The sequence below is a fragment of the Neoarius graeffei genome, chromosome 24 (genome assembly GCF_027579695.1).
Source record: "Neoarius graeffei isolate fNeoGra1 chromosome 24, fNeoGra1.pri, whole genome shotgun sequence".
In the NCBI taxonomy this organism is placed as follows: domain Eukaryota; kingdom Metazoa; phylum Chordata; class Actinopteri; order Siluriformes; family Ariidae; genus Neoarius; species Neoarius graeffei.
The window spans coordinates 56,466,494-56,610,672 of record NC_083592.1 but is presented as its reverse complement, the minus strand read 5'-3'; the positions used below and the strand labels follow the sequence as shown (position 1 = coordinate 56,610,672).

Sequence of the window (144,179 nt, the reverse complement as noted above, 5' to 3'; positions counted from 1 at the left end):
GTTCTCCCCGTGTCCACGTGGGTTTCCTCCGGGTGCTCCGGTTTCCCCCACAGTCCAAAGACATGCAGGTTAGGTTAACTGGTGACTCTAAATTGAGCGTAGGTGTGAATGTGAGTGTGAATGGTTGTCTGTGTCTATGTGTCAGCCCTGTGATGACCTGGCGACTTGTCCAGGGTGTACCCCGCCTTTCGCCTGTAGTCAGCTGGGATAGGATCCAGCTTGCCTGCGACCCTGTAGAAGGATAAAGCGGCTAGAGATAATGAGATGAGATCAACAAACTACAGCTTTGTCTCTTTGCATTTAGGTTCCTCACAAACAGTCTCCCTCCGACATTTGATAACTTTATAAGCCCTAACTCACTGGTTCACAATTACTCTACCCACCAAGTAATAATAATAAAAATAATAATTTCAATTTATATAGCGCCTTTCACAAACCCAAGGATGCTTTACACAGGAGTTACCAAAAAAAAAAGGCCACACTAGGAAGAGTAGTGTGAGGTAAAGAGAAAAGTTTTCAAGTTAGCTTTGAAGGAAGAGAGAGTGGAACAGTCATGAAGCGATTGTGGTAACGAGTTCCAAAGTTTAGGAGCAGCAACATTGAATGATCTGCCACTCATAGATGCCAGTTTAAAACGTGGAACAGTCAGAAGTCCACAGACAGAAGATCTGAGGGAGCGGGAGGGACAGTACAAATGAATTAGCTCACAGAGATCGGAAGGGGCGAAACCATGAAGAGCTTTAAAAGCAAGATTTTGTATATAACTGGCAACCAATGCAGTTGCTGTAAAACAGGAGTGATGTGAGCAGTGCGCTTGGGGAGTGTGAGGACTCTAGCTGCTGAGTTTTGGATGCACTGCAGGCGATTGAGCAATGTGGCAGGGAGACCATAAAAGAGAGAATTGCAGTAGTCAAGACGAGAAAAAATAAACGCATTGACCAACATTTTGGCATCAGTTTCCAAGAGTAAAGGGCGGAGATGTGCAATATTGCAGAGGTGAAAGAAAGCATTCTTAGTAATTAGTTTAAGATGGGGTTCAAACGTAAGGGTGGAGTCAAAGAGAACTCCAAGGTTTTTTATACTGTAACTTGGGAAGGACTAATAGACCTTAGGAGTCAACTTCATGTTCCTCTCATTAGAAGATCTTTAGCCCAATCTAATGTACAATACAAACGCGTTAATGTATAGAATAGTCTTGATTCCTCAATCAGAGCCGCCACATCATTTGCTGGCTTTAAATATGTCTTAAAAAACTACCTGCTGTATTGCCCAAGTACCTATTAACTTAATCATTTTCTCAGATATTATGTTTAATTAGTATATGTTTACTCTTTTACTTTACTTACTTTAACTTGTAAACTTATTTGTAATATCGTGTAAAAAAAAAAAAAAAATATATATATATATATATATATATATATATATATATATATGGGGTGGCACGGTGGTGTAGTGGTTAGCGCTGTCGCCTCACAGTAAGAAGGTCCGGGTTTGAGCCCCGGGGCCGGTGAGGGCCTTTCTGTGCAGAGTTTGCATGTTCTCCCCGTGTCCGCGTGGGTTTCCTCCGGGTGCTCCGGTTTCCCCCACAGTCCAAAGACATGCAGGTTAGGTTAACTGGTGACTCTAAATTGAGCGTAGGTGTGAATGTGAGTGTGAATGGTTGTCTGTGTCTATGTGTCAGCCCTGTGATGACCTGGCGACTTGTCCAGGGTGAACCCCGCCTTTCGCCCGTAGTCAGCTGGGATAGGCTCCAGCTCGCCCGTGACCCTGTAGGACAGGATAAGCGGCTACAGACAGGGGCGCCGCTAGAAATCTTGGGCCCTATGAAAGATTACAATTTAGGGCCCCCCCGGTAAAATTTTCAAGCTCAAGCAACTGAATTTGAAGTCTGTTTTTGGCTGGCACTTTTGCTTTACTATGCATGTGATCAGCTACGTAGCAAGTTTAGGTGATACAATTATTTGGTATATGAACATTTTAAATGCAGAATTAGACTGAATAGACTGTTGCCTTAAAATGAAAATTCCATGATATATATATATATTTTTTTTTTTCTTTTATTAGCAACTATTATTAGGCCACTCAGTAGCCTATGGAGTTCATTCAATCCAAATGTTTGTGTTGAGAGAAACTGCATGCATCACTGTATCAGTATGGATTTATAACATTCTCTATGCACATTATGGAGACTCTAGAGCCCTCCAGCAAACATCATCCTTTGTTTCCTCCATTTATTAACTTATTGTATGTGATCAAATGTATGCCTTGATGAATAACTACACTAGTTTTTTTGATACAATTACAGAGTGCACTGCAAGAAATCCACTAAGTGTTTTTGGTTTCTTTTAGGCATCACACATTTATTAGAAAACACAGCAAATGTTCAAATATTCAAGTTAAATACTTAGCAACAGCATCAATAAATCCACACATGAACAATAGCAATGATATCTCTGACCACAGCTAATGTGCAACATATTAAAGTTAAATACTTAACAATATCAACAAATCCACACATGAACAATGGCAAAACACCTAGACTTAATTATACAATAAAGATACCTATGAAAAAAGGTGATTTTTTTTCCACACACAGTGTGATATCCGGACTTCATAATTCATCACACCTGCTCCTGCTTAGCAACTTCTAGAATTTACACCTCTATTGCGCACATAGAAAAACTGGCAGCGGCTCTAAGCTACGCTGCGCACACACGGAGCTACACATTTCATGTGTCCCACGCCCAGAATCACACTGTACCATTAGTAAGAAGGGTGGAGGGGTGAAATGACAATATCATAAATAATTCAAGAAAAATGTTATAGCAAATCATAACCATGTATAATTTGCATATTTTAACAGATGAAATGAAATATTTTATTTCAAAAACTTACACAAGGCAATACTATTAAAATAATATTAATATCCTTCACAGGCCCCCCTGTCAGTGCTAGGCCCTTAGAATCGTCCTAACTTTCCCCCCCTAGCGGCGCCCCTGGCTACAGATAATGGGTGGATGGATGGATGGATATATATATTTATTTTTTCCCCAGTCTGGTTTCCATCAAATCCTGCGCTCTGATTGGCTGGAAAGTGGGTCCATATCCTACGATACGGACCCCAGTTACGGACCCTGGTTACGGACCTCTGGCGACTCGCTCGTTCACAACAACAACAAACATAGTAGCATTTTTTGTCAACATTTATCTTTTTTTTTAATAAGATTTATTTATAAGATTATCAAAAATCTTATAAATGTTTGCCAGCATTTCTCAGGAGAATAGCATTAATTTTACAGCATGGATAGCGATAATGACAGTGTTCACAGCGAAAGTGAGTTTTACTACCCTGAGGAAGAAGAAATAAAATAAAACATTTCAGGAGAAAGCTAAAAACTAATTTGCTAACACTGAGCAAAAACATGGCTGAATCCTGAATGACTCCTATTTGTATAAATAGGGGACTACATAGGTGGCAAAATGTAGTTTTTTTTTTCCTGCCATGGAAGTGCACTTGTATACCGAGGAGGAAGCCATTTGCATTACAGCCGTGAATGAGGATTCAAAATGGCGGCTCAGCTCAGTTTTCCCTTTCGGGCGCTCTCGTTTTCTGTTAGAATTTGGTAAAGAAAAAAATAAATATATTATTTACCAGCTTAAAGTGGCATTCCACCATTGGATGTATTCTTTGGCATAAAATACAATATATTTTGACAACATATATAAATGGTATCACTAGATAGAGAAATCTTTTAGCTTCAAAATGATATATCAAACATAATTTTTTGACAACGACAAGTATATTAATTTTGCAACCAAAGTCACCTACCCTTTTAATTTCCGCGCGTGATGTCATCGGCAGGTTCCCCTTCTTGCGTACCACGTGACATGTGACGTGGCACATATTATCAGCAATGGCGGATAGAACGCGATAAAAATAATACCAATAAATCTAGCTAATACCAATAAATCTAGCTAACTGAAAGATTAACTCAATTTTTCGCAATTTTTTTGGCCCCCATATACGAGGAGAAATGACTCTCTCACTTTGGGGGTTTCCTGGTCTAAAAATAGACCGACACGTGGTACACAAGAAGGGGAACCTGCCGATGACGTCACGTTTCACTACCGCGTGGAAATTAAAAGGGTAGGTGACTTTGGTCGCAAAATTAATATACTTGTCATTGTCAAAAAATTATGTTTGATATATCATTTTGAAGCTAAAAGATTTCTCTGTCTAGTCATGTTGTCATAAAATATATTGTATTTTATGCCAAAGAATACATCCAATGGTGGAATGGCACTTTAAGGTCGGTCCGTATGGTCCAATACCGTGACCTCGGCCTTGAATACTGACCTCGGCCCAGAGGGCCTCGCTCAGTACTTTCAAGACCTCGGTCACGGTATTTCACCATATGGACCTCCCAGCTGGGAAATAACATATATGTGTGTGTGTGTTAGATGGGGGAGGGCCAATTATAAGCCATTTAGGTTTCCTCCTCTCCCCCAGCACATACTTTGTACCTTTACTTGTATTGTTTTTTTTTTTACAATGTGCGAATAAATAAAAAGAAAGAAAGTCAAGGCACCAAGGCAGAACTTGGACTAGTCAACCTAGATGAAATTATAACACTACATAGCTTAGTGGTATAACCCAGTCAACTAGTCTAATGCGCTTTCCACAAAAAAGGCAATCCAATCAAAATATCTGTCGTCCTGTTATCCTTAAAGCAGCCTGGACTTCTGAAAACACCCAGTGAGGTATCTGTACCTTCTCACAAACCATGAAATGAGGTGGGTTTTTTAACCACACATTTGAACTGCCGTCCTTAAATAAATAAATAAATAAATAAATAAAATCTGGACTGAACCTTTGCGTCTAATGGTCGCTGAAATTTTTATCCAGTTCCCTAGATATTACTGCTGCTTATTATATAATAAGATCTACTGGTGTGATTATTACATTTCATAATAGCTCAATAATGACCACTTCTTATCCACAGTTGATTGATTGTTTTACAGTTAAATGAGAATTCCTCCCGCCGCTCCCCCCAAAATCCCCGGCTGAATGGAATGTTCCGTCTCCCTGAAACGCATTTTTGGGCGGCAAACAGAGTGCACGTGCGAAGGTGACGCTCAAAAATGTTAGCATCTGGTGCTAATCTCCTTCTTCCTCTGTGTCCAGGAAATGTGAGCTATTTTCACTGAGTATATTTGTGCAAATTTATCTGTGCAAAAATATCAATAACAACAACAATAATGATGCTTTTAAAATACGCAATGATACGAAGTCAGAAAAGTGTAGGTATTTGGGGAATTAATTTAGCATATCGCTAATGATTTTCTTTTTCTCTCTGTGGAAAAAAAAAAACTAATCCAAGTACAGCGGTGGCTACAATTATCGACACTTTAACGATCTTTTGGTCGTTGCAAAAGTAGAAAAGACTTTCAATACATAAATTGTGCATGAATAATGACTCAAACTTCCACCGGGGGAAAAAAATGAGTTGATTCCGGATTGCTTTGTGTATCAGATCACGTGACACCATTCCACAATTAGACACCTTTGTCCACAGTTATCGACATCCAGATGATTATTTATTTAAAAAAAATTGGTATGTGGTGTTAAGTTAACAAAACATAGTTTTTATTTTAAATTTGTTTTACATCGACTTAAATTTAGTACAAAATATCTTTTATATAAATAGAGTGGGGCGGCACGGTGGTGTAGTGGTTAGCGCTGTCGCCTCACAGCAAGAAGGTCCTGGGTTCGAACCCCGTGGCCGGCGAGGGCCTTTCTGTGTAGAGTTTGCATGTTCTCCCCGTGTCCGCGTGGGTTTCCTCCGGGTGCTCCGGTTTCCCCCACAGTCCAAAGACATGCAGGTTAGGTTAACTGGTGACTCTAAATTGACCGTAGGTGTGAATGTGAGTGTGAATGGTTGTCTGTGTCTATGTGTCAGCCCTGTGATGACCTGGCGACTTGTCCAGGGTGTACCCCGCCTTTCACCCATAGTCAGCTGGGATAGGCTCCAGCTCGCCTGCGACCCTGTAGAAGGATAAAGCGGCTACAGATAATGAGATGAGATAAATAGAGTGGCGGCTATAATTATCGACACTGTGAGGGAAATTTAATAGACGAACATTATTATTCTCTGTGTTTCTGTATGTTGAGCTCAAGTGACTTAGTGAACTGAGAAAGATGTTTTTTCCACATGCTGTAATCGCCTTTCTGTGGCCTTGGTGATGAGCAGGGTGCCTGAGTTCTCCATAACTACGCATCTGCCTGCACATACCAGAGCACGCCAGGTGCACGCTTTAACAAAACTTCATAGAAAATCTTGAGCCAATCACGTGAAGATGCAAGCAGTAAGTGAATGCCTTTAGAGTATAATGGATAACAGCCACTAAAACACAACTCAGAGTGCGCGTACTCTCGGCATCAGAAGTGGTGTCTTCTCTTCTTTTCTTCTTTCCCTTCCTATTTTATATATCTGTTTATATGATCTACTATAATAAATAACTGAAAAGACGACTGCTAAGCATTCTGAAGTGTTTATTAGAAATTTCCATTACAACAACTTTTCAGATTTACCAGTATAAAACAATTTTACAAAGCTGAGTTTCAGTTGCAACAGTTATTATTGGTTAATTAATCAACCGGAAGACCCACCTCACCCCACCCCGCCCCACCCTTTTTCGTCTGATGACACAGCTTGTTACTTGAGATGGAATTTAGCACGATCAGGAAGGTGAGGAAAACCCAGACGTTATCATCGCAGGTGAGCATGGTGGAAAGATCATGGACATGTTTTTACTGATCGAATTCACCAATATTTCATGATCTCCTCGTTGAAACCTACTTTGTTTCTTACCCTTTCATGTGACAGTCGCCATTTTGTATCTAAACGCACATTTAAGAAGTCACGTGCGTGAGGTGTCGATAATAGTGATCACTTTCACCGGTGTCCACCATTATCGACACCCTGTGGAATTAAGCAACATTTACAACTGTTATGGATCGATCTTTGTGTAACATTGTTGAAGTAGATGGAGTACTTTTTTTTAAAAAGTGCTGTGATTTATAATTTTTTTCTGATTCATAACAGAATGGAATGTTTATCGAGTATTTGAAATCCTATTGCAATAAATAGAATTAGACCAGAATTAAATTCCAAGCATATAAAAAATTACATGCTTAAAATATTCAGATTTTTCTATTCCATTCAGATTTTTTTTTTTTGCAGTTTGTTGTAAATATCTACCACATATTACAATATCGGTAGACATTTTATATTTTGGTTCGAGGAATGACATGCGACCTTTGACCTGGATTTTCATGTGGTTACAAGGTCGATTGCCTGTTGATATTTATTGGTGAACGACAAAACTATAAATTAATACAAACAACGAATGATTAACACAATGTGATCTATGAAAATACTTAGAAAGTGGAACAAGAAGAATTACTTCCTCATTTACATAAACACCGACATCCATATATTTATATAAAAGATATTTTGTACAAAATATAAGTCGATGTAAAACAAATTTTAAATAAAAACTACGTTTAGTTAACTTAATGCCACATACCAATTATTATTTTTTTTTATAAATAATCATCTGGGTGTCAATAATTGTGGAACGGTGTCAATAATTGTGGAACGGTGTCACATGATCTGATACACTAAGTAATCGGGAATCAACTAATTTTTTTCCCCAGTGGAAGTTTAAGTAATTATTCATGCACAATTTATGTATTGAAAGTCTAGTCTGCTTTTGCAACGGCCAAAAGATCGTTAAGGTATTGATAATTGTAGCGGCTCTATATCAATGTCGGTGCTTCCGTAAATATTTGTCAAAAATGAACTGATAATGTTGAACCTGTGTCAGAAAATCTTTTTGTTCCACTTTCTACCCACTTTCTAAGTATTTTCATAGATCACATTTTGCAGGGATGAGAATTTCGGACTTTTTCAGACCAAAATGATCGTTTTTGAGATCGATGTAAATCCGTTGAGAAATTTTCGGGGGGGTGGTATGGTTAACGATCTGTGGTCACCTTAAAACGTGTTGATTCTTGGTGGGCTCCAGGTTAACACACTCGAGTCTTCAGGGCTCTACATTAACTTTTGAAACCGCTTGTCCTGTCGGGCAAGTTGAAAGGAAATTTACTTGTCCAAATGTGAAGTTGACTTGTCTGAAGAAATATTTGAGAAAAACCCCCACAAATAAACTATTTGTAACCCAACAATCTTTATGCCATTTGTTTCCGAATTCACAACATATGCATAATATCTATGAATCAAAAGTAATCAATACTTGATATACTGAGGCAAAAGTTCAAAAATATAGTAAAACAGACTGATACCATAATTCACCAATTATTCTGCTGAAGTTCAGAAGCAATATATTCTAGAAATTATGAACATAAAATTTTAAGAACAAAATAACAATACTATGAGATCCAGAAACACTAACCATTATATATACACAGATCAGTACTCTGCAGTTCAGTAACAAATATCACAAAAACTAACATTATCATAAAATTTATGACTTGATGAGATATCACTAGTTTGGACAAGAGAAACAAATAACAACAATGCTACAAATAAAAACAACTGATAACAAAATTGACTGATTAACACTGTAAATCACTGATTATTATACACTGAAATCTAGTTATCAAATGACAATATATCTTGTGAATTAATTAATTAATTAAGTGTGTCTTTATTCGCAAGATAAAAAATACATTTCAAGCGTTACAAATAACAGTTAAAAATTAATAGGACAAAAAAAAACATCTGCGCTAAGCAAGAAATATACAAGTGGCTATTTACATATATCATACTCCCAAGTTATATCTAAAAATAAGCCTATTAAAATAGCAGTTGTTAAAACGTTCTGTGTTAGTGATAGGTCTTATAATATGTTTACTGCGGAGGCGCTGTGTTGAATATATAGAGTAAGGTGTAAGAAATCCATGAAGAGGATGCGTATTTACACTTATCTTATCAAAGAGGCGCTGATCGTGATGTTGCAGTAATTCATGTATGTTATAAGGTATCGATGTGTAGCACCTCTTGAAACACCTTCTCAAAAATTGCTGCACTACATTAAGATCCGATGGACTAGCTCTGTAGACGGGCAGGCCATAGATAATCTTAGGCATAACGATGGCCTTAAAAAGATGGTCCACTTCCTCTTGAGTGTAACCCTCTTTACGGAGACTTCTAATCACATACAGGCATTTATTAGCCTCACTTAACTTAGACCCAATGTGTACACTAAATTTAGAATTTTCCTGAAAAGTTACACCCAAAAGCTTTATACTCTGATGCCGCTTTATGTTGCTAATGGCTGGATAGACACTATTGTTGCCTTTTTTCCCTAAAACCAGCTCTTTGCATTTGGCTGTATTACAGCTCATTCCATTATTTACGGTCCAATTAAAAAACTATTCCAAAGCTAAATTCGATTTATCTGATTGGTCTCTTGGGACCTCTACTACAATTGTGGTATCGTCCGCATACTTAATTAAAGTGATTTCTGGGTGCTCTATATCTAAATCATTTAAAAATAAATTAAATAAATAAGGCCCACTCACACTTCCTTGTGTTGTGCCTTTATTTACCGATTTCCACTCGCATATTATATTATTATAGGCAACCCGTTGTTTCCTATCAGCTAAAAAGCTAATATACCAATTAACCATGTGAGGATTAAGCGGACAAAGCTTAAGTTTTTCAACCAATAGGTCATGTCTCACATTATCGAATGCCTTAGAAAAGTCCATAGTAAATAGCCTAACCGCTGCATTTTCCCTCTTATCTAGGGCTTTTAAGCTTACATGTTGCAACTTCAATAATGCATTTACACAACTGCCACCTTCACGGTAGGCAAACTGAGAATCACTTAAAAATTCCTCCACATGTTTCTTGTTAAAAGCCTCGTAAACAGTTCTTTCAAAAGACCTAGCAATTACAGGTGTAACATTTATACCTCTAAAGTCCGCCTTTACCTCTGGGATATCGACCTTGGGAATAGGGCTAATATCCGCCTCTTTCCATATCTTGGGCCATGAGTGCAGACTAAGGCTACGTTCACACTGCAGGCTGAAGTGACTCAAATCCGATCTTTTCGCCCATATGTGACCTGTATCCGATCTTTTATTGACAATATGAACGACACAGATCCGATTTTTTCAAATCCGACCCAGGCCGTTTGGATATGTGGTCCTAATTCCGATCCCTATCCGCTCTTTTCATATGCGACTTCAGTCTGAACCGCCAGGTCGCATTCATCCGACTTACACGTCATCAACAAGCCACAAACGTCACTATTCTGCGCTGAAGTAGGCGGCGGGTCTCTCAAAAAAAGTTACAACAACATGGCGCATAATCACGGGCGCAGATAGAGGGGGGGACTCGTCCCACCCAGATTTAAATTCACCTCGCTCGGTCCCCCCCCCACTTATAGGGAGGAAAAAACGTCTATGCTGTCTTTCTTTGCATAAGGCAAACCTCACGGAAAAATCAAAAGACTAATTACCATTCGGTTTATTGAGGTGCACAGCAGTATATAGGTTGGTTGAGCTGCGCAGACTGCACAGGTTGCAAGCTCGAGCTTGGTTGCTATGGTTACTAACAACAAGTTTGACAGGCATATCGGGGTTGGGGTTGGTTTGCTGGCAGCTTTGTCCCCCCCAGTTTTTTGTCCCCCCCCCCCAGTTCAAAAAACGTATCTGCGCCCCTGCGCATGACATCAATGCGAGGGACGCTTCGGGCTGTGAAGGTTCTGAATCTTCTCAATGGAAGGACGCAGAGGTTAGGGAGCTGATTTCCGTTTGGGGGGATGCAGCTATTCAAGCTAGATTGGATGGGTCATACCGCAACCGGGCGGTTTTACTTCCGTAAACACTGGCCATGCTCACTGCGTGTGACGTCGTCGTATCCTGCAGTGCGCATGCGGAACACTTTTAGGTCGCTTTTCGTTCATACTGAGGATCACATACAAGTCGCATATATTTGTTAATGTGAACGACCTCACAAAAAAATCGGAATTGAGGATTAAGCCTTGCAGTGTGAACGTAGCGTAAGGGATGAGTTCCAGAGCGCTTCAACTACAGGTGTAAATATTGCCGCATGATCCCGCCACACCCAATAGGGGATGCCGTCAGGGCCAGTGGCTGTACGCTTTATCTTAGACAGAGCCTTCCAGGACCTGCCTTGTTCAAAGCTGTGGGATCGAGGCATCACCCGTTTCAGCTGGAATCGGGGTGATGTAGTTCTGATCTGAACAGAGCTCTCCAAAGTAGCCATTCAGTCCCCTTACAAACTCTTGATCTAGACTTGAGCTGTGATTGTTTTCCTTTCTACTACTAAGACAATCAACCTTTCTCCACCAAGCACGTGATCCAAGGGGGCCTGAGACCAGAGCGCGGCGATTTTCTGCAATTAATTGTGCAGCCTTCCTAGACCATTTTTCCAAGTCCCTTCCTCCATTTCTTTGCGATCTTGCCTTTTTCTTTAAGATAAAAACCTCCACACCTCTATTGACTCACAGATGAATGGACACAAATAAAGTTTCTATTCATCTTCATCTATCAACCCTTGAGTTCTGCTCCATCAATTGGACTCCATCAATCATTAATTTATTTATGAGAAATTGAAAACCAGAAAATTAAAATTATATATATATTTTCATTTTAAAATTATTAATTTTGAATATATATCCTCCACTGATTAATTGTTGTCTAATTATTCAGTGTGGCTCCTGTATAGTATTTAATGGTCAAAAAAAGATAATTTCAAATAATCCATAATTATATCTAAATTATAGAGCCCTATGTTTCAAATCCGGGCGGCACGGTGGTGTAGTGGTTAGCACTGTCGCCTCACAGCAAGAAGGTCCGGGTTCGAGCCCCGGGGCCGGCGAGGGCCTTTCTGTGTGGAGTTTGCATGTTCTCCCCGTGTCCGCGTGGGTTTCCTCCGGGTGCTCCGGTTTCCCCCACAGTCCAAAGACATGCAGGTTAGGTTAACTGGTGGCTCTAAATTGAGCGTAGGTGTGAATGTGAGTGTGAATGGTTGTCTGTGTCTATGTGTCAGCCCTGTGATGACCTGGCGACTTGTCCAGGGTGAACCCCGCCTTTCGCCCGTAGTCAGCTGGGATAGGCTCCAGCTTGCCTGCGACCCTGTAGAAGGATAAAGCGGCTAGAGATAATGAATGAATGAATGAATGAAAATTCTTAATTATAAACATATTCTAATTTCTTCATTCTAAAGAATGCAATTAAAGTGGCAGGATATAAATCCAAAACAAGTGTTTATTTAAGTTTTGAAAAAGATGAAGAAAAGCATAACCATCAGACAAACATGTGCAGCTTAATTATGTGGGGTTTTTTTATATGGAATTGCACCATTTTAACAACAAATAATAATTCTAAATAAATTCTGCAGTTTTTTTTCCCAAGAATTCCTCCAGAAAGCCATGCCTTAAAAGGAAATTTAAAGTATTACAAGCATGTCAATGAACACAAAAGGCTTTAGTTATTTAGCTATATACACACACAAGGTTACACAAGGTTTTGTAGTCAGTGCAACTTGGCTTAACAAGTTGGAAAAAAGGTAAGGTGCTGCTGGCTCCAATGAACACACATACTGTACAATATATAAAAACTGAAAATATGCTTAATTTACACCAAGTCAGAGAGAACTTGAGGCTACTGAAATATTCCAAGCATGGCAATGTTAAACTGCCATTGGTAAAACAAAAACATGGCAATGTTAAATTGCCATTGGTAAAACAACTGCCATTGGTAACACACACACACACACACACAAAACCTTTTGCCTAGTAAATTCAAAGATCAGATATCACTGTACCGTCTGCTGTGCTACTTCCAGGGTGGAAGAGAACGCAAGGGTAGCAAAAAAGAGCATTGACTACATCACAGCCAGCTAGCCAAGTTTTCCGGTGGTACCAGTTCTTGTTAAAACCTCTTGAGTAGGTCTTCTCCCCGATCGTAGACACTTGCTTGATGTTTAAATTCAGTCTAGGAGGTCCTAGCTGTTTGATTGCCGTTTTCTCCTCATTGGCACAACGACTAAAGGGAACTTCTTTTAGAGACGCTATCGTATCGTTGCATTCAACACTCGCCGCCATCTTCTTCATAGAATGTTCACACATTTCCCGCGCAAGTTGCGTTTTCCAGCCCAAAATTATGTTCAAAACCCGCCAAAATGCACTTAAAACTGCCCAATCTGGCAACACTTGCGCGGCGCAACAGGCGTATGACGTAAGCACGCTGCTTGTGCGAGCACATAAAACCTAATAGAAAATGCATTGGGAGCATGATTTTCGAAAAAAACGTACGTACCATTAGCCTGGGAAATCCCATGCTGCTTTGCACAATCGTTCAGATCTGAAAAGACAGCATGGAAACTATGGTCTAAAGGCTCGCCTGAGTTAGGGAGCCAATCAGAGAGTGGGGAGGGGTGGAAAGACGGTGACGCATACTACTCGACAAACGGAAGCTTGTAGTTTATTTGGGACTGTTTACGGTTCACATTTAACATGGCGGCGAGCGATACGAACCAAACTTTCGATCAAGCTTTGTCTTGCACAAACGGCAGTAATCGTTCGGTGCCATTGTTTTCCTATTTTTGTTTTGCCTTCTCTTTCTCTTTCCTTCTCTTCTTCGCCTCTTCGTCTTCTTCGTCGCTCTAACTACGTCACCGGGTACAACTGCCATGATTGGCCATGGGCTACGTATACGCCAAATGATAGACATTCGCAACGTCCAATAAACGGCCGTTGACAATCGTAAACCACACCTCCCCTACGAGAAATTCAATAGGCAGATTCCAGACCATATTTCACTTGTGATATGGTCTGGTGTTAACCAGACTAACGTACCAGTAGTGTCAATGGGAGATTTTGGGGCAAATCTGAACCTGACAGAAATCGCACCAAAAGGGTGTGGCTACACCAGGCGCGACCTTAGCCTGATTGGACAATGACATTACTGTTGCCGTGGTAGTAGGAGTAGATAAAAAAAAAAATCTCCCTCCCTGTTTGGGAGTGCATCGCCCAAATCGCCCCTATTAACGAGCCGCCAGTGAGCCTCCGCTACTGTCTAGTCCCGGGGAGGCTCGGCGTAGGCCACTGATGAAACTATTTGGCTGTCCGACTACTAGGCAACTAGGTTACTTGTCTACTACTAATAGTAGTAGTAATAATGATATTTGCCTATTGAAAGGTGATCAGGTGAAAAGTTGAAGCCGCAGCAAGATCTATGTTATTAAGTGTTTTGTAGGTTAAACAGGCTTCGGCAGATAACGTTCTGGAAAGGTTGTGTTTTTCTTTGGTTTGATTAGCCTACGATTTAATCTTTAAAAATTATGGTTTCAGTAGTTCGCTTAAACATTGGAGGCTGCAGAGTTGGGCTGCAAGATTTCCCGACACTTGTTTAAGATGCCAAACTTCATAGTAAGGAGAAAATAATTCCACAGTATTTACTGCCTCATCAGTCTCAAAAATTAATAGTGAAGGAGCAACGCGAATTATCTCATCTCATTATCTCTAGCCACTTTATCCTTCTACAGGGTCGCAGGCAAGCTGGAGCCTATCCCAGCTGACTACGGGCGAAAGGTGGGGTACACCCTGGACAAGTCGCCAGGTCATCACAGGGCTGACACATAGACACAGACAACCATTCACACTCACATTCACACCTACGCTCAATTTAGAGTCACCAGTTAACCTAACCTGCATGTCTTTGGACTGTGGGGGAAACCGGAGCACCCGGAGGAAACCCACACGGACACGGGGAGAACATGCAAACTCCGCACAGAAAGGCCCTCGCCGGCCACGGGGCTCGAACCCAGGACCTTCTTGCTGTGAGGCGACAGCGCTAACCACTACACCACCGTGCCGCTCCCAACGCGAATTAAGTCCCAAAAAAGCATCTCGTAGGCCTATATTTTACATTTTCAAAAAAGTCCGGAATTGGAAGTCGGTCAGTGGAGTGTAATGAAGTGTCTCATTCACTAAGCACAAAAGGTCGGAAAACAGTGGAGAAAACAGCTATTGCTTAAACAGGCTACTAATGTTTTACATTAGTAATTTAATGTATGTGACAAATAAATTAATTGATTAAATAGATAAAGAACGAATACTCCAAATCTCAAAATTCAGGAAAGTGGCTCCGGTGTCGCAAGTGCACAAGAACAGTTATTTGAAAGTTAACCGAATGAATTTGTGCGTGCGCGTGCGATTTCATGAAGAACCGGGACAATTGGCATTCGGTGAAAGATTCACACCTCTGACTCATTATATTCGCGCGCGCCCTCTCGCCCACTGCTGCTTCGTTTTCCCGATTTACACGAGTGTCTGAAGATAGAGTTTTCAGAAATCTCCACTCTGCCCAGAGTTTGCGAAGTAGCTGTTTTCAGTGACTGAAACCTCCGTATAGGTGTGAATGAGAGATGCAACCGAATAAATAAATATGCGTCTTTTTTATCCGGCTACATGTAGGCTATCACTGCGCAAAGCCTCTAATGTTGAAATGGTAGTAATATTTGTTAAAATAATAGTAGGCTAATTTCCACATTAATCGGTAAAATGGCCCAAGGGATGTGATGGGGGGATGGCCGTTTTATAAGGGGGATGATTTGAGATTTTTATTTCAGAAGGGGGACGCCTCCCCCCACATCCCCCCCCCCCAACTCGAGTACTGCGTATAAGGCCACCGGATATAGGCCCTTCGATTTCCATCACTAGAGCGCGTCAAATTACTTTCGGTTTTGCCAGCATGGACGCGCTTCTTTTAAATGAAAGCACAGATGTGTCAGGCATCGACAAAACGGTAAAGAATAAGTGGAGATGGGCTTGGCGAAATGAAATGGGCGATAATGGCAAGCCATTTAGTTCATGGTGCAAAAAGATGAAAATGGCAGGTGTGTGCTTTTGTGTAGTTTGCCATTAAAAAATTCTATGGAAGCAATGGCAAAAAACTAGATGCCTTTGGCTTCACTGCGAAGAAGCAGAAAAAGTGAACTTTCACTTTACTTTTTTTGCAAGTTCTTTCTGTTCCACTCGTTTGAAAGCATGGTTCAAGTTCGACTGCACTTGCACTTTTCTCTTAACCACTGCTGTGCATTACTAAAGTATTGTTGAAATAAATTTGCACTTTGTGCTGAAAACTTGATGTTTCATCATTTATAGCCAGTAATGACAATGGTAAAGTCTTGCCTTAGCTTTAGTCATTGTTAAAATTATGTAAATGTACTATAAGTAGGGGCCGAGGGGATAATGGACAACATGGCATTTAAAATTTGACGCATCGCTGATGTGGTAGGGGCCAACGACATGGAGCTTTTTTTTCAGTCAGATGATTTTTTTTTTTTTTGCTTTAATCCATGCATAAATATACAGTTGAATAATGATCCCGCCAACAGAAATGTCAACAAATCCACGTGTATGACACGATTAAAACCAATCATAAACGACCGTTTACTTTTCAGCTCAAATACACGAAGCGGTATTGGCCGGTTTCGCAAGTGGAATATTGCGCATGTGCACATCGCTCTTTCCGAATAGAAACATCCAGCGATTCATCAAAACAATATGTCGAGTGAGATGCTTTGGAAATCATGTGAATAAACTGATAAATTTGACATGTAACCCGAATATCAGCGTATTTTGGCACTTGTCCGATCGGACAAGTAACTGAGACGATGAACTTGTCTGACATTAAGTATCACTTGTCCCGGACAAGCGGACAACCGTTAATGTCGAGCCCTGGTCTTTTGACATGTCGTAATTAACATTCACTTTTGCGACAATGTTCGACTTATTTGCGGTAGAATTTTCAGGAAATCCCATCGCGTGCAGTGTATAAACACAAGTACGCATGCTCTCCACGTGTGGCTTGCAGTCGCCATTCACCAACCGTACACACTGTTTGACGATACGCATTGGTAACATCGGAAAGACACGTATTCAGGAGGGATATTTTAGCATATCGACAATGGCAAAAGTCCTAGATAAGAAAGAAGAGGATCGAGCAAGGGAGACTGATAAAGGTGCAGGAATAAAGAACTGTTTTCGATGGGCTTGGATAGAAAGAACACTGAATGTCAAGATCGACAAGCAGACTGTCACAACGAAGCTCGCTGATCACATACGGAAACTAGACGTCCCAGGAAAAGTACTTTGCTCATTGTGTTCTGACATGATAAACTCCGCTAGTAGAGGGGCAAGGACTATCGAACTTCACATATACACCAAAAAACACAAAGGGAGGGCGAAAATTATTTTGCCTGTTCAATGATTCATTATATTTATAATGTATATCGCACAAATCAATGCCATGGTGTGCATATCTCAAATACATGTCATATATAAGTGTGCATCTTTTATAAATGGGGATAGCTTTATGTAATGTAGCATGTTGGGGAGAATCATAGTATCATATCTATATTTCTGATAAAATTTTAGGTATGATAGCATGTATAACTCTCCTACTTATTGCTCATTTCATGGGGGGGGAATTGCTGGCATGTGCCGCGTGGGAGCGTCTGCCCAAATTTTTTAGGCCGAGATGAACTTATAGTTTTTGATTTAAAAAAAATTTCAAATATGTAATGCCAGTTGTACATGCCTGTTCTTTAATTCAAAATCACCATCTTGATCTTCAAATTGGCCAGATGGTATCTGCATTACATTACACAACATCCTGTCCAGATAAAACCTCGTTAGTCCACACAACAGTTGAAAGGGAAGTGATAAGTGATGTTGAATGTTGCCTGCTTCATATGCAAGACCTCCTGCTACCATGATAACATCAGAAGAAAGCTGAAGAGAATTATATGATAGAACTTTTTTCTGGTTTGCACTTCATTTTAAATGATTAGAGTATATCAACAAAGAACATAAATTTCATATGATACTGATGATATCATTTTAGACAAACTGAAACTTCTGAGGACGAACTACCAGTTACCAGCATCACTTCAGACTAGTGATAATAGCAGTGCGTCTCGTATACATCAACCACTGGTGAAAAGCACAGATGGCCACACTTCCACTGTAAAGCCTCTGATATCAGTAGCTGATCGTGTGAATAATGCTCAGGTATTTTATTGATATATTGTAATATAATGCTTATGAATGTTTGATATAAACTGTAATTTTGTATATAAACTGTACAGAAACACGGAAAAGTATTGTAACCTTATCACTATTATGAAAAGAACTTCAGAGAAAGCAGCCCAGTCTCCATTTGGTAAGGTATTTTATATATTTAAAAAATTATATATTCATTCATTTACATTGATATCCACATGTTAACAAAGACATGAATAGCAAAAATGCAGAAATATAATACTGTAGAGCTCATTTATATTAAAAGGTGCATTGATTTTTTGAAATCATCAAATGTGAATTGATTAAAAACAAGTCTCTTGTAACGTATTAATCATTTTCACCTGGTAGTCCACCAAGAAGGGGAATTTATTTCCAAATAAATTGCAACTTTTTGCTGATAAAATTAATGGTTTTGGGGTAAAAAAAAAAAATAGCCAAAAATCATTAGCTCCCGGGGCTTCGCCCCCTGGGCCCCCACCGGGGCTCTGCCCCTGGGCCCCCCTGGGTGCCTGCGGCCCCCAAACCCCCGGCTTTTTTCAGACTTTTTTAATATTTTCATTCTCATCCCTGATTTTGTTAATCGTTCGTTGTTGTTCGTATTAATTTCTAGTTTTGTCATTCACCAATAAATGTCAACAGGCAATTGACATTGTAACCACATGAAAATCCAGGTCAAAGATTGCATGTCATTCCACGAACCAAAATATGAAATTGTAATATGTGGTAGATATTTACAACAAACTGAAAAAAAATTCTGAATAGAATAGAAAAACCTGAATATTTCAAGCATGTAATTTTTTATGTGCTCGGAATTTAATTCTGGTCTAATTCTATTTATTGCAATCGGATTCCAAATACTCTATAAACATTCCATTTTGTTATGTATCATAAAAAAATTATTATAAATCACAGCACTTTAATTTTTTTTTAAAGTACTCCATCTACTTCAACAATGTTACACAAAGATCGATCCATAACAGTTGTAAATGTCACTTAATCCCACAGGGTGTTGATAATGGTGGACACCGGTGAAAGTGATCACTATTATCGACACCTCATGTGATTCTCAAACGCATGTTTAGATACAAAATGGCGACTGTCACATGAAAGGGTAAGAAACAAAGTAGGTTTCGACGAGGAGATCATGAAATATCGGTGAATTTGATCAGTAAAAGCATGTCCATGATCTTTCCACCATGCTCACCTGCGATGATAACATCTGAGTTTTCCTCAAATTGCTGGTCGTGCTAAAAGAAAAATTCCATCTCAGGTAACGAGTTGTGTCATCAGATGACAAGATCAAAGGGCGAGGGGGGGGGGTCTTCCGGTTGATTAATTAACCAATGATAACTGTTGTAACTGAAACTTACCTTTGGAAGATTGTTTTTTTTTTATTGGTAAGTCTGAAAAGGTGTTGATAATTATGGAATGTCGATAATTGTAGCTGCCACTCTATATAATTTTACTTTATATAAATTGATAATATTTACTTGGGGGGATTTTTCTAATACTTGAGGTATTAAAACGAGAGGTTTAGTCAATTTAAAAAAATGATTCAGTGAAAAATTACTTCATGGTCTATGCTGAGGCTCCATCTCCAAATCTTGTCCAAAAAAAAAAAAAAGTGCCTTAAATATTAACAGAGATTGATTATGAGTTGATTGACTTTGTAATATAAATTCCACTCTTGTATATCTACTACACTTGGTTAATTTTATCTCAGTAAAATTGACCATCAAGTCCCATGTGATAATATGATAAAATCCTGCTGCTTACCTTTAGTTAAAGAAACGTAGAACTTTCCAGAACTTGTTTTAGAGCTGATGTGTAGAAAATCATGTTTCTTTTTTTTTTAGTCTTTGTAGGTCACTGAATCTCCATCACTGGCTGCTTGATGTATTTCCATCTTCCTCCATGTGTCTAAATGATTGTGACTTCGCACAGTCCATCTGGTCAGTCTTTACCTCTCCCTCTTTCTCTCTCGCTCTATCTCAGAAGTCTTTCTCTCTCACCGTTTCGCTCACTACCTTCTCTCTCTCTCTCTCTCTCTCTCCTCTGCACCCCTCTCTCACTCCTGCTCTCTCTTTCTCTCTCATGCAACACTTGCACACCGCAGCACTTACTGCCTGAATGTAGGGATTCAAACACACACATGCACTGTTCTACATCTGAACACAATTTCAATAATAATAATAATAATAATAATAATAATAATAATAATAATACCCCTGAGCCAAAGTTTAAAAGAAGAAGAAACCCTGAATGACTTGCAAATTACCCTTTACAATTAACATGTGATCTTCAATGGCACCCAAGATTCAGTTTATTAAATTCTGAGCTTTATCCTGGTTAGGATGGTGTTGGTCCCTGAAAACACAAACTTGAACCAATGTTGAAATACATGACGGCAATTTACAGTAACTAGTTCATGGAACTGCATGTTTTTGGAGATGGGAGTAAAACCTGTAGGAGGTTTTCATGGAGGAAACCCAGATGAACTCGGACAGTAATTTGAGTTCAGGATCAAACCAGCATCTCTGGATCCTTGCTGCACCACCATGTCTCCTACCTTCATGCGACCTGCTGAAAGTGGTGCAGTGGGATTTTTCAGTAGAGATGGGCTTCATCTCTACTGAAAAAGAGCAGCACTTTTTAATCTGTCCAGCTCTCTTACCTCCTCATCCGCACGCTCTGCTCAAAAAACCTTCCAAAGCTTCAAGTTTCATCCTAGTACCTCCATCAATGCCAAAATCATCTCGCAGATCACCAACTATGATCTGTGTCTCCTCAGTAACTCGGTATAAATGCTTTGTTGAGCAACATTGTATTCTGGAATGTTGAACGTTGAGTTAGGGCTGCTCGATTATGGCAAAAATCACAATCACAGTTATTTTGGTCAATATTGAGATCACGATTATTTAACATGATTATTCATTGACTTTGGAAACATCATGTCTTATGTGCAAGTCTTGTTTGTGTCAGACATCCACAAGGACACTTCAGAAGCTTGATAATAGAGTTGAGCTGGATACTCGGCTGAAACGAGTATCCGGTACGGATAAAGCACTTTTGCAGAGTACGAGTATTATACGAGTAATACAAGTCAATATCTGTGCTCGGACTGAATGAAAATCCTCACACAGCGTCACAGCGCCCCTCCCTACACACACCGCTCTGCTCACTCACACAGAGAACAGCTCTCTGTCTCTCCCTCAGTCACTCAGGTTCGCGGCTCTTTTCCGTTAACATTTTGGGTTTCTTCAGCTTCAAGTTTGTTTTTATTTCAGTTTGTACTTACTTATAACCAGTAGAGTTCTGGTAAACGTGGGTTCGTTCAGACGTGGTGCTTGGTAGAAAGCGACTCGCGTTGCGTCTCTGCCTGTCGGAGATTTTTTTTTCTTAACCATCGGTTAAAAACAGGGTTTTTTTTACTTCACGCATTGAGTGTCTGACACTTTCTTGCTGTAATTCATGTAAAAATAAAGGTAGTAGTGGTATAAGTATTACAAATTAAGCTACACACACACACACACTCTCTCTCTCTCTCTCTCTCTCTCTGCCGGTCATCTGAGTTTTTTTTTTTTTAAACCGTCAGTTGGCTCTAACCAGTTTTATTTTACTTCACGCACTGAGTGTCTGACACTTTCTAGGTAGTAGTGGTATAAATAATATTACAAATTAAGCTACACACACACACACACACACACACACACACACACACACACACACACACACACACACACTCTCACACACACCTGGTGTGGAAATTAAAAAAAAAAAAAAAGAACCAAAAAAAATCACACTGATCATAAAAAAATTAAAAGTTAAAAAAAGAAAGTTATGTTGAGTATGAAAACTCTTGTTCATTACATTTCATTTCATAATTGCAACCGCATGTGTTGTATTCATTGTTGCAAAACTTGTTCTGTAAATAGTTCGTTTGCTATCGTGATCAAAACCATCGATCTGAAGCTCAATGCTGATGCTGTCCTGTAAATAGTTTTCTAATCAGCAATAAATATAACACTTTCTGATCAACCCATATCAATTGCATGCTTAAAATAACATAGTGGTTAAAGCCCCGCCCGTTTCAAGACAACCAGACCCACTTCCGGGTTAGGCCCCACCCACTCTGAGTACTGATACAGATACATATGGTTAACAGATACAGATAATGCTGTACTCGCTCATCCTTACTTGATAATATTTGTGTCTGACATTTTTATATGAGCCAATTTAAACTCGTTATCAGGATTTGTTTACGGATGTGATTAACCTGGAATTCTGGATTTTCTGACCTGAAATTGTGACCCACATGAATCATGCAGACCCATAAATAAATTTTTGTTGGGAGGGATATGGTACAAGGTGCTACATCTATAAGATGAAGTGTGTGAAGATTTTTCCTTTAAGTATCCACATGGATGTTTGTTTGCATTCAGCTTGATCCCAGTGTTCCCAGTTCCACACTCAAGGGCATGGGAGGATGTTTAAAGTACAATTACATTACTTTGTTACAACAATGATTATTTAACGATAATGTAGTTAAATATAACAGTGTTCAACAGAGAAAACGGATGTGAAATCTCTAAAACTGAACTAAACCAATGACTTTGCATGCTAGCACAGTGTAGCATTGCTAAGCATTGTTAGTATAAAGCAGATTTGTAATAACATACAGATTTACTGCTCTGTCCTGTGTGGAGTAAAAGTCAGCAGTGGCTGTGTGTGAGCTTTATTATTGTTTAGTTTTGCTGAAGTTGAGGAGCTCTTTTCCGAGCCTCTCAATAAGGCAATTTTTCTATACTTTTTCACAGTAGATAATGCAAATAGCCCTCTGTATTTAATCCTTCGTTTGTCTAATTTTTATTTCAGTTTTATTTGTTATCTGTTTGACATTTTCTTGCTACTGTAACACATGAATTTCCCCGATGTGGGATGAATAAAGTGAATCTAATCTAATTACAGTATCTTCAAGCTGAATTAAAAACATGCCACAGCGAGAGTGTCGTTATGAAACGGAATGTGGCACAATAATAGTTTCATCTCTATCTTGTTTTTATAATTGTTGGAAGCCAGAATAATAATAGAAAATAGAATTTGGTTAATCACCCAACCGTACATTGAGTCCACATCAGCATTTGCATCAACATTGTCACTGTTTCCATGCTGGATTTCTCTTTAAATTGACAATTGATCATAATTGGAAAATGGTGAGCATTTTGTTTTTAGGAGCTAACTGTAAAATCTGACCATTATTAAATATGTTTGAAATGCGTGTCACCCTGTGATGTCACAACAGACCTCATAAACGTAGAGTTTTATCCTTAATCCTATAACCCATAATCTGAACATAAACTAAACATTATTCCTTAAGGATTATATATATATATATATATATATATATATGTATGTATGTATGTATGTGTGTGTGTGTGTGTGTGTGTGTGTGTGTGTGTGTGTGTGTGAAGCAGCATAATTATCATAAATCCACAAAACCAGTATATGCAGACACATTCAGAAAGAAATAAGTTCTAGTAGCAGAGGAATGAATAATTTAGGGTATATTAAGCTGTAGAGTTTTGAATGAGTATAATAATAATGCTGGAGCTTTGTTTCTGTTTTCAAAGGAAAACAGTCCTGTGCAAAATCACTGTGGAACCAGAGTGTAGAAATGAACCTACAGTTCAGGAGAATTCTACACAAACACACTGAACTTTACAACAGCTGCGCGCATGTGAAATGGAAATAATAAATCGACTAAGGCAGGAAAAACTATTTTGGATAAAATTGTTATTGTCCGTTACACACTGATCAACCTGTCTGACTCAGCTGTGCCTTTGAATAGAGAATAAATGAAAAGGGAACTGAATATTAACCGTTTATTGAAATTATTATTACAAGGATGATTATAGTTACTGTATGACTACAGCTACAACTGGAATGTGCTGATTCTGTTAGTGTTTGTAATTATTGTACCGACCACTCATCTCATCTCATTATCTCTAGCCACTTTATCCTTCTACAGGGTCGCAGGCAAGCTGGATCCTATCCCAGCTGACTACGGGCGAAAGGCGGGGTACACCCTGGACAAGTCGCCAGGTCATCACAGGGCTGACACATAGACACAGACAACCATTCACACTCACATTCACACCTACGCTCAATTTAGAGTCACCAGTTAACCTAACCTGCATGTCTTTGGACTGTGGGGGAAACCGGAGCACCCGGAGGAAACCCACGCGGACACGGGGAGAACATGCAAACTCCGCACAGAAAGGCCCTCGCCGGCCCCGGGGCTCGAACCCAGGACCTTCTTGCTGTGAGGCGACAGCGCTAACCACTACACCACCGTGCCGCCCCGTACCGACCACTATTAGATAAAATTAAAATAAAATCTTACAATATTGTTTGAAAGTTTAGAGCAAGATATTTTGTTATTTTACAAATAATAACACTTCAGATATTATTTTAACAATAATAAGCATCACCGTATAAATGACAGAGTGCAGATAGCTGTGTAACTACATGTCCTTGGGGTTCATGAGACATGGAGGGGTGGGGATACCATCTAGCCCATTGTTTAGGTCAGAGCCTTTTGAGAGTAAATGCTTTGGCTTTCGCAACATTCTCTTCCCAAAAGCTGATGTTGAGAAAATGTCTTTAAACAAAGAAGGTTTTCTTGCTTTTGTATTTTTTTTTAAGCTGTTCTTCCATTTTTGGTCTTTTCGGGAAAAAGAAGGTATATTCTAACATGTAGCTAATGCTAACGCTAGGCTACAAATCTGCACTGTCACGGCAGTCGTTTCGAGGAATTTTGTACGAATCATAACCACTAATAAACTCTAATTTCCGTGTATATCTATCCATCGCTTCTTTCTGGCTAAGATTGTCCAAGTAATCCAGCAGTAGAGCTTTTTTAGCTGTAGTTTTCTTCGGACAACAGCAACAGACGCCGGACATCTCCGCTTGGCTTCAGTCTGAACAGCCAATCAGCGGGTCCCGTATGTGTTTACGACTTTTATGTCACGATTTATAACCAATGGGAGACACCCTTTGTTGGCTGTCCGCCAATCACAGGCTCCTGTGCCACAATGGCAGTATGTTGATAAATATTTAGAAAATAAAAATAATATTATGATGAAATATATGAAAGCAATAAAAAAATCTTAATATATATACTGGTTAGACGTAAGGAACATTATTCAGCGATATCGTTTATTATTAACTCCAATCATGATATAAAAGTTCCAAGTTTAACACCCGCCCGCTTCAGCCGTGCTGCTGGCACACAATGTCCTTGACCCTTGTCACCCTTAGCCAGTCGGTATAATTGTCATTACGTGACCCAGTCTGAGCTGAGCTTTTCCAGTACACTCAAACACACGCATACTTCAATGAATTATAACCAAAAACAAGGAAATTTGAATGGTTTCCTCAAAATATTTTTTGTACTTTTATATATTGTTGTGTTGATGAATAAAACTTTTTAATGCATTTCCCGTGAAACGAGACGAGCTACTTTAGACTGGCTCCCTGCTCTCTTAGTGCAGAGTGAGCATACAGTCAATGTCTCTGACGCTTGGTAGGATTAATTTTATACAGGAACCAGTCCAGGAAAACAAGATTTTCGATAGACACAGGTGAACTTTGTTTTGAGGAGGAGTCAGATGTCACGATGCGTGATTTCACTTTGCAGAATAATAATAATAAGTTAAATATTCTACTTCTGGACTGACAGTTCAGACCTGCATCACGGATCGGTTGCCTGTGTTGCTTAGGTTGCCAGCACTAACTTTTGTCGCCTGATCAGACGATTACCATTAAAGTTTTACTCGTCCTTGCACATACTTTAGTCATCTCGGACGATCGGACATGCGGTTTTTCGAGCATTGTATTTATGGACTGGCTCCATCATCCCTAAATTATCTAATTAGTATTAAGCAAAAGAGCTCATACTGTTTACAGTCTAATAATAACTTAATGTTAGAAGTTCCTCGGGAGATCATGCGTAAAATACAGGGTGCTAGGTCCTTTACTGATGCTGCACCAACTTTATGGAACAGCCTGCCTCCTTGTCTCTGTGAAATTAAATCACTTTGTGTTTTTAAATGTAAGTTGAGGATGCATTTGTTTACGGCTGCATTTTGATTTCATTTATGAATTTTATTATTAGTGGTGGTACTACTTATTTCATTTTATCTTTTATTGTATTTTAATGAGAGTTGCAAAATTCCGGGAATTTTCAAAGGTGGAAACTTTCCATGGGAATTTTCGGGAATTAACGGGAATTTTCGGGAAAAGACTGGGAATTTTGAAAGTGGACATCAATTAAATAAGTAGAAAAAAATATTGTAGCATAATCTTGGTTAAAAGAGGCAGATTTATGGGAATAAAGTTGTGCATAGCACGCTGTTACTCACTCACATGGACAAAACATGTTATTTTCTCAGGAGCCATTGAAGCCACACCCCTTACATGCATTTTGTATCCCTCTATCACATGCACAATAACTTCTAGAATTCTGAAGAGCTAGAACTGTTTTAAATACAAACTGCCGAGATCACACATTACAGACAAAGGACTACATGCCATCAAGTAAGTTTTGAGGATGTTTGAGGATGATTTTTTGATCTATTATGGTATTTAAGTAAAAATGAAAAGGTATAGTAGAATAAATCTCGTGCTAATTTACTTGTAAATTAGAATTGTGCCATTTCATTGAAGTAGTTAGCTTGTGATGCTAGTTACAGCAAATTGTGCTAGCTTAATGGGAAACCAGATAAGCTAAATGAAAGCTTCCTATGAACATTTCATGTAAGAAAACTAAATTTAATGCTAGCTTACTGGTAAAAATAAATGTAAATGTAAGATAATTAGAACATTTCATTGAATAAATTCTCATTCTAGCTAGGGGAAGGGGAAAACATTTTTCATTTTACATTTTGAATTTGAGTTTTTGAGTCAGAAAGAGAGTTACGTTCTGTCTGTTCTGTCCCATAAGTGGGAGCTGTAAGCAACATATTGGCAAACGTTCATGTTTTGTTCAATAAAAGAAATTAGCATTGATAAAGTTCTTCTTACAAATAAATCAGAGTCATGTGTTTTAATTGTCTCCATTTTGCAATAATGTCTGCTGATGACAAAATAAAATGTTTATATAAAGGTTTAATAAATAAATAATAGATGTTTTTATATATATATATATATATATATATATATATATATATATATATATATATATATATATATATATATAATTAAATAATTCCCCTAAATTACCATAATTCCAGTGCTTTTTTTTTTTTTTTTAATTCCCAAAATTCCCGTACCAAAGTTTCCATGGAAACTTTCCGGGAATTTTCCACCCCTTTGCAACCCTAATTTTAATTATATATTTTAGCATTTGTGTTTTTTAGATAATTGGTTGTATTGATATTTATTTTTGACATTGTCGAGCACTTTTGATCACTGTATGTAAATGATGCTACAGTATATAAGTTATTAAATTATTATTCTTAAATTATTCTTATTACAGTACATTTAGAAACATGCAGAATGGCCTGGTTTTATGAATAAAACTGGGTATTGACATGGAGACACTTCAACCATGTGGTACATTTATCATTTGTATGTTGCTCCATCTTCATGGTGAGCAGTGTGCAAAACGCTGATCATCTGTAGGCACACTGGTACACTGTTATTATTGAAAAAATGAGTCAGTTGTCCGTATATTAAAGGGGCTGGCCTTACCCTTTCCAAAATCCTCTCTGCCAAAAAGTCTGCCATCATTTTAAATGCTAGCAATATTCCAAAAACAATCCACAACAATGCAGCGATGTAGGCCATAGATCTTAAATTGTAACATGAAATTGAAGATATTTTCAGTGTCTATATTTTTAATTCGTTCGACTTTTCGTGTTAGCATGATTATTCCATTGTAATGGACCTGAACCGGCCTCCGCTGTCTCGCACATGCCATGAAGCAAAGAAAAGATAAGGCATATTTTGTTCAAAAGCTCCACATATAACATGTTGATGAAGAAAATGTTTGAGATGGGTTTTGAAGGGATCATTAACAATGAATTTGCTGCACAGAGAGCTTGCAGACAGCGGTCATGTGCTTTCAAAGCAAAAACAAATAATTGGATTCTGGGAAGGGCAAGCTGGCCCGTTTAATGGCTTCAGCGAGAATGCGATTACATATTTAAAACAGAAACAAAAAAACAGACATTTAATTAATGATGTTAAAAAAACAGAACAAATGATACAAAATGCTTGGAAATTGTTTCACTAAAAACAAAACAAAAAAAAAATGTGAGATAACATGCTCTGAGACATGAGCATAACATGGTTGTATAATGGTAAAAAAACAAAAAAAACCCCACAGATGTTTCATGCCTAAACAAAATGTACAAATACATAAAAGAAAAAAGTATCTCCATTCTTGAATGATTTAAAGTAAGTGTGGTATAAGCTAGATAATTGTCAGTGAAGTAAACTAGTAAAAGAGAGAGAGAGAGAGAGAGAGAGAGAGAGAGAACACTATAGGGGGAGGTGGTTGCAATCTATAGTCTAGTACAGGGCTTTTGCCAGAGTTCTTCGGGGGGGCGCAACATGAGGAAAAATAAACCAGAATAAGTTACTATTGCGGACATTTAGCGAACTTCAGCTAGCCTTTACCAGAGACAAAATGGATCGATTTTTAGTACCTAAAGCTACAGTGAGTGAGGAGACAGAGTCTGGGCCAAGCAAAAAAGCAGAGCCTCCAGGATGTTGCGATTTGCAACTTCAGCGCAAATTCAACCAATCCCCGCGAATTCAGTTCGGTGTTGCAATTATATCCAATCACCGCAACTTTCCCGCAAATTTGACCAATCGTTGGCGTCGTCTTGAGGTGACGTCGACAAACTACCTTCCGCCTTACTTCCATGTATACGTTCAAGAGAAGCAGCATGATGTGCGAGTCAGTGTTTATATAGGCTTAAATTCTGTTACTGAAAGTGTGTTATGTTTACAGTGAAGGACTGTGTGCACTTTACATTATTTTTTTACTTAATACAAGAAATTAATGGATGCCAACATTTTTGCCAAAATGGTATTTTATTTTCCTTTGTTTAGGCAGCTTCAGCATCATACTGTGAGATTCTGTTCAAATTGTTTTTTTCTTCTATGAAGCCTGAGCCATTTATTTTATTAGTTTATAATTATTGTTTAATTTAGTCTTCAGGAGAGACTGCCTGCACACAGTACTAGTATTAATAGTTTTTTTTCTTACATGAAAGCTGAGGCATTTATATTATATTTTAAGGTAACTTCATGTTGTGCTGTGAGGTTCTCTGCACTTTAACTTTTGAACCAACAGGTGCATTTGGATAAGTAAAGCCTATTTTTCTGCATTTTTGTAGTCCTGGTCATCTTTTATATTGGTAAAGTTGTTTATAGGACCATTTCTCAGTGTCTTTGTTTTTTTAATCAATAGTTTTTCAGTAATAACTTAATATTTAACATATCACTCAATTTTAATCACAAAAAGAGAAAATCGCAACAATTTCTCGCAACTTTCACTTCCTCCCGCAATGTAATCGCAACAAAAACCTAAAAAACACCGCAACCTTCATCGCAATTTTTTGGAAAACCCCCGCAACATCAGACATTTTAGCCCGCAACAATCACAAAAAAGGCCCGCGGAATCCTGGGGGGACTGAAAAAAGAAGGAAGTATGACCACGATTATTTAAAGTTTGGATTTTCATGGACTGGATCTGAAGATGCTCCACTGCCACAGTGTGTTGTCTGCCAAGAGGTGCTAGCTAACGATGCTATGAGATGTTTAAAATGTGTAAAACAAGATGTTTTAAAAAGCACAGATGTTTAAAATGTGAAAGAAAAAAATAAAAACGTGTACAACAACCATTTTTTAAAAATACGAATGGAACATTAAGTATAGCAACAACAAAAATTGTAAGGGGGGGCGCTGTTGTTTATTAGCTCTCCGGGGGGGGGGGGGGGGGGGGGTCTGACTCTCCCACACTTTGAAAACCCCTGGTCTAGTGAAAAATGTGGTCAATAAGATATACAGTTGTATTAAACGTACAGTTTTTTGTGATTGATCTATAACTGCAATATTATATGTTTTAACTATGCACTGGGAAATGTTCCAGCACTTCCCTGACCCAATAAGAAGGTACACCGAGTAAACAGATCACAGCAGGGCGATAAAGAAGCACCATGTAAAATGTAGCTGTATATCGGAACAGGAGAGCTAATGATCTCTTTCTCTGAACGGGCCCAGCATTTTCTCCCTGTAGATTGTGCTTGTGCTCGCTCAGAGCATTTCTGACCTTTCATTTTGTAAGCTAAAGTACCAGCTTTCATAATCCATTAGGAGAAACTCGTTTCAGATGATGTCCAGGGATCGCAAATTAAAAGCAATGAATGAACAGTTAGGGTGCATTAATACTAACGTCACATGGACGTCACTGCTTACTGCTTATGCTTGTCTGTCATTACTGATGACAACGTCTCTCAAATAATCTCTTCTATGACTTTTCTCGTGACTGAACAGGCCAATTCTGGATTTGCATCACTTCTCACAGAACTGGCATGTCCACATTGGATCATCCAGATTATGTGCCTGTTGTTTACGGCACTGGTGTTGCTGCTGCCACCTCTCTTGTGAAAGTTTGACTCTCTGGGTCTCAAAGTATTCAACTCCAGTGACTACAAGCCTGCTCCATGTACTATGATCGCTTGCCAAAATCTCCAGTTCATTAAATGGAATGTTACAATTACTCAGGAATTGCTTGATGTAATCACAATATCTCTTCTTGGGCGCTCCTATAGAACATTTTCCTTCTGCCGGTTCTCCAAACAGCATGATCTTTGGAAGCTGATTTCCAGACATTCTAATAACATGACCCAGCCATCGAAGCTGCCTTGTAGCTATCTGAGCTTCGATGCTCTGTAGTCGAGTATGACGGAGAATTTCCACATGTGGTATTTTATCTTTCCATGTAATACCAAGGATCTTTTGGAGGCACTTAATGTGGAAGCTTTCCAGTTGTTTCAAATGTCGTCGGTAGAGTGTCCATGATCCGGCGCCATATAGGAGAATGGAGAGGCATACTGTCCTGTACACACTGACTTTGGTTCTTAGGAACACATTTCGATTCAGAAATACCCTTGACCAGAGACGCCCAAGGGCAGCAGATGCAGCTTGAACACGGTGATTGATTTCCTCGTCCACAAATCCAGTATTTGAGATGATGCTACCAAGATATTTGTAGTACTCTGTGTTGACTAACATTTCATTGTTGATGTTGAATTCATAGGGAGATATGCTATTGATTGAATATTGTAACACTTCAGTTTTACGAGGATTAATGTGCAAGAATGTGATGAAAATCGATCTTTTTGGCCATCATGGGAAATGCCATGTGTGGTGCAAACCCAACACCCTGAGAACACCATTCCTACAGTGAAGCATGGTGGTGGCAGCATCATGCTGTGGGGATGTTTTTCATCTGCAGGGACAGGAAAGCTGGTCAGGACTGAAGGAAAGATGGATGGGCACTAAATACAGGGCAATTCTGGAGGAAAACCTGTTTGAGTCAGCCAGAGGTTTGAGACTGGGACAAAGGTTCACATTCCAGCAGGACAATGACCCTAAACATACTGCTAAAGCTACACTGGAGTGGTTTAGAGGGAAGCATTTGAATGTCTTGGAATGGCCTCGTCAAAGCCCAAACCTCAACCCAATTAAGAATCTGTGGCATAACTTGAAGATTGCTGTACACCAACGCAACCCGTCTAACTTGAAGGAGTTGGAGCAGTTTTGCCTTGAGGAATGGGCAAAAATCCCACTGGCTAGATGTGCAAAACTAATAGAGATACACCCCAAGAGACTTGCAGCTGTAATTGTAGCAAAAGGTGGCTCTACAAAGTATTGAGTTGGGGGAGGGTGAATACCTATGCACACTCCAGATTTCTGTTTTTTCATCTTAATTATTGTTTGTGTCACAATAAAAAAAAAGAAAAAAATTTCACCTTTAAAGTGGTAGGCACGTTGTGTATATCAAATGGTGCTAACCCTCCAAAATCCATTTTAATTCCAGCTTGTAATGCAACAAAACCGGACAAACACAAAGGGGGATGAATACTTTTGCAAGATACTGTAAGTGCGCATTATACAGTTAGGGACTTGGCCCTGAATTCTCCCAGAATGTATTCACTTGCAGTTATGAGTTTAATCTGTGCTTTCGGAGAATAACTTGGTACATCCAATGTTATTAAATGTTCTTCAATAAGTAGATAACAAAAGCGCATTTCAAACAAATAGGATTAAGTTCCAAAATCTTGCATCTTAAGCGTGAATTTGCGATCTCATTTTTCCAGTGTTTGGAAACTTTAATGTGGCCTTTTGTATTACATATTAGTTATTTATATACTTTATTATGTACATAGTCCTTTGCAGGACTATAGCCAGTGGTCCATATGGCCAGTGGTGGTTCAGTGGTTAAAGGCTTTGGGGTACTTATCAGAAGGTCAGGGGCTCAAGTCCTAGCACTGCTGCTGTTGGGCTTTTGAGCAAGGTCCTTAATAACCCTATCAGCACCAGGGGCCATATCATGACTCCTCAGAAGCTGGGATAATGCTGAAATGCTGTTCTTAGACTTTAGTTCAGCATTTAACACAATCATCCCCCAGCAGCTGATAAAGAAACTGGACTGTCTAGGACGAAACACCTCCCTCTGCAACTGGTTGCTGGACTTCCTGACCGGAAGACCACGGATGACACGACTGTGGTGGGACTCATCAACAACAATGATGAGTCATACTACAGGGACGAGGTGAGCCAACTGGCTGCATGGTGCAGAGACAACAATCTCTCTCTTAATGTGGAGAAGACGAAGGAGATGGTTGTCGACTTCCGGAGAGCCTCCACCCAGCATCCTCCACTGACCATCAACGGTGCCACTGTAGAGAGAGTGAGCAGCACCAAGTTCCTGGGTGTGTACCTCACTGAGGATCTCTCCTGGAGCAGCAACACTGCATCGCTGGCCAGGAAAGCTCAGCAGCACCTCTACTTCCTCCGCAGACTGAAAAGAGCTAGAGCACCAGCCCCTATCATGCAGACCTTCTACCGCGGAACCATTGAGAGCATCCTGACCAGCTGCATCACTGTGTGGTACGGCGGCTGTACTGCATCCTGCCAGAAGACCCTGTGGTGCATAGTGAGAGCAGCTGAGAAGATCATCGGTGTCCCCCTACCCTCCCTTCAGGATATTTACAACACATGCCTGGTCCGCAGAGCACTCAGCATTGCGGGCAACTCCACCCATCCCAACCACCACTTCTTCAGCCTCCTGCCTTCTGGGAGGAGAATGAGAAGCCTCCGGGCGAGAACCAGCAGACTGATGCCCCTTTTCCACCAAAGCAGTTCCAGGGCTGGTTCGGGGCCAGTGCTTAGTTTGGAACTGGGTTTTCTGTTTCCACTGACAAAGAACTGGCTCTGGGGCCAGAAAAACCGGTTCCAGGCTAGCACCAACTCTCTGCTGGGCCAGAGGAAAGAACCACTTACGTCAGCGGGGGGGGCGGAGTTGTTAAGACCAACAACAATAACAAGATCGCGAAAGATCGCCATTTTTAAGCGATGAGAAGCCGCAGCTGTACAAACGCAAAGTCATCCATTATTATTATTGTTGTTGCTGCTGCTGCTGCTGCTTCCGTGTTGTTTTTGCTTCGATATTCGCGCCAAGGTTTATGCAAACGTAGCGACGTAACTGACGTATACAGCGATGTAATGACGTAGCTCCGCGAGCTATGGAAAAGCAAACTGGTTCTCAGCTGGCTCGCAAGTTGAACGAGTTGTGAACCAGCACCAGCACTGGCTCCGAACCAGCCCTGGAACTGATTTGGTGGAAAAGGGGTATGAGAGACAGCTTCATCCACCAGGCCGTCAGGATGCTGAACTCCCTCCCAGGCCAGTACCCCCTTCCCTTAATACACAAACCAAATGTCACCAGCCACTTTAACGAACTGTAACGGAATTCAATTGCACTATGTTAAAACTGTTTACAATACTGTCATCACGGGGTTTTTTTTGTTGTTGTTGTTAATTGCACTATATAGAAACTGTTTAGAACACTGTTTACACTTTTCACATATCTGCCATATTTATACTTGCACTGAAAATTATGCTCATACTGCCTTTTTTTAATAGTTAATTGCACTATATAAAAGCTTTACAACACTGTTTACACTTTATACATCTTTAATCTTTGATAGACTTCACTGCTACACTGTTTATACTGTCATATCTGCCATATTTATACTTACACTGAAAATTCTGCTCATACTGCCATATTTATACTGATAATTACTATAATGTCAGACTGCTGTTCCCGTTTACATTGTTCATTCTGTTTATATTGTCATTCGGCACATTTAAATTTCATCTCATCTCATCTCATTATCTGTAGCCGCTTATCCTGTTCTACAGGGTCGCAGGCAAGCTGGAGCCTATCCCAGCTGACTACGGGTGAAAGGCGGGGTACACCCTGGACAAGTCGCCAGGTCATCACAGGGCTGACACATAGACACAGACAACCATTCACACTCACATTCACACCTACGCTCAATTTAGAGTCACCAGTTAACCTAACCTGCATGTCTTTGGACTGTGGGGGAAACCGGAGCACCCGGAGGAAACCCACGCGGACACGGGGAGAACATGCAAACTCCGCACAGAAAGGCCCTCGCCGGCCATGGGGCTCGAACCCGGACCTTCTTACTGTGAGGCGACAGTGCTAACCACTACACCACCGTGCCGCCCTACCTTGTACCTATATTTTATATTTCATGTTTATTACTGTTTGCACTGCGGATAAGAGGGAAACGCAATTTCAATTCTCTGTATGTCCTGAATATATGGCATTATTGACAATAAAGTTGACTTGAACTTGAACTTGATAAGTCTGTAAATTTTCGTACATTTCCTTACACACTCACAGAGTAATGACTCTGTCGCCATCACATGGGTGCCCAGGGAAGTACAACTAAACCTGCAGCGCACAGCTCTGTGGAAAGTAATACGAGAAACAGTAAATTAAACATTACTGAAAAAAAAAGGATTTATAAAAGAGAACTTAAGTAGTTTGATTTAAAAGAAATAACAGTTTAAGTTTTTAAAAAAAGTGGCAAACACCATCTGGGGACATGGGACAAAGTGTCAAAAACGCATGAAATAAAATTCTCATTAGTATATTAGTTTTAGTGTGTAAATGAAAGTCCTTCCCATGCCACAAGGCAAACTGGGCAGTGACTATCTCTGTTTCAGTCGCCCTCCACCTCTCACCTATTACATAGCTAAGGTTACAGTGGTGGGCTGGTCCTCTGGTAATCACAAGAGTTTGACTCCCTGCGCACATCTGTATTGTGGCACCTCACCAGATAGTAGTAGGGACTATTTTTATGATGGTCTTTGGTATGATCTGACTGCAAGTAGAACTCATGATCTCCTGGTCAAGAGGCAGACACACTAACCACTAGGCCAGCTCATGGTTTTTACTGTATAAATGTTTATATACACTACCGTTCAAAAGTTTGGGGTCACCCAGACAATTTTGTGTTTTCCATGAAAAGTCACACTTTTATTTCCCACCATAAGTTGTAAAATGAATAGAAAATATAGTCGAGACATTTTTCTGGCCATTTTGAGCATTTAATCGACCCCACAAATGTGATGCTCCAGAAACTCAATCTGCTCAAAGGAAGGTCAGTTTTATAGCTTCTCTAAAGAGCTCAACTGTTTTCAGCTGTGCTAACATGATTGTACAAGGGTTTTCTCATCATCCATTAGCCTTCTGAGGCAATGAGCAAACACATTGTACCATTAGAACACTGGAGTGAGAGTTGCTGGAAATGGGCCTCTATACACCTATGGAGATATTGCACCAAAAACCAGACATTTGCAGCTAGAATAGTCATTTACCACATTAGCAATGTATAGAGTGGATTTCTGATTAGTTTAAAGTGATCTTCATTGAAAAGAACAGTGCTTTTCTTTCAAAAATAAGGACATTTCAAAGTGACCCCAAACTTTTCAACGGTAGTGTAAATATACATTAATGTAGGAAACAGAGCAATAATTTTTATCTGAAATGGTGGTTTTACATTTAATGAAAATGCAACACATGCAAACAGTTTGCAAAGGCAGTCAATTTGGTAATTGTTAGTTAAACACACTCTGCACACTTAGTCTTCCATAGTTATTACCAGGGGAGGACAAAGTTCTGAGAAATTATACTTAAGTGAATGTATAGATATTTTACTCAACTAAAATTGTTTCAACAACAATTAAAAAAAAAAGTCTAGGTGAAAAAACATTTGCTACTTTTAAGTGTAATTAAGTATCAAAAAGTAAACATCGAACTGATGCAAATGAGTTGTCATATTTTATGTGGAAAATAGCTTTTATTACATATCTAAAGCTGTGAAAGCTGTGACAGGGGTGGTGTAGTGGTTAGCGCTGTTGCCTCACAGCAAGAAGGTCCGGGGTTCGAGCCCTGTGGCCGGCGAGGGCCTTTCTGTGTGGAGTTTGCATGTTCTGCCCGTGTGGGTTTGCTCCGGTTTCCCCCAGAGTCCAAAGACATGCAGGTTAGGTTAATTGGTGACTCTACATTGAGTGTGAATGGTTGTCTGTGTCTACAATGGTGCTTGAAAGTTTGTGAACCCTTCAGAATTTTCTATATTTCTGCTTAAATATGACCTAAAACACCATCAGATTTTCACACAAGTCCTAAAAGTAGATAAAGAGAACCCAGTTAAACAAACGAGACAAAAATATTATGCTTGGTCATTTATTTATTGAGGAAAATGATCCAATATTACATATCTGTGAGTGGCAAAAGTATGTGAACCTCTAGGATTAGCAGTTAATTTGAAGGTGAAATTAGAGTCAGGTGTTTTCAATCAATGGGATGACAATCAGGTGTGAGTGGGCACCCTGTTTTATTTAAAGAACAGGGATCTATCAAAGTCTGATCTTCACAACACATGTTTATGGAAGTGTATCATGGCACAAACAAAGGAGATTTCTGAGGACCTCAGAAAAAGCATTGTTGATGCTCATCAGGCTGGAAAATGTTACAAAACCATCTCTAAAGAGTTTGGACTCCACCAATCCACAGTCAGACAGATTGTGTACAAATGGAGGAAATTCAAGACCATTGTTACCCTCCCCAGGAGTGGTCGACCAACAAAGATCACTCCAAGAGCAAGGCGTGTAATAGTCGGCGAGGTCACAAAGGACCCCAGGGTAACTTCTAAGCAACTGAAGGCCTCTCTCACATTGGCTAATGGTAATGTTCATGAGTCCACCATCAGGAGAACACTGAACAACAATGGTGTGCATGGCAGGGTTGCAAGGAGAAAGCCACTGCTCTCCAAAAAGAACATTGCTGCTCGTCTGCAGTTTGCTAAAGATCACGTGGACAAGCCAGAAGGCTATTGGAAAAATGTTTTGTGGATGGATGAGACCAAAATAGAACTTTTTGGTTTAAATGAGAAGCGTTATGTTTGGAGAAAGGAAAACACTGCATTCCAGCATAAGAACCTTATCCCATCTGTGAAACATGGTGGTGGTAGTATCATGGTTTGGGTCTGTTTTGCTGCATCTGGGCCAGGATGGCTTGCCATCATTGATGGAACGATGAATTCTGAATTATACCAGTGAATTCTAAAGGAAAATGTCAGGACATCTGTCCATGAACTGAATCTCAAGAGAAGGTGGGTCATGCAGCAAGACAGCGACCCTAAGCACACAAGTCGTTCTACCAAAGAATGGTTAAAGAAGAATAAAGTGAATGTTTTGGAATGGCCAAGTCAAAGTCCTGACCTTAATCCAATGGAAATGTTGTTGAAAGAAGGACCTGAAGTGAGCAATTCATGTGAGGAAACCCACCAACATCCCAGAGTTGAAGCTGTTCTGTACGGAGGAACGGGCTAAAATTCCTCCAAGCCGGTGTGCAGGACTGATCAACAGTTACCGCAAACGTTTAGTTGCAGTTATTGCTGCACAAGGGGGTCACACCAGATACTGAAAGCAAAGGTTCACATACTTTTGCCACTCACAGATATGTAATATTGGATAATTTTCTTTAATAAATAAGTGACCCAGTATAATATTTTTGTCTCATTTGTTTAACTGGGTTCTCTTTATCTACTTTTAGGACTTGGGTGAAAATCTGATGATGTTTTAGGCCATATTTATGCAGAAATATAGAAAAGTCTAAAGGGTTCACAAACTTTCAAGCACCACTGTATGTGTCAGCCCTGTGATGACCTGGCGACTTGTCCAGGGTGTACCCCGCCTTTCGCCCGTAGTCAGCTGGGATAGGCTCCAGCTTGCCTGCGACCCTGTAGAAGGATAAAGCGGCTACAGATAATGAGATGAGAAGCTGTGACATGACTTTGCCTGAAAAACACCACTCTGCCTCAGTTTGCAGTATTTAACATTAGATACAATTTGATGTGCTGGCTAGCCATTTTTGGTCACTAGTGGAATTGAAGCTAGTCCAACCTGGCACGAACAAAGATAATGATTGTAAATTGTCACTAGTTGATGTTAGCCAACTAACAAAGTTTATTTCAAGCGGAGTTCATACATTCTGTGGTGGCAGTGGAGTCTTTGCTTAATTCAGCAGATGCGGTCCAGGGGCTTATCCGTATTTCAATACACACAGCTATAGTACTAACTACATTGTCCAGCACGAGAAAATTGTAATCAATGAGGACTTGGCACAATTCTTGATATTTTTGTTTGCATTGATGAACTTGACTGGATGCTTTAAATAATTAATGTTAAATTGAGCCTACTGAATTCACACCACACAGTCACTGGCTGAATAAAAAGAGGAGACCTTTCAGAAGTGTAACAAGGTCTGAATAAAAATGTAAAGAGTAACAAGTTTTGTTTTGTTTGTTAAATATAATTAAGGGTACAAGTATTCAATTTCAGTAGTACTCACGTAAAGCATAAACCAAAGCATACACCAAAATAATACTTCAGTATAGAAACAAAGTACAATTACTCAAGTATTGTCCACTCCAGGTTATTACTATTCTTGTATGAAATACTCTGGTTTTGTGGGTTTTAGACTGGCACTAATTATTACAGATGACCACTTGGGGGCATCAGACCTTTATGTACATCAAGATCATGCTGAAAGTGGCAAAAACCCTGCAGAACTTAAAAGTCGGGATTGCAAATCTAAAATCTAAGGCTGTAGTCAGTACATGATATACTATACACTCTAAAAAATAATGGGGCCAGTACCGGTTCTTCAGGGCGATGCCATAGACGAACCTTTTTCAGGGCTTCAAAGAACCGTTCATGCAACAGTTCTTTAAAGAACCATTTAAACCATTTGTTTGAGCAGTGAAGACAGATTTGTGTAAACATAGCCTCTGTGCATTGACCAGCAAATGGTAAGAGAATGCCAGGCTCTGAAGAACCATTTCCAATGTGAAGAACCTTTCGCATAATGTAATGGTTCATCACAGAGTTTTGACTCTCCATGGAACCATCCAGAGATTTGAAGAACCACTGAAGCACCTTTATTTTTTAGTGTACATGCACATACTGGCCTGTTTTGCACCAAAGTACAAGAACTAATACCTAATGATACTTGGGTGTGGCTAGTTATTTATTTATTTTTTAACTGGTTAGGCATAAACAGAATAGGCTTCCCCCGAAAACGTTGGGAGAAATCAGTCTTGTACCCTGATCAGCTAAAGATTTTCCTTTACATTTGACCGACTGCCCAAACTGACCTATAATTGAGACAGGATACAGTTGAGGGTTAAGGGTCTTACACAAGTAGCCCATCATGGTAGCTTGGCAATGCTGGAATTTGAACTCAAGTTCAGTTAAAAAGTAAAAGTTCATAAAAACCAAATGACCAGTTAGACCAAGTTAGTCCAAGCACTTTGTATACCTCCTCCACTAAGTGGATGTTTCAAGAACAAGTTGAAGGTTTGTACAATTTATATGTAATTAGCACTGTAACAAGCAGATGAATGGAGTAGATATTGGAATTGATCCAAAAAGGGTGAAGGTCACAGCAAGGTTAAATGTCTAACGTGCATTGCCTGGCCAAAAAAATGGTCACCATTTGGATTTAAATCAACAAATATGTACAAGCCTTTGATTGGATAATTACTGCAGTGACTTAATGCTTTAGCTGACAACAGTTCTTTTAATCCTAAATGATGCAGTGAGGGGCGGCACGGTGGTGTAGTGGTTAGCGCTGTCACCTCACAGCAAGAAGGTCTGGGTTCGAGCCCCGTGGCCGGCGAGGGCCTTTCTGTGCGGAGTTTGCATGTTCTCCCCGTGTCCGTGTGGGTTTCCTCCGGGTGCTCCGGTTTCCCCCACAGTCCAAAGACATGCAGGTTAGGTTAACTGGTGACTCTAAATTGACCGTAGGTGTGAATGTGAGTGTGAATGGTTGTCTGTGTCTATGTGTCAGCCCTGTGATGACCTGGCGACTTGTCCAGGGTGTACCCCGCCTTTCGCCCGTAGTCAGCTGGGATAGGATCCAGCTTGCCTGTGACCCTGTAGAACAGGATAAAGCGGCTAGAGATGATGAGATGATGCAGTGAGTACCTTTTCATTTTTTTTAACAACCATGTCAGAAAATGAATCCCATGGTCATGGAAAAGATGTTTGTTTCAGAAGGTCAAATTATTAGCCTACATCAAGCAAAGAAAACAGCTGAAGAGAATGCTGAAATTACTGGAATTGTGTTGAGAACTGTTCAGCGCATTATTAAAACCTGGAAGGATAGTGGTGAATTATCAACTTCATGCAAGAAGTGTGGTCGGGCAAGGGAAGATCTTGACTGACTGTGATCGGGGATTACTTGAGCACTCAGCCCTGACTTAAAGATGACGCTCTGACCACCTGTAGACTCTGTCACTGGTACCTTTTTATATAGAAGGCGATTTTGGGTCTGCTTCCTTCTTATGTGTCTGCATTACGCAGAAAAGTAGTGGACAGTACTCTCTGCATTCTCAAAACTTCTGTATACGTTCTGTTTTTTTAAACATTTTTTATTGAGGATTGCACTTCAATGTCATAGTGATAATATACATGTGGCCCTCAAACTTAACAAAGCAAACATAATGTGTATATGAAACCTACAAATAAAATAAAATAAAATACTTTTGAGGGCTAAAACTTACAAACTACTGAGTCCCTTTAACCTAATACTAAAACTAGAACGTGACCTGCAGGTTTTCTCTGCTTGTACTCGGTGCAATATGTATACTGTTCCTACTTATTCAGGTGACATTGGGCATACCTAACCACCTGTGTTTTCTTTCTCTCCCCCCCCACCCCAAATCTGTCCCTCTGAGTTACATGGAGTCAACAGGAAATCTTTTGGTGGAGACGGTGGGGACCTCGACTGGCTATCGTAGCCTGCAGGGAATCGGCCGTCAGACATTCTGTCGCATGTCCCAGACCCGGTGAAATGTAACTGAATTGTCTTGGCCAGGCCTAAGGGTCCCATCTGCATCTCATCATTGCTGAGGAGTGTGCTCCCATCACCCAATCAAGCATCCAGCCAGAGCAGGTCATGATATATTTTTTACCATATTAACATGCCATTGTTGTGTGTTATGCCTGATGTAAAGACTCTCGTCTCTGCGAGTCTACCACACAGATTTAATACTTGTCATTTTTAGGGCATACCTAACAACGTGTTTTCTTTCTCTCTCTCCCCCCCCCAATCTGTCCCTTTGAGTTACATGTTGATCCTGGGATTGAGATGCTGGCCTCTTCTGCCCCTCGGACCTGCTTGATCCATCCTGGTGCCCTGTGTCTGGTCGGAGTTTTATCGCACCGCTCCTGTGAAGGACGGCCCCATGAGGACAGTTGAGGGTTATACCTGTTAAAACTGTTAATATTATAGTCAGGCTGTCTGTTGTTGCCCAAATGAGGATGGGTTCCCTTTTGAGTCTGGTTCCTCTCGAGGTTTCTTCCTCATGTCGTCTGAGGGAGTTTTTCCTTGCCACCGTCGCCACAGGCTTGCTCATTGGGGATAGATTAGGGATAAAATTAGCTCATGTTTTAAGTCGTTCAAATTCTGTAAAGCTGCTTTGCGACAATGTTTATTGTTAAAAGCGCTGTACAAATAAACTTGATTTGAGTTTTCAGATCCAGTGAAAGGCTATTCCATAATTTTGCTGCACTAAACGCAAAAGTGTGCAGCCCAAAACTATGCTTAACTTTAGGTAAAATTAAATTATGATGACTATTTCTAGTGTCTCTTTGATGAATTTCACTAAAAAAATTTAAACTTATTTTTAATATATTGTGGAGCCAGTCCATTAAGTGCTTTGAAGACTAAATTTTAGTTTAGAATGTGCAACTCTGTCTTGGAATTCCATAATGTTGAGTTCTTTTAGAAGTGGTTGTGAATGGGCATCCCACTTAGCGTCCATAATTATTCTGGCCGTGTGCTTTTCAAGTTTTACCATCTTGGTTGTATGCGATGCGGTGACATTTCCCCAGATGGAACATCCATAGTCCATCACGGGCAAGACTAACGCATCAAAAAATGCCAGTCTCGCTGATTGAGTCTGGAATTTTTTTTTGTCCGTTTTAACAAACCCAGTCTCTTTGAAACTTTTTTGCATGTTTTATCGAAGTGTGTTTCCCAGGAGAGGTTACTGTCACTGTACAGTCCTAGAAGCTTTGCACATTTAACAGTTTCTATAGGCTTGTCCTCGATGGTTATTTCCAGACTTTGATGTTCCCTTTCTAGTTTCAACATCTTCTGTTTGCTACAGACCAGCATTGTTTTAGTCTTGTCCGAGTTAAGTGCCATCATATTATCCCTTGCCCATTTGTTGATGTGGTTGAACCCCTACTGTAATGTAGATCTCACCTCTGCAGTACCGTCTCCTGATGCCACTTGAGTCGTATCGTCAGCATAAATGCAGAGATTACCTTGGTTTACATGCAGAAGGAGATCGTTGATCAAAATGATAAAAAGAAGAGGTCCTAGGATTGAACCTTGTGGTACTCCAGAGGTCACTGGAAGGGAGCTTGATAACTCACATCCGATCGAGACTTTTTGCGTCTGATTCTCAAGATATGATTTGAACCAGAGAATTGCTGTTTCGGACAGTTGATAAACCTCAAGCTTTTTCAGTAACACATCATGGTCCACAAGATCGAAAGCTTTTCGATAGTCGATTAGGGTGAGGCCAGTTATCATTCTGTTGTCCATGTTAGTGAGCAGGTCGTCTACAAGCAATATAAGTGCAGTCTCACAAGAATGATATGGTCTAAAGCCTGATTGTTTCTTGAAAATTAGACCATGCTTATTTAAAAACTCATACAGCGAAACATGAACATGGTGCTCTAGTATCTTCAAATAGTAGTTTCAAATGCTTACACAGAAATTGGAAAAAGGACTTTTGCATATTCTGTGCCAGAACTTGAAACTTAGTGACTTAATCTCACTAAATGCTTTTAAATCCAGAATGAAAAAGCTGGAGACTGATTGGCTAAAATGTCACTGTTTTTTAGCTCACCTGGTTATAAAGCCGAAATCTTAAGACATTGTTTAGTTCTTTTAATTTTGTTTTCTACATTGTTTGTTTGTAACTATGCTTTATTTGTGCTGCTGTCTGTCTCGGCCAGGTCTCCCTTGAAAAAGAGATTCTTATGGCATATTCACACCTACGTTGTTTGGTCCGGACCAAACAACCAAACGAACCAAATTTCCCTTGGTCTGGACCTTTTGGGTTGGTCTGAATACAAACCACCGAACTCTGGTCCGGACCAAACAAGCGGACCGAGACCGAGCTGCAAGGTCGGACTCGGTCCGGACCAAAGGAACCCTGGTGCAGATCTTTTAGAGGTGTGAAAGCAGACCGGACCTAATCCGACAGTTTTGCTTTTTTGTACCTCGGGAGCTTCCGTCGTTTGTCGAGCATTATGGGAAACAGAGTCTTGACACTCCACCGCAAAGTGCAAACACTGTTTCGGTTGTCAAGGGAACCTTACAACAGTCGTTCAGTCATTCAGACCAGTGGTAGGCTAGACTACAGAGTACAAAAAATGAGTAGGGGGCAAACGTGGGCCGAGGAAGAAACGCGTACCCTTGTGGATATATGGGCAGATGTCCACATTATCTGAGCTTTTGGAGAGAACACACAAAAATGCCGACGTGTTTGCTGTATTCAGTGAGAAAATGAAGGAGAAGGGGTTCACGCGCTCCCCAGAACAATGTCGGCTAAAAGTGAAGAAACTCCGTCAGACCTACATTAAAATCAGGGACATTCTTTCAAAAAGTGGCGGTACTAGCGACGCAAAAAAGAAATTCATCTATTGCGTGAAGAGCCAGAACTGTCACAACATGATGTGCGCTCATCAGCGCTATCCTCCGTAGCCGCCTTGCCCTTTGTCGTCGTCGTCGTTGATAAATTACTTGTACAACAGCATAGTAATCGCACAATTGTGAAAACAGTAAAAACTGGAAAAAACATATAGCTTTGATGACATTAAAAAGAATAACAGCACGGAAAGCCTCCATGACTACTTTTGAACTTAACGCTTTGTGCGCGTGTCGTCTCTGACCAATAGCTGAACGACCTCAGGGCGCGTAGCTTTGTTGACAGATTTTGGTCCGCTTACTAAAATGTACAGTGTGAAAACGAATCGCACCAAAATGAAAAAATAAAAAAAACATTTGGTTCAGACCAAAGCAAGTGAACTATCGAACTATCCTGGTCTGAATACACCCTTAATCTCAGTGGGACTTTCCTGGTTAAATAAAGGTGAAATTTAAAACAATTAAAAATAAAATTGAAGTTGAATCATTAAAAAAAAAATTGACAGTAGAACTCAGAACTGGGCGGCACGGTGGTGTAGTGGTTAGCGCTGTCGCCTCACAGCAAGAAGGTCCTGGGTTCGAGCCCCGTGGCCGGCGAGGGCCTTTCTGTGCGGAGTTTGCATGTTCTCCCCGTGTCCGCGTGGGTTTCCTCCGGGTGCTCCGGTTTCCCCCACAGTCCAAAGACATGCAGGTTAGGTTAACTGGTGACTCTAAATTGAGCGTAGGTGTGAATGTGAGTGTGAATGGTTGTCTGTGTCTATGTGTCAGCCCTGTGATGACCTGGCGACTTGTCCAGGGTGTACCCCGCCTTTCGCCCGTAGTCAGCTGGGATAGGCTCCAGCTCGCCTGCGACCCTGTAGAACAGGATAAAGCGGCTAGAGATAATGAGATGAGATGAGAACTCAGAACTGTTTAATAATGAAAGTAAGAACATTTCCTCACCCACAAAATGAACTCAAAAAGAACTCACAGGACTGGGACCAAACAACTGTGTGTCCATAACAAAACCACGCATTAGTGAGACGAATCAGGAGAAAAGGCTTCACTTTTTTAGGGAACATAAAGATTGGACTTTGGAACAACGGAAAAAGGTCATGTGGTCTGATGAGTCCAGATTGACCCTGTTCCAAAGCTATGGGCGTGTCAGGGTAAGAAGGGAAGCTCATGAAGTGATGCCCCATCATCAGGCTTGTAGTACTCGAGTCCGACTCGTGCCCTAATTTTAAGGACTCGTGACTTGACTTGTATTTGAGCGCTGATGACTCGGACTCGTACATGAACTGCATTCGGACTCATAAATTGGAGACAAGGATGTGGATTTTTTCTTTATTTTTTGTAACATACCATAATAATTTGGCATAAGATATTTTATATCTACTTTAATTTTTATACTAATTTCGTGGAAGAGAATGCACATGCACCTGTTCATGCGTCATGTTCAGGAACAAACTAACGTTAATGGTGCTAAAATGCCTGGAGAGACGCCGCTAGGATTGTCTGCTTTGCTTATACAGACTTCTCGTGCAGTGGGAAAAAATGCACTGCTATGTGTTCCATATGTAGAAGAACTATCGAGGAGACGACGGGGACAACCTCGAACTTCAATCGTCATTTGGTAAGACTCCACCCAGAGAAGGAAGTGACACACTATGTTCATTGCTCTGTTGATAGCAAGGCTTGCTTGCTGACTGATGAACCCTCTCTTATGTTATTTGCCCTGTTGATAGTGGGGCTTGCTGAGCGACGAACAAGCTTGGACTTGAGTACTGGGAACTCAAGACTGGACTTGGACTCGTGGTTTAGTGACTTGACTACAGCACTGCCCATCATGCATAGTGGCCACTGTACAAGGCAGTGTTGTGATCTGGGGTTGATTCGGTTATTCAGGTCGAGGATCAGTAACATTATGGGGCAATAAAATGAAGTTAGCTGACGACCTGAAAGTACTGAATAACCAGGTTATCCATTAATTAATTATTTTCTTCTCTGATGGCATGGGAATAAAATTAGGGCTCAGATAGTAAAAGAGTGGTTCAGGGAGCATGAGGAATCATTTTCACAAATGAATTAACCACCACAGGGTCCTGACCTTAATCCCATCGATGGTTCAACTCTCCTGTCATCAAGATAAGATCTCGGCAAAAACTTACTGCAAATCTGGATGGAAATAAATGCTGTGACATTGCATAAGGTTGTTGAAATAATGCCATGGTGAATGTGTGTTGTAATCAAAGCTGAAGATGGTCCAAAAAAATATTAGTGTGTGCAACATTTTTGGCTATTTTTTGACCATTTGTTTGTTGTCGGGGCCAGAAGTCGAATTTCCTTTGGATCCTTTTTTGAACCAGTTAAGCTCTCACTATCCACCAAAAACAAAACTAATCAGTGTTTCTGTTGGAAGTACAGAAGTCTACAGTGGTGCTTGAAAGTTTGTGAACCCTTTAGAATTTTCTATATTTCTGCATAAATATGACCTAAAACATCATCAGATTTTCACACAAGTCCTAAAAGTAGATAAAGAGAACCCAGTTAAACAAATGAGACAAAAATATTATACTTGGTCATTTATTTATTGAGGAAAATGATCCAATATTACATATCTGTGAGTGGCAAAAGTATGTGAACTTTTGCTTTCAGTATCTGGTGTGACCCCCTTGTGCAGCAATAACTGCAACTAAACGTTTGCGGTAACTGTTGATCAGTCCTGCACACCGGCTTGGAGGAATTTTAGCCCGTTCCTCCGTACAGAACAGCTTCAACTCTGGGATGTTGGTGGGTTTCCTCACATGAACTGCTCGCTTCAGGTCCTTCCACAACATTTCCATTGGATTAAGGTCAGGACGTTGACTTGGCCATTCCAAAACATTAACTTTATTCTTCTTTAACCATTCTTTGGTAGAACGACTTGTGTGCTTAGGGTCGTTGTCTTGCTGCATGACCCACCTTCTCTTGAGATTCAGTTCATGGACAGATGTCCTGACATTTTCCTTTAGAATTCGCTGGTATCATTCAGAATTCATTGTTCCATCAATGATGGCAAGCCATCCTGGCCCAGATGCAGCAAAACAGGCCCAAACCATGACACTACCACCACCATGTTTCACAGATGGGATAAGGTTCTTATGCTGGTATACAGTGTTTTCCTTTCTCCAAACATAATGCTTCTCATTTAAACCAAATAGTTCTATTTTGGTCTCATCTGTCCACAAAACATTTTTCCAATAGCCTTCTGGCTTGTCCACGTGATCTTTAGCAAACTGCAGACGAGCAGCAATGTTCTTTTTGGAGAGCAGTGGCTTTCTCCTTGCAACCCTGCCATGCACACCATTGTTGTTCAGTGTTCTCCTGATGGTGGACTCATGAACATTAACATTAGCCAATGTGAGAGAGGCCTTCAGTTGCTTAGAAGTTACCCTGGGGTCCTTTGTGACCTCACTGACTATTACACGCCTTGCTCTTGGAGTGATCTTTGTTGGTTGACCACTCCTGGGGAGGGTAACAATGGTCTTGAATTTCCTCCATTTGTACACAATCTGTCTGACTGTGGATTGATGAAGTCCAAACTCTTTAGAGATGGTTTTGTAACCTTTTCCAGCCTGATGAGCATCAATAATAATTTTTCTGAGGTCCTCAGAAATCTCCTTTGTTCGTGCCATGATACACTTCCACAAACATGTGTTGTGAAGATCAGACTTTGATAGATCCCTGTTCTTTAAATAAAACAGGGTGCCCACTCACACCTGATTGTCATCCCATTGATTGAAAACACCTGACTCTAATTTCACCTTCAAATTAACTGCTAATCCTAGAGGTTCACATACTTTTGCCACTCACAGATATGTAATATTGGATCATTTTCCTCAATAAATAAATGACCAAGTATAATATTTTTGTCTCATTTGTTTAACTGGGTTCTCTTTATCTACTTTTAGGACTTGTGTGAAAATCTGATGATGTTTTAGGTCATATTTATGCAGAAATAAAAAATTCTAAAGGGTTCACAAACTTTCAAGCACCACTGTACATTCACACTAAATATAAAGGTATTCAGAAGATAAACCATTATATATATATATATATATATATATATATATATATATATATATATATATGCAGCACGCTACCTAATTTTGTGGCAAAGACGCTTGCGGTACAGGCAGCGAATCACTCCCGGACATTGATTGACAGAGAAAATTTACGAACCCTGAGCCTCGTTATGACATCATGACGTTTCAAGTTTTCTGGAACTTTCTCGGAGTTTTGTGAACATGGTGAGTCAAAGCACTTTGTTCAAGTATTTTCCAAGTCAGCTAGTCGAGGAGACGACAGTGAGACTGATGCGACAAGTGAAAGTCCAGAAGAGCAAGGACAAGGAACGTCCTGGACCGAAACGGAAGTACAGCAAGAGGAAACGGCTAGTGAGCAGACGATGGCAGGGAAGCCTTCAAAACATGCCCATAGATACGGCTTTCAAGAGTCATGGCAAGCAGGACGCCCATGGCTATGTCACGACTAGGGTGCATCAGTTGCCCTCACTTTCATAAAATCTGATGCATTTTTGTCTGGGTGTTCCTTTTCACCAATAAAGACGTCCTGTAAAATTTTTTGACCATATTCAAAAGTCTAATGGTGGCACCATGAGGTTCATTTTTTGCCAAAAAACGCTTATTTTATGTTTTCGCGTAAGGTTTGAATCACAATGTTGGACTCCATTTATTGATTTCTTGTGAGCCAGAGATCATGTTAAGAACCTTTGCAAGGGATTGAGAAGCATTAATGTGATTCATAATACATTTGTATTGTTTAAAAGTAGTTGAACAATGATTCAATGAACAGCTAAAACTCAAACTGTGCTTGATAATATATTTAGAATATGTACTAAACATGTGTATCTAAGATATTTGGTATACTCTATAAGGTGCCATAATGTTTCATGAAACGTGATCGAAATTTTGTCATAAAATAGCAGCTTTTTCCATAACTTTGAGCTCCTGGTGCCACCATTAAACTTTTGAATTTTGTCAAAATATTTCACCCAGTGTGTTTTCTTACCAAAAGGAACATAAAAACAAAAATGCATCATGATCGGAGGAACTTTTCATTTTTAGGGGGCAACTGATGCACCCTAGTCACGACACAGGAGAAGAGACCGAAAAGATGCTTCGTGACTGGTGCATAGAATTCGACAAGTCAGGAGGCAGAATTGCATTAGTCAGTGGTTGTAAAACGATGAAGATAACAAGTATCACTGTACATGAGGGCTCGGCGACGCACAAAGCGGCGGCAGAAAAAAAGAGGATCTCATCACTGCCCCGTCAGGTTTGTAACTCTCAGTTATTATCTTCAAATTTCATTGTAAATCTTTGTCGTGCTGGGGTAATTCCAAAACACTTGTATTTCCATTGTACTACAATGAAAACAATGTTGGCAGATTGCTTTGAGAGCGTGGCCATTGTTCTGATTTTTAACCCTCTGGGGTTGAGAGCTTCGCCGGTGAAGCTCGGCAGGTTTAGAATGAGTAGGTCATGTATTTAGATAAATATCTTTGCAAGTTTTTCATCATACAAGCATGATAAACATTGACAGAAACTTTACACGGGGCGGCACGGTGGTGTAGTGGTTAGCGCTGTCGCCTCACAGCGAGAAGGTCCTGGGTTCGAGCCCCGGGGCCGGCGAGGACCTTTCTGTGCGGAGTTTGCATGTTCTCCCCGTGTCCGCGTGGGTTTCCTCCGGGTGCTCCGGTTTCCCCCACAGTCCAAAGACATGCAGGTTAGGTTAACTGGTGACTAAATTGAGCGTAGGTGTGAATGTGAGTGTGAATGGTTGTCTGTGTCTATGTGCAGCCCTGTGATGACCTGGCGACTTGTCCAGGGTGTACCCCGCCTTTCGCCCGTAGTCAGCTGGGATAGGATCCAGCTCGCCCGCGACCCTGTAGAACAGGATAAAGCGGCTACAGATAATGAGATGAATGAGATGAGAAACTTTACACTTTCCTATGTGTTTCCTAAACTGAATGGTATACGGAGAATATTGGAATGGTATACAATGAAAAGTCAATATACTGTTATATGGCTTTTGTGTTTACTGCTTCTATGCATTTTTAAGAGGTTAAGTACTTAATTTGCAGAAATCAGGGACTTAAAAGTGGGGCAACCTAACTTTTTGCTTCAGGTTGCCCACTGGGCAGCCTGGTTCAAAAAAATATTTTGAACACATATATAGTCCAATGAAATGAACTCACTCCTTAGATTGCTCAAAACGTAGTGGATCAAATTGAGATCATTGGTGAAGTAATACCCCAATAGAATTTTAATGTAAAACTACATTTTATTGTCCAAATGCTGATCGAGTTTGCATTTCCTTACCTGCAGCTTGATCACCGATGTTTGTCGGACTGTATTACTGATTGCATGATGGTGAAAGTCATGTTGTGCTCCATTACGATTGACTAATTATAATCACACCTAGTAGTTATGATGCACCTGAAATTCTGTAAATTAACCCTCAACATATGGTTTAGTGTTGACTTTAGGAAGGCGTTCAGATGGTATAACTGGGTTTTGAAGAGTTGAAGTGTAAAATATCATTTCTGCTATGAGCAAATGCACACAGTTTAACAGATGCTATAAAATATAAACAGGCTGAGAGTAACCACTAGGTCACTAGGCGTTTTGCGCAGGACATACTCCAAGCGTTCCTGCAGCTGTCAGAGGTGGAACCAGTAAGTGTTAGCATTAGCAACAGCTAGCTAGCATGATAGTGGTGTCTTTTTTTTTCGTTACAAATTTGTAAGCGTGAAAACACGATGGGATTATAAACCAATACAAGAAGGCAAAGGTATTTTTATTTCTTTCTTTTCTTTTTTATTTTAAAGAACATAAAACAGTATTGTGGGTTTTACCACATACACTATGTATTCACATAATACACCAAACAGCTACAGGGAGAGACCAAACAAAAGAAAAACTTTTTTTTTTTTAAAAACATACTGCATACTTGACATGAAACAATAGAACCAATAACAATCTTTAACTAATAGGAATGTAGCTGCCAGTTATTTGTGGGGTTTTGTTTGTTTGTTTTGTTGTTATTTTTTGCCATTATTTAATAAGCAAAACGGTATGATCACGATGCTGATTTTGATGCTGAGTGCTGAGAGATGGGGACAAAATGCATTTGAGCTCGAGTGTGTTTGTGTGTGAGAGTAAGTAAAGAACGCCTGGGTATAATCAAAAGAATGGAAAAAAGGTTAACAGTCTGTTCATCTCCATAGCATACAAGTTTAATATTTATACCTGTATAGTATCATTTGATTCTAAATATCTGTTTCAAGTACCATGTTCTGTTGTTTGGGATTAGGGTTGAGAGAGAAAGAGAGAGAGAGAGCGCTGACAAAATATCTGAGTGCTTTTGAAATCATGAGCATTAGCATCTTTCGACATGATTAAGTAAGGACATTTTGAAAAAGCAGTCAGCACCATAGACATTTCCTATACACTTAAAACCAAGACAATGGCTCATATAAAGACTTTGAAAACAACATAGCTTTTGCTATGTTCTGCATTTCTACAGTGACCTCTACAGGTAGCACCATGGTTAAAAATTTACCTTCTGTCAAATATGAAATCAAGTGGCTTCAAGAAAACACAAACCTGAAACACAATTATCTAAAAAGAGTTTCACACCTTAAGAAGAAATTACATTTATGAAACTTGCTAAGGTGTAAAATCACGTCCTACTGAAAATCTGTTACAGTGCAAGACACATCATGCACAGCCTTTCTCTTGAGCTTTTAAACAGGAAAGTCATCTTTGTTGTGTGTTTTTTTTAAGCTGAAACCACATGTGTGTGTGTGAGAGAGAGAGAGAGAGAGAGAGAGAGAGAGAGAGAGACCAAGGGTGTACAGGGTTATAATTACCATGTCGCGTGATGATGATATTATCCTGTGAAAACCTCCAATTGTGTGTTGCTGTAGGTTTTGTTCTCAAGTCTGTCTGGGTCATGTGTCGAAAGAGGAAGCTGCTATAGGTGCTTGTTCAGAGGTATCGGTCTAAGTACAGTACTTATTAAAAAGAACAGCAGTATACTAAGTACAGAGGATACACAGCAGGGCCCCATAAGTGTCAGAGAAAGAGTACTGACCAGGACCAGCTTTCTTCTTCTAGGATTGAGGGCTTAACATGCTGACAACTAAAAATTAAAGGAATCATTCATGATTTATTCCTCACCAGTTAAATAATCTTACCTAAATATTTAATTATTTACATTTCTATCTCTCCCAATAAAATTCCATAAAAAAAAATTAGGATTCAAGTTGTCAATATTCCATTATCATTTTTCCTCCTTAAAATCAAGATTAAAAGTGCTTTTATAAAATCTTTTCTTCTATTTACAATTTGCTTAAAATGAAACAAAACAATTACAGCAAGCACAATAACAATAATCATCATAGTCATTATAATGTAATAAATAATATTAAAAAAAAAAAAAGTAGATAAGTATGTGAATGTAGGCCAAAGACCTACGGTCTCTAGAGCCCGTGTATTAGTAGCATGTTGTGACCGGGTACAACGTCTCAACATGAGGTAAAGAACTAGAGGACAGCTTCAAAAGCACCAGACTATCTGTGATCTGTAAGCACCAAGAAGCCTACTGCCTTTTGTAAACCAACTGCAGCCCTTCAGCTCTCCCCACAATTACACGTGAAAAAAAAAAAATAAAAAGTGTTGAACAGAAGCACCTAAATTCCAGGTGTTAGGGGGAGATCAGCTGTCAGGGCAAAAGCAGACGAAGAGGCATGGAAAGACTAGTGAGTAGCACCAATCTCCTTGAATGGTCTCTCTTTCACTTAAGCTTTAGCCTGTCAGCTAACTACCTCACATTTGGAGGAAAGTTCTACAACTCCAGCAGTTTACAGGTTAAAATAGCTAATTCGTGCTGCAGAGCACAGGTCCCACGCTAGGTCATTCTTAGGGTGGGCCAAACTGCAGTAGCACCTCAGAGACAGCACTGACCTACTGTTGTTTCACTGATAGGAACTAGATACTGCACCATGAAGAAATGAGTCAGCACCATCTGGTTGATGAGGATGCCTCAGGCAATGACATCTAATCAGGTCAGCTGGTTGCTTAACTGGACCTTTTCTGCTGTTAGAGAGCACCTTGGTCCAGTGCCGGCTGCCATGATGATGAGGGCAAATGACAGCTAAGACAAAAAAAGCACCATTGGACCAGGAAAAGACTCGGTATGAGAGTGGCACGGAGTAGAAAGGCCAGCACTGGTGCCACAGCTTCAGTCACTTGTTTTGGTTGCACACTTTGTGACTGTAGAATGGACCTAGCCCACTGACAAACACTGTCCTTCTCCAGAGTATCTTGCGTAAGTTGTAGACACTTGGCTCGCAGTGATGTGAAGGTGCTGCTTTATGAACAGGTTGATGGTTAAAAGGCAAAAAAAAAAAAAAAAAGCGCAAAATTCATTCAACTCGTTCAGACATTCATATTGAACAAGCAAGAGCGACGAAGACGAGATTGTTCCTCATCAAGCGAGGGGGGGAAATCTTAAAACAATCATAATAATGACACTGAGGAAAAACAATACAGTTAAAATAAAAATAGTCATCTTCATAATATAATAACAATACCTGCAATAACATCAACAGCAACAATAGTAATTATAATATTGATAATAGAAATAATATTAGAATCATTAAATTCACTTAGGAAGGGTAAACTAGAATCCCTTCCATTTTGGAGAGAACAAGAGCACCATAGGTAGCATGTTCATTTGGGGGACTCCCAAACTGCCACCAAAACATGAGGTAAAAAAAATAAAATAAAATAAAAAATTTAAAAAATGTATTTCTTCATCCACCATCGTTGGTCTGGGACGGGATACAGAGTAGAGAGAAATACAGGGCCATAAGGAGAATGGGATTTTTCTTTTCCATCCTGTACTTCTATTTCCTGCTCCCATTTTACTGAGGTCACATGAAGCAACTGTAGGGCCCTGTGACCCGAGTGAAGGCGTAGGGTGATACTGTGACCATGGTGGTGGTGTGCTGTGTGGGGGCCAGTCGTGTAACCCCTTCCCGCTTGTCCTTGGTTGGCTCAGAGGTGGAACTCACTAATCCATCAGCCCACTTGCGTTTCTTTGCGTAAGCTTTGATGTCTTCCTGTGAAAGGCCCAGAAGAGCGGCCTCCTGTTGCCTCTGCCTCGCTCTCTCAGCCAGCAGCTTCATTTTGGCTTCCCACAGTGCCAGTCCATGACAGGGCTGATTCAAATTCTTATGCTGGTAGAACACCAAGGAGATGCGGGTAGGGTGACTGCGATCTGGTTTTTTCAAGGGTGTGGTGGCATGTAGCTCCCGTCTGGCACATTCAATGAGAATGGAACCATGTCCAGGAGCCACTGCTACACCTCCAATATTGGGATCCAGGAAGTTGTGCTCACTGTCTGACCACACCTCCTCTTCAGGCTCCCGTTCACTTTCTATCTCACTATCCCAGCATGCCTGTCCATTCACTTTCTGCAGTGCATCTGGAAACAGACGACCTTCTGGAGCAGGGGACGGATTGCTTCCTGCTGCAGAGGCACCTCCAGATTTCCATGCCCTCTCCTGGAGGCCCAGGGGAGTGGATCCTTGGATCTCTGCTGCCTCAGCCAGCATCTTGTCTGGGAAAGCCCCAACAGGGGTTCCCTGTCTAAGTCCCCCATGACCATAACCCAAGGACCCTGGTTGACCCCAAGCCTTGGGCTGTGGACTGGGGGCAGGACTACTCCAGTGTTGTGGGGTAGCTGGGTGAGGGGAAGGAGCTGGAGATGGGCCTGTCTTAAGGGTTGGAGAGGGATCAGGGGAGGCTACTGGAGTTCCAGGGTAGGAGCGCCATTGCTGCTGCTGTTGGGCATATTTAGAATGCTGAATTTGGCTATGGTGCTGCTGGTGGAGCCGTTGCTTTTCTGGAGTGAAGGGTGAATGAACTTGACCTGGTCTGAGATTTCCATCCCAGCCCTTGGATGCTAAGCTGCCATTAGGTGTGTGCCCCAGCCAGGTGTCGGGTTGTGGGGTGACACTGGGAGTGACGGGGCAACTTCGGACGTGTCCAACAGTTCTGTCATATAGAGGTACTTCCATGGGCTCCTGCTTGATGATCGGAGTTGCATGGTGCATCTGATCTGGAGGTGCAGATGGAGTACGTTTAGGTGGTGCTGGGGACTCAGAAAGCTTAGACTCGTGTAGGTAGCTGTGGTTGGCCATAGTGACCCCTTGGTGGTGGTGGTGATCAGCATGGTTTGGTACCAGCCTGGTCTGAAGACTCTGGATATTGGGTTTCTGTTCTTCTCCAGCAGCCTTGGGACAGGTCCCATTATGACCCACATAACCCAAGACTTCTGGGGGTAAAAGTCCTTTCGGCGCATAGTTGTAGTAACTGTAGGACATCCCTTGGAGGTTTGGATGGAAGCCATTGATGGGGCTGTGTGTAGAAGACTGGCTGTTGGAAGGCAGGCTACCTCTTGCATAGGGACCAGGATAGGAAGAGTAGGCACCATTTATAATGTAGGGGTCAGGACACATTTTGGCATTCCCAAGGGGCGAGTAGCCATCCAAGACTCCATTGAAAGCCTGAAAGTGGTCAACCAATTCTTTTTTCATGGTGGGCTTCACCTCTTCTTTTGGAATTTCTGAAAGGAGACAAAAATTATAAGCATAAAAAATTACACCATGATGAGACACTAGATAGCAATTTTGTTACACTGAATACAGGAATCTAAATTTCAAACCTGGGCATGCGATTGTGAGTACATAGACTTTTACATATAAAGCACAATGTTTGTTTACCATTTTACACTGGTGAATGGATAACCAGGCATGTGGAACATCCAGCCAATTATGTTTCTGCATAGGCGACAGTCTCACCTTTATTGCCTTGCAGGGAAATTTCTTTCTTAACCATCTTTTCGGGTGTTTCCGACAGCTGCTGTTTCTTGTTCTTTTTCTCAGATGCAGCTTTCTTGGCCTCTAGCCGTCGCTGCCGGCAGGACTTGGCAGGCTCTGGAAGCTTCCGGACCTCCCGGCGGAACTTGCTGAGCACCTGGATTGCACCGGTCTGCATCTTCATGCGCTGGTTCTCTTCACTGCCAAACTCATCAGTCAAAGATATCTTATAAAGCGGAAGCACATGAAGCTGTTCATCATCTGGGATTACACCCACTGCCCGATTGTCCTCTTTTGTAAGAGTGCAAACCTGAAAACAAGAAATTAGTCCATCAACAATTCTTAGTTCGAGTTTTAGCCATTTAATGTTGTATGGAAAAAAAAATACATAATTGTACCTCATTTTGCCAGTACTTAAACCTTTGAAATCTTACTACAGAATTAACTATAGAGATATTGATTATGGTGACTCATACTAAGGTCTCACTTTAGTTTGTTAGCCAAACATGGACCTTGGTCTGAATCCCAGACTTGTTTTTAATATGTATTTGATTTGCTACCAAAAACACCAAAGTATATTGGCTTTTATGCATCATCGGTCAATCGAGGTTAAATGCTCACAGAAACATAACTGTACAGATAAGATAAGATGAGCATGTTCATTCCTTATACTACACATCAAAAGTCCTGACAAAAACACACACGCTCCATACCACAGTGCAGCCGTTATGGAGGTTATGTTGGTCTTTGTGAGCATGGGCACAGAAGTCCATGCATGCAGTGATACCAGAAAAGGGCCGTCCTTCTTTAAGCCCCAGCCGACAGTCTGATGCCGCTTTCTCAGTTGCACACTGCAGAAAAAATAGCATACACAGCTGCTTGAAAACAGACTAGCACACACTTTATTCTCCCTTATGCTTCTGTGTTCAGTGTGTTTCTACGGTAACTTCCATCTCTGTGCTTCATTGAACATTCTGCTATCCAGGCTGTTGCTACTATTTTTGTCAAGTGGCGACTATATCTCAGAAAAAGAAGTTTGTAATGAACTGATAACATTACAGCTGAGCATTGCTGTGTGCCTTTGTGATAAGCCTCAAGTAAGTACTTAGTGGTCATACATTTCCCTCTGATGTGGAAACCGGCGGAAAACGGTTTGTCGCTATCCAGAGGGAGAACTTTACAGTTAATCCCCATACCTGAATTTGTAGCCGGCAGTTTAAAAAAGGGCAGCGAACATTAAAGAAAGAAGCAGTTCCGGCATTGCTCGAGTAGAACAGTTTCTCTGTTCCACTTCTAAGGTGGGGTTTGGGAAAAGAGAGAGAGACCGGCAGAGTATGATACACCAGGCAAGGAGGCTAGTACAATCCTCAAGGACCACGACTATGCTTCGGCTCCGGATCCCACAGTCGTCGACTTAGCTCTCGATGAAAATGTGTCTCTTGGAGAAGAGATCCTCGAGCTGAGGAAATAAACTGAGAAGCTGACTATGAAGCAGTGCTTTGGCATTCATGGTTTTACTGGCTCAGAGAGACGTTCATGTGTTTTTTTTTTTAATACAAGATGTCCAGCAAGCTCAGATTAGTTTATGGGCATGTTCCCCTGTCCCAAGTTTAATGCCTAACTAATGAAACTGTGATTTTTTTTTAAATGAACGTTAATGTCTCATCTCATCTCATCATCTGTAGCCGCTTTATCCTGTTCTACAGGGTCGCAGGCAAGCTGGAGCCTATCCCAGCTGACTACGGGCGAAAGGCGGGGTACACCCTGGACAAGTCGCCAGGTCATCACAGGGCTGACACATAGACACAGACAACCATTCACACTCACATTCACACCTACGCTCAATTTAGAGTCACCAGTTAACCTAACCTGCATGTCTTTGGACTGTGGGGGAAACCGGAGCACCCGGAGGAAACCCACGCGGACACGGGGAGAACATGCAAACTCCGCACAGAAAGGCCCTCGCCGGCCACGGGGCTCGAACCCGGACCTTCTTGCTGTGAGGCGACAGCGCTAACCACTACACCACCGTGCCGCCCATGAACGTTAATGCAATTACATATTTCTCACACTTCATGTATATGCGCATCTGAAGGGAAACAGCTGGCTAATTGTGAATGCAGAAGTGTGTGTGTGTGTGTGTGTGTGTGTGTGTGTGTGTGTGCATATAGTGAATTTCCTTTTAAAATGTCATGTTTTATCACTTGCACGAAGCAGCGAGTTGGCTATGATGTGGTGGTTTGGTTTTCGGAGTCGTATCCTTTTCAGAGTAGTACATACTAACCCCATTTCCAGAAAAGTTTGGATATTTTCCAGAATGCAATAAAACAAAAATCTGTGATGTTATTTCATGTGAACCTTTATTTAACTAACAAAAGTAGAAAGAAAAGCTTTTCAAGCGTTTTACTGACCAACTTGATTATATTTTGTAAATATAAATGAAGTTAGAATTTGATGCCTGAAACACACTCAAAAAAAAAGTTGGGACAGAGGCATTATTAGCATTGTGTTACATCACCTTTCCTTTTAATAACACTTTTTAATTCTATGGGATCTGAAGATGCGAATTGTTGCAGTTTTGCATTTGGAATTTTTGTCCATTCTTTGCTTGATACAAGACTTCAGCTGTTCAACAGTCCATGGTCACTGTTGTCTGATTCTCCTCTTCATGATGCACCATACATTCTCCATAGGAGACAGATCTGGGCTGGCAGCAGGCCAGTCAAGCACACGCACTCTGTGTCTACAAAGGCACGCTGTTGTAGCCTGAGCAGAATGAGGCCTGGCATTGTCCTGCTCAAATAAGCATGGACTTCCTGGGAAGAGACGTTGTCTTCATGAATATGTCTCCCTAACATCCCGGTATATCAATGGTACCTTCACACACATGCAACTCACCCGTTCCATGGGCACTGATGCCCCCCTTACCATCACAGATGCTGGTGCCTTCCTCTGATTACAAACTGGATGAGCGTGAGAACTTGACATCTGGTTTTCCTGAAAACAATCTGAAATGTGGACTCCTCTGACCACAGCACATGCTTCTACTGTCTTTTGGTCCATCTGAGATGAGTTCAGACCCAGAGAAATCAGCAGCGTTTCTGCATAGAATCGATGAATGGCTTCCTCCAGTTTCAGGTTGCATTTCTGGATGCAGGTGCGGACTGCGTCAAGTGACAACAGTTTTCCGAAGAACTCCCAAGCCCATGTGGCTATATTCGTCAGGTCACGCACATTCAGCAGCGGTTTCCAACCTCACTCTTTACGCACTGAGATTTCCCTGAATCTTTTCACGATATTATGGACTGTAGATTCTGAAAGACCTAAAATCTTTTGTTGAGAAATGTTCTTTTTGAATTGACTAAAATTTCTCTCATGAATTTTTGCACAAAGCAGTGAGCCACGCCCCATCCTTGCTTGCAAAGACTGTGCCTTTCATGCTGCTCCTTTTATACCCAGTCATGATAGCAATTCACCTGCTTATTGTGGAATCTTCCAAAATGGTGTTACTTGAATATCCTATAAAATTTTCAGTCTTATTTTGCCTCTGTCCCAACTTTTTTTTTGAGTGTGTTTTCAAAGTCTAACTTTATATTTACAAAATGCAACTGAGTTGGTCAATAAAACTATTGAAAATCTTTTCTTTGTACTTTTATCGGTTAAATAAAGGTTCATGTGAATTAACAAATCACATACTTTTGTTTTTTATTGCATTCTGGAAAATATTCCAACTTTTCTGGATATGGGGTTAGTAATATGTGGAACTACCTGCATGTTCAGTCTACTTAAGCCTAGGTCACAACCGGACGTATGATTTTTTGGCCGTGCGATTTTTGGTGTTTCCCAAATCGCTGCGTTTTTTTTGTTCGTGGAGAAAGACGCACGTTGGCCGTAAGTTTGTCTTGCAACCTGAAAAACGTAAGCGCCCGTAGAGTTTGTTTGACATGACAAAGAACCTCTGCGGCCGGTCTACGGCTCGAAAATCAGCACGTCACACGCGCGCCCTCCGTGCGTTTCTTGCGTTTTTTGCACGTAGACCAGCCGTAGGAGCACGTACGGCCGGTTGTGACCGAGGCTTTAGGCACAGCATTTTTGCCAGTTCCATAGCCACCTTGTGCTCAGGACAACAGAACCCAGAGTATGACCTGTTAAGTTCGGAAAAACAGGGGGGGGCTTATCCTTGGATGATTATTTCTGAGAGTATAGCAGCTCTTACCTGGTTTTGGTATGCCTGAGGGGCCAGCTTCTTATATACAGGTGCCACTTTAGTAGCCAAATCCTGGAAGTTGTCCCTGAGAAGTTCCTCCTGTGGAGTGAAAATGCCAGAACACGTTTGTTTCCAGATGTACTGTTTTCTGGGCAGTTGAGATACAGTACAGCCTTGTTAGCATGAAATATCTTAAATAAGCAAGATATTCATAATATGACAAACATTTCAGTATTGTTTATTATTTAGTAAGATACAAAACACGAAATGCATCTCTGGTTGGCTGTGTAATGGTAGCTGTTTGTGTTTACAATCAATTTGCATTGAAATGCATGCTCTGCAACTCGTAATTCACTTCAATCCTTTATGAGCATCGTCACACGATCATAGTAATAACACTCATAACCGTATGTAATGTAAAGGAAAACTTTCTAATTCAGATACAGTCACTCACCTCCTTGGGGTGTTCTCCCTGCAGTCTGAATTTGCGGGGGGTCTTGCTGCGAGCATATTTACACCCATTAAAGTACATGCTCCAAGAACACCCGAAAGAGAATGAAGCACCACAGGTCTCATTGTCCTTTCCCTGGCACGCACACGTACGGCTGCACAAAACAAAGCTGCGTTTCAGAACACACACTCACTGAACCAAAGAAAAAGTGGTGGAAGGCTACAGAAGAGTTTAATGCTGTCCTTTACATATAGCTGAGCTGATTTATAATACAGGTTTAATGGTAGGGTAAAGGCCACTGTTGTGCCACAGTGATGGTACACATGGCTCAAACTGGGGACCTTGAAGCTGAGAAGCAGCAAAGTTATCTGCTGTACCAGTGGCGGATTTAGGCATGGGCAGCGGCATGAGGCGCCGGCACAAAAACACCTGAATTTTGAGATTTGTGTTTTTTCTGTCGCTAATTTGCACGGCGACATATGTCAGTAATATGTTGCCATGTCGGCACGGTGGTGTAGTGGTTAGTGCTGTCGCCTCACAGCAAGAAGGTCTGGGTTCGAGCCCCGTGGCCGGCGAGGGCCTTTCTGTGTGGAGTTTGCATGTTCTCCCCGTGTCTGCGTGGGTTTCCTCCGGGTGCTCCGGTTTCCCCCACAGTCCAAAGACATGCAGGTTAGGTTAACTGGTGACTCTAAATTGAGCGTAGGTGTGAATGTGAGTGTGAATGGTTGTCTGTGTCTATGTGTCAGCCCTGTGATGACCTGGCGACTTGTCCAGGGTGTACCCCGCCTTTCACCCGTAGTCAGCTGGGATAGGCTCCAGCTTGCCTGCGACCCTGTAGAAGGATAAAGCGGCTACAGATAATGAGAATGTTGCTATGTGGTTCTTTTAACCTGTCGGAATGGGCGCCCTGATTCTAGCTTGTGAGCTAGACAGGTTGCTTCCTGGTCTCCCACTCAGAAGTACTAGATGGGGAGGGGAGGGGGTAGGTTGACCAATGACCTCGGGTCTCCCCACTAGAAGTCTGAGATAGGGGTAGGAGGGGAATCTATTAAATAGCACACCTAGTATTACTGTAATGCAGAGTAAAATCAGTCAGTCACACTAAGAAATGCTACCATTTCTTACCAAACTACAATTCATTCATAATACTGAGAGTATATACGTTCACAGACAATGTTGCATTTTTTTTTTTCTGATTTGTGTGAAACCGCTAAGAATAATATAAAACCAGTCTTCGCACAACCAAGGTAAACTGGTTTAGTTTTTACTCTTTGGTTGATTTTGTTGGGTGACGGGTAGGGTGCATCAGTTGCCCTCACTTTCATAAACTCTGATGCATTTTTGTTCGGGTTTTCCTTTTCACCAATAAAGACGTCCTGTAAAATTTTTTGACCATATTCAAAAGTCTAATGGTGGCACCATGAGGTTCATTTTTTGCCAAAAAACGCTTATTTTATGTTTTCGCGTAAGGTTTGAATCACAATGTTGGACTCCATTTATTGATTTCTTGTGAGCCAGAGATCATGTTAAGAACCTTCGCAAGGGATTGAGAAGCATTAATGTGATTCATAATACATTTGTATTGTTTAAAAGTAGTTGAACAATGATTCAATGAACAGCTAAAACTCAAACTGTGCTTGATAATATATTTAGAATATGTACTAAAAATGTGTATCTAAGATATTTGGTATACTCTATAAGGTGCCATAATGTTTCATGAAAAGTGATCGAAATTTTGTCATAAAATAGCAGCTTTTTCCATAACTTTGAGCTCCTGGTGCCGCCATTAAACTTTTGAATTTTGTCAAAATATTTCACCCAGTGTGTTTTCTTACCAAAAGGAACATAAAAACAAAAATGCATCATGATCGGAGGAACTTTTCATTTTTAGGGGGCGACTGATGCACCCTAGTGACGGGTAATGTAATGATACTCGAGTGCCAAATTAACCCACGATGGATAAGAAAAGGTCTAGGGTCAGCCGTCAGGTGCCCAGTTTAGGGCAGAGAGGAAACAAGAAGAGGAGAAATGTGCAAAAGATAAAGATATGTAGCTATGTCATCACTTTGAGTATAACATTATGCAAGTAATGAAACAGGCTGGTAGAACACTTATGTTTTTTAGCCTATGTTGCCATTGTTGCTTGTTGTGCTATTACACATAGAGTAAAGATATTCAGCTTTCTGTCCAACCAACTTACATAATTAACAGTTATTCCATGAAATCGAGTCGTACATGAGCTGACAGCTGACGAGGCGCGTAGCACCGAGTTGTCTGTAATCCATGTACGGCGAGATTGAGTGGAATAACTGTTTTATTCTCTCCACATTCACTGGATTTTGAGAAACAGAACATTTTTGTTTTTTGCAAATTTGATAAATAAAAACTTTATACAAAACGTCCGACAAAATCATTTCCGCTTAGAATGTAAACAAACCGGCAAAATGACAGGAGCAATTTGTGAAAAATGTGAAAATAATAATTCTTGAAAAAAGATACGTTCTTACCATCAAATACTTTCATTCCATGTTTTTGTTTTGGTTTTTTTGGGTGTATTTTTTATTTTTTTTTGGAGCTTTGTTTTCGAGTAGAGTTTTTTTGTCCTCGGTTAGTTCAGCAACACGCGCCACCATTTTGTTTTTCTCTACTCATGGTATATGAGCTGATATCCTAGTAGTAGAGTAGCCAATCAGAGCACGCGATTGCTCATATCCAGTGAATGTGGAGAGAATAACATTGGATACGAAGAACAACAACAACTTTATTCATCACATGTACACTTGTGAAATTCCTCTCTGCATTTAACCCATCTGATGCAGTGAACATACACATGCGCACACACACACACAAGTGAGCAATGAGCACATACACACATACCCAGAGCAGTGGGGAGCCATGCTAACAGCGCCCGGGGAGCAGCTGCGGGTTCGGTGCCTCGCTCAAGGGCACCTCAGCCTTAGGCTGCCCCATGTTAACCTAACTGCATGTCTTTGGACTGTGGGGGAAACCAGAGCACCCGGAAGAAACCCATGCAGACACGGGGAGAACATGCAAACTCCGCACAGAAAGGCCCTCGCCGGCCACGGGGCTCGAACCCGGACCTTCTTGCTGTGAGGCAACAGCGCTAACCACTACACCATATGCTGTAATTTCACACTGTTTCATCATGATAGCGGGTGTAGCCAATAACAAAAACCTATTTAGCACATTTGTTCTAATAATTCAATTAATTTATTTGTATTTCATCTCATCTCATTATCTCTAGCCGCTTTATCCTGTTCTACAGGGTCGCAGGCAAGCTGGAGCCTATCCCAGCTGACTACGGGCGAAAGGCGGGGTTCACCCTGGACAAGTCGCCAGGTCATCACAGGGCTGACACATAGACACAGACAACCATTCACACTCACATTCACACCTACGCTCAATTTAGAGTCACCAGTTAACCTAACCTGCATGTCTTTGGACTGTGGGGGAAACCGGAGCACCCGGAGGAAACCCACGCGGACACGGGGAGAACATGCAAACTCCGCACAGAAAGGCCCTCGCCGGCCACGGGGCTCGAACCCGGACCTTCTTGCTGTGAGGCGACAGCGCTAACCACTACACCACCGTGCCACCCCTTATTTGTATTTATATACTATAATTTATTTCTACTTGTCTGTTACTACTTTTTGATACGAGTCTTATATTTGTATATACTTTTTAATATTTATATTGTTTTAATGCTTATTTGTGTCATTCCAAACATCTGAATAAAAATTACATTTAGTGCAGAATGGTCCTTGTTTGGCGCTTGTCTGAGGTTCAGGGGCGTTGGATAGTCACACAGTTTTTACCCTTTTTGTGTATGGGGAGGGGTGGGGGCTTGTGTCAGAAAGTATAAGTTGTTGCAATAAACTGAAAGTACATCTATATCTAGTAAATTTCATTTCAGAAGCAGTGTAGAAATATGCAGGTGGAAGAGGCACAACATTATTCCTCACTCGTCATTGAGGCCACAACGGCGGCTGGTGGGATTGCCATATTTGGTGAGCGTCTCGGTGATCTCTCGATAAAGTTTATCACCAAGAGACTTTGGGATGCCCTCCCATGCCAGGATGACAACAATGATGACCGCATTGGCACAGTGGTGCCCGGCACGTTGCCGCACCAGGCACAACAACTTCTCGTTCTCGTTGCTACGTCGAATCACCTGCAGGGGGCAGACAGGGAAAGAAAAAGCAAAGAGACAGAGACAAAGTTATGACTAGACTCAGTTATTACAAGAATACTATTCCAGTGTTTAAATCCACACCAGTTTTAAACATTTCCATAGATAACAGAATGATGGATGCTTTGGGAATCTTACAAGATTTGGGTGCCAAAATTTATGCCCATAATTCATATTTCTGCAAAGTTGCTTTGTGACAATGTCCACTGTTAAAACCACTATACAAATAAATAAAATTTGAGGTGCTACATTTTGCATCAACCACATGGCATATTCACTGCGAACCTGTTAGAAGGTAAAAGAAACAAACGCTACGTTCACACTGCAAGGCTTAATGCTCAATTCCGATTTTTTTGTGAAATCCGATTTTCTTGTGAGGTCGTTCACATTAACAAATATATGCGACTTGTATGTGATCCTCAGTATGAACGAAAAGCGACCTAAAAGTGTTCCGCATGCGCATTGCAGGATACGACGACGTCACACGCAGTGAGCATGGCCAGTGTTTACGGAAGTAAAACCGCCCGGTTGCGGTATGACTCATCCAATCTAGCTTGAATAGCTGCATCCCCCCCAAATGGAAATCAGCTCCCTAACCTCTGCGTCCTTCCATTGAGAAGATTCAGAACCTTCACAGCCTGAAGCGTCCCTCGCATTGATGTCATGCGCAGGGGCGCAGATACGGTTTTTGAACTGGGAGGGACAAAAAACTGGGGGGGACAAAGCTGCCAGCAAACCAACCCCAACCCCGATATGCCTGTCAAACTTGTTGTTAGTAACCATAGCAACCAAGCTCGAGCTCGCAACCTGTGCAGTCTGCGCAGCTCAACCAACCGAATATCAGTCTTTGTTTTATGTGAGTTGTTGCAACTATGTATACACTGCTGTGCACCTCAATAAACCGAATGGTAATTAGTCTTTTGATTTTTCCGTGAGGTTTGCCTTATGCAAAGAAAGACAGCATAGACATTTTTTCCTCCCTATAAGTGGGGGGGACCGAACGAGGTGAATTTAAATCTGGGTGGGACGAGTCCCACCCTCTATCTGCGCCCGTGATTATGCGCCATGTTGTTGTAACTTTTTTTGAGAGACCCGCCGCCTACTTCAGCGCAGAATAGTGACGTTTGTGGCTTGTTGATGACGTGTAAGTCGGATGAATGCGACCTGGCGGTTCAGACTGAAGTCGCATACGAAAAGAGCGGATAGGAATCGGAATTAGGACCACATATCCAAACGGCCTGGGTCGGATTTGAAAAAATCGGATCTGTGTCGTTCATATTGTCAATAAAAGATCGGATACAGGTCACATATGGGCGAAAAGATCGGATTTGAGTCACTTCAGCCTGCAGTGTGAACGTAGCCTAAAAGTGCACAAGCTCTCATTCTGATTAAAAAAAAAATTGTCCATTATGACTGTTAAATCCAGTTTAAAGTCGAGTACATTATATTTACATGTTCCTCAATATAGGCGGCACGTGGTGTAGTGGTTAGCGCTGTCGCCTCACAGCAAGAAAGTTCTGGGTTCGAGCCCAGCGGCCGGCGAGGGCCTTTCTGTGTGGAGTTTGCATGTTCTCCCCGTGTCTGCATGGGTTTCCTCTGGGTGCTCTGGTTTCCCCCACAGTCCAAAGACATGCAGGTTAAGCTAACTGGTGGCGCTAAATTGACCGTAGGTGTGAATGGTTGTTTGTCTCTATGTGTCAGCCCTGCGATGACTTGGCAACTTGTCCAGGACGTACCCCGCCTTTCGCCCATAGTCAGCTGGGATAGGCTCCAGCTTGCCTGTGACCCTGCACAGGATAAGCGGTTACGGATAATGGATGGATGGATGGATGGATGCTCCTCAATATAATGATCATAGTTTACTATAAGTAAGGAATTAAATACTGCAAGGTAAAATATCCTCCATCCTATATATCGTTTTGATCTATTTCTTCTCCTTTCAACTACCATGTCCCCATGCAATTTACATTTATGCATAAAACTACACCATATAGCCAAAAGTATGGACACCTGACCATCACACCCTGATGTGGACCTTCCCCAAATTCTTGCCACAAAGTTTGAAGCACACTCTTCATGTCTGTGAATGTCTCTGGATGCTGTGGCATTAAGAATTCCCCTTTACTGGAACTAAGATGCTCAACCTGTTCCAGCATGACAATGCCTCACGCACAACGTGAGGTCCATAAAGACATGGTTTGCCAAGGCTGGTGAGGAAGAACTTGAGTGGCCTTGCATACACCTCAACCCCACTGAACACCTTTAGGATGAATTGGAATGCTGACTGCAGGCCAGGCCATCTCGTCCGACATTAGTGCTTGACCTTACTATGATCTTGTGGTTGAATGAGTACAAAACCCCATAATCGCATTCCAAAATCTAACGGAAAGCATTTTCAGAAGAGTGGAGGTTATTCTAACGACAAAGGGGATAAAATCTACAAAGGGATGTTCAACAAGCACATATGGATGTGACTGGTCAGGTGTCCACATACTTTTGGCAATATACGCTACCGTTCAAAAGTTTGGGGTCACCCAGACAATTTTGTGTTTTCCATGAAAAGTCACACTTTTATTTCCCACCATAAGTTGTAAAATGAATAGAAAATATAGTCGAGACATTTTTCTGGCCATTTTGAGCATTTAATCGACCCCACAAATGTGATGCTCCAGAAACTCAATCTGCTCAAAGGAAGGTCAGTTTTATAGCTTCTCTAAAGAGCTCAACTGTTTTCAGCTGTGCTAACATGATTGTACAAGGGTTTTCTAATCATCCATTAGCCTTCTGAGGCAATGAGCAAACACATTGTACCATTAGAACACTGGAGTGAGAGTTGCTGGAAATGGGCCTCTATACACCTATGGAGATATTGCACCAAAAACCACACATTTGCAGCTAGAATAGTCATTTACCACATTAGCAATGTATAGAGTGGATTTCTGATTAGTTTAAAGTGATCTTCATTGAAAAGAACAGTGCTTTTCTTTCAAAAATAAGGACATTTCAAAGTGACCCCAAACTTTTGAACGGTAGTGTATTGTATGCATCCAACAGTTAAAATAAAAAGACTTTCTACAACAAATGCGACTCACCTATGCAAACACAACTTGATGCAAATGCTAATATGGAAATAGACGCTAGCAAAAGACGAACAAGGAAATACCTTTTGACATCTATTCCAGCAGTTCTTTTTGTTTGTGTATTACTTGTTTTACTTAAACCCATTACAATGCTACCAAAGTTTTAAGGAAATACGTTAAAACGGTTGATCATATAATGTTTTAGTATACATCGCTTACAGCCAGAAGTTTACATACGCCTTAGCCAAATATATTTATACTCAGTTTTTCACAATTCCTCACATTTAATCCTAGAAAACGTTCCCTGTCTTAGGGCGGTTAGAATCACTACTTTAAGAAATGTAGAACGTCAGAATAAAAGTAGAGAGAATGATTTATTTATTTCAGCTTTTATTTCTTTCATCACATTCCCAGTGGGTTAGATGTTTATATACACTTGGTTAGTATTTGATAGCACTGCCTTTAAATTGTTTAACTTGGGTCAAACGTTTTGGGTAGCCTTCCACAAGCTTCTCGCAATAAGTTGCTGGAATTTTGGCCTATTCCTCCAGACAGAACTGGTGTAACCAAGTCAGGTTTGTAGTCCTCCTTGCATGCTTTTTCAGTTCTGCTCACAAATTTTCTACTGGATTGAGATCAGGGCTTTTTGATGGCCATTCCAATACCTTGACTTTGTCCATTTGGAAGACCCATTTGCGACCAAGCTTTAACTTACTGGCTGATATCTTGAGATGTTGCTTCAATATATCCAGATAGTTTTCCTTTCTCATGGTTCCATCTATTTTGTGAAGTGCACCAGTCTGTCCTTTAGCAAAGCAACCCCACAGCATGACGCTGCCACCCCCATGCTTCACATTTGGGATGGTTTTCTTCAACTTGCAAGCCTCACCCGTTTTCCTCCAAACAACGATGGTCAATTATAGACAAAGAATTAAATATTTGCTTCATCAGACCAGAGGACATTTCTCCAAAAAGTAAGATCCCGCCCCCATGTGCACTTGCAAACTCTGTAGTCTGGCATTTTTATGGCAGTTTTGGAGCAGTGGCTTCTTCCTTGCTGAGCAACTTTCAGGTTATGTCGAGATAGGACTTGTTTTACTGTGGATATACCGTAGATACTTGCCTACCTGTTTCTTCCAGCAGTTTTGCAAAGTCCTGTGCTGCTGTTGTGGGACTGATTTGCATTTTTCATGCCAGTGTACATTCACCTCTAGGAGACAGAATGCATCTGAGAGATATGACTGCTGCATGATCCCATGGTGTTTAGACTTGCATATTATTGTTTGTACAGATGAACGTGGTATCTTCAGGTATTTGGAAATTGCTCCGAAGTATTAACCAGACTTATGGCGGTCCACAATTCTTTTCTGAGGTCTTGGCTGATTTCTTTTGATTTTTACATTAAGTCAAGCTGAGATACCGAGTTTGAAGGTAGGCCTTGAAATACATCCTCTGGTACACCTCCAGTTCGCCTACTGGAAGCTAACTGCCTAAAAGTTTGACATAATTTTCTGGAATTTTCCAAGCTGTGTAAAGGTTAACTTTAGGTATGTAAAATTCTGACCCACTGAAATTGTAATATAATCAATTTAAAGTGAAATAATCTGTCTGTAAACAATTATTGGAAACATTATTCAAGTCATGTACAAAATAAACATATAAACAACTTCCCAAAACTATAGCTTGGTAATATGAAACCTGTGAATGGTTCAAATTTATGCTCATTAGGTTTTAATGACTTCAACCTAAGTGTATGTAAACTTCCGACTTCAACTGTGTATGTAGTAGAGGAACATCTGTGGGTGAAAATGTTGCTTCTGGCACTATAAGAATTACTTAACATCTGAACCATAAACCCATTAGCAGAGTGTGAGCTGCCTGTGTGCATGCTAAGACAGTGCAGTCCCCTGCTGCTTTATAGCCTTTGGCTAATGAAAACAGATTGCCTCTCATACCCCTTTTCGACCAACAGGGAACGGGTTATGTTCTTGTTCTTCAGAGCATTTCGACCAAAAATAAATTGGTTCGAAACCTGAAAAGTTGGTTCCTAACTGTGATGACACCAGTAGGCATGTCATTAGTTTGCAGAGGAAGCCAAGCACAGCAATGGAGAACGCAACGGAAAAGATAAATCTACAGAAAAAATGGACTGACAACAAATATCTGCAGTAACGGAACAAAAGCTCACAGGTAATCAATGCGCTCTGCCATTTTGCTACTACTGTTTATTCCCATTGTGCATTGCCCTCCGTTCACGACGCATCCTTGATTACAATGGTTCCGCTCAAAACTGGTGAAAACGTGGGCCGGTTCACAAGCTGGCACCAAGATTCAAAGAATCCTGAATGGAACCAGTTTGAGAACCATTCCCTGTTGGTCAAAAAGGGTATCAGTGAATTGTTCATTGTGACTTCTGACTGATACATGGTGACCCTGTATAACTCCAGTGATCCTTAAAGATCAGTTGTTTACAGTTATATCGACGAGACACTGACATGCTGGTACTTGTGTGCAACATTTCAGACTCACCCATTTTGCAATAGGACATCCCTGGGAGCTCTTGCCTTCTTTCCCTGTGTACACTACCTTCTCAATACGGATAGCCTCACCCTTCTCACCATACCTACAGTGGCAAACACAAAGAAAGAAACAGGTTTACTTTCATTTGCAACAGGGCTGTTTTATTAAAGGTAGCTTCCAGAATGGGATGTTGGTCAAGAACTGAAGGAGATGGCTGGTATAAATGATGTCACTTTAGATAATTAAGCAAATCTTACTGATGGTGACATAAAAAAAAAAAAAAATCAGCATTTGGATTGCCAACTTGTTCAGCAAATTCCTTCCAAATGGACCTTTTTTTTTTTTTATAGCCTTTGTGAGGGGTTTGTAGAAATGCTCAGTTCCATACTGAAAACGTCACAGCACTGAAGAACAACCTACCTTGGTGTTGAAGTGGTTTAGAATTTCTTTATGACTTGTTTTGTCTGTTACATGCCTTGAATGCAAAGTCTTTAACTCTTGTTGCAAAAGTTAAGGGGCGGTCACACAGCACTCCGCGTCTATATCACGTACAAAAAGATACAAAAATCTGGTGGACGTGGTCGTAAGTGCTAATTTTTGGTCAATTTTGGCTTTGCCGTGCTTTGTACGGGGTATGGCCGTCGGCGGCTGTTTCACTGCTAACCAAGTCCAGCCACGCACCCAGATGTTCCGTACCACCCTCCTCCTCCTCCTTCTTCTTCTCTCAGCAAGGATATGTTGAGCCTGTATCAGTTGGTTCTGTTGGTGCTGGAGCATTAAGATGAGGACATCACAGCGTCGAGGGTTCATGTTCACCCCTTGACATCTAGACTGCAAGTGCCGAGGTCTCAGAAAATTACGGTATTTATACATGCCGCAAATCAGAAGTGATGCAGAAGTGATTAGACAGTGATCAATCGAATTTAGAACTTGTTTGAGACGTCGTTTAACGGGCTTAGACAGTGCTATGTACGCGGAAAAATCCATTTCTCAGTGATAAGCCGCTAAACACACGCTATATCCCGTGATACCAACGCGTAACACCCGTCCGATGACCGTGCTCTGCCAGTGATAGACCGCCAAACTTTCGCGTCTTACCACGTCTCCCCAAGTTTTAATAACGGCCGGGACACTGATTATCACGTGTTTTTCACGTGTGTTGCACGTCTTTACCACGTGTGCCGGCCGTGGTTGTCCGCGGTCTAAAGTTTTGAGCAGTCCAAAACTTTTTGCCGCGTCCGACGCCGTTCCGATTTTCCCCTGCATCCTGTCACGTCTGTATATCGACTGTAACACGTCTTAACTTCGACATCAACACGAACAACATCGTCTGCTTCACGGGAGAGCACTTTTTGACGGGTTTTGGCCGTGATAAAGCCGTAAAGCGCTGTGTGACCGGGCCTTTAGACTGTCTGAATATCTTTTGAACGAAAGCTACACATAGAAGTACACAGAAAATACTAGGTCGTTTTTCTAAGCTCTCTGGTCCCAAGCATACATGTATGCATTATATATTAACACTAGACACAAAGTGTATGCACTGATGGCAACGCGGAGTCCTTGTACAGCACCCCCACTCACGACATAGGTTATTTTTTTTAAAGTTGGAGCGTGATGACCATATCAGTGAAGTTTAACGAACACACACTTCTTTGAAGAAGGATCAAACTCCACATGGTGGCCCTAGCTGGGTCCGAGGTTATGTCAAAATCAGTTTAGTATCCAAAATTTTGAGTTCTTATATTAGTCTCGAAGGCACAAATGGATAAAAACCTCACACCAAACTCCTTTTCCACTTACCCCTTTGGCCTTTTGGGGTGGTGTGACTCAGCTCTGTATTAAGCTTATAGAAATAAACCACAATGTAGACACTCGTACTCACTCTCCTGTCTTGTTTTACTAAATAAATACCATCTCTCTCTCTCTCTCTCTCTCTCTGTCTCGCTCGCTTGTCTGGATCTGCTGACGGTGATTATTTCCTCTTTACTCCCATTGCATTATGGGTCAGGGATTCCCTAGGGATGGGATCGCAAAAGCTGCAGAAGGGAGGGGGGGAGGAAGCAGGGACAAGAAATGAAGCAGTGCGAATAGAAATGTAGAAGCGAGATTTTTATCCACAGCTGTTCGAGAGTCTCGTGCCAGGATCTTCAAGCTACAGCTCTCTCATAATGCTCAGTGCAGGCACAAAGGGAACTACTAAAGCAAATTATACACAGCCAGGAACAATTTTTCCCTTGTTCAAAGTTAAGTACCCAATAGCTTTAACAGCTGAGCTTGCAATCATGTCTTTTTCTTCACGTATGCATGATTTTTGAGTTTCTGTTCAGCTATAATGCACTTTTCTATACAGCTTTCTAGTAAGCTTCCAGTTAAGAGTTTTGATTAGATTAGATAACTTTATTTGTACCCAAAGGTAGATTTGGTGTGCAGCCAAGTGATCTCCACTCATACAAAACATTTAAAACAAAGGACACACTTAACATACAAACATTCGAAATATTACAGAAATGTTTAAAAACAGTAAATATTAGACAGCACCAAAGTAGCGCATCCTAAAGTGACATACGCTACGTTCACACTGCAAGGCTTAATGCTCAATTCCGATTTTTTTGTGAAATCCGATTTTTTTGTGAGGTCGTTCACGTTAACAAATATATGCGACTTGTATGTGATCCTCAGTATGAACGAAAAGCGACCTAAAAGTGTTCCGCATGCGCATTGCAGGATACGACGACGTCACACGCAGTGAGCATGGCCAGTGTTTACGGAAGTAAAACCGCCCGGTTGCGGTATGACTCATCCAATCTAGCTTGAATAGCTGCATCCCCCCAAATGGAAATCAGCTCCCTAACCTCTGCGTCCTTCCATTGAGAAGATTCAGAACCTTCACAGCCCGAAGCGTCCCTCGCATTGATGTCATGCGCAGGGGCGCAGATACGTTTTTTGAACTGGGGGGGGGACAAAGCTGCCAGCAAACCAACCCCAACCCCGATATGCCTGTCAAACTCGTTGTGGGTTACCATAGCAACCAAGCTCGAGCTCGCAACCTGTGCAGTCTGCGCAGCTCAACCAACCGAATATCAGTCTTTGTTTTGTTTTATGTGAATTGTTGCAACTATGTATACACTGCTGTGCACCTCAATAAACCGAATGGTAATTAGTCTTTTGATTTTTCCGTGAGGTTTGCCTTATGCAAAGAAAGACAGCATAGACGTTTTTTCCTCCCTATAAGTGGGGGGGGGACCGAACGAGGTGAATTTAAATCTGGGTGGGACGAATCCCACCCTCTATCTGCGCCCGTGATTATGCGCCATGTTGTTGTAACTTTTTTTGAGAGACCCGCCGCCTACTTCAGCGCAGAATAGTGACGTTTGTGGCTTGTTGATGATGTGTAAGTCGGATGAATGCGACCTGGCGGTTCAGACTGAAGTCGCATACGAAAAGAGCGGATAGGAATCGGAATTAGCACCACATATCCAAACGGCCTGGGTCGGATTTGAAAAAATCGGATCTGTGTCGTTCATATTGTCAATAAAAGATCGGATACAGGTCACATATGGGCGAAAAGATCGGATTTGAGTCACTTCAGCCTGCAGTGTGAACGTAGCCATAGTGTCACATCGTGTAAAAAAAGCAGTGATATACCAGCCATGATAGATTGATGAATATGTAATAAAATGAGACTGATAAGATCCTTAAATAAATAAACAAATTAAAAATTAATTATAAAACAAATAAAATAAATTGTGCTATTACAGCCTATGTTTAGAAGTTATATTATTAATCTCTCTAATAGCAGAGGGGACAGAACTTCCTCTGAAACGCTTTGTCTTGCAGACAGGTAGGTTGTATCTGTAACCAGATGGAAGGAGCTGAAATTCCTTATACAGCGGGTGAGAGCTATCTTCCAAGATGGAACCAGCTATCCTCTGCAACTGTCTGGTGTACAGGGTCTCAGGACTGAGTTGTGGCTCTCCAATCAGCCTGCCAGACCACTTAACTATTTGAAAAAGGGAATTCTTGTTTTTAAAAGACAGGTTGTTGAACCAGCACGCCAAGCAGAAAGATGAGACAGATTCAATAAAAGCACGATAAAAGAGGGTAAGCAAGGTTCGATCAATGTGAAAGTAAGACAGTTTCCTCAGACAATGCAGACGCTGGTTGGCCTTTTTAAAAACAGCTTCACAGTTTACCTCAAATGTGAGCTTGTTGTCAATAATGGTGCCAAGGTATTTGTACTTGTCTACACTTTCCACTTTCTGACCATTAATTTCTGTGGGCATCTGGATCTGGTTGTGCTTTCTAAAATCAATAACCATGTCTTTGGTCTTCGAGATATTTATCTGCAGGAATGATTTGTTACACCACTCTATAAATTCTTCCACTATTGGGCCATGACCTGCCTCCCCGCCTTGCAGTACGCTCACAATCACTGTATCATCTGCATATTTTAAAATAGATCTGTTCACTGTATTGCTGCGACACATATTTGTATATAAAATAAAAAGGAGAGGGGACAGTACACATCCTTGTGGTGACCCAGTGGAGCTGCAGGTCTGGTCAGACAGGATGCCGTTGATCCTTACTCTCTGTGTTCGATTTATTAAAAAGTTTAAAATCCACCCCAAAAGGTTGTTACTCAAGTTGAACTGCTCCTCACGCCTTTCCATTAAAAAGGATCACATGCATCAGTTACAGATCAATTACAACTTACATCATACAAAAAAGTTAGTATAATGTATTCGAAAAATATCAAATGTTGTAACTTAAATTAAAGTGAATTGAAGCATGTCCTACACCAGGGCTTTTCAAAGTGTGGGGCGCATCTCCCCTGGGGGGCGCCAGAGTGCTTCGGGGGGGTGCAACGTGAGGAAAAATAAACCAGAATAAGTTACTATTGCAGACATTTAGCGAACTTCAGCTAGCCTTTACCAGAGACAAAATGGATCGATTTTTAGTACCTAAAGCTACAGTGAGTGAGGAGACAGAGTCTGGGCCAAGCAAAAAACCAGACCCTCCAGGATGTTGCAATTTGCAACTTCAACGCAAACTCAACCAATCCCCGCGAATTCAGGGCGGTGTTGCAATTATATCCAATCACCGCAACTTTCCCGCAAATTTGACCAATCGTTGGCGTCGTCTTGAGGTGACGTCGACAAACTACCTTCCGCCTTACTTCCGTGTATACGTTCAAGAGAAGCAGCATGCGCGCAGTGTTGCCAGATTGGGCGGTTTCAAGTGCATTTTGGCGGGTTTTGAACATATTTTGGACTGGAAAATGTCAGCAGTATCTGGCAACACTGCATGCGTGAGTCAGTGTTTATGTAGGCTTAAATTCTGTTACTGAAAGTGTGTTATGTTTACAGTGAAGGACTGTGTGCACTTTACATTATTTTTTTACTTAATACAAGAAATTAATGGATGCCAACATTTTTGCCAAAATGGTATTTTATTTTCCATTGTTTAGGCAGCTTCAGTATCATACTGTGAGATTCTGTTCAAATTGTTTTTTTTTCTTCTATGAAGCCTGAGCCATTTATTTTATTAGTTTATAATTATTGTTTAATTTAGTCTTCAGGAGAGACTGCCTGCACACAGTACTAGTATTAATAGTTTTTTTTCTTATATGAAAGCTGAGGCATTTATATTATATTTGAAGGTAACTTCATGTTGTGCTGTGAGGTTCTCTGCACTTTAACTTTTGAACCAACAGGTGCATTTGGATAAGTAAAGCCTATTTTTCTGCATTTTTGTAGTCCTGGTAATCTTTTATATTGGTAAAGATGTTTATAGGACCATTTCTCAGTGTCTTTGTTTTTTTTAATCAATAGTTTTTCAGTAATAACTTAATATTTAACATATCACTCAATTTTAATCACAAAAAAAGAAAATCGCAACAATTTCTCGCAACTTTCACTTCCTCCCACAATGTAATCGCAACAAAAACCTAAAAAACACCGCAATTTTCATCACAATTTTTTGGAAAACCCCCGCAACATCAGACATTTTAGCCCGCAACAATCACAAAAAAGGCCCGCGAAATCCTGGGGGGACTGAAAAAAGAAGGAAGTATGACCACGATTATTTAAAGTTTGGATTTTCATGGACTGGATCTGAAGATGCTCCACTGCCACAGTGTGTTGTCTGCCAAGAGGTGCTAGCTAACGATGCTATGAGATGTTTAAAATGTGTAAAACAAGATGTTTTAAAAAGCACAGATGTTTAAAATGTGAAAAAGAAAAAAAAATGTGTACAACAACCATTTTTTAAAAATACGAATGGAACATTAAGTATAGCAACAACAAAAATTGTAAGGGGGGGCGCTGTTGTTTATTTGCTCTCCGAGGGGGGGGGCTGACTCTCCCACACTTTGAAAACCCCTGTCCTACACGAAGTAAATATGTAGGTTGTACTTTACATCAGGTGCTAATTACTTATGAAATGTTTTATGAAACAAAAAGTAAATCTAGATGAATCTTAATACTAACATAAAAGCAGAGCTCTTAATATCCTTTCGCAGTATTGGTTTCATGGATATGACACTTTATACATAATACATAAACATTAATGCTAGCTGAAGCCCTGATATCATGTTCACCCACTGATGGAGACAAAAGGGACACTAGAAAGGGCATATCAGTGTTACTGGGGCTAGACTAGAGTTTCTCACCTGTTCTCCATAAGCTCTCTTATTGAAGCCACAGTTGGCCCTGATCCCAAATGATTGTAGTATGGACCTTCATCTTTCTCAAGGATGTGCTCTGGGGAAACAGAGATGGTTGGACAGAGAGAAAATGAGAAAGACCAGTAAAAACAAGTTAACTTTTTTTTTTCTCATTTCCAGACACTTTAAACCATAGTCAGGTAACTGTACTGTAACAGATGACAGCAAGAAGACGAGAGTGAAGAACAAACTAGACGCACCCTAATGTCAGTGTAGCTTTTGGTATTAAAAAAGAGACTTTAATGTAGTGTTTGGCAGCGAGCGCTGAAGGAGTGAGTCAGTGTGTATGCATGCACATATGAGAGCGAATGCTTGTCTGGAGCCGAGGGAATTTAAGGTCACATTCCACATTGGGTGTTAGTAGTAATGTAGGTGGGGCCAGCTGGAGGAAGTGACCGAAAACTAAAAGAGAAACATGTGTGAGGCATGGCAAACCTGTAGGATGGATAGACCAATGGACACAGATAGATGGACAGCTAGTTAGCTAGTTTTTAAATAGCTCAGAATATGATCCATTAGCATAGGTATGTATGGTGATTGCACTTTTTTTTCCTCCTCTGCACTGTTGACAGAGCTGTGTGCATGTTTTTATATACTACTGAAGACCAAATGTCCCCATAAGGATAGTAAAATCTGACAATTTCAACCTTGTGGGGGACATTTGGATGGTCCCCACAGGGAAATTGTTGTTCTCATCTCATTATCTGTAGCCGCTTTATCCTGTTCTACAGGGTCGCAGGCGAGCTGGATCCTATCCCAGCTGACTACGGGCGAAAGGCGGGGTTCACCCTGGACAAGTCGCCAGGTCATCACAGGGCTGACACATAGACACAGACAACCATTCACACTCACATTCACACCTACGCTCAATTTAGAGTCACCAGTTAACCTAACCTGCATGTCTTTGGACTGTGGGGGAAACCGGAGCACCCGGAGGAAACCCACGCGGACACGGGGAGAACATGCAAACTCCGCACAGAAAGGCCCTCGCCAGCCACGGGGCTCGAACCCGGACCTTCTTGCTGTGAGGCAACAGCGCTAACCACTACACCACCGTGCCGCCCAGGGAAATTGTTGTTATTTTAAATAAACAAACAAACCATTTCCTTTTCATTACTGAGGTTAAGGTTGGGTTTAGGTGCAGGCATAGCATTAATTAACTGCATTAATAATTATCAATGGAAGGTCCTCACAAGGATAGTGAGACAAACATGTGTGGTGGTTTTACTTGGGAGATTGGTTGCTGGGTGACCTTAGTTCCTGGTGACAGTAATAAGCCAACAAGCGTTCAGCTACAGCTGGTCTCACACATTCAGATTTTGTGACAGAATAAATGCATTTTGAAAACACAATAGGGTATATGTTTAAAATAAGCAATCAGTCTTTTTTAGGACCTCCATAAAAGAAAGCATGAGGTAAATATAGGCAGGCTATACGTAGCCTTCTTCCTTTCACTGTCCTCTCTCTGTTTTTATGCCTAACCACTTTACACACAGCATCACATGATATATGAGCAGTTTCTTTATCTTTCATGTCCACAGCTCCCATGAGGACCCAGTCAGGCTCTGGGTTTGCTGCTTTGACAGAATGAGAGACAGAATTGCTTGTAGAGCTCAGGACTGTCTGGCCACCTCAGTCTAATACGACACAATGGACCCCTTCTGTAAGGGCTATTGTTCCAGCTGCCTACCCCCAAAGAGAGGCACTATAGCCAGAACATTGAAAGATGAGAGAGGAACTCCAAAGAAGCATACATTCTCAGATATGGACCAGCACTGCTTGGGCAAATGCGCCAAGACAAAATTGATGCAGGACCTTGAAAAAGAGAGAATTATTTGTAAGCATTGTAATCATCTAAACCTGCATGAACCTACGTCCAGACAGTGTGTGGGAGTAAAGCAGCCACACACTGAAGTCTGAATGATTTCATACTACTAGGTATATGATAGAATAGATATGTGTGTATGGTAGATTCTAATAGAGACGGCACAGTGGTGTAGTGGTTAGCACTGTCACCTCACAGCAAGAAGGTTCTGGGTTCGAGCCCCGTGGCCGGCGAGGGCCTTTCTGTGCGGAGTTTGCATGTTCTCCCCGTGTCCGCGTGGGTTTCCTCCGGGTGCTCCGGTTTTCCCCACAGTCCAAAGACATGCAGGTTAGGGTAATTGGTGACTCTAAATTGACCGTAGGTGTGAATGTGAGTGTGAATGGTTGTCTGTGTCTATGTGTCAGCCCTGCGATAACCTAGCTACTTGTACAAGGTGTACCCCGCCTTTCGCCCGTAGTCAGCTGGGATAGGATCCAGCTTGCCTGCGACCCTGTAGAACAGGATAAGCAGCTACAGATAATGGATGGATGGATATTCTAATATGATATAAATCATTATTGAAATATTCATGAAAAAGATGTTTTAATCTGGAACTCTGAGAACTCAAGGAAATACTATTCTAGTTTCAAATACACTTAAGCAGGTAATCAGGGACTGTAAAACTGTCATCAACCGTTTCTGCTGTATTGCAAAATGGGACAGAAACATGATATAGAATAGCCGATTTAAAAATAGAAACCTAGGATCTACGATACTCACCCACACAGTCACAGATGGGGAATTCTGCATGAGCATCCTTTATAGGTGTGCCCAGGAGGCTCTTGGTTGGGGTATCTAAGTAGCGTAGTGGAGATTCCAGAAAACCTTTTAGTGAAGGGGATGAGGGAAAACACTCTTTTGTGGGCGTATCTAGATTCTCCCCTGCAGTGGAGAAATTGCCAGTGGTGGAGAGCACCGTTACACCACCTGATGATTCAATCTTCATGCGTTTGGGTGGAGGAGAGCAGGTTGTGGTGAAGGGGTTTACAAGGATTTTGTGATGTTGCTGCTGCAGGTAAGCCTCCGTTGCCAGAGCCAACAGCTGATCTGAGGGCTTAACATCTACTCCACACTCTTCAACTTCTTGTTTGATGGCAGAAAGCTTGTTGGAGGACACAGATGTCTCCTCATTCTCTCCCTCAGCCTGCTTCAGACTGGGTTCAGGCTCACTTGTTGGGACAGGAAGGTTATTTTCTTTTTCTGTGGGTGGTGACTGGGGTCTGGCTTGTCCTGAGTTAGAATTTAGGTGCGACTCAGTTACTACATAAGGAGCAAGGCCCTGCTCCGGAGCATCTGTCATAGAGGCAGATGTGTCCCCGAATTCTTCCTCAAACTGACGAATCAGCTCCTCGAATTTTGGATCCAAGGAATTGAGGCCACATAGAGGTGGAGTGGACTGAGATGTGGTTGTCTGACTTGTGGAAATGGTGGCCAGGGTACCCTCAGTTTCTGTGGTGGGTTCTGAGCTCGTCAATCCACTCTGGGCAGGGGGAACAGGGACATTAAGAGGGCTGGAATCTAGGGGGTTATCTCCAGAGATGGGGGTACTACTGCTGTTCAAACTTGATTCCTGAGATTGGGCTGGAGCTGCTTGGCTCACTTCCACCTGAGAGGAGTTACATGGGGGTAGACAGGGAGGAAGTGTAGCCTCCATGATAGGTAGAGATGGTGTAAGTTGGGATAGGGATGGTATACTCACTGGCATGCTTGGTTTCTGTATTGTGATCTGACTTTGTGGGAGAAAGAGAGGCTGAGAAGCCTTTTGCTTGGGCTTCTTAATGATAATCTGTTTAGGTTTAGGAAGAGGTGGGCCCAATGAACCAAGCAGTCCACCCACAGGCTGCTTGAGGAAAGGAGAACTCTGTGTGTTCTTTTTCTTCTTGGGTTCCCTGGGTTCCTGCTTGATGGTTAGAGCACAATCTGGTGTGGACTGTGGCCACCATTTGCGGAGAGTCTGGGATGTCATTGGTGCTCGCAGATCAAAAGTTTGAGGACCAGAAAAGAGGTTACGTTTATGATGAAGGTGCTGTTGCAGTGCTGCCTGAGTCGAGTACCTAATAGACTGAGAAATCTGCTGGCCTTGAAATTGCTGCTGACTATTTATCATCCTGTACTGGCCCAGTGCTGCCCCCAACTCACCTGGGTAGTCCCCATTGTTGACCTCCTGTTTGACAAGAGGCATCACTGGGTGGTTATCCTTCAGATTTTGAGGTGGGGCAGGAAACTTGAAGGTAGTACCAGTGTACTTTCCACTGCTGTCTCCCAGAAGCTGTTTCAGTTCAGACATTGGGTCACTACTGCCATGGGATGGGCGGGGAAAACAATCCTGAGTTTCAGAATTCAACATCCATGGATTCCTAGGGGAGCTTTTCTCACAGCTTGCTCCAGCGCTCTGTTGCCACTGGTGCGGTGATGGACTAGGGGTGGATGTGTGTGAGGTTGAAAAGGGGGAGTTGGAGGACCTGTATTGGGAGGAGTGATGAGCAGGACCCTGCGACTCAGGCTTGTGTTGCTCCCATGAACCAGGATTCTGTTGAGGGAAATGCCCAGAGGAGAAAGATTGGGGTATGCTGGAAGCAGATGATGATGAAAGGGACCCAGGTGATGAAACAGTTAATCTCAGCCCATCTTGGGTTTGAGAGGGGAGCTGAAGTGAAGCTTGGTGGTCAGAGTTTCCAAACGTTGACTCGCCCACAGGCCCACCAGTGCCAGATAGCTGGGTCAATGCCTCAATGGCAATAGCTGTCTGTAGACTGACATTCCTCTCTTTAGCAATGGATAGCACACTGGGCGAACAGGGAATAGGTGGTAGGGGGCCATAAGGTCTTGGGGCTGGAGGCTGGTTAACAGCATTCTGTGACTGTGGTTCCGATCCATAAGAGGAGTTTGCACCATTGGATTGAGGTTGTGGCTGAGACTGATAGTGTTGTTGCTCTGTCTGAGAAGCACCTGATGACTTGCAAAGACCTTTTTCCTGAACAATGCCTGCCATTTTGATCTTATTCTCCAGCCACTCAAGGTAATCAGGACAGTCAGGCCCATCACAGTCACAGTTTGGTGGCTTGTGACCACGACGAGCTTGACTTAAAGCCATCTGAAGGGTGTTCAAATCCTCTGAAGTGCACTGCTGATCATCACAATTCCATGTTTTTGACTTATCACCATCCCCTCGATTAGCCATTTCTTGGTTGAATTTCTCATACAGTGGTGTACTAGGGTTATGAGGAGGTTGAGGGGCAGGGGGTAGGGAACCTGCACTAGCTGAGAAGGCCACCAGAGTTCTAGCATTCTCCATGTCCACACTGTTCCCCAAGCTACTTGTGCTCTGGTCGCTCCAGTCTTCCTCCTGCTGCTGGGGGGTAGAGGCTCCTTTTGGATTCCCAGTCCCCCATCCCGGTGTCTGGGGAAGGCATGTTAATGTCTCCTGGTGCTGGTGGCTAAACTTTGACAACGCTTCACCTTCAAGACCATTCGTATCTTCTCCATGCTGACTCAGCCCATTGGACAGCTCCTGGTTCAACACGCCTTTCTCCAGGCATCCATGGTCAATTTCCATCTGGCCACTTCTGCTGGGGCCATCCACTGAACCCACCACTGAAACAGTCTGCAAGAAATACAAAGAGGTCAAAACGTTAGACAGTGCAAACCCACTAATTGTTAGTGTGTACACAGGTTTGAAACCCAATGCTAATTTGCTAATTCAATACACCTAACCTTTGCTCTAATACTATGAACTTGTAAATAATATAATTCAAGTAAATACAACCTCCACCAGGTTTCCAAACTAGACCTGGAGGGCCAAGCTTGGCATTTTCCCGAATTTAACACATTGCTAATGTCTACACCTTTCCTGATCTCACCCTGGCTCTCTCCAACAGCAATAATATGCCATAAATCTTGAGTATCTCTCCAGACACAGATCCTGATGCCTCTTTGAAAGAAAGAAATCCCTGTTTTACATTACTGTCATAGTCCATCGTGATATTGCAACAATACAAAATAGAAAAAAACCAAGTATTCGTTGCATTTGTGTAACAGATTCGCTGTTTCTTTTTATTTATCAGCATTGTCCATATATAGTAGAGGGTCAGAGTAAGCTTGAACTTGAACTAATATTGCGAAATTACTCAAAACAGCAAACAGTATTCCCCTTTAGCGCTTACATCTCTTGCAATATTTTGTAGAAATGGACACACCAAAGCACATACGGTACAACAGGGTTGTAGAGGTGGGGTAGGTGATTGTGAGAAATATTAAAGATCATGTGGATGGGTGTTTTGGTTTTTTTAACTTCAAAAAGGAGGATCTTGTGGCTGTGCTCTGACAGTTTCAGAATGTTTGGTGAGCAGTTTCTCAGCTCACAACTTGGACCACATTTAGTACAATCAAAAAGATTGTAAGCAAAAAAGATTTCCAAATTAAGATTTAAACATCTGTCCAAGTCATCTCTGGTAGTCTCACATTAATGCCTGTTTAACATCTACACATTTTCACGATACAAAATGGTGTATGGTATACAAAATATGTCTGTGGAAATATTCTGCCGTGGTACAAGATGAAGGAATTAAAGAAGGATCATTAGAATGCAGATTCTGCTCTGCTCACTATATTGCTATAAAGGACAACTTGTTCATATGGATTTATGTTCCCCTTCTAGGAATGATGTCTACTTAGGCTTCCACAGGGAATGTCACCACTGGGCTGCTGCTGTCTTTGCATGCGAGTGTGTGTATGCTTTTTTCAGAAGTGTATTTGAGACAGAAAGCGTGGTTTACAGGCCGAAACCCCACTGGTCACGAGTCCATGGTGCTTTTGAAACAGCTAAACCATACTTCTCCTCCGACAGAGTTTTTCCTCTTTTTGGCAAAGCGATGAAAAGAAACACACCAGCAGGTAAGGATGATAAATAGCTACTGTAAAAACGTACCGTTCTTTGCACATCTAGAACTCCACCTGCACATACACAACCCTTTCTAAAAGCAAAGAATTGTGCTTCGGTGTACCGTAGTTCTTTCACTCTAACAGTGTTATGCTGCTAAAACATTAACATGCCCGAGCAGAACGAGTTGCCCAACTAGTTTTATCAGACACGTGTTTGTGTAATATGGAGAGCCCTTTAAATACAGCGTGCCAAAGACGAGCTCTGGCATAGAGCCACATTATTGGTCTCTATACACACACACACCTATACGCGTGCGCGCAAACGTACACCAGATGCCCAGAGAGGATGACAGCACAAAGCAGAAAGGAGCCCGGCATGGAGGGGGGAGTGCAGGGGGGGGACGCCAGAGAGTAGACAGCTGGACACATATCCACACAGATAAACACACACACACACACGCAAACACACACACTTCACCCCCAGGCTGGTGCCATCACAACAATACAAGGGCAATTTCGGAAAAGACAACTGAATTAAAAAAAAAAAAAAAAGACAGAAGTGTACTTACATTGCGCGTGTGTGTGTCCTGATGGAGCAGCCGTGGAGACAATGGACGGTGGAGTGGACAGAAAAGTGCATGGACCTAGCTGGTAGTGAATCTTTTCTTCCTTCCTCGTTCTCCCGTTTCCCTCTCCGTCTCAGTGCGGCATACACACGCACACGCAAGTGCAGACGCGCGCGCGCGCACACACACGTACAAACACTTCCCCCACACACGCTCGTTCTCTCAATCTCTCTACCTCCAGCCGCCACTGCTGCTGCAATCGCTTTCTCTCTCTCTCCTTTTCCTTCTCACATTATGTCTCTCCGCTCCTCTCGTCCCTTTCTCTACATTCCCTTTTTCTCGTTCACGGTCTGCTTCGTCTTAAACCCCTCCTCTCTTTATCTCTCTCTCTCTCTCTCTCTCTCTGTGTTACTCTATCGCTCTGCTCTCCCTCCCTCTCTCTCTCTCTCTCTCTTCTCCCTCGTTCTCTCTCCCTCCTTTTTCTCCTCCCCCCTCCTCTTTTCAGCTTGCGCAGTGCGAGAGAGGCCATTATCTGACTCACACTGGGCACGTACTATGGAATGGAGGAGAGCGCCGTGAACAGGGGGATGAACGCTAGCAACAGCCGCAGTGGATAGAAAGAGAAAGAATGAGATGCAGAGATGAACACAGCACCATTTTTTACATCAACTCAGACTTGCTTTCCCTGAAAGAGGACAGGAAGCCAAAAGAACGAGCTGTGTTTTTGAGATTTGAAGTTTGCTTTGCAGCTGATTTGCCTGAATCTCGAACTGCTCAACAACATGGAGGCTGCAGCTGTTCAATCTTCATGCAGGCTCTCTCCAAGCCCAGGCAGCTGTCATCTGCTAAAAATAATACAGAATAACGCTTAACACAATCGAGTGGCTCGAACCTTTCCCTTCATTTCACAGTACATGTTGATGCATATTTTTCGGCAGTCGCTACTCCATAATACGCTTTGCTCTCAAACACTCCACTCGTAGCTTATTTCTCATCCTATCTTCTTGTCATGTCTGTCGTTCGTCTCCAATCTAGTTTCCCTAGCATAAGCCTAATAACTGTACGGGATAAACCGTTTAAAAGCTGCTGTCCACCCAAAACAGGAGATGACCAAAGCTTTTGTATGCCGTGGTACATTTTCATTTTGGGAAATTATGGATGAAGACATTTGAGATTGGCCTAAAGCATGAGACGCACAGGACACACGGGGCGGGTAGGAGGTCAGAGCTAGGCAATGACCAAACTGGAACCACAGGACAACGTAAGACAGGTCTGGAACCAGAAACGGAAAAAGAACAACAATCGCATTCATTCACACACTAGCCGATTCACATTTGCCTCCGATTTGTGTTTCCTCCAACATGAAATGAAGGAGGCAGAAGAACCACAAAGATGAAAGAGGGATGTGGGACTCCAAGTCCAGAGAAGAGAAGTAAACAGTGTGAGAAACAAGGGAAGCATGTCTTGTCGCTTCAAATTACAATGATCTGCCCTCAAAATCTTCTTTCCTGTTTAGTGCTCATCCAGTTCCTACTTTCCCAGTCAGAGTAAAATCTTCCCCTCTTGTTTCTCCACCCTGCTAACTGCCTGCCCACAGCTGCTCAGCTGTTTCCTCCTTCACTGGCTCTTTCATCTCTCTCTCTTTTTTTTTTTTTTACATTTGCTCGCTCCCTCCATTACTAGCTGAGTCTCAGAATCTCTAAAAACCAAAGGATCCAGTGAAGAACAGCTCACAAGTTAGCGCATAGCAGTCGCAGATGATAGCAACTTGCTCGAAATGGATTAGACGCAAACAACCTTTCGCTATTCTTTTTCCTAAACAACCTCTCGCTATGTTCATCGTTTTCCTGATGCACTTGCTTTTTTGCTTCTCCACAGTTCCGAATAAGACGGATCGAGTCTCTGTCTCGTTCTTTCACTCTCCAGTCCCGTCACTCCAATCGGCACAGTCGACACTGGCATGCGTCCAGCAGAGGCAAAGCAACTCAAAACATGCACATACACTTGCACACATGGGCGGAAGCCAAAGAGCAGAGGTAAAACTGCTCAGTCACTGGTAGTGGGTAAGTGGGTGAGGAGTGCGAGCACGAGGAAAGAGAGAGAGAGAGAGAGAGAGAGAGAGAGAGAGAGAGTGAGCATGACATCACTGTTACATCATCAGAATTCCTCCACCACTCCCCCAAAGCGGGTATGAGTTGGGTAGACGGATGTGTCATTCCACACAACGTGAAGGTCTCTACCCTTCCTCATACACAGAAGAACGTTTATTCACACGCCCACCAGTCTGATTTACTTGATCTTTTTCCTTCTTAATCTCCCCGAGTGACACAGCACTTCTTTTACAGTGTATAGTAAATTCTTTCTGCAGCTACGGAAAGGCAGCAAGACGCTCACAAACTAAAGGAAAGAGCATTCACAGTGATCTAGCCTTCAAGCAACACATTTCATCATGCAATTCACTGATGGATGAAGAAAGCATACCAAGAAAAAAATACCAAGAATTGCATCGCTACAGATCGTTATTCATTAACCGAGTCTTTGCAGATACATTAAATATTTACTGTCACAAAGGCCACAAAAGGTAACGAATGTGTGAATATCCAGGTTGCAATGTTCATCTTTCTGAAGCTTGTGGCCAGAAAGGATACAAAGGACAAAACAGAATGGAAGCTATGATCATCAAAAGTAAACTGCGCTGGACAGGCCACGTGGTGCGCATGAGCAACGATCGTCTACCAAAGCAGATCTTCTTCTCAGAGCTCAAAAATGTCAAACGATCTCAAGGAGGACAGCGAAAGTGCATCAAAGACAATCTGAAGCATAACATAAAACAATGTAGTATCAATCCTGATGCGTGGGAAGACAAAGCTATCGACAGATCTGTCTGGAGATCCATGGTTCACAAAGGTACTCAGAACTTTGAACAACAAAGAAAAGATCATCGGGAGCAGCTAGAAAGCAACGTCGGTTACAAAGAGATGCAAGTCGCGCATTGGACTGTACAGTCACTCAAGATCACATCAACCTGGACACATGAACATAGCAAGCAGAGATTTTACTCCATACAGAGGGATTGCCAAGAGAGAGAAGATACTAAGGATAATGGGTGGGAACCACCACATCTCAGAAAGGTCCACACCCCATTACATATCATACATACGAGATGACGACATTCTGGGGTTCAATACAGCACTCAGTCCTCCAACGTACACCTCCCATTCTATGAGTCAGTACACAATGCTTCAATCAAACATTCTAACCAAACACAGCCCAGTAGAGCTAAACCAATACTGTCACACAATACAGCTCATTATTTTAACCCAACACACCAACACCATACATTAACTGAATTCTCTGATTACAGGCACAGACTATTTTAACAAACCTCCTCAGTCCTAGCCAAAATAATACAGCAAACCCAAGGCTTTAATCAAATCTCAAACTGTTCTTCTACCAAATGCTTTCAACCTAGAGCAGCAGTGTTCATTTTAAAATGTCAGCCAAAATTCACTGACGCCAACCCAGGATCTAATAATATAACACAATACTCCCACCCAATATTCTAATCCTGCTGACAAAACTACAATCAAAGGAAATCACACAGTATGCATCCACTATATACTTACACTTATCCATAGTCAAACACTTATTATTTTGGTAATAGTACAAGATTCTTAGGCTCTGTGGCTATAAAATGGCCAAACTCAAAACAAGATGAGCATTACGTATGAGATGAGACAAAACTGCACAAGTGACGAGTCCACCATTGGGGGGAAAAGCTCCAGTGGTTCTGTGTGTTGTCCTTGGCATAATCTTGGTAATCTTGCATTATGACTCGTCATGCTCTGAAAATAACAGGATCTCCCTGTTCTGTCATGGTGTTAGAAACCACAGCTTCTCAGCTAAATGCTTGGTCTGATTTCTGCCTCAGACGCAAGTTCCTTTGGACAAAACCATGTGCCAAAATAATTATGAAACACTTAATTTCACAGATAAGACATTTTCACCAGGCAAATGTATGCGTCAGTAATAAAAGCCAGATAAACAAGCTCGGGTTGATGGCATTTCCTATCAAGCACACTGGTAGTATCTAACCAGTGATCTGAAAGCATGGCGTAAAAAGGCATTTACTGTACGTATGACTTGCTGAGCCTGTCAAACAAGACGAGAAACCTAGAGTAATATCAGTGGAGATGGTCTAATGCTCTTGGAAACTATGAACAGGAATAAGAAAGTGGAATTTAAAAAAATAATTAATAAGTAGATTATCATTGTTACTTAAAAAAAAAAAGGCCAGGTACTGTATAGTTCTCGGTCAATATGTCAGCTGTTTTGGATTTTTAGAAACTGGAGTTCAGTTGACTGAAATATACCTGAACAACTGGAAATGCGAGGCGATATAAAACAAAAATTCCGCCCTAAAGTCTATGGAACAAAATGTCCTCTGTGTTAACAGAAGACAAAGTCCTGTCACTTCCTCCAAAAATTAAAAAAAAAAAACTAGAAGTGACATTTGCATTTCCTCTAAACAAGTGGCAGTAGCAGTCAATAGTTTTAAAGAACTCCCTGCTCAACAATGCATGGGTGCTTACCGAATTATAATACAAGTATGCATGGGTGAAATTAAACCAAGTAACAACACTGGCAAATATTCTGAAAATCTAAAGTTTACATTTAAGCCAAAATTTTGGAATAGGGTTGCCCAATTCATAAAATTATTACACCACCATTTAGGACTGTATTTGCAAAACGGTTCTTTAAAATACTTTAAGCTTGGCTGTAATTTTGAATGGCCACAGGAGGAAAAAATACTGTAATCCTGTGAACTGTGAATCTACATGAACTGTGAATCACCTGTGAATGTTTACCTGAACTACAGTACGCTGCAAACAAGCCAGAAAATAAGGTTTAAAAGCACAAAAAAGAGAATATCCCTTTAAATCATAAGACACCAACAAGCTAGCCACAAACCTCAGGTCACAAGACGTCGTTACGTTACATCAAGGATGTGAAACTGACACTTTACACTTGGATGTATGCACACATGCAAAAATAGTGTGCAGTCATACACGTTTGTGAACTGTATGGAATTACCCAGATTTTTTTTTTCCAAAATGAGTGTTTTATCAAAGTCGTAATACGAAATAAAAAGAAATGCAGTTTTTTTCCCATAACTATAACATTATCACTCATGGAGGAAAAAATACGAAGCTGACAAGGAGTTCCTGGACAGCTAGACAGAGACGTAAAAAGGGTTATGAGACTTTTTTTTTTTTTTTGGGGGGATGACTGTCCTGGCGGCACGGTGGTGTAGTGGTCAGCGCTGTCGCCTCACAGCAAGAAGGTCCGGGTTCGAGCCCCGTGGCTGGCGAGGGCCTTTCTGTGCAGAGTTTGCATGTTCTCCCCGTGTCCGCGTGGGTTTCCTCCGGGTGCTCCGGTTTCCCCCACAGTCCAAAGACATGCAGGTTAGGGTAACTGGTGACTCTAAATTGACCGTAGGTGTGAATGTGAAGGCCAATTTATGCTGACAACCCAGTCCTCGCAGATAGCGTCGCAGATAGCGTCTGCGTAGCCCCCCCACCTTCGCAGACACTCTGCGCGCACCTCCCAAAAATTGTGACCACCGCAGAAGCCTCGCAGACAGCGTCGCAGACAAGAGGGCTCTGATTGGTCCACTCTACATCCGCTGTACACGCACTTCCGCTTCCCTACTTTCCCGGTTTGGTTTGTTTTCACGACCGCCATTTTTAAAAACACGAGCGAAGATGGAGCAGCACGAAGAGCGGTTGATTGAGGAAGTACGTACATCTATACGACTCCAGTTCTAGTCATTATAAGTAACCGGAGGATAAACACTCCACTAACCACACCCACCAACTACTCCTAGCGACTTCGCGCCCCCTTGCGTTGTGCCAGTGAATAACATCGCGCACGCCTAAACTCTCCGCTCAACAATAAATCACAACTGTCTGCGAAAAGCTGTCTGCGAAAGCCTTGTCGCAAGAGCATGCAGAGGCCTTGAGTGTGAATGGTTGTCTGTGTCTATGTGTCAGCCCTGTGATGACCTGGCGACTTGTCCAGGGTGAACCCCGCCTTTCGCCCGTAGTCAGCTGGGATAGGCTCCAGCTTGCCTGCGACCCTGTAGCTAGAGATAATGAGATGAGATGACTGTCCTCCAAATTTAGATACTGTAGAGCATGTGTCAAACACAAGGCCCATCTTCAGCTTTAATTAGTTCACACATTTGCCGTTGTTTCAACAACCTTATGCAACATCACAACATTTATTTCCATCCGGAGTTGCAGTCATTTTTGCCGAGATTTTATCTCGATGATGGGAGAGTCAAACTGCTCTTTAAAGTCTTCTCCAGCACATCCCAAAGACTTTCAGCGGGGTTAAGGTCAGGACTCTGGTGGCCAATTCATGCACAGAAATGATCCTCGTGCTTCCTGAACCACTCTCACAATTTGAGCCTGATGAATCCTGGTATTGTTATCCTGGAATATGCCCATGACATCAGGGAAGAAAAAACAACATTGATGTGATAGTAACCTGGTCATTCAGGTCATCAGCTGACTTCATTTTATTGCCCCATAATGTTGCTGAGCCTCGACCTGACCAACTGAATCAACCCCAGATCATCACACTGCCTACAGAGGCTTGTACAGTGGACATTGTGTATGGTTGATGTTTACATCGCTTCATGAGCTTCCCTTCTTACCCTGACACGCCCATCACTCAGGAATAGGGTCAATCTGGACTCATCAGACCACATGACCTTTTCCCATTGCTCCAGAGTCCAATCTTTATACTCCCTCGCAAATTGAAGCCTTTTCTCCTGATTATCCTCACTAACAAGTGGTTTTCTTATGGTCACCAAACTGTTTAGTCACAATCTTGTGAGTTCTCATCACCCTGTGTGTGTGGAAATGCCCTTACTTTCACTATGAAACACAGCCATGAGTTCTACTGACCATATTTTATGATTTGTCTTCGCCAAGTATTTAAGTGATCTCTGATCATAGTCAGTCAAGATTTTTTCCGACCACATTTCTTCCACAAAGTTGATGGTTCACCACTATCATTTCAGGTTTTAATAATGTGTTGGACAGTTAACACAATTCCAATAATTTCTGTAATCTTGGCTGTTTTCTTTGCTTGATGGAGACCAATAATTTGACCTTCTGAAACACAGTAATGTCAGGGTGCAGGCACTTACGGATGCAAATGCAGCGGAGAGCAGGTGCGTTGCAAACTGTAAACAAAGCCAAGTCAGGAAACTGGAGACATACAGTGGTGCTTGAAAGTTTGTGAACCCTTTAGAATTTTCTATATTTCTGCATAAATATGACTTAAAACATCATCAGATTTTCACACAAGTCCTAAAAGTAGATAAAGAGAACCCAGTTAAACAAATGAGACAAAAATATTATACTTGGTCATTTATTTATTGAGGAAAATGATCCAATATTACATATCTGTGAGTGGCAAAAGTATGTGAACCTCTAGGATTAGCAGTTAATTTGAAGGTGAAATTAGAGTCAGGTGTTTTCAATCAATGGGATGACAATCAGGTGTGAGTGGGCACCCTGTTTTATTTAAAGAACAGGGATCTATCAAAGTCTGATCTTCACAACACATGTTTGTGGAAGTGTATCATGGCACGAACAAAGGAGATTTCTGAGGACCTCAGAAAAAGCATTGTTGATGCTCATCAGGCTGGAAAAGGTTACAAAACCATCTCTAAAGAGTTTGGACTCCACCAATCCACAGTCAGACAGACTGTGTACAAATGGAGGAAATTCAAGACCATTGTTACCCTCCTCAGGAGTGGTCGACCAACAAAGATCACTCCAAGAGCAAGGTGTGTAATAGTCGGCGAGGTCACAAAGGACCCCAGGGTAACTTCTAAGCAACTGAAGGCCTCTCTCACATTGGCTAATGTTAATGTTCATGAGTCCACCATCAGGAGAACACTGAATAACAATGGTGTGTATGGCAGGGTTGCAAGGAGAAAGCCACTGCTCTCCAAAAAGAACACTGCTGCTCATCTGCAGTTTGCTAAAGATCACGCGGACAAGCCAGAAGGCTATTGGAAAAATGTTTTGTGGACAAATGAGACCAAAATAGAACTATTTGGTTTAAATGAGAAGCATTATGTTTGGAGAAGGGAAAACACTGCATTCCAGCATAAGAACCTTATCCCATCTGTGAAACATGGTGGTGGTAGTATCATGGTTTGGGCCTGTTTTGCTGCATCTGGGCCAGGACGGCTTGCCATCATTGATGGAACAATGAATTCTGAATTATACCAGCGAATTCTAAAGGAAAATGTCAGGACATCTGTCCATGAACTGAATCTCAAGAGAAGGTGGGTCATGCAGCAAGACAACGACCCTAAGCACACAAGTCGTTCTACCAAAGAATGGTTAAAGAAGAATAAAGTTAATGTTTTGGAATGGCCAAGTCAAAGTCCTGACCTTAATCCAATGGAAATGTTGTGGAAGGACCTGAAGCGAGCAGTTCATGTGAGGAAACCCACCAACATCCCAGAGTTGAAGCTGTTCTGTACGGAGGAACGGGCTAAAATTCCTCCAAGCCGGTGTGCAGGACTGATCAACAGTTACCGCAAACGTTTAGTTGCAGTTATTGCTGCACAAGGGGGTCACACCAGATACTGAAAGCAAAGGTTCACATATTTTTGCCACTCACAGATATGTAATATTGGATCATTTTTCCTCAATAAATAAATGACCAAGTATAATATTTTTGTCTCATTTGTTTAACTGGGTTCTCTTTATCTACTTTTAGGACTTGTGTGAAAATCTGATGATGTTTTAGGTCATATTTATGCAGAAATATAGAAAATTCGAAAGGGTTCACAAACTTTCAAGCACCACTGTAGTCAGAGACGGGCAAGGGTCAGTCGATTAGCGAACAGAATATCAAAGATCAGGCGAGAGAACGAAGTCAGAAATAAACGTAAACAGAGTTCAATAACGGGAAGTCAGGCAGAATAGTCAAACGGGAAGGTGATTGCCGGTAAATTAGAGACAGGTGTTGAGGTTAGAATTCTGGTGACAAGGGGCGCTGTGGCGCTTGGGAAGTGTAGTCCGGAGCGGCCATGTTTGGAGTCTGCTCTGAACTCAGGTTTTCAGTGCTGTTACTGACAAGTAACATCTTTCCCATGACTACAGGATACATCTTCTGACATGGCTGTTCAAGAAATGTGAAGCGACTCACTGCATCAGTTTGGGTTAAAAGAATTGTTTCCAGTTGAAACGCATTAAATCACTGCAGTAATTATCCAATCAAAGGCTCTTATGTATTTGCCTATTTAAATCCAAACAGATTCACGCAGTGTACAGCCATACATGGGTAAAAACAGTGCCTACCATGTTATGACTGATTAAAAGCCACAAAAAGCATTTAGTTTAGCTGATTAAAAAAAAAAAAAAAAGTATCCACAAGTCATTACATTTAAGGGTTTACATATTTTTCCCCCATCAGTGACCCTGATTGTGTTGATTTAACTATTGTTCAAACATGTATATGCATTTCCTTTGTTTCTTGTTGAGACCTAGATGAAGATCAGTTCCACATTTTCAGTCATCTTTGATCGTTCCTGTTGTTAGTGCATTCTTGGCGTAGGAGAAAGAAAATGTCTCTCCTACACCAACACAATCATGATTAATCATAGAAAGGTATTTATAATCATAGGTCTGACACTCATTAATCTTTCTGAAAATCCAAGTACCCTCACACTCGGTACAGCACGGTACAGGTGTGTGTAAGATCTAAAAGTGACTGACCTTGAGTAGTAGCATTGTAAGTCGTCCAGTCAGATCTCTGAAGCACGTTGGTTAATGTTAGCTTAAAGATGATCTGTCTTTCTCTTTCAGTTAAACAGTCATGCCTGAGTCATCAACCTCACTCATCTCTCCATCTCTCCCACACACACACACCAAACACTGACATCCACCCCCTGGCAAACCTACACACAAACACAAAGACTCTCTCTCACACACACACACACACACAAACTACTAATATCTCATATAACAGCACTTTTATGCCACACAAATCATTTATTAGGCAGACCTTACAGTTATGTGCATTCTGCCAATATTTAAGGAACTTTCCTCAAGTGTTAATCAGCCAAAACATGTTCACCATCCTACATTTGCTTCTTTAGTTTTGTCTTAGAGCGACGAAGCTATCCTAATTGAGGTTCAACTCGAAATACCACAGTTAATCATGTCTTCAGTCATGCCACTGGAGTTGTTCAGAAAACCATGAAAAAGTGTAGATGGTCAAGTACTGAGCACAATCGTTAGCGCAGTACCAGTATGATTTTTGGAACTAGTGTTCCTATACCATTACATGAGAACAAATCAATTTGGGATAACCCTCAATGGCATTTCAGAATTTTAAGGCCCAGTCACACAGCCAATCACGCATAAATCACGTATAAAGTTGTACGTAGTGGATGTTCATTATGTCTAACTATTACAAATATTTTAAGTTCGTTTCTTAACGCAACATCAGCTGATAAGGCACGTCACCACTCGACATCTGGTGACTGTTTCTGAAGAAGGCGGGAGATTCTCGCCGAAACTGTTAACGAGGTAACAAGCTTAAAAAATATCCTTGTCTAAGAAACGAACTTAAAATATACGTATAAAGTTGGCTTGTGCGTGATTGTCAGTGGAGAAATTGACCATTTTTTGGGGGGTGTGCGTGGTCGAAAATCACCGATTAATTGCGCATGAACTACGTACAAATCACTTACAATCACTTACAAATCACGCACATCAGCGCATAGGGTCAAAAGAGGGACAATTTCTGGTTTTTATGGACGAACACTCCACGCATAAACTGCGTATGAACCACGTATAAGCACGCATGAACCGCACACTAGCACTGATGAACGACGCAGAGAGTGCGCATGTCAGTGGATATCAGTGAAACGTACGTGTTACTACAGCGAGACATGCGTGATATGTGCGTTATTCGTCAGTGAAAAGTCATCGACGTGCGCGGTAGCGGTAAATTTCTTGCGATCAACCACTAACGGTCCACGCATATGTCGCACATTGTCCGCGTCAGAACTACGGCAAAGGACGCACGAATTACGTTAAACGGCGCACAATCGCGCATACTTGTGCGTGATCAATATTTTTGAGCAGCTCAAAACCTGGAATCGCGCACAAACCCGATTCGTCGAACATCCACTGACAACTACTGATGCTCCACGTCAGAAAAACTTATGAATTACGCACAGCACTGATGAATCGCGCACGACTCGAAATTTATGCGCAATTCATGCGTAAATCGTAAGTTTTGGCTGTGTGACTGGGCCTTTAGGAACAGAATGTTCTATCAGTGGCCAGTTGGTAGCATTTCGGCTTCACATCTATCTTCAGGGTTTAATCCTGGCCTCAGGTTACAGTCTGTATGGAGTATTCTATATTTGTGTGGCTTTGCTCCCAACTCCCAAAACTCCCACATGCAGATACGAGGGTACTTCAAAAAGTTCTCGGCCTCACCCAGAAAACGTCACAGGAGAAAGATTGTTCTTGCATTATTTTTCCTTTAATTTCAGTGCACTTGGTCTACCGATGTTCAAGCTTCACTATCCCTTCATGGAAGATGGAGGTCACATCTTGAGCCTCCAGCATGGATCCTCCTCAGCAGCATGGATGACTTCATCGTCACTCTGAAAATGGCGACCACGCAATTGAGTTGGATTTCAGTTTGGGGAACAGATAGACGTCGGACAGTGCCAGGTCGGGTGAGTAAGGTGCATGGGGCAACAGTTCAAAGCCACATTTGGCTGTTTCTGCCCCTGCCACCTGTGCTGTGTGGACGGGCGCATTGTCCTGGAGCAACAGTACGCCAGCTCAAAGTGTTCCTCTCCTTTTCTCTTTGATTTGAGTTTTTGTGGACAATGATCTAAGGCTTTATAGTGTACAGTTATGCCCCAAAATAGGAGTTACGCCCGTTGTTTCCAGGTGAGGCTGAGAACTTTTTGAAGTACCCTCATTGCTATATTGCTAACGTGGGACTGGATGGCACCTTGCGATGGACTGGCATCCTATCTCGGGTGAAGTCTCCTGCCTTGCACCCAGTGTTCACGGGACAGCCCCAGTATCCGCTGTGACCCTGAAACGTTCTAAAGAACTTTTACCCATCCAAAGCACTCCTGAGTAAGCAAATTAAGAGATTTTTTTTTTCCCCTCTGGGATAACAGATCATCGGCATATGCCTATTGACAAAACTAAGCATAAAAAATTCATTGCGAAACATTAGAGCAGGTGATCATAACTGGGCCTCGTTAACAGCTAAATCCAGTCATATGCAAGCGAAGGCACATGACACAGAGGGACACGACGATTCGGGTCAGAGAGATCGTTAGAATGGGGTCGTTAGTCATGAATGAACGTTTTCTTTTTACACCACCCATGTCCTAATGCAACCGTCAACCTCCTTCAGTCTCCTCTCGTCTCTTTGTTTGTTTCTTCACTCTCTCCATTTTAATCACTTTGTCTCGGTCATTCTTTTGTACTTTACCGCCGTTTCTCCCATCGCACGGATGCGCCATATCTTTGACGTGATGTGTGTGTGCGCGTCCGCATGTTGCCATTTTGCCTTGTCTGACACTCGGCACGTGTAAGTCGGCACGCAACGCTCAGACACCCCCAAACTCCGTACACATATATTCCTACGACTCATAGGGAGAAAAAGAAAAAGATGGGGGAAGGGTGGAGCCATTCTCATCTCTCACTAAGGCAGAGGGACAGAAGGGGGGGAACCTGCAAAGAATAAAAGACTAAAGAGAGTGCTCTTTGTACAAAGAGCAAAAAAACCAGGCGAAATTTGAGGAGAGGGGACACACGAGGGGGAACAGAGAGAATAAACCAGCGCAGGAACAACCTCGATGAACAATAAATGCTGGGAGAAAAATGAGAAGAGCAAATGAAAAGAGCCATAGACGTCGCAGAATTGCTCGATGTTACTGATGTACATTGTACATGAAACAGGCTGTTGGGCGATTTAAATCTGAGGACAAGAGAAAGAGGGGAATTTGCAAAGCAAAACAGAAGAGTTAAACACCAGACAGCACATGAGAAAAGGAAAGATGCATTATGGCTTCGACAAAGTCATTGCAGTGGACTATTGTAATATTCCTAAATAGAGAAAAGAAAGGGAGAAAGAAAGAGAGAGAGAGAGAGAGAGAGAGAGAGAGAGAGAGAGAGAGAAAATGATCTTGTTCTAGCTCTGAATGGTGGCGTGTTGCCAGGGTTTTCTTTCTTGTCTCCTCGCAGGAGTCAGGCTAAGATTAGCTGCCCATATGTTCGAGGCAGACATAGCCGCATTTAAAGGGCCAGTGACTCTTTATGGATCCTGTTGCAGTGTGGACTGCAGTATTGCGTGTGCTGCTTGTTCATCACAACAACCCCAGACATCCAATCACAATGCATTTAGGGACTGAAGAGACAGGGGAAAGAAAAAAAACAAAACACCCTAGTGATGATATCATGATAATACAATTTATATCCCAAGGAAGAGTTCATCATTAAAGCATCATCGCCGGAATCACTATGCAATACTTCTTCGTCTCAATTCATTTCTGCAGAAGGTGGTGATGATGTCCCGTGTCTCTGTGATGATCAGGGTGATTTGCTGCTCCACATCAAGTAAACCCAAAATATCAACAGCTACCTCACGCAGACAAAACATGACCCTCTTTTCTCCAGCACAGCGGAGCTTATCTGGCCTGGCGTTACAAAAAAAGGACGCCGCAATTCTGGCCTGAACAGCGTAGATGCGACACTCCGATAGCTTTCAGCTTTCGCAGACTGCTGAATGACAGTCACCCACTACTGTACAAGTAGTAAAGCAAGGAATGTATGAGCAAACGAGAGACAGAGTGCACGCAAGATAGAGACAGACAGATCACAAAGTCGATAAGGAGAGAGCGGTCTAATCCAAACCAACACAAGTACACTTGAAAGCATTGGTTTTATGGTTTGGTCACACCATGATGAAGTGCAAAGACACCATGTTTTGTTTGACAACATGAACAAAATATGCTTTCTTATTTATTCTATCCACATTCACTGGGTATGAGCAATCACGTGCTCTGATTGGCTACTCTACTACTACACGGGGGCAAGTTTTCCGGCATGTGCCGGAAGCTCCGGTTTTTTCGGTTCTGAAAAAGTCATTTTTCCAAATCGTGTAAATCCGTTGAGATTTTCGGGGGGGGGGTGGCCCTCTCACTGTCTCACTCTCGGCGTATTACCGGGTTACCGCGGTACGGTCTCTACACGAGACAAATCTTTTCATCTCGTCTTTGCCACAAACCTCATTCAATTTATACGCCGCTCACCGACAAGCGGTCCTGGCTAGCCCGTTGTTTCACGGTGTTATACATGTGTGATATCATGTTTCACGCACTTTTATAAACATGTTTTGTTTTTTTTTACATTTGATTACCTTTCAGTTATGAAATAAAAGTAAGGTCGGTCTTGAAATAAGTTTGTTAGCTTTTTTATCATCTTTTCTAATGTGGTTGTTGGGTTGAAAACTCATTTGTAGTCAGTAATGGATTATAAAATATAGATATTTTTGGATATGGAAAAAGCTGAATCTTGTTATTTGCTAAAATCCAGGAGTTTCTGAGGACATCAAGACATGCGGCCCCTTATTTTAACTCAGGCTGTGTATATATTGTAAAAAAGGTATCACAGCAAAAGCATATTAAAAATGGGTGTTTCAACATTTTAATTAGTAGTTGCTGGATGTTTTGAAATATCAAGCCTTGTACTTGAAATATTATTTCAGATGAATTGATGAAAAGTATTAAACATTTGATGTGAATATGCAAATCATATAACTATTAATATTATAAATGTTTGCATGAGAGACAACCATTTTAACTTGTAATTTAAATTGTTTTCGAGCCCTAAGGGGGGCTCACCTCCCTTTGTAACCCCGCCCCCCCGCGTGGCTGCGCTATGCACGTCTGACTTTGTCAGACTTTTCAGGTTTTTGAAAATTTTATACTTGCACCCATGCTACTATACTGTGAGTAGAGAAAAACTAAACGGCGGCGCGTGTTGCTGAACCAACTGAGGACGAAATAAAAACTTGACTCGAAAACAAAACCCCAAAAAATAAAATATAAAGCAACAAAGTATGGAACGAAAGTATTTGATGGTAAGAATGTATCTTTTTTTTTATTTTTCAAGGATTATTATTATCGCATTTTTCACAAATTGTTCCTGTCATTTCGCTGGGTTGTTCACATTCTAAGCAGAAATTATGTTGTCGGCTGTTTTATATGAATTTTTTATTTATCGAGTTTGCTAAAAATAAAAAGGCTCCGTTTCTCGAAATCCAGTGAATGTGGATAGAATAAAACAGTTATTCCACTCAATCTCGTCGTACATGGATTACAGACAACTCGGTGTTATGCGCCTCGTCGGCTATCAGCTCATGTACGACTCGATTTCGTGGAATAACTGTTATTTATACAAAGCGGTCAAACAGGAAGTTAAAATCCTGAACACAGAAAACCATTTTCACAACAAGGTATTCCACCGCTGTCTTGGAATTGTGGGAACACATGTTTTAGGAAATCTATCTATTAGATTAGATTAGACAGAACTTTATTGATCCCTTCGGGAGGGTTCCCTCAGGGAAATTAAAATTCCAGCAGCATCATTACAGGATAAACAGAGAATAGAAAATAGAGAAAAACTTCTAGATAAATTAAATTAAATTAAGTATTTACATATACAAATATAAAAAAAAAGATATGAAGAAAAAAAAAAGATATGAAAAAAGTCCAGCAGGAGAGGTATTGCACATTTATATTGCACATTGTCCAGTATTGCTTTTTGTCAGGCTAGGCTACTGCTGCTCCTTCCCTTCCTGTCCTCTGTCCTCCTGTTACCCCTCGTCTCCCCCACAGAGAGGAGTTGTACAGTAGAGGAGTAACCTTTTGGAGAGAGTATGAGAGATTCCAAAAAAATAAAAATAAAAAGTGATTTCTTTGGTGGTACAAAACACTTTTTATCCCCCGCTGGCCGAAAAGCCCAAAGGGGGATTATGTTGTGGCAAAGTCTGTCTGTCTGTCTGTCTGTCCGTCCCAGAAAGGGTTCTCGCCTTCTGAAATCAACTCCTCTCACAATCTTTGTAGGAATTTCACGAAACTTGGCAAAAGGCTTTGTTCTAAGACAGTAATATGCATATTGCAATTTCATTTGCAGTATATTGTAGCAGGGGATATTGTGCTCCGAGAGCACTCTTGTTTAGTACAGACTCTGCCTGGGAGGTTTGTCACTACAATTAAAAAAAACGAAGACGATAAAAATATTCTGACATTGTTGTGTCTAATGAGACGCAATGAACAAGACTGCTTACACAGGCACCAAGGCGTGTGTGTCTGTTTGCGTGTGTACAGAGATACGACATTTACACACTGAAAACAGGAAGAGGGGGCCCCCAAATCATAGATCGTTAAAATGCCACTTCTAAGAATTCCAAGAATAGTGAGACAGAGTGACAGTCAAAAAGACAAATGTGCCGTAGACATCACCGCAGCGGTGGAGATAAAGATAATACACACATGGGTGTAAATCCGTGGCCACGTTCAGTCAATTAAAGCTCCAGAGAGAGAACAGTTAATCAGCCACACAGGCTCAGGAATGAACCTTACTCTGACTGCTTGGCTTTAGTATGATTTAATACCGTATGTATTACATAATGCCGGAGAATAACCTTGAAGTGAGCTTACGCATGCTCCCGTAATGAATAGCTGAGGTAAACTACATCCTTCAGATTGTGAAAAGCCGAACAATAAGACCCTGAAACGGCGTCCGGACCTTCAACAGCCTTTTAAACACCAAAACCAACAACTTCCTTTACCTTTAAACAATCTTTTCACATACGCATGCTCAAAATTTCCCCTACTTTCTACACACACACACGCTGCTGTGTCACATGACCGCAGCCATGAAGGCGGTCTTGTGCTATAATTGTAGCCGTGATGTCATGCACCACTCACTGTTGCCACAGAAACTAGGTCAATGTTAACCCTTTCCCATAATGCCGCGGGGATTCCGTGCCACACGAAAGAGAGAAAGAAAAAAAAACATTACGAAACACTTTCCACTGGCCCTTTTAATGTGGTGCGCCAGCTTTCTTTTTAATGAAAATACACCATGTTTATTGTACATGCTCTTCGCACCCCAAATGGATCTTCGTGTTGATGTGAGCCAAAACACCTTGACGTTCTCATAAATGTGAAACAGGTGGATCATGCTGCTTTTTGTTTGTTTGTTTGTTTGTTTATTTTTATGAACTGCTGACAGAGTGGAACAAGGATCCGAAGAGTTCGTGACTGAAAGCTGACGGCGCTGAGCATTAACGCTACCTCCAGCCTTCACGCTTCTCAGTAACTCTCTATTCTTCTTATAAATCTGTACAGGTTTTTTGTCATGTTGGTGGAAACTCGTTCACAGCGAGTGGATCTGAAGTCGTTTCAGTTCAAAGCATTTACCATCAAATGAGAAAGAGCGAACAAGGAAACTGAAATTACTTCAATTCTCCGGTTCAAGGAGTAACATAATCAACTTCAGTCATCTGTAAGATGTAAAATTCACACAGATTTCTTATAGAAGACCAAAGCGAAATATTCCTGTAGAACGATATACACTACACGACCCTTCCAGTCCCTTGATGGATATCTCTTTCTTGGATTATTTGATTAATCCAAAACTTCCATTAGTTCTCCAGACAAAACCAAAATGATCCACAACAGCCATCTTAAACACCACCAAGTTCTTTGTGTTTAAGCCTCTTGAATAAAACTCTCAAACACTACTTGTACCTACAGGATAGAAATATGTCATGTCATAGTTGTCCCTTATCAAGTTCTCAGCCTTTTAAAAATTATAGCTTGGTACTTTTTCAGTCATTTAAAAAAAGAGAGAGAGAGAGACAGCATATGGCTTAATCATAAGCCACAGCCATGAATACCAAAACCTCAGGAATCTAACGTATTTGCGTACATATGCGTATCGATTGTGTGTCACAAAACCACTGCTCCAGTTTACGCATTATCTAGACAGTCGTATAAGCCGTTACTATAACAGAGCCCATACACAAACATTCAGAGGTCAGATACAAGGTTGGAGGAGGGAAACTATCCAACATTAAACATTAACAAGGTCAGTTAATCTGGAAACCGACTCGGATTCGAACCCAGCGATCTTCAGCAACAGTCACAAAAATGATTTGGAGCTAAATCACACGTCCTGTCAGGTGACCGCACGTCTTATTTAAAAAAAAATACCTTTAGCTGGAGTTCTAACCACCGAGACAACCCGAGAGTTCGGAGAGAGTTTCATAATATCTGTAATATCCATAATATCCAGAAATTTCCCAATGCCTTTGCCTGTGGACAAAAAGAGACAGCATAGCGACGGAAAGCGTAGCATGGAACGTAAGTGAGACACTGCTGTCTGAGCTGTCAAGGCCTGGAATAGCCATGCTACAGGTTACTCCAGTTCATAAACAACCTACCACGTGCTTCAAACGGCGCATGCGTCTGTACTCCCGTTACCTCAAATGACTGGGAAACTTTGGTGACCCCGCCTTCCTCTCTCAATTTGTGTGTGTGTGTGTGTGTGTGAGAGAGAGAGACAGATATAAAAGGAAAGAAAGGCAGTGAGAAAAATTGAGAGAGGAATAGAGTGAGGCCTTCTGCTGTTCTGTCTTGGCCAGGGTACGCTCACGCCTCTCTTTCGCTCTTCCTCTTTCCCTCGCTCACTCTTTCCTCCAATAAGCACCAAGCGCGGGGCTCTTTAAACCAGGGCCTGCTCGAGCCCAATCAAAACAGCACCGGCGCTCTCTCCGACACCATGCCAACCGAGCGGGCATTCAGCCTCCGTGCTCCGTGGAGATTATTCAGTGTTCGTTTGTCTCTGACGTGAAGCTCACAAAAGCTGCACCGGTGCAGCACCTGCAGTTCACAGGTGTCTGTGTGTCTACAGCTGTTCGTCAGTAAAGCAAGTCATGCAGATTAAATCGCACTTGAAACACGTCAGCAATCGCAAGGACACCGAAATTCACCGTGCCATAAATTGAAAAAGAGACACAGCGGTACAGGCACGTCACACTCACCTCTGTGGCCAGGTTGGGGGTTAAGGTGTGCGGCGCTCTTATACCGACGTCACGACGGTCCACCTTCTAGTCCAGTCAGTGAGGGAGGAAAGAGAGAGAGAGAGAGAGAGAGAGAGAGGGCAAGATTAACAATCAAGAAGATGCAGTGATGAATAACAGATAAGCAGCTCTTTGTGGAGTCTTTTTAAGATTTGATAAAAAAAATTAAACATGTGAATCATCATTTGACCTCCAGAGAAGCACAGCTGCCGTGACGTGACTCAGAAAGAGCGTTTTGATCATTATGTAAGCGTCCCACTCAGCTTCTTATCTCATCTTGGTCAATGCACATCAATCTCACTCATTGTTTTTTTGGCTTGTATCAATTATAACGCATCAGTGATTCATGGCTATAGGAACATTATTTAAATCAAAGAAACTAACAGTATGTATATCAATAATCTGATTTACTTCCAACAATATAATGAACAATAGTTTTTAACCCCCAACACACACCATCTGGTTATTCTACTGTTCAGTCTTTGCTCTGTCACCCCCCCCCCCAAAAAAAAAAAAAAAAATTAATGACCCCCCTCCCTCCCCCTACCATATACCGTACACGTACAACTGGGCAGAGTCTCAAATCTGACAAATATTTACCCTCTCAGTCCCGCTGCTGCTTTCTTCTCACCACCAGCTAGTCGTATCCCCATCAAAAGCCTCTCAGCTATCTCTCTCTCTCTCTCTCTCTCTCTCTCTCCGTGTCTCTCCCTCGTTCTCTGTCTTTCTGGTCCTCTCTCGCTCTTTCCCGTTCTTATTTTTTCCTCCCTCGCTCTCTTTTTCTGTCCATTCAGGAAGCCATCTTGTGCTTTTTTTTTTTTTTGATCCTGTTCGTGTGTTCATTCGTTCTTTCTCTCTCCTTCCCTCGTTCTTTCTCTCTGTCTCACTTCCTCCCCTTTGCGGGTCGAGCACATACACACGGGAGGGTTTTATTTAAAGCCCATGTGATCACTATCGGCACTGCACTCTTTGCGCGCACACACACACACACACACACACACACACACAGACACAGTAATACATAGATATACACACACACAACCCCTCCCTCTCTCTATTTTCCCTTTCCTTCTATCTCTCTTTAGCCAACTGATGTGAATGCCCCCCCTTTCCCCACCTACACACACACACACACACACACACGCGTACGCACTCATACGCTCCTACACACATACACACTTGACTACGTCATGCACAAAAGAGTCGAGCCACCAATCGGAGCCCGGTGTCGACTCTGCTGCTAGGGTGAACCACAGACATGGAGGAGGGGAAGAGGGCGAGAGACATAGAGAGAGAGTGAGAAAGGGAAAGAGAGAGAAAGAAAGAAAGAAGGATGGACGAGAAGATGGGGGTTGGGTGAACAGAAAGGAGAAGGGGGGGCACGTGCTCTGCACAATGTGTATGTGTGTGTGAGCGTGCACGTGTGTGTGTGTACACAGTGTACGGCTTTGAGCCTATGCTGGGGGATGGGAGTCTCACACACTCTCTCTCTCTCTCTCTCTCTCTCTGGCTGTCAATTATCTCCTCCGGCTTGCCTGTCCTAAACAACGCCTTTGGTATGTGCTATCACCAGCGACCATCTGTGTCTCGGTGGTTTGCAACAGCCGGACTGGACTGCGCTGAGCTGTGGTGCCCCCACACACACACACACGGCCTGGAATGCAGGATAACCACTGAAAAAGTGAGTGACAGTGAAATACCCAGCGCAGTGCAGCTGACGGACCTCGTCACACCAAAGCGGGGCACAAACACAGACCTGATATGATGGCAATGATATTGCGTGTTACCTTCCATGCTTATTATAACCACGCACACACTGATCTGAAGATAAACAACACAGCTGAGTCATTCCCATTTAGAAATACAAGTCAGCTGACCTCGCATGCTCACTATTTTGTTAATCTTCTACTGAAACGACTCGTCACGTGACCTCGAGCTACAGGTTTGGGTCTAAATCCGGGGCAAGGTTTGCTCAGCCTCGAGTAATAAACACAGTCGTTATATAATTCTGAGAACGGACACCGTTCTAAAAACAAAGGGTCATTGGGTTCAAGTTCCAAGAGGCAGTTTTCCGGATCCTGAATCTCACACGCAAACAGCGAACCGAACCTCTAAATCCAAGGACGGAACGAGTTAACGTTTCCACACAGCAGAGGAGCAACAGAACAGTGTGTGGAAAACGCAACAGACCAACAGACACGCTCGTCTGCTAGATGTTAAATTAGAGCGCACTTCAGTCATGACCACAGCGAAGCAGAAGAGAAAGGAAAGAGAACCAACAGAAGAGATAAAAGTCACAAAAACACAGGAAGAAGAAAAAGAGAGAGAGAGAGAGAGAGAGAGAGAGAGAGAGGTTGAAGATGGCGCACTATGAGCAGTATGAGTACGCAGGCTTGGAGAGAGAGGGAAAAAAAAAGCAGTTTGGTGACGCAGCAGTTGTTACGCAGCGTGGGAACTCCAGAAACGTCATACGAGTCAGCGTGTGTGTGTGCGCGCACGTGGTTGAGCTTGCAGGAACCACGAGGTGTTGGGAGGTTGTGCTGTCGAGCACTGAAACTATTCTCTCGCTCTAGCTTTGTCCGATGCTAGAAAATAAACCCGACGTACAACATTAATGTTAACGCATGCTTGGGTGCGTTTTCTGGCGAAAAGCTGAACTCTGTGCTCTGGAGTTTCCCTCAAACCGGGGATCCTCCTGCCAAAAGGTGGACAGACGGATGGACTGAACACGCCAAGAAAACTGGCAAAGACGTGGAAGAGCTTAAAACAGAAGAGACGCTCAGTTAAAATCATCAGAGTGACGAAGAAGCCGTAAACCTGCCGACCGATAACAGGCAACGTGCACAGTGATGGAAAAAAAAGAAGCGTGGCTGAAAAAAGGCCGAGTCTTCGAAAGAAAAAAAAATGACCAGAGAACAAAGAATTATTGATATTAAAAGAGCCTTGAATAATAAATTGTCCTACAAAACTACTTCATGTGAAGGAGACAAATGTTTTAAAAGGAAATGGGCAGAATTAAAAAGATCAGAATCTTCGTACGAAAAACAAGAGATACAGGCCTTAAAAGGATGACAAGAAATTGAAAATGATGAGGCTTTACGCGAAAGAGACGCATTATTTCAAAGGACACGAGTCTTTATATGAATAAACAACATGTAAGAGACAGGAGGCTTCATGTGAAAGAAATTAAAAAAGGAAAGGAGTCTTCATACGACAGACGAGACGACGAGAAAACGACCGACGTCTTCAGATGGAAAACTAAAATTTTAAAAGGACGAGACTTCATTTGAAAGAAATACAGGGTTAAAAAAAAAGGACAGGAGGCTTTACGTACAATACATAAAAATAAAAGTGATAGGCGCCTTCAAACGAAAGACAAGCAGAGGACAGAAGTCTTCGTATGAAAGAAATGGAATTAAAAAAGGATGAAAAACAAGACACTTTTTTGACAAAAGGAACATGCAGGACTCTGCATAGGAAGAGGACAAAAAAACAAAAAGGCTGCCGTCTTTCAGAAACCTACAGACAACTACAATGATTCGTTATACAAAAATAAAGAGACACAAGGTTAGGAAACTCATCTCATCTCATTATCTCTAGCCGCTTTATCCTTCTACAGGGTCGCAGGCAAGCTGGAGCCTATCCCAGCTGACTACGGGCGAAAGGCGGGGTACACCCTGGACAAGTCGCCAGGTCATCACAGGGCTGACACATAGACACAGACAACCATTCACACTCACATTCACACCTACGCTCAATTTAGAGTCACCAGTTAACCTAACCTGCATGTCTTTGGACTGTGGGGGAAACCGGAGCACCCGGAGGAAACCCACGCGGACACGGGGAGAACATGCAAACTCCACACAGAAAGGCCCTCGCCGGCCCCGGGGCTCGAACCCGGACCTTCTTGCTGTGAGGCGACAGCGCTAACCACTACACCACCGTGCCGCCAGGTTAGGAAACTGAAAGGGAAAAAAAACCACCACCACACCATTAAAAACCCCGGATGTGCAGGAAAGGAGTCTTTATTTAAAAGGGACATGGAACTGAAAATGACGGGTTGTGTCTTATAACAGCTTTAACTTTGTGTAATTTGCTGGTTTGACGTGGAAGTGTTGTTAACGCGGTTGGGAATGACGATTTCTCCCCGTGTGAAATTAAAGCACGTGTGCTGACGCAGGATGTGAAATTTGCCCGTGCGATGAAGCGTAGCTTTAAAACCCCCCGACTCGTTTCTTACAAGTTTGGTTTTATGGATCTGACCACAGACTCGCATATGAATAAAATTCTACACAACTTTTCGTATTTTATGTTAAAAGTGATCCAAAACAAACAGTGTCCTGGTCGTGTGGTGCGGAGCTGCAAGTTCTCGGAATTCTTGAGTTCTGCCTTTTTGGTCTCGTGATTTGTAGCTCGCTGGATTTTGAACTGATAGCGTTAGAGGGTTTTATTTTAAACAGCTACTTTACACAAAAACCCATAACTTAATGGTACACCGTTATAGAAACAACACTATGCTGCACAGCACACGCTCGGGCTCTTACGGAAAACGAGATGAGCTGATATGATAAATAAAGTACAACCCTGATTCCAAAAAAGTTGGGACAAAGTACAAATTGTAAATAAAAACGGAATGCAATGATGTGGAAGTTTCAAAATTCCATATTTTATTCAGAATAGAACATAGATGACATATCAAATGTTTAAACTGAGAAAATGTATCATTTAAAGAGAAAAATTAGGTGATTTTAAATTTCATGACAACACCACATCTCAAAAAAGTTGGGACAAGGCCATGTTTCCCACTGTGAGACATCCCCTTTTCTCTTTACAACAGTCTGTAAACGTCTGGGGACTGAGGAGACAAGTTGCTCAAGTTTAGGGATAGGAATGTTAACCCATTCTTGTCTAATGTAGGATTCTAGTTGCTCAACTGTCTTAGGTCTTTTTTGTCGTATCTTCTGTTTTATGATGCGCCAAATGTTTTCTATGGGTGAAAGATCTGGACTGCAGGCTGGCCAGTTCAGTACCCGGACCCTTCTTCTACGCAGCCATGATGCTGTAATTGATGCAGTATGTGGTTTGGCATTGTCATGTTGGAAAATGCAAGGTCTTCCCTGAAAGAGACGTCGTCTGGATGGGAGCATATGTTGCTCTAGAACAAGGATATACCTTTCAGCATTGATGGTGTCTTTCCAGATGTGTAAGCTGCCCATGCCACACGCACTAATGCAACCCCATACCATCAGAGATGCAGGCTTCTGAACTGAGCGCTGATAACAACTCGGGTCGTCCTTCTCCTCTTTAGTCCGAATGACACGGCGTCCCTGATTTCCATAAAGAACTTCAAATTTTGATTCGTCTGACCACAGAACAGTTTTCCACTTTGCCACAGTCCATTTTAAATGAGCCTTGGCCCAGAGAAGACGTCTGCGCTTCTGGATCATGTTTAGATACGGCTTCTTCTTTGAACTATAGAGTTTTAGCTGGCAACGGCGGATGGCACGGTGAATTGTGTTCACAGATAATGTTCTCTGGAAATATTCCTGAGCCCATTTTGTGATTTCCAATACAGAAGCATGCCTGTATGTGATGCAGTGCCGTCTAAGGGCCCGAAGATCACGGGCACCCAGTATGGTTTTCCGGCCTTGACCCTTACGCACAGAGATTCTTCCAGATTCTCTGAATCTTTTGATGATATAATTCACTGTAGATGATGATATGTTCAAACTCTTTTCAATTTTACACTGTCGAACTCCTTTCTGATATTGCTCCACTATTTGTCGGCGCAGAATTAGGGGGATTGGTGATCCTCTTCCCATCTTTACTTCTGAGAGCCGCTGCCACTCCAAGATGCTCTTTTTATACCCAGTCATGTTAATGACCTATTGCCAATTGACCTAATGAGTTGCAATTTGGTCCTCCAGCTGTTCCTTTTTTGTACCTTTAACTTTTCCAGCCTCTTATTGCCCCTGTCCCAACTTTTTTGAGATGTGTTGCTGTCACGAAATTTCAAAATGTCTCACTTTCGACATCTGATATGTTGTCTATGTTCTATTGTGAATACAATATCAGTTTTTGAGATTTGTAAATTATTGCATTCCGTTTTTATTTACAATTTGTACTTTGCCCCAACTATTTTGGAATCAGGGTTGTATTTATATTAACTCCACCCCCTTTTTTTTTTTTTTACAATCGTACTCCGATGCTCACGAAAATAGCGCCATGATCACATGCCTTATACTGCATGTGCGTGTAGAATATAAAGAACACCTGGTTTCTTCTGACAGGCTCAAGCGAGCAAATCAACAAACGTCCATCAGGCCGTCTGAATACAGTAAACACACACACACACACACACACACACACACAGAGTCAACACACTTTCACATGATCCTGACAGAGGGCTCATTAAGGCTGCATCGCTAAAGAGTTGTGAGAACTTGCACCTGCATGTGTGTGTGTGTGCGCGCATGCACAATGATTGAGCATTGCTCTAATAACAGGAGAATTAACGATCCTAATTAACCCTCTCCGCCTCCCACTTTTCCAACAATGGCCTGACTAAAGCCTTCTCTCTCTCACACACACACTCCCAAGACTCTTTACTTCACTCTCCTACACAGACAAAACAGATGCCCCATACACAGTCATGCATATTCACTGTCTGACTGCCCTACACACACACACACAGAGCCATAGACAGTCTAGGTTGTTAAATTATATTAGATTAAAACATTTTGTACAACTGAAGAAGCCTTTTATTTATCACATGTACACTCGAGTACAGTGAAATTCCTCCTCTGCATTGAACCCATCTGAAGCAGTGAAACACACACACACACACAGCAGTTGGGGGTTAGGTGTCTGTTCAAGGGCACTTCAGTTCTGATAAAGAGGGAGGAGAAAGTGCTGTTCATTCGTTCGCCGCCTCTCACAGTTTTCATGCCAGTCCTGGGAATCAAACCGGCAACCCTTTGGGCCCAAAGCTGCTTCTCTAACCTTCAGGCCACGGCTGCCCCCATGTGAAGTAAAAACTGGAAGTAGCACCTGACCGAAGAACAATGCAGTACAGTATGGTACGGTACAAGCCCAAAATACAGAACTATCCGCTCGCCTAGTATCATCATTATGTTCCTGTGTGTGTTTTCCATCGCATAACAACACCACCTGTGAAAGTAACACAACTCTCTCTGGAAAAAAACTCCAAAGAATATTTCGCGTAAACTTCATCAGATTGTTACAATAATCAAAATCACAAGCGCAAACCATCCTTCTAGCCAGAGATGTAGCGAGACCAAAGCGTACTTGATCAATCACCAATCAGTCTTCTCCACCGCTTCGGGCTCGCGTTCGCTCCTCGAGGTACCTGGCAAGAAGAGGAAGCGAATTCAGGACAGGTACATGCTCGGGGTGGGGTGGGGTGTGGCGTGGCTCTGACAGTAAGCGAAATGAAGGAATCCTGGAGCCGTACAGGTCTGATTTCCGTGCGTATCCGATCCGTGAGTCTGAACAGCTGAAAACGACACGAGACCCGAATTTTACAAACGACGTTCCTGCAGAGTTTGAAATACAATTCAAATCGCGTTTTTGCAAATCCATTCCAGTCCGATCGGATTTCAGACAGGTTTTTTTCTTTCTAATAGCACGTCAAGTTCACGATTACATCACACATCCAAGAAACATGGTGATACAGTGGTGCACGAAATAAAGCAGAGCAGGAGAGCCTCCTCCGTCTCTCAGATGCCATGTGGGGAAATTTTGGTGGGTTTTTTTTTTTCAGTCAACTCCTCCTACTTTCGGGTGCAGCATCATTACTATAGCAGCCAGACTGGAAATGACTGGATTGGAACACGGACACGCAGGTTGGATCTGATCGCCTGCAGTATATAATGTGGAAAGTCAATTCATTTCTAAACAGAAGTGAAATTATCATCATATTGATTACAGTCAGAACCAGAGGGCTCCAAGTGGCCCCTAAAAAGGTTCTCGTTAACCACACGTCGTCATGAAGAACCCGTATTCTGGGTACGTGTTCTGAGTACTTCTAACCACACAGAAGCACATTGGTTATCGGTGACTTTTCAAGTGACTGATTTCTTTCAATTTCAAATTAAGCCTGTTGTGTAAAGCAGCGATTGAGCGAATCGCACGACGTGGCCGCGTGTGTAATCGATGCCCTGAGTGACGCACAGTAACTGCTGTTAGCAGTTATCATTAGCATTATCGAGTGCACAGCGTGAGCACAGGACACTTTCCTGAACCCCAGTTGGTGAGTTCAGGGACGTAATGAGATGTGGTTGCTAGGCAACAGGGAGTCAAGCAGCAGGGGATTGCAGGGGTCAAGGCAAAGGGACAATGAAATACGGCCTTTCTGACCAGCGCACTCACCGCTAATGAGCAACGCTGATGGCTAAGAAAGAGCACTAAATCTGATCTGAGATCAGACGCTGAGGTCTCATGTTAACCAAATACTTTTAACGTCGAAACGGAGTTATAAATGATGTGAAACAGTTTAGAATATTTGTGATGTGATGAAATATCACTCTGTCGCATCATGAAGATGATTCCAGATAAAATCCATGAAAGGAGAAATAAACTGAAATATTTGCTCTTTTGGGTCAAACACACACACACACACACACACACACTCTTCATCCTTCAGCATTATTATGCTCACAGACATCCTTTTCTGCATTTTTATCATGACGCGGGAACATTGTTCTGAATGAGCTCTGTACTTTTCATGTGTTATTTTTTCTCTATAGGTGGCTGGTGAAGTCAGACTGGAATAAGTGACGGCATTTATTAAAGTCGTGTGCAATATTTACGATCTCGAGTCTCTATAGTCAGATAAAGGTTTTTATCCCTCTGTTTAAAGGATCAAACTGATCTGATGTTTATTCGTTCATCGTGTTCATCTGGACTTTGGTATATACAGCAACTTTTATCCTGGCAGGGAACAAAATCCCACTCACTCTCGTTCTCACACACACACACACACACACACACACACACACACACACAGAGAGAAAAACAGGAGATGTGTGTAGAAGGATGGGTTCCTTCCTCTCCCCCCAACACTAACAGTTTTCCTGAACCCATCAGTCCTGTTTGTATTTACTCTCTCTCTCTCTCTCTCTCTCTCTGTCCTGTTTCTCTCCAAGTGTTTACTCGTCTCACCCCTGAGCTTCGTCCTCTTTCTCTACATTCCACACACTTCACTTTACTTACAGAGTACAGAGCAGAGGAACTGCAAATTTCAACTAGAAGTGTGTCAAGAAAGAAAGAAAGAAAAAGAAAGAAAGAAAGAAAGAGAAAGAAAGAAAGAAAGAAAGAAAGAAAGAAAGAAAGAAAGAAAGAAAGAAAGAAAGAAAACAATGGAACAACAGAGCAACCCACGATGGGGAAAAAGAAAGAAAGATGGAAAATAAAATTAAGAAAGAGAAAAAAGGTATAAAAGAAAAAGACAAACAAGAAAGAAAGGAGATGGAAAACAGAAATAAAGTAAATAAGAAAAAAGAAAAGGTAAATAAAAAGTAGACAAAGAAAGAAAGAGAACACAGAAACCTAAGATGGGGAACAGAAAGAAAAAAAGAAAGAAATGGAAAATAGAATTAAAGTAAATAAGGAAGCAGAAAAGGATACAAATGAAAAGAAAACCAAAGAAAGAAAGAAGTGAAAATAGAAATAAAGTAAATAAAGCAGAAAAGGGTAGAAAAGAAAAAAGACAAAGAAAAAATGAAAATTGAGAGAGAAAGAAAGAAATGAAAAATAGAAATGAAGTAAATAAGAAAGCAGAAAAGGTCATGAAAGAGAGAGCGAGAGAGAGAGAGAGAGAGAGAGAGAGAGAGAGAGAAGGGGACATGGAAATAAGGAACTAAAGGAAAGAAGAGAGAGAAAGCTTTGTGAGGATTGTAATCACAGACCAATGTTGGTGTAAAATAATGAGTAAATCAACGAATAGAGAAGTGATAAGCTTCACATGAAGGAAAGAGACCAAAAAAAAAGAGCTCTTTGTGTCCAAGGTCGACTCCCATATGAGTCACGGGAGCGCCTCCAGAGGTCAAAGGTCAGGCAGCAGTGCATACAGAGCAGGTGGGAGGAATTCGGCACTGCTGAGTACGGACCTTTAACGCTAAGCTCTTCAAGATGAAGCCAATTAAACCTGAAGCTCAGCGCAGAAATAAATAACGTCTCCGGCTACAAACCGGCAGGAAATAACTTCAAAACCCGAAAGACAGAGAAGCGTTAAAGTGCAGGACCGAGACCTGACAGATGAAAATGATCAAAATTAACGTGGTTTTATTTCTGATCTTACAGCGACGGATAAATAAAACGTTTAAAAAGAAATATGAGCAAAGTTAAAAGTACATGGAGCACAACTGAATTCAGTCGAGAAGAAAAAGAAACAGTAAAATGAAAAAAGGAGCGTTTTGGTGTTTCTCCAGAAGCTGCTGGTGTTGAAAATTAACCACAATCTGGTGTTGAGTTACTGCAGTGATTATTCATTCATTCTTCTTCAGTAACTACATCAGCGTGGATCCCGAGTCTGTCCTGGGAATATCAGGCAGGAGCTGGGGATCAGACAGAGATTATACAGTACCACTCAAAAGTTTGTACACCCCACTCTACTCATTCAGAGGTGTTTCTGTATTGTGACGATGTTCTACAATACTGAAGACATCAAAACTATGAAATAACATCTGGAACATATCTGGAATTATGCGGTAAGCAAAAGAGTGCTTAAAAAAACAAAATGTTTGATATTTTCACTTCTTCAGCGTATCCAGTGTTTCCCTTGATGACGCTTTACACACTATCGGCATTTTCTTAACCAGCTTCAAGAGGGAGTCACCTGGAACGCTTTTCAGTTAACGGGTGTGTCTCTTCAAAAGGTAATTAGTGAACGAGTTTCTTGCCTTCTTAATGCGTTTGAAATCATCAAACAGTAAATCTCATCTCATTATCTGTAGCCACTTTATCCTGTTCTACAGGGTCGCAGGCAAGCTGGAGCCTATCCCACTCACATTCACACCTACGCTCAATTTAGAGTCACCAGTTAACCTAACCTGCATGTCTTTGGACTGTGGGGGAAACCGGAGCACCCGGAGGAAACCCACGGGGAGAACATGCAAACTCCGCACAGAAAGGCCCTCACCGGCCACGGGGCTCGAACCCGGACCTTCTTGCTGTGAGGCGACGGCGCTAACCACTACACCACCGTGCCGACCCGAAGTGACTTTTAATTCATAAAAATAAAGAAGTAGAAGGGGTGTCCAAACTTTTGACTGGTGCTGTATGTATAAGTGAGTAAATGAGTAAAAAGGGCAATTTTATTGGAAAAAGACGAAAAGAAGGAAGGTAAGAGTTCGAGTGAAAGAAAGAAAGAAAAAAGAAAGAAGGTAAAAGTCTGGAAGAATGAACAACTGAAGGAAAAAGAAAGAAATGGGTGATGTAGTGTCATCAAAAAAAAGTCAAAGTCCTTCCCACGCCTTACAGTACCTGGTATTCCTAGGCAGTCTCCCACTCAAGTACTAACCAGGCCCAACCTGTATGTGGCGCATCGGGCGGCGCCGATCTCCGTTTCCGTAGCCCTCGGCCTCTCGCCTATTACATAGCTAGGGTTACAGTGGGGGGCTAGTCCTCTGGTAACCACGAGAGTTTAACTCCCCATGCACATCTGTATTGCAGCGTGCCTTGCCAGATGGCGGTAGGTACCATTTTTATGATGGTCTTTGGTATGACCCGACCGTGAATAGAACTCACGATCTCCCGATCGAGAGGCGGACACGCTACCACTAGGCCACTAGTCGGTCGATGTAGTGTCATGAAGTGTCTTAATTACTCAAAAATAAAGAAAAAACACTGAATTAGAAGGGGTGTGCAAACTTTTGACTGGTCCTGTATTTATAAGTAAATAAATGAGTAAATTGCTAAAAAGGGAAGGTTTACCAGAAAAAAAGACGAAAAGAAGGTAAAAGACAGAGAAAGAAAGAAAGAAAGAAAGAAAGAAAGAAAGAAAGAAAGACGAAGGGTAAAAAGGTCAAAGACTGAAAGAAAGAAAAAGAGAGATGACGTACTGCAGCTGATCATTCGGATTTGTCCCATTTCTGTGTCTGAAATAGTTTTTTCTAACATTAAGAAATTTTTACAAAATTAATTTTTCTCACCGTTATCAGAATATCAGCGCTGCAGGAAGTGCTGCTTTGTTTCCAGTGTGAACGTTAACTCATCCCTGGGATTGTTACTTCTGAACAATTCAGATGTCCAACTTTCAGTTCAAACTCAAGAGGAACACATGAGCCCTATTAGTAGCTGGCAAAGACCCTGCAATTATTCAGCAGGAACTGTCTTCCGAGCTCCAATCAATTCAAGAATGGCTTATAGATAACAAGCTATCCCTTCACCTCGGAAAGACGGAATCCATCCTGTTTGGATCAAAAAGACGACTCAACAATATTGAGTCATTCGACGTCACATGTGATGGACAAGTATTAACCAGTAAATCCTGTGTTAAATACTTAGGCGTTACACTTGATCAGTCTATCACGGGTAGTTTTATAGCTGAGGGTGTCATCAAAAAAAGTAATGCAAAACTAAAGTTCTTGTATCGTCAGACCAGACATCTGGACGTCAAAACCAAAAAACTCCTTACCTCAGCACTCATTCAATGTCATTTTGACTATGCCAGCGCTTCCTGGTATTCTGGCCTAACCAAGAAGCTACAAACCCGTCTGCAAACCACTCAGAACAAAATAGTTCGATATATTCTCAACCTTACCCCTCGTACACACATCGGGGCAACTGAGTTAAGACAGGTCAATATGTTACCAGTGGATGTCCGTGTTCAACAACTTAAACTCCACCACATGCATAACATTATTCACGGCAACACTCCACAATATCTCAAACAATCTTTTACACTTAACAATTTCCGCTACAACACCCGTTCAGGCCCCTTTTCCCTTCTTGTCCCCAGAGTTAGATCTTCTGGACAGTCATCTTTTCAATTCACTGGTTCTGTTTTATGGAATAACCTCCCCGCCCATATTAAGTCTCATCTCATCTCATCTCATTATCTTTAACCGCTTTATCCTGTTCTACAGGGTCGCAGGCAAGCTGGATCCTATCCCAGCTGACTACGGGTGAAAGGCGGGGTTCACCCTGGACAAGTCGCCAGGTCATCACAGGGCTGACACATAGACACAGACAACCATTCACACTCACATTCACACCTACGGTCAATTTAGAGTCACCAGTTAACCTAACCTGCATGTCTTTGGACTGTGGGGGAAACCGGAGCACCCGGAGGAAACCCACGCGGACACGGGGAGAACATGCAAACTCCACACAGAAAGGCCCTCGCCGGCCACGGGGCTCGAACCCGGACCTTCTTGCTGTGAGGCGACAGCGCTAACCACTACACCACCGTGCCGCCCATATTAAGTCTCATTCCAACAAATTTAGTTTTAAAAAGGAAGTAAAAAAGCATCTAGTCACTTGTCTACACAATCAAGGATCAAATCCTTCCCTCTATACATAGTATTTTAAATTTTTTTTTTTTCATACCTACGATTGCGACTTTATGGTGTTTAACCTGTAAAATAATTACTATGTATTAAGATTCTCGTTTTATTATAATTATTAGTACTTTTTTAAAATAAATTTTCATACATACTCAGTATTAATTAACTTAATATGTATATGTGATAATTATATGTGATTAATGTATAATTAGTATTTACCCGCCATCGTGTCATCACTCATATGGACCGCAATGGAAATAAGTTTTAAACTTTCTTGCGTTATCCATGTACAACTAGTGTATATTTTCCATATTGTATTTATTATATTATGTATATACATTGGTTTACTAAATAAACAAACAAACAAAACAAACAAACAAACTCCACTCATGGCTTTGCTTTAAAAACACAAATCGCATCAGCTTTGTTTACGAGACGCAAAACTAAATCCTGGACTGATTTCTCCATCACAAGACTTAATCTGTAATTTATAAACCAGACCTCTGAAGTCAAGAATCAGCGGTTTGCAGGCGCGTGCTTAGTGCTGCGGCAACAAAACTAAGAACGTCCGTCTGAAAGCATGCGCTGTGTTCGCAACCCGAGCTCATCCTGCAGAGGGTCCTCACTCAGGGTTAAAAAGTGTGTTTTCAATCAAAGTGTACTTGTCTCTATGGGACCTTGTGTTGCCTGATTCTAACGTAGCAACTGCTCTGTGTACACACACACACACACACGCCACTCAACAAACAGCTTAAAGCAAACAGCAAAAGAAAGACTGCACCATCTGGTTCAGTGACTTCGGGAGAAGAGGTGCTGCAAGAACACGCAGAGTGACTCGGACTAACGTGACTTCCAAAGGCTGCTTGATGGCCGTCATTTTTGTCAATGTGACATCACTCGGCTATCAGAAACAAGAGGAAACCTTCTCAGTGTGGAACAAACCGCACCGTCGCCGCAGCGAATCGAGAAACGGCTTTATAAAATCGTTGACTCATTCTGATGACATTGCAATGCTGCGTGTTCTTCATGTCTGCGTGAAGTTAGTCGCCACCCGTGGAAGTGGAAATGCTGATCTGGGTTTGATTCTGTCTCATTTCCACTCTCGCTCTGCTTTGTGCTGCTAGCTTTCAGGACCGCGTATCTGTTTTAACTAAGCATCAACTCATTCAGAAACTGATTCTGAACACGACAGCTCGTGTCCTTACCAGGAAAAGAACGTCTGGTCACATTACTCAGGTTTACTCGGTTTACACTGGTTGCTTTTGAAGTTTCAGATTGACTAAAAACTTTTGATGGTGATGATGCACAAAGCTTTAAAGTGGTTCTGCTCCGGTACATCTTACTAATCTCCTGAAACCGTCTGACCCATGTCGAGTGCTTTGTTCAACTGTAGGAGATGATTTTCTTACATCAGCTCTGGACTCTAGAATGGTGTTCCAGAGGAGATTAAAGAAGGAATAAAGATTCCCGCTTGGGGGGCACTAGAAAGTTGTACTGGACGGACGGTATAACTCCGCCCCTTCAATCAGAGCAACGCTGTTAATGCTAAGTTTGGACACGCCTTCTAATTTAATGTTTTTTTTTCTTTATTTTTATTAATTAAAAGTCACTTCATGTCTTAGTAATGATGGATGTCGTTTCTTTTTACATAGTTGTTTGATTCTTGATATAAGACAGTATGGATTACTGCAGCTGTTGAATAGGGCTATTTTATTATTTGTTCATTATTTACTATTTGATGATTTCAAACACATTAAGAAGGCAGGAAACTCGTCCACTAGTCACCTTTCGAGGAGGCACAGCTACGATTTGAAAAGCATTCCAGGTGACTCCCTCATGAAGCTGGTTAAGATAACGCCGATAGTGTACAAAATGTCATCAAGGTAAACGCTGGATATTTTGAAGAATCTAAAATGTCAAACTGATTTTGTTGGGTTTCTAACACTTTTTTGTTTACTACATAATTCCAGACGGGGTGGCACGGTGGTGTAGTGGTTAGCGCTGTCGCCTCACAGCAAGAAGGTCCGGGTTCGAGCCCCGTGGCCGGCGAGGGCCTTTCTGTGCGGAGTTTGCATGTTCTCCCCGTGTCCGCGTGGGTTTCCTCCGGGTGCTCCGGTTTCCCCCACAGTCCAAAGACATGCAGGTTAGGTTAACTGGTGACTCTAAATTGAGCGTAGGTGTGAATGTGAGTGTGAATGGTTGTCTGTGTCTATGTGTCAGCCCTGTGATGACCTGGCGACTTGTCCAGGGTGAACCCCGCCTTTCGCCCGTAGTCAGCTGGGATAGGATCCAGCTCGCCCGCGACCCTGTAGAACAGGATAAAGCGGCTACAGATAATGAGATGAGATGAGATAATTCCAGATATGTTCCAGATGTTATTTCATCGTGTTGATGTCTGTAGAAAATAGTCAAAATACAGAAACACTCATGAAGGAGTACAGTAGGAGCGCACAAACTTTTGAGTGGTACTGTACGCAGAAGAGGGCAGTTTCCGCTTTTCTCCAAGTGTTAATCTGTCCTGTGATGCAACATGAACAGCAGTTCTTAAAGACATTTAAACTGCAATTAAAACACCATGTTGCCTTGAAAGCCTCAGTGGCCTCTAGAAATGTGCGAGTCTTATCAGGGTTAAAGAAAGAGCTCGAAGCTAAATTTAACAAGTTTCTTGGACAAAGAAACTGTTGGAATTCTGGGTAAATGTTCTATTTCTGTTGCTGTTGGAGTTTCGAGATGTTTCTCTGCTGCACACACACCGTGTGTCCCGTGTGTAAATGTTTTGCTGAGATAAAAAGCGTCCTGCATTTTACGATTCCGGAGATCACCGAAGCAAGCAAGCAACAATATAAAAAATGTGACCACCGTGGGGCGTGTCTGAGCTACTTTTAACACCAAAACAAGTCGGCGTGGGCAAACATGGCGGACTCGGCTCTCCCTCCAGCGGAAAAGGAAAGGAAAGCCTGCCTAGTGAGAGCAACTGCAAGATCGAGCGAGGTTAGAGAGATGACGTGCCATTTTTCTGGACAGATAACTAAATCATTCATCTTAGCTATCTTAGCTTTAGAATGCACGAGCTCGACTCCACAGTAGCGAGTATGGAGTTCTACACCTAACGTTTTGATCGTACAGAGAAAGAAACGAGAACACAAAAGCAGGAACAGAGAAAAGATATAAATATTCGTTTATATATTTGTTTCATGGATCTATCTGCGAATGTCGACCGCAAATTACATCCCTGCGACTCAAAACTCTCCGAGGTCAATGTTGATGCAGAGCCACGATGTTTTCTTGGTGGCGTCGCCATCTTGGTGTGACACAGTTCCATAGTTATGCTAATTAGTTAAAGCTCCTCCCTCGCATTTGGCTGTTTCTTGTTTCCGTAGGGCCGTACTGTTTACCTCAAGAGGGAGGAAAACGGTCCGAAAACGGAGAAAAGCAACTCTCAGGACATCAGAATGATCACATCTCATAATTTCCGTTGAGTTTGCAGTCGGTCCCTTTAAACAGGTTTTCTCCTTGAAGCAAACCTGATTCAACCTATCGCTAATGACCAAGGCTTTGAGACGCGAGTTCAAACACAACAAACTGGAAATGAAAACAAAAGACTGAATCTGATGATCAACTGACAAAACCAGTAGTTCGTTACAGGCAGAATTGTGTTGCTTATGGTGCTGTTGCTGATCGAGACCTGAGCTGTGAAGCGATCAGGATCTCACCCCGTAAAGTAGGTCACGACAGACAAGACATGCGGAGGACAAGTTTGGACGGGACAGATGAGGAATGTCTCAGAGAAAGATCAAAGGCAAGAAGGATCTATGACGAGTTGTGGTCGTGGTTTAAGAACGCTTCCTTTCTGTCACCTCATCAAACTCGACATCATTAAAAAAAATAAATAAACAACAGATCAGAAGTGATGCAGTTTCAAGACCCCACATGACCTGACTTGTGTATTAAGTCATGATGAAAAATTTAGGTTAGGTTAAGGAGGAGGAGGGAAAGAGTTTACGCTTACGGCTTTCGCTTCATTCATATGAGACTCAAAATGATCAATCTCACTTGGGGAAAAAGAAAAAAACCCAAACACTACAATACTTGGGTGAAATCCAGTTGCCTAAAGTGCGCAAGGAAACATTTAGCTCACATGTGTTTTCACTCTGAAACGTTCTGACGGTGGTGACATTTGAAACCACGGGATCCGATTTCTCCCGTTACTGCACACTAATCACAACATGACTTGTAGGCTCTCTCTCTCTCTCTCTCTCTCTCTCTCACACACAAGTTATTAAACAGATTTTTTAATGTATTTCTCCAAGCTTTCTGAGTGAGAACAAACCAGAAAGAATGAACTGGATGAGAAAAATTTTGGATGAGAATGTAGGACATTAAAAAGAACTGGAGCTTCTTAACTTAACACAACACAGAAATTACGAACTGACGGAGGCAATAACGGCGTGTTCTCACGGTGACACACTTTTCTAATCGTTTTGGATGAAATCAGGGAATTCAGCACAATGGAATAAGATGTGCGAGCAAAATTGACTCCATCAGAAAATAGAGATAGCAACCTGGTGTGTGTGTGTGTGTGTGTGTGTAAATGTGACACACTCAAGAGACATAAGACGACAAAGAGACGTTCATCAAAATCAGAAAACTCTGTTGATGTACAGTAGCGTGCATCAGTCGCCCCCTAAAAATGAAAAGTTCCTCCGATCATGATGCATTTTTGTTTTTATGCTCCGTTTGGTAAGAAAACACACTGGGTGAAATATTTTGACAAAATTAAAAAGTTTAATGGCGGCACCAGGAGCTCAAAGTTATGGAAAAAGCTGCTATTTTATGACTTTTATGACAAAATTTCGATCACGTTTCATGAAACATTATGGCACCTTATAGAGTATACCAAATATCTTCGATACACATTTTTAGTACATATTCTAAATATATTATCAAGCACAGTTTGAGTTTTAGCTGTTCATTGAATCATTGTTCAACTACTTTTAAACAATACAAATGTATTATGAATCACATTAATGCTTCTCAATCCCTTGCGAAGGTTCTTAACATGATCTCTGGCTCACAAGAAATCAATAAATGGAGTCCAACATTGTGATTCAAACCTTACGCGAAAACATAAAATAAGCATTTTTTGGCAAAAAATGAACCTCATGGTGCCACCATTAGACTTTTGAATATGGTCAAAAAATTTTACAGGACGTCTTTATTGGTGAAAAGGAACACCCAAACAAAAATGCATCAGATTTTATGAAAGTGAGGGCAACTGATGCGCCCTAATGTACAGTAATAAAACACAAATTCAGGTATCATCTAGTTCAGGGGTTTTCAAAGTGTGGGAGAGTCAGCCCCCCCCCCAGAGAGCAAATAAACAACAGCGCCCCCCCTTACAATTTTTGTTGTTGCTATACTTAATGTTCCATTCGTATTTAAAAAAAAATGGATGTTGTACACATTTTTATTTTACACATTTTAAACATCTGTGCTTTTTAAAACATCTTGTTTTACACATTTTAAACATCTCATAGCATCGTTAGCTAGCACCTCTTGGCAGACAACACACTGTGGCAGTGGAGCATCTTCAGATCCAGTCCATGAAAATCCAAACTTTAAATAATCGTGGTCATACTTCCTTCTTTTTTTCAGTCCCCCCAGGATTCCGCGGGCCTTTTTTGTGATTGTTGCGGGCTAAAATGTCTGATGTTGCGGGGGTTTTCCAAAAAATTGCGATGAAGGTTGCGGTGTTTTTTAGGTTTTTGTTGCGATTACATTGCGGGAGGAAGTGAAAGTTGCGAGAAATTGTTGCGATTTTCTCTTTTTGTGATTAAAATTGAGTGATATGTTAAATATTAAGTTATTACTGAAAAACTATTGATTAAAAAAAAACAAAGACACTGAGAAATGGTCCTATAAACATCTTTACCAATATAAAAGATTACCAGGACTACAAAAATGCAGAAAAATAGGCTTTACTTATCCAAATGCACCTGTTGGTTCAAAAGTTAAAGTGCAGAGAACCTCGCAGCACAACATGAAGTTCCCTTAAAATATAATATAAATGCCTCAGCTTTCATGTAAGAAAAAAAAACTATTAATACTAGTACTGTGTGCAGGCAGTCTCTCCTGAAGACTAAATTAAACAATAATTATAAACTAATAAAATAAATGGCTCAGGCTTCATAGAAGAAAAAAAAACAATTTGAACAGAATCTCACAGTATGATGCTGAAGCCGCCTAAACAATGGAAAATAAAATACCATTTTGGCAAAAATGTTGGCATCCATTAATTTCTTGTATTAAGTAAAAAAATAATGTAAAGTGCACACAGTCCTTCACTGTAAACATAACACACTTTCAGTAACAGAATTTAAGCCTACAGAAACACTGTCTCGCACATGCAGTGTTGCCAGATACTGCTGACGTTTTCCAGCCCAAAATATGTTCAAAACCCGCCAAAATGCACTTGAAACCGCCCAATCTGGCAACACTGCGCGCATGCTGCTTCTCTTGAACGTATACACCGAAGTAAGGCGGAAGGTAGTTTGTCGACGTCACCTCAAGACGACGCCAACGATTGGTCAAATTTGCGGGAAAGTTGCGGTGATTGGATATAATTGCAACACCGCCCTGAATTCGTGGGGATTGGTTGAATTTGCGTTGAAGCTGCAAATCGCAACATCCTGGAGGGTCTGTTTTTTTGCTTGGCCCAGACTCTGTCTCCTCACTCACTGTAGCTTTAGGTACTAAAAATCGATCCATTTTGTCTCTGGTAAAGGCTAGCTGAAGTTCGCTAAATGTCCGCAATAGTAACTTATTCTGGTTTATGTTTCCTCACGTTGCGCCCCCCCTCCCGAAGAACTCTGGCGCCCCCCAGGGGAGGCGCGCCCCACACTTTGAAAAGCCCTGATCTAGTTAAATCTAGCTAGCAGACTGATGCAAGTGAGATTTCAATCTTGAGGTTTTGGTTTGCGCTTCTCGATTCCCAGAGGTTTTAATAACTAACGTGGTCTAAACACTGAAAATTAGTTCCAGTTCGCGTGATTAAACGTAGACGAAAAATTTAACCAAGTTTACATTTTCTTCCAACTTGCTTTATTTGAAGTTGAACGAAATCTCGCGTCATCAACTTGTTTAATCTTAATTCTTAAACGGAGTTTTTCACTTTTTATATAAACCTGTCAAAATATACAGCACTGTGCAAAGGTCTTGGCACCCTGGGGTTTTTTCTTTTCATACAAACTTTGTTATAGATTCTATTTTATGACTTCTACACTCATTATCGAGTCAAAACATCGCAAAAAGTTCCAAACGTTCGTGTTTTTTTTCCAGCACAAAATTAAACGTTACTGAAAAACAAAAACATTTGTATCTGAGTGGTATATTCCATAAGAGCGCACTTTTCAGATGAAAAAAGAAAACATAATGAAGGCTGCTGGGTTTTGGTGTAAAATGAAGAAGTGAGTGTGACAGTCAAAGTGTCCAGAAGAACTGTGGCTGGTTCTGTAAGACCATAAAACTGCACTCACTGGACCTGAGACTAAACCAAAGGGTCGTCTCACACCAAATATCGACTTTGTTTCATTTATTACGGCTTCCTGATTACTGTTTATAGTATTTTTTTTAAGGTTGAAACATTTCATTTCATTATTTTTAAGCCATTTTTGGTCTCCAGCATTTCTTTACATGTACCTAAGACTCAATCTGTGGGTTTTGTGACATCGTAAACTAAGCTCATACGTAGCCCCACCCCCAAATCAGAAACACTCGGGTTAAACCAAGTCACAGAGGACACGCCTCTTTCACTGAATCTGACGAGCGCCATGTGCGTCACTGTTTTTTATTTCAGCCTCCTACCTGCCAGGTGACCCTCCTCTTCTTGAGTTCTTCACACTTCCTGAGTTTACAGATCTGATGCGCGACCTTCCTGTTGATGCAGCTCTTGCAGGTGCCGCAGTTCTCGAGGCGCATGCAGGGTCCACATACGCCACATCTTTTCCTCTTCTTCCTCACAGGATTCTGGGACATGGAGAAGAGTCCCGCATGCTGGTGTTCGGTCTGGATGTACTGGCTCAGAGGAGACACCGTGCTCACTCCCCCGGGTCTGACGAGCACCTTGGCGTCCTCTTCGCACACAGAGGATTCATATACGTCTGGTGCTGGGGGGGCGAGCCCATTCCGAGGCTTGTGCATGCTGGAAAATCTGTCCTCCAGCTTGGGACTGGTGTACAAGGAGTTCAAAAGCACACAGGAAGGTCACCAGAGCACGGAGGAGTCCATACAGTCAGTGGTGAGGGTGCAAGTCTGAGGGGTTTAGAGAACGAGGGACAGCGCAGAGCCGTGACAGATGTTGCTACTGCGAGAGAAATGTGACGCTCATTCTCATTCACCTGGACGGACAGGCGTCGAGTGGGCGTATGAGACGGAGATCATCTCTCCGTACAGCAGCGTGAGGGTCCGGTCTGACCTCAGCAGCTTCACAGGAGCCATTTCAGCTCAGAGCTCGTCCAGCCACCGATGGACTGTAGTACAAGAGAAAAGAGTAAACAGAAATGCCAATCAAATCAGTGTCAATAGCTAAAGCAGGACAAGTCACTCATAACACTTAGAGTTCGTCTCTTGTGGACGTTTACGGACTGCTCATGTTCTGCTGATCATCGTGGCACCAAAGATCTCTGCTACGTCCTTCCAAGGTTTACTTTTCTTCAGGATGTCTCGAATATGCATTTAACAACAGGTCGTATATAACAGGATAAGACAAAACCAAGATTATAAGCCTTGTTTTATTCTCCTTTTTTTGAGATTCAAACAGTAAATGAAAACTAATCCCATGCTGGAACTAAAGTTGTGAGCAGGGAACTGAAGAAACATCAGAAACCACACACAGTAGGATCGGTCCGAGTAATCATTCGAGGCAATCGTTTGGATTTGTTGCTTTACCGAGTCGTAACTACCGTAATTTGCGTAGAATTTAAAAATTTCAATTGAAACATTTCAGACGCAAGTCGTTGAACATGGACGTCACGTTGACATTTATGAGCGTGAACGTGAATCTTGAAAACAGTGTCAAATAAAACAAATTATTATCCATACAGGACACTTTTTCCATGGAATAAAAACGTGCTCTATTCCCTTCTAGCGGGTTTCATTCATTTGGTTTGATAGCATGCAGTATCGTTAGCATATCGCTTATCCTATGTGTATTACGTCACTCTACCCAATGGAGAATGAGCATTGAATATGGGTTATGATATTGCATGGTTGTCAAGACAACATGGCATCACACATCGGAGATGTAAAACTTCTGCGCTAGCGAGCGACTGTGACAATTTGTAAACAAACATGGCCGCCAGGTTTGCGTTGTTAAATACAGAAGATTTTGAGAGAATTTTGAAAGAGAAAGATGTGTTGAACACCTGAAAGGAATGTGTATGTATAATAATAATAATGGCTTTTTTTCGTGGGCCATCAGATATATTCCATTCAGCTACTCGTCTTCGACTCGTTCAGTATCATGCTCGCTGAATGGAATATATCTGATAGACCACTCAACACCAGCTGATATTATTGAAATGTCAAAGTGATTAAAAAGAAAAGTCCAAGGAACTGCAACGAAGCCAAGATAAGGCTCATTACTGTACGGAAGAATCCAGAGGGCAACTCTGATACGTTTGTGTAATTGAGGTCGTAAGTTTTTCACAAAGCTCTACACAAAGCATTTTGACAACCAGAATAAAAAAATCGGTCCCCTATGGGTCCATGTGGCTCCTGCTTATAAATAAAATAGTTTTCCGATCCCATGTCCATACAGTAAATATAGCATATATATATTTACTCTATGAGTCAGTAGCCACAAAAAACGAAGCGTAATCCAAAAATGAACTATTTAAAAATCACAGAAGTAAAATATACCAAGTGTCTGTACTTTATATTATTCGACTCCGAGGTTGACACACACACGCTGTCGCCATGACCAAAACGCTTATTCCCCGGAAATGGCCCGGCGCTAGAGCTCAGTGGTCTCAATACTCTTTTCGACAACTTCCTGTAACAACTCGGAAGTGCGTCACATCAACATCACACATGGGACCACCGGCCGAAGGCATCGAGGAAAAGGGGACGACCTGGAGTAGATTTTAAAATAGGAACGCACTTTCCTTCGGTAATAAGCATAAACATGCCTGAAAACGATTTCTTTAATCTAGTCCATTTATTTCGAATGGTGAACCGAATTGTATACACTCACCGGCCATTTTAATAGGAACACCTGTATGCGCAGTGCACTATTGTTGCATTCATTCTTACAACATGATGACGTAGAGGCTACAGCCTCCCTCACGCAGTAGCCACAAAAATAATCAAATCACCAAAATCCCTCACGAGCTCAGACACTTTTTACTCCCATCTAAAAGTACACTCTGGGGCAAAAAATACGCCAAGTATCGGGGGGACACACGCATGATTCTGATTGGCTAGTCCGTTTCTCACCATAGCAGCTAATCGCCAATTAAATGGAACAACAAAACTAAGAGATCTGCTAATTTGAGATCTGGAGTGGTTCAATACGATGGAATTGTGATGAGGACTCATGATGAGAATCATTATAGCAAAACTATTGATCAAAACATGTGGTCTGACACCGAATAACATTAATGTACAAAAATCAGCTTTTACCCCGAATAAGTAAGTTCGAAGTACTTATACTTTACTTCAGCCTTTCCATTTTATGCAACTTTATACAGTACGACTCCACTCCATTTGTCTGAAAGCTTCAGCTACGAGTTACCGTAGTTTGAAGGATTACATGTTCTTTTATGGACTGAGAAAATTTCCTACGTCTTTAAACTAAATAAACTCTTTAAAACCCGTCTTGGATTAGCTGGAAAACGCATCATCACAGAGATAAAAACAGGGCTGTTTTCTGAAGCTCATGAAAAGTTGACTTTTAGAGATACGTGGCTCCGACATTGACACCACAGACATCAGAGGATCTTATTAAATATGATGCTTTGCAGTAGATTAAACTACACAACATGATATAAATCCAACCCCACAGAAAAGCTACTGTAGAACAAACTGCTGAAAAAGTTCATGCTGACTCCTTTCTGTTTTAGCCAGCATTAACTTTTTCAGCAGTTTGTGCTACAGTAGCTCTTCTGTGGACTTGGACCACATAGGCTAGCCTTTGTGTCCCGTGCGAATCAATGAGCCTTCGACACCCATGACCATGTCGCCGGTTCACCGCTTGTCCTTCCTTGGACCACTTTTGTTCAGTACTAACCACTGCATACCGGGAACACCTCACAGGATGCGTCATTTTGGAGATGCTCAGACCCAGTCATCTCACCATCACAATTTGGCCCTTGTTAAAGTCCCTCAGATCCTTGCGCTCACCCATTTTTCCTGCTTCCAACACATCGACTTTGAGAAATGACTGTTCTCTTGCTGCCTAATAGATCCCACCCCCTGACAGGTGCCACTGGAATGAGATAATTAAATAATATCAGCTGGTGTTGAGTGGTCTATCAGATATATTCCATTCAGCTAGCATGATCCTGAACGAGTCAAAGACAAGCAGCTGAATGGAATATATCTGATTGACCATGAAAAAGCCAGCTATTATAATTATTATGATTATTATACATGCAGGTTAGGTTAACTGGTGACTCTAAATTGACCGTAGGTGTGAATGTGAGTGTGAATGGTTGTCTGTGTCTATTATTTACAAACCTGTAAAGTGGACTGATAGTTAGTTATTAGTGAGTAATTACAGTTTTGAGACCCAACAGTTTGAGCATGAGACATTCGGACCATCAGGTCTTCACCTGAGGATGAGGAGTGAGTGCTGAAGGGGCTGAGGATGAGGAGCTGAGTGCTGAAGGGGTTGAGGATGAGGAGTGAGTGCTGAAGGGGCTGAGGATGAGGAGCTGAGTGCTGAAGGGGCTGAGGATGAGGAGTGAGTGCTGAAGGGGCTGAGGATGAGGAGCTGAGTGCTGAAGGGGTTGAGGATGAGGAGTGAGTGCTGAAGGGGCTGAGGATGAGGAGTGAGTGCTGAAGGGGCTGAGGATGAGGAGCTGAGTGCTGAAGGGGATGAGGAGCTGAGTGCTGAAGGGGCTGAGGATGAGGAGTGAGTGCTGAAGGGGTTGAGGATGAGGAGCTGAGTGCTGAAGGGGCTGAGGATAAGGAGCTGAGTGCTGAAGGGGCTGAGGATGAGGAGTGAGTGCTGAAGGGGCTGAGGATGAGGAGTGAGTGCTGAAGGGGCTGAGGATGAGGAGCTGAGTGCTGAAGGGGCTGAGGATGAGGAGCTGAGTGCTGAAGGGGTTGAGGATGAGGAGTGAGTGCTGAAGGGGCTGAGGATGAGGAGTGAGTGCTGAAGGGGCTGAGAATGAGGAGCTGAGTGCTGAAGGGGCTGAGGATGAGGATCTGAGTGCTGAAGGGGTTGAGGATGAGGAGTGAGTGCTGAAGGGGCTGAGGATGAGGAGCTGAGTGCTGAAGGGGCTGAGGATGAGGAGCTGAGTGCTGAAGGGGTTGAGGATGAGGAGTGAGTGCTGAAGGGGCTGAGGATGAGGAGCTGAGTGCTGAAGGGGCTGAGGATGAGGAGCTGAGTGCTGAAGGGGTTGAGGATGAGGAGCTGAGTGCTGAAGGGGTTGAGGATGAGGAGTGAGTGCTGAAGGGGTTGAGGATGAGGAGCTGAGTGCTGAAGGGGTTGAGGATGAGGAGTGAGTGCTGAAGGGTTTGAGGATGAGGAGCTGAGTGCTGAAGGGGCTGAGGATGAGGAGTGAGTGCTGAAGGGGTTGAGGATGAGGAGCTGAGTGCTGAAGGGGTTGAGGATGAGGAGCTGAGTGCTGAAGGGTTTGAGGATGAGGAGCTGAGTGCTGAAGGGGCTGAGGATGAGGAGTGAGTGCTGAAGGGGCTGAGGATGAGGAGCTGAGTGCTGAAGGGGTTGAGGATGAGGAGCTGAGTGCTGAAGGGTTTGAGGATGAGGAGCTGAGTGCTGAAGGGTTTGAGGATGAGGAGTGAGTGCTGAAGGGTTTGAGGATGAGGAGTGAGTGCTGAATGGGTTTGAGGATGAGGAGTGAGTGCTGAAGGGGCTGAGGATGAGGAGTGAGTGCTGAAGGGGCTGAGGATGAGGAGCTGAGTGCTGAAGGGGCTGAGGATGAGGAGTGAGTGCTGAAGGGGCTGAGGATGAGGAGCTGAGTGCTGAAGGGGTTGAGGATGAGGAGTGAGTGCTGAAGGGTTTGAGGATGAGGAGTGAGTGCTGAATGGGTTTGAGGATGAGGAGTGAGTGCTGAATGGGTTTGAGGATGAGGAGTGGGTGCTGAATGGGTTTGAGGATGAGGAGTGAGTGCTGAATGGGTTTGAGGATGAGGAGTGGGTGCTGAAGGGTTTGAGGATGAGGAGTGAGTGCTGAAGAGGTTGAGGATGAGGAGTGAGTGCTGAAGGGGTTTGAGGATGAGGAGTGGGTGCTGAAGGGGTTGAGGATGAGGAGTGGGTGCTGAAGGGGTTGAGGATGAGGAGCTGAGTGCTGAAGGGGCTGAGGATGAGGAGTGGGTGCTGAAGGGGTTGAGGATGAGGAGTGGGTGCTGAAGGGGTTGAGGATGAGGAGTGGGTGCTGAAGGGGCTGAGGATGAGGAGTGAGTGCTGAAGGGGTTGAGGATGAGGAGTGAGTGCTGAATGGGTTTGAGGATGAGGAGTGGGTGCTGAAGGGGTTGAGGATGAGGAGTGGGTGCTGAAGGGGCTGAGGATGAGGAGTGAGTGCTGAAGGGGCTGAGGATGAGGAGTGGGTGCTGAAGGGGTTGAGGATGAGGAGTGAGTGCTGAAGGGGCTGAGGATGAGGAGTGGGTGCTGAAGGGGCTGAGGATGAGGAGTGGGTGCTGAAGGGGCTGAGGATGAGGAGTGGGTGCTGAAGGGGCTGAGGATGAGGAGTGGGTGCTGAAGGGGCTGAGGATGAGGAGCTGAGTGCTGAAGGGGCTGAGGATGAGGAGTGGGTGCTGAAGGGGCTGAGGATGAGGAGTGGGTGCTGAAGGGGCTGAGGATGAGGAGTGGGTGCTGAAGGGGCTGAGGATGAGGAGTGGGTGCTGAAGGGGCTGAGGATGAGGAGTGGGTGCTGAAGGGGTTGAGGATGAGGAGTGGGTGCTGAAGGGGCTGAGGATGAGGAGTGAGTGCTGAAGGGTTTGAGGATGAGGAGCTGAGTGCTGAAGGGGATGAGGAGCTGAGTGCTGAAGGGGCTGAGGATGAGGAGTGAGTGCTGAAGGGTTTGAGGATGAGGAGTGAGTGCTGAAGGGGCTGAGGATGAGGAGTGAGTGCTGAAGGGGCTGAGGATGAGGAGTGAGTGCTGAAGGGGCTGAGGATGAGGAGTGAGTGCTGAAGGGTTTGAGGATGAGGAGTGAGTGCTGAAGGGGCTGAGGATGAGGAGCTGAGTGCTGAAGGGGCTGAGGATGAGGAGTGAGTGCTGAAGGGGCTGAGGATGAGGAGTGAGTGCTGAAGGGTTTGAGGATGAGGAGCTGAGTGCTGAAGGGGCTGAGGATGAGGAGCTGAGTGCTGAAGGGTTTGAGGATGAGGAGTGAGTGCTGAAGGGTTTGAGGATGAGGAGCTGAGTGCTGAAGGGGTTGAGGATGAGGAGCTGAGTGCTGAAGGGTTTGAGGATGAGGAGTGAGTGCTGAAGGGTTTGAGGATGAGGAGTGAGTGCTGAAGGGTTTGAGGATGAGGCAGTGCGTCAGTATGACAGCACGTGGGTTCGGTGTCCGAGCGCGCGCGCATGTGTGGTGGAGGTGGTGTACGTGCGCGCGCGCCTCAGTCTAAATAACGGAACTTGACGGAGGTCTGTCGCGCGGCGTCACTTCCTGATCAACCAGCACAACTGGACTGCTGCTGTGATGAACGCACGCCGCCAGCCACACCCAACGCGTCCGTGAGATGTGTGACAAACCGCGCGCGCGTAATGGCACGTCTGCCCACGCGCGGAACCGGCGCGCGCGCGCGCTCCTTTGTCTGACTGCAGTCCCCGCACATTCCGGTCTTTGTCTCGCGCTCGTGATCAGAACCCAAATCTCACGCACACGCACGCATATTTAAATATATTTATATATTTCTGTAATAACCATCGAGCTTTGTTCTGTAAGCGGAAAGAAAAGAAAAGAAAAGGAGGAAAGCAGTGGCTCGGTTCTAATTGGACATGTAGTGCACTACAAAGGGTGTTATTGTATTTCCTCTCAGTGTGGAGTCAGTCACAGCCTCCCTGCTGGACACTCAGAGCACTGCACATCCTGCTCTGACTCCCTCACAGCCAGGGCACTTCACTTCACATGTGCTCACAGGCTCAGGTTTTCACGTGTGCCATGAAGACAAGTGTGTGTGTGTGTGAGAGAGATGGAAAAACGTGTGACGGTGCATTTCATCATGTTGTGCCCTCATAATGTGAACAATATGTGTAAAATACGCGTGAAAAGGAAATCCTCATGTCACTTGAAATTTGGATCAATAGATACATTCAGGACATCCATCCATCCATCCATCCGTAGCCACATATCCTGTTCTACAGGGTCGCAGGCGAGCTGGAGCCTATCCCAGCTGACTATGGGCGAGAGGCGGGGTACAAGTCACCAGGTCACGGTGGTGTAGTGGTTAGCGCTGTCGCCTCACAGCAAGAAGGTCCTGGGTTCGAGCCCTGGGGCCGGCGAGGGCCTTTCTGTGCGGAGTTTGCATGTTCTCCCCGTGTCCGCGTGGGTTTCCTCCGGGTGCTCCGGTTTCCCCCACAGTCCAAAGACATGCAGGTTAGGTTAACTGGTGACTCTAAATTGAGCGTAGGTGTGAATGTGAGTGTGAATGGTTGTCTGTGTCTATGTGTCAGCCCTGTGATGACCTGGCGACTTGTCCAGGGTGAACCCCGCCTTTCGCCCGTAGTCAGCTGGGATAGGCTCCAGCTCGCCTGCGACCCTGTAGAACAGGATAAAGCGGCTAGAGATAATGAGATGAACACACAACATGTGAAGCGTGTGATTATTAAAACGAGACGTTTGGTTTGTGTGTGGGTTCCGGAAATCGAGACCAGGAATACCGTAATATGGTCAGTTTATAAAATAGTGAGTGCATGCACTCGTCCTTATCTAAAAATAGGCAGCATCTTCCTTCCTGGTGCTGTTTGCGAACCCGGAGTCTTGTTTCAGTCTGTGGTGAAGCGGCGAGCTAAAATTAGCCGAATCGCCACAGCCATCGGCGTGCTACACACACTGAGGCTACTACGAACCTGAATTAGAAAGCAACAACGTTAAATACGTCCAGGGTCATGTTTACACTTCCTTAACTCGTGCTTGCTGGTGGACCGGGCCAAGAAGAACCTTTCTTTCTGAACAGTTTCGATCACAGATTTAGGTTTCTGCCTTGTATTGTATTTGGGCATCTGAACCACATCCATTAGAGGTTTATTTTTCCCTAGGGTGTAGTATTATTATAAATATTTCAGTGAGGATGAATTCTGGAAACCATGTGATTTGGGTTGCCAGATTGGACATATTCAGTTAATTCATGCATTAGCTATACCGTTTATCCATTACGGGTCATGGGTGAGCTGGAGCCAATCCCAGCCGGCCCTGAAAATCACCAATCTATCACAGGGATACACAGCGATAAACCACCATCTCACACACACACACACACACACACACACACATTCATGGGCAATTTAGAGTAGCCATTTGACCAAATCTGTGTTTTTGGACTGTGGAGGAAACTTGAGCACCCTGAGGAAACCCACACAGGGACGAAGAGAACACACAAACTCCACACAGAAAGATCCGAGTCAACCATGAGGCTCAAACCTAAAACCTTCTTGCTGTGAGATGACAGTGAAAACCCTGTACAGTGCTCATTTCCTCCACATAGCACATCTTTTTTAAACTATTTATTTTTTATAAACTGAACTGATAGACTAATTGTCGTTATATTTTCAATTCTAGACTATTCATCATTAAAAATAGAAAAGTACCAGAGTTAAATTCAATCAATTTGCAAACACAGTGACCCGATCAGCAGGATTACAGCTATAGTTATAGATTATAAGCATCAATAATCGCATGAACTGATTATTTAAAGCTAATACCTAATGAACACACACATTAATAATAATAATAACTACTCTGTAGCTTTATAATATCAGCACACAACTTGATCAAATGACATCACTTCGGAACCATGTGTAGCGATGATAAATCTACGTTATGTTATGGACGTGTCCGTGTACAGTCCTGTGCAAAAGTCTGAGGCTCATGTAAAGAAATGCTGTCGACCAAAACATGGCTTAAAAATAATGAAATTAAATGTTTCAATATTCAAAAAATACTATAAACAGTAATCAGTGAGCCGTAATAAATTAAACAAAGTCAATATTTGGTGTGAGATGACTCTTTGCTTTAAAAAAAAAAAAAAAGAGCTGTAGGTTTTCCTGAGCATCTTACAGAACCAGCCGCAGTTCTTCTGGACACTTTGACTGTCGCACGCACTTCTTCATTTTACACCAAAACCCAGCAGCTTTCATTATGTTTTCTTTTTTCATCTGAAAAGTGCGCTCTTATGGAATATGCTGCTCAGATACACACATTTTTTTCTCTAACATTTAATTTTGTGCTGGAAAAAAACTGAATGTTTGGACTCTAAAATGTTTTTTGTAACATTTTGACTCGATAATGTGGAAATCATAAAATAGAAATCTATAACGAAGTTTGTATGAAAAAATAAAAGGGTGCCAAAGACTTTTGCACAGTGCTGTATATCCTTACAGGCTTTATAAGCCTTAAAGCTAGACTGCCTTTCAGATTTTTCAAGTGTAGGTCATAAAAAAATAATAATTCCAGACACCCAATTATTTTTGTTTAGTGATCGAAAGCTACTGAATTTGAATCACAGACTTCCAATTTTATTAGGTTTTATTAAAATAGAACAATTAATGAGTTGAGGGCCACGTGGCCCTAAATTCTCTGCTATTTTTTCCTGCTTCACCATGACCCAATACAAGATACTACATCATGCATCACATCCCGTGGTGGGCTTTCCCCGTTCACACAAAGCATTGTGGGATACAAATTTGAAACAGGAGAGAAAAATGGAGGACGCAAGTGTGCGAATGAAACGTGAAAGAGTGACTACAGTAACGGAAAGAAAGCGAGAAGAAAAGACGTTATGTTATATACGAAGGAAAGGAAACGCAGGACCAAACTAATAAATATTGGTGCTCAGCGAGCACCTCGGTGTGATCAGCTGTTCGTTTAGCGACAGAATGATGGAACTGTCAGTGCACGCTCAATGGGAAACCTGTACACACACACACACACGGACTTCCTCTGTCTGCTTGACTGTGCGAAGCGAGCGATTTCATGCACATTATTTGCTTTAATCCCATCAAATTAAATAACTTCCCAGCCACAGAATGGCTGGATATTTTGTGAGATATTACAGAAATAAACATATATCACAATCACCACATCTCAGACGGAACTAAATTTCACTGATTTTATGAAATCGAAAGGCCGTCTCGCTTTAAGTTTGGCTATTTAAAGATTGGTCTCTCTTTAAGACTCAAAAAACATACTCATGCGTTGAGTTCTCAGTGACTTACAGAGTTCAAGAGGAACAGGAGGCACATTACTGTAGCTGTAGACTGAGTAATTTTGTCCATTCTAGAAGGTACACTGAATACTGTTCAGCGTCTTCTCATCTCATCTCATTATCTCTAGCCGCTTTATCCTGTTCTACAGGGTCGCAGGCGAGCTGGATCCTATCCCAGCTGACTACGGGCGAAAGGCGGGGTACACCCTGGACAAGTCGCCAGGTCATCACAGGGCTGACACATAGACACAGACAACCATTCACACTCACATTCACACCTACACTCAATTTAGAGTCACCAGTTAACCTAACCTGCATGTCTTTGGACTGTGGGGGAAACCGGAGCACCCGGAGGAAACCCACGCGGACACGGGGCTCGAACCTGGACCTTCTTGCTGTGAGGTGACAGCGCGTACAATTACACACAAAGCAATTTAAAAACAACTATTTTATAAATTCATTGAGACAGTAAGACTGAGGAGCTGAAATGACCTGCAGTGGGGCAGCTGCAGTTTGAAAACACACACACACACACACACTTAACTGAAACTAACATGCAGTTTACACTGTTTAAGAAATCATTGCACTTAGCAGGCAGTTGTAAGGTCCTACACTGCACATTACCAACAAAACACTCAGGGGTTTATTTATTCATTTATTTTTTGGTGCACACACACACCCCTACCTCCACGGGCTGGAACGCAAAGTTTGTGAACCTAACTCTTCCTAGTTGTTGTGCAAACCCCAGGAAAGCGTCATCATGCGGGTGAAAGCGGTGAATAAGAGCTGATCTGAGCTGAAGCGCTGCTGCCGGGCTGCATAATCATAATAATCATAATAATAATCATAATAATAATAATAATAATAATGCAACAAACCTTGAATGAGATCACAAAACGCACGCGCCACGACTCGGAGCACGTGGCCTGTTTCAAAGAAAGAAAGAAAGAAAATCACGTGCAATTTTTTTTCCCTCCAACAAGTTAAATGGTTTGGGGGCCCGTCCCAAACCGCACACTGCTCGACTGGGTAGGATGGAAAATAAGAAAGAAAAGAAAGAAAAGAAAGGAAGGAAAAGGACGTCATTAACGGTCGCGCGCTTACAGCCATGTTGCAACATAATGAACCTATAGATTAGATTATATTTCAGATAGATAGATAGATAGATAGATAGATAGATAGATAGATAGATAGATAGATAGATAGATAGATAGAAAGGGTTTTTAAGTCTTGTGCATGTTTGCAAACAGCCTGTAATGGAGCTCAGGAAAGTGTTTAAAGGAGCTCTGTGGGTTTCTATTATTATTATTATTATTATTATTATTATTATTAATGTATTTTGGTGCACGTGCCGCCAGTGTTCCCCGTTGAGGTACCTGTGATTAAGGTGACATTTCTCTCATGTTTATCAAACACGTGACAAGGTGAAGAACGCAACACCCTCTGGGACAAAGAGCCCCCGCGGGTAGGGTGTGTGTGTGTGTGTGTGTGTGGACGGTCAAATGTGTTACTGCTAACACCAGCAAACAGTGAGTAAATAAAAACATAAACAGGGGGAGGAGATAACAACAAAGAAAAAGGGAAAAAAGCTCGTGCGGCGATCAGCAACACAAACAGATCAGATCATCAGTGAGGACTGGAGTATAATAATGGCATCAGGGATGAGTTAATCACTTTCCCTGGGAGGAACACACACACACACACACACCAGAGGAAGAGGAGAAAGTGAACTCACTCACCAAACACCAGCAAGTCCTGCTTTCCTTTGCATTTATTTTTTTTTAAGTCTCTAAACACTTGAAGTTAAAATAAAATAAGTTTCTACATGAGATGAAAGATTAAAGAAGCATGACTGATGTTTAAAAAAAAAAAGCTGAGTCAAGAAAAATCCACTGCAGGGACAAACTGGGGCCAAACCGTGACACGAGAAATTCATTCAAGACTGAAATCACATGGAGGGGAAAAAATTCTGTCCATCTGGGCCCCTCCTTTAGTGTCCATGGCTCTTAGAGTTCTTAAAAAGAGGAGGAGGAGGAGGAGGAGGAAGAACTGGGGCTGTAGGAAAGTGTGGAGTGGACTTTTGTGGGAGCTGAGGGGTTAAAATCTCATGTGATTTTAGGATTTCAGACATGACTGACTATCACTGTAAAAAAAAAATAAAAACTTACACCAACTGAAAAATTCAAGGCAATTTACTGCACAGGATTTTTGAGTTTATGTGACAACAAAGATTTTGAAGAAAGTTGTGCCAGCTTATACTTTTGGTCTTCATATTCACACAAACTTAATGTTTTTCAGTTTTACTTGATAAGAATTCAACTTTAAGGCCAATAATCTTTCATCCAAGGGAAAACTAATTTGACAAACGAAATGTGCAAACAACTCAGTATACTGAATTGTTTGCACATTTTGTTTGTCAAATTAGCTTCAGGCTTAAAATAAGTGAATGTCTGACTTAAAGTGCCATTCCACCATTGGATGTATTCTTTGGCATAAAATACAATAATATAAATGGTATCACTAGACAGAGAAATCTTTTAGCTTCAAAATGATATATCAAACATAATTTTTTGACAACGACAAGTATATTAATTTTGCAACCAAAGTCACCTACCCTTTTAATTTCCGCGCGGTAGTGAAACATGATGTCATCGGCAGGTTCCCCTTCTTGTGTACCACGTCACGTGTGACGTGGCACAGATTATCAGCAATGGCGGATAGAACGCGATTGTCAGCTTCGGAAAAGAAGCGAAGGAAAATAGCAAGTGATGCCCAAAGGAGACGGTCGATGGTGAATATCGGCACAGCAATCGACAAGTGGAAATCGCGTTCTATCCGCCATTGCTGATAATCTGTGCCACGTCACACGTGACGTGGTACACAAGAAGGGGAACCTGCCGATGACATCACATTTCACTACCGCGCGGAAATTAAAAGGGTAGGTGACTTTGGTCGCAAAATTAATATACTTGTCGTTGTCAAAAAATTGTTTGATATATCATTTTGAAGCTAAAAGATTTCTCTGTCTAGTCATGTTGTCATAAAATATATTGTATTTTATGCCAAAGAATACATCCAATGGTGGAATGGCACTTTAACAAAAAAGCACTGCCACTCCAGTTTTATAGCAGTTTTGCTACCGTCGTGTTAAAATAAACATGCTATTTGAACTGGATTGTTATTTGTTTTATTGTGGGATAAAAAGAAAATTTAACTCAAATTTTGAAGTTTTTACTTGGATGAAAGATTATTGGCCTTAAAGTTGAATTCTTATCATGTAAAACTGAAAAAATTAAGTTTGTGTGAATATGAAGACCAAAAGTATAAGCTGGCACAACTTTCTTCAAAATCTTAGTTGTCACATAAACTCAAAAATCCTGTGCAGTAAGTTGCCTTGAATTTTTAAGTTAGCGTAACTTTTTTTTTTTTTTTACACCAAACAGGAAAAATAAATAAAAATACATCACACATTTCAGCTGTGGTGTAAAACTTTGTGTCATGACAGCGTACATACATACATACATCTGCTAAAACTATACAAATATCATAAATAAGGCAAATGTGATGTTAGAGTTTGTTCACAAGACAGATTTGAAAATGTATATTTTACTGGGAAATATACGCCGCCCCACTGGTATTTTTCATCCGAGCTCCATCCGGGACATGGAGAACCAAAACCGCAACATAAATCTCCATCTCCACGTCATGAGGAAATCGATGAGCGAGTTGTTTTCATAAATTTGTTTGTGAATGTGTCGATATAATAAAAAGAAAATCACACATCAGCTTGAAGACATGAAGTTTATCTTCTCATATTGAAAAACTCACATTTTTCAAAATCCATCGCTGATCTGAGTCACATATTTAAATAATATTGTCTGGCTTTTTTTCGTGGTCTATCAGATACATTCCATCCAGCGAGCATGATACTGAACGAGTCGAAGTTGAATGGAATATATCTGATACACCATGAAAAAAAGCCAGACAATATTATTATTATTATTATTATTATTATACATACACATTCCTTTCGGGTGTTCAAGGTGTCTTTCTCTTTCAAAATTCTCTCAAAATCTTCTGTATTTAATGAAGCAAACCCGGCGGCCATGTTTGTTTACAAATTGTCACAGTCGCTCACTTGCGCAGAAGTTTTACATCTTCAATGTGTGACATCATGTTGTCTTGACAACCATGCAATATCGTAAACCATATTCAGCGCTCATTCTCTATTGGGTAGAGTGATGTAATACACGTAGGATAAGCGATATGCTAACAATATTGCATGCTATCAAACCAAATGAATGAAACCTGCTAGAAGGGAATAGAACATGTTTTTATTCCATCAAAAAAGTGTCCTGTGTGTATAATAATTCCTGATATTTCACTCCGATGACGTCACTCCCAGTGTTTTCCTGCTGACTAGATAGACGCGTGTTGTCAAAATGGCGAACTGGTTCGAAATTAAAATTCTTCTGATTAACTTGCATATTTTTTTGTGTGTGTGGATGTGTCCATACCGGTCTAATATAAATGGACACATTTATCACTTCACTCACTCGTGAAATATACATTCACCACTCAAAGATTGGTGAATGTATATTTCATACTTCACATCTTTACATGGGCGGCACGGTGGTGTAGTGGTCAGCGCTGTCGCCTCACAGCAAGAAGGTCCTGGGTTCGAGCCCCGTGGCCGGCGAGGGCCTTTCTGTGCGGAGTTTGCATGTTCTCCCCGTGTCCGCGTGGGTTTCCTCCGGGTGCTCCGGTTTCCCCCACAGTCCAAAGACATGCAGGTTAGGTTAACTGGTGACTCTAAATTGAGCGTAGGTGTGAATGTGAGTGTGAATGGTTGTCTGTGTCTATGTGTCAGCCCTGTGATGACCTGGCGACTTGTCCAGGGTGTACCCCGCCTTTCACCCGTAGTCAGCTGGGATAGGATCCAGCTTGCGGCTACAGATAATGAGATGAGATGAGGCATCTTCACACGACTGTGTAATATCCTCTATATATGTAATTACTTTAAAACTCAAAACCTTTATATTAAAACTAACAACCTTTTTTTGTGTGTCATACCAAAAGTGGTTCCTGCTATATTCATTTTATATTAATGCAGTCAGTCATTCTCACTATTATAATGGATTAATAACAAGAAAACAAAGAAACACCCAACATTTATTTTATCTTCATTAGAAAAATGTTATCAAAAATTAATTTCTAATTATGTCCAATCAAACTGCTTGTTCGGATAAAATATACAGATAAGCACAGAGATGTTGTGTAAAGTGCAGCGAAGACAAACACCACAAAACGGCTTTTAACAGGGAACAGGAAGACATTACGGCTTTCCTCTGTTTGGATAATCAGTTCTGGATAAAGCTCTGTACAGAACGTGTCGTGTGGATGACAAATATCAACCTTAGAGCCATAATGAGCCCAAAGACGACAAATCGCTGGTCAATAACTGTCATTTTGCCAAGTTGTGTAGAGCTGCGTCCAAAAATACAAAATCCCTGTTGGAATAAAGTCAGAAAAAAGCCAACACTTTATGGAGAAATGGCAATGAAAAAAAAAACTGATGGAAAAGAGACCAAAATTTGGTCCTGGGACAAACTGGAGAAAAATGAACAAATGAGAGTCAGAGTTTATGGAGAGCCAAAACTTATGCAGTGAAAAACTGTCAAGCGTGAGAGTTTTTTGGAGAATCGGAGGGGTTTATGAGGAGGTTAGGAGCTTATCGAGTGTCAAAACCTGAGTCAGCACTTGAGTGAGTCATTTTTAATGGAGAATCTGAGTTTATCAAGAACAAGAGCCGATCGAGAATCGGAGCTTTACGGTGGTTCGGCCGAGGCTACACTGAGTCAGAGATTTAGTTTTACTTTGAATTCATGGAGAGTCGAATTTTATGAGGAGTCAAAGAATAGAGAGTCAGAACCAACAGAGTTTACAGGGAGTCAGGAACTATGCTGAGTCAGTGCTTATAAAGACTGGATTTATACAGAGTCGGGGCTGACCGAGTCACAGCAGAAAGTCAGTACATGTGAAGAGTCAGAAATTATGGATATTCAGAGCTTGCGTGTTGGCAGCATGGAGAAAATCAGAATATACAGAGACAGAGTTTACAGAGTCGGAATTTATCGACTCAGGCCTTGTTTTGATTTGTTGCAAGTCAGAACTGATGGATCGTCATGACTTGATTATTAATTCATCCGGCCGACAGGTGACGAGTTTATCCCCATCATGTGTTGTCCGTCATCCACGTTTCATGAAAATCACTTCTCTCAATTCTTCACTGATTTTTATTCGTTTTGGCAGGAAGGTAGGTCTGCCTGGGGTGCATATGGAGTAATTAATCAATCCCTAACAAGCGAATCGCTTCTTCTCTCTCAATTCTTCACCGATTTTGATTCTTTCTGGCATGAAGGTAGGGGGACCTAGGGTGCATAGAACTTCTACCCAGATTTGCTTCATTACAATTATTAATGAAGTTATGGACTAATTAAGCCTGAATGTGTTCAGCAGTTCAACAAAAATTGCTTCTTCTCAGTCAATTCCTCACCGTTTTGGATTCCTTCTGGTAAATAGGTCGGCATTCCTAGGGTGGATATCGCGTCTATATATAGCTTGCGATATTTATTGCTGTAACACTTTAGATCGTTCCTTCTGGACTAGACGGGGCTACGCCATCATTGACGGTCTCGCTGCTTGTTCCTCTTCATCCCCAGTGGGACGTAAAGCTGCAGTGCTCGCTCATCGTCTGGATCTGTCCTGCTCATCTCTGACAGCTCGGTTTCCCACCATGTTGTCACATCATCCAAGAAGCCATGACCTAATGGTTAGAGAAGCAGCTTTAGGACCAAAAGGTCACTGGTTTGATTCCCTGGAACAGCAGGAATGGTTGAAATGCCCTTGAGCAAGGCACCTAACCCCTGACTGCTGCTCTGGGTGCGTTGCTCTGGATAAGAGCGTCTGCTAAATGCCTGTAATGTAACCTTTGGTCCAACAGGCTTCCGTTTTCCAGGTGGCGTCCATCGTAGAGCAACTTTGGGTTGCCGACATTCTGAACTCATGACCTCACCACTTGAATCACCTTTCCTTTATTTCTGCTGTGACATTATGACAGCCAGCTTTCTTGTAGGTCTTTGTTGGATCTCTTATTCAGCCAATTAGCCAATGCTGAGTCATGGTTCATCAGTAACGGCACCGGCGCGAGCGGCAGCCTTTCTAGCAGCTCTGTCCGTCTGCTGTGTTTGTTTTATTCCTTTTTGTACAGTACGTTCTTCGACTTTTTTTTTTTTAACTCTTCAGCTGCACCACTTCCACTCTGCATACTGTCTAGAATCTGTAATCATCTCACAGTTGTCTTCAGAATGCTTTTTTTTTTTGCTTTTGTACGTGTGTATGTGCGTCATATAAGCTACGGGATGCCTTAATTTCCTTTGGGATAAATAAAGTATATCTATCTATCTACTGGATACTCTGCAGATCTTTCTCAAGATCCTTCACAGACAGCCGTTGTAGAAGCGTTCTATCTTTTTCACGTTGTTTTGTATTTCTCGCCAACACTCAGATCTGGATATATATAACCGGACAGATTTTACATTCCTGTTAAATAGCTTGATTTTGGTCAACTTTCCGTGAGTTTCTCGCTTTCGCTTCGACGTGTTTCTGTCTTTGCATATAATAATGCTGCCAAGATACAGTATGCGAGTGGCGTCTTCGCCATGTTCGAGTGTTGTGCTGTTGATGTGCATCAGTGATGGTGTTGATGGTCTTTCCGAGCGTTCGATCGGAACGTCGTTGCTTATCA

General features: G+C 42.0%; 1 protein-coding gene and 1 pseudogene across 5 annotated transcripts; both read right to left on the bottom strand.

Annotated features, from left to right (window-relative positions):
- Positions 1-54,006: 54,006 nt before the first annotated feature.
- On the bottom strand, positions 54,007-137,273 carry tet3 (tet methylcytosine dioxygenase 3). Of its 5 annotated transcripts, XM_060907508.1 has the most exons (12): positions 137,251-137,273; positions 125,630-126,294; positions 104,199-104,264; positions 80,275-83,158; positions 77,637-77,727; positions 70,976-71,069; positions 65,140-65,348; positions 61,160-61,310; positions 60,715-60,804; positions 57,212-57,349; positions 56,481-56,808; positions 54,007-56,245 (listed from the first exon to the last, which is right to left on the bottom strand). In XM_060907508.1, the coding sequence occupies exons 2-12, from the start codon at positions 125,963-125,965 to the stop codon at positions 54,549-54,551; spliced, it is 6,084 nt and encodes a 2,027-aa protein (XP_060763491.1). In that variant the 5' UTR covers positions 125,966-126,294; positions 137,251-137,273; the 3' UTR covers positions 54,007-54,548. The 5 variants fall into 5 exon arrangements, with proteins under 5 accessions (XP_060763491.1, XP_060763494.1, XP_060763495.1 ...); XM_060907511.1 differs by lacking the exons at positions 125,630-126,294; positions 137,251-137,273 and adding an exon at positions 104,838-105,207; XM_060907512.1 differs by lacking the exons at positions 125,630-126,294; positions 137,251-137,273 and adding an exon at positions 104,838-105,207 and having other exon boundaries at positions 104,199-104,261.
- LOC132872377 (uncharacterized) lies at positions 129,586-132,532 on the bottom strand (annotated as a pseudogene).
- Positions 137,274-144,179: the final 6,906 nt, after the last annotated feature.

What these genes read in the sequence shown, in the direction of transcription:
- tet3 (XM_060907508.1), bottom strand. Translation starts at nt 125,965, where the DNA reads ATGCACAAGCCTCGGAATGGGCTCGCCCCCCCAGCACCAGACGTATAT. An exon ending in GATGTCCTATTGCAAAATGG is followed by an intron (nt 65,349 to 70,975) that starts GTGAGTCTGAAA and finishes TGCCCCCTGCAG; the next exon opens with GTGATTCGACGTAGCAACGA. An exon ending in CGTTGTGGCCTCAATGACGA is followed by an intron (nt 61,311 to 65,139) that starts GTGAGGAATAAT and finishes TGTTTTGTGCAG; the next exon opens with CCGTACGTGTGCGTGCCAGG.